At 32.9% G+C, this 144,179-nt stretch overlaps 8 protein-coding genes across 10 annotated transcripts in view; 5 read left to right on the forward strand and 3 right to left on the reverse strand.

Moving 5' to 3' along the window:
• The window catches only part of LOC137821036 (elongator complex protein 3), a 4,825-nt gene extending 1,152 nt beyond the window's left edge, over positions 1-3,673 (forward strand). Inside the window, exons 2-9 of the mRNA XM_068625448.1 lie at positions 863-932; positions 1,033-1,205; positions 1,548-1,722; positions 2,093-2,259; positions 2,371-2,590; positions 2,702-2,806; positions 2,939-3,091; positions 3,353-3,673. Of these exons, the coding sequence (XP_068481549.1) occupies positions 863-932; positions 1,033-1,205; positions 1,548-1,722; positions 2,093-2,259; positions 2,371-2,590; positions 2,702-2,806; positions 2,939-3,091; positions 3,353-3,514 (1,225 nt within the window). The 3' untranslated portion in view covers positions 3,515-3,673. The remainder of the gene's footprint in view (positions 1-862; positions 933-1,032; positions 1,206-1,547; positions 1,723-2,092; positions 2,260-2,370; positions 2,591-2,701; positions 2,807-2,938; positions 3,092-3,352) is intronic.
• Positions 3,674-9,594: 5,921 nt separating this feature from the next.
• On the forward strand, positions 9,595-11,558 carry LOC137822521 (uncharacterized). The gene is made up of 2 exons (XM_068627418.1): positions 9,595-10,501; positions 10,782-11,558. The coding sequence occupies exons 1-2, from the start codon at positions 9,699-9,701 to the stop codon at positions 11,452-11,454; spliced, it is 1,476 nt and encodes a 491-aa protein (XP_068483519.1). The 5' UTR covers positions 9,595-9,698; the 3' UTR covers positions 11,455-11,558.
• A 5,391-nt stretch (positions 11,559-16,949) lies between these two features.
• Positions 16,950-27,773, forward strand: LOC137820416 (uncharacterized). Its single transcript, XM_068624499.1, has 20 exons — positions 16,950-17,252; positions 17,346-17,432; positions 17,508-17,576; positions 17,671-17,803; positions 18,189-18,235; positions 18,340-18,426; positions 19,263-19,324; positions 20,246-20,288; positions 20,429-20,509; positions 21,035-21,151; positions 21,456-21,561; positions 21,772-21,835; positions 22,018-22,060; positions 22,184-22,414; positions 22,502-22,663; positions 24,217-24,342; positions 25,360-25,503; positions 25,696-25,782; positions 27,191-27,259; positions 27,380-27,773. Exons 1-20 carry the CDS (start codon positions 17,121-17,123, stop codon positions 27,470-27,472), a joined length of 1,983 nt encoding a protein of 660 aa, XP_068480600.1. The 5' UTR covers positions 16,950-17,120; the 3' UTR covers positions 27,473-27,773.
• Positions 27,774-34,324: 6,551 nt separating this feature from the next.
• On the forward strand, positions 34,325-36,458 carry LOC137822017 (adenine/guanine permease AZG2). The gene is made up of 2 exons (XM_068626892.1): positions 34,325-35,471; positions 35,618-36,458. Exons 1-2 carry the CDS (start codon positions 34,492-34,494, stop codon positions 36,246-36,248), a joined length of 1,611 nt encoding a protein of 536 aa, XP_068482993.1. The 5' UTR covers positions 34,325-34,491; the 3' UTR covers positions 36,249-36,458.
• Positions 36,459-40,128: 3,670 nt separating this feature from the next.
• Positions 40,129-44,074, reverse strand: LOC137822018 (B3 domain-containing protein Os01g0905400-like). 2 transcript variants are annotated; one of them, XM_068626894.1, is made up of 6 exons: positions 43,825-44,074; positions 41,990-42,770; positions 41,563-41,634; positions 41,334-41,393; positions 41,123-41,229; positions 40,129-40,648 (listed from the first exon to the last, which is right to left on the reverse strand). In XM_068626894.1, exons 1-6 carry the CDS (start codon positions 43,957-43,959, stop codon positions 40,382-40,384), a joined length of 1,422 nt encoding a protein of 473 aa, XP_068482995.1. In that variant the 5' UTR covers positions 43,960-44,074; the 3' UTR covers positions 40,129-40,381. The 2 variants fall into 2 exon arrangements, with proteins under 2 accessions (XP_068482995.1, XP_068482994.1); XM_068626893.1 differs by having other exon boundaries at positions 40,155-40,648; positions 41,114-41,229; positions 43,825-44,065.
• A 16,391-nt stretch (positions 44,075-60,465) lies between these two features.
• On the forward strand, positions 60,466-119,915 carry LOC137820105 (callose synthase 10). Its single transcript, XM_068623927.1, has 51 exons — positions 60,466-61,024; positions 62,807-62,904; positions 63,040-63,203; positions 63,927-64,050; positions 64,374-64,484; positions 64,693-64,818; positions 67,632-67,721; positions 73,896-73,993; positions 74,079-74,196; positions 74,921-75,049; positions 77,735-77,811; positions 77,883-77,970; positions 78,097-78,189; positions 79,351-79,453; positions 79,539-79,662; positions 81,664-81,853; positions 81,953-82,005; positions 82,497-82,557; positions 83,482-83,563; positions 84,075-84,124; positions 85,941-86,027; positions 86,772-86,857; positions 87,596-87,623; positions 91,886-91,983; positions 92,326-92,407; positions 92,512-92,678; positions 93,926-94,046; positions 94,667-94,761; positions 95,303-95,393; positions 95,468-95,628; positions 95,728-95,837; positions 96,240-96,374; positions 96,458-96,526; positions 96,627-96,798; positions 98,427-98,541; positions 98,663-98,782; positions 99,215-99,330; positions 99,432-99,515; positions 100,453-100,565; positions 101,343-101,395; positions 101,487-101,663; positions 101,757-101,804; positions 102,975-103,133; positions 117,057-117,170; positions 117,265-117,353; positions 117,447-117,605; positions 118,049-118,151; positions 118,415-118,534; positions 118,716-118,766; positions 118,904-119,086; positions 119,563-119,915. The coding sequence occupies exons 1-51, from the start codon at positions 60,817-60,819 to the stop codon at positions 119,797-119,799; spliced, it is 5,730 nt and encodes a 1,909-aa protein (XP_068480028.1). The 5' UTR covers positions 60,466-60,816; the 3' UTR covers positions 119,800-119,915.
• Positions 119,916-127,903: 7,988 nt separating this feature from the next.
• Positions 127,904-132,658, reverse strand: LOC137820106 (zinc finger CCCH domain-containing protein 43-like). Of its 2 annotated transcripts, XM_068623929.1 has the most exons (7): positions 131,844-132,632; positions 131,461-131,526; positions 129,859-129,981; positions 129,593-129,734; positions 129,462-129,508; positions 128,645-128,914; positions 127,904-128,262 (listed from the first exon to the last, which is right to left on the reverse strand). In XM_068623929.1, the coding sequence occupies exons 1-7, from the start codon at positions 132,402-132,404 to the stop codon at positions 128,077-128,079; spliced, it is 1,395 nt and encodes a 464-aa protein (XP_068480030.1). In that variant the 5' UTR covers positions 132,405-132,632; the 3' UTR covers positions 127,904-128,076. The 2 variants fall into 2 exon arrangements, with proteins under 2 accessions (XP_068480030.1, XP_068480029.1); XM_068623928.1 differs by having other exon boundaries at positions 129,462-129,734; positions 131,844-132,658.
• Positions 132,659-135,389: 2,731 nt separating this feature from the next.
• Positions 135,390-144,179, reverse strand: part of LOC137820107 (lysine-specific demethylase REF6) — a 9,750-nt gene continuing 960 nt past the window's right edge. Inside the window, exons 1-7 of the mRNA XM_068623930.1 lie at positions 144,104-144,179; positions 142,527-142,605; positions 141,681-141,748; positions 141,391-141,541; positions 140,227-140,900; positions 139,078-139,707; positions 135,390-137,981 (exon numbers count right to left, since the gene is read on the reverse strand). The exon at positions 144,104-144,179 is cut by the window's right edge and continues 960 nt beyond it. Coding sequence (XP_068480031.1) covers positions 135,655-137,981; positions 139,078-139,707; positions 140,227-140,900; positions 141,391-141,541; positions 141,681-141,748; positions 142,527-142,605; positions 144,104-144,179 — 4,005 coding nt within the window. The 3' untranslated portion in view covers positions 135,390-135,654. The remainder of the gene's footprint in view (positions 137,982-139,077; positions 139,708-140,226; positions 140,901-141,390; positions 141,542-141,680; positions 141,749-142,526; positions 142,606-144,103) is intronic.

The raw sequence follows: 144,179 nt of genomic DNA on the forward strand, positions 1-144,179 counted from the left end.
CTGATGCAGATGTCGGATCAGGGGAGGTGCAGATTGCTACATGATCACGATGTTGCTCGCCGAATCAAGGAATTGTGGCATCGAGGAACCGTGCGCCATGTGGATCCTTCCCATCTTGAGAAGCTAGGGTTTAATGATGGTGCATGCCAAATTGAGGGATCACATGACGACACACAGCTCTTGACGTTGGCGCTACCAGTGCCACAGTAATCAGAGCACTCACGAGCTCCCATTGCTGCTAGCTTCACCATTGTTGCAAAACTCGTGGCCATTGTTGTCGTTGCTGCCTGCACTCAATCTCTGTTCTGGTTGCTTTACTGTTTTGGTTGCTCTTTGCTTTTGCTGTTCTGCTCTCCCTTAGCTCTTGCGTGTTCTGCTCACTCTATCTTTCCTTCAAATTCTATAGAGAACAAAGGACCTACTTTTAGTTGGAAATAGATTCGTACTACTTAAGACTTATTATGAGTTACTTTTATCATCGATATCATGCACGTTTTATGAATACAATTTTTCATACTCTTATAACTCCTACCAGTCAAGTTACAATCTTTGAGTTATGATTTTTCATCCCCTTTCCGATCCTCTTAGGATCTTCAAGTTTGACGACATTGATCTCAGTACCTCTGGGGATTAGTTTTTGGCTCTTGGCTGGGATGCATATACCCAGGATGACCAAAAACTATATTACAAGAAGTGATGATTATGCTAGTAGGTTTGTAGACATTTAGTGACCTGAACATCATTGTTTGTGAGAATGTTGGGGCTAGACTTGTTTGATTTTGTGTACAAACATTCTTTTAAGGATATACATTGTGCCTTGTGCTAATTTTTAATGGTGATATACTTGTGGAACTGGATTTAGGTATAATCCATATGTCCAGGCGAGGAGCAGAATAGATCAGCTTAAGCGTTTGGGTCATAGTGTAGACAAGGTTTGGAGCTCATTTTTGTATCTCTTGAATATTCCAATCCAAGTGCATGAAATTAGTGTAGATAGTTTAAATCTCTCATAATTATGGTTGTTGTTTTCAGGTTGAGTTTATCTTAATGGGTGGTACCTTCATGTCACTTCCAGCTGAGTACCGTGATTACTTTATTAGAAATCTTCATGATGCTTTGTCTGGCCACACATCTGTCAACGTTGAAGAGGCAGTAGCTTACTCCGAGCATGGAGCAACCAAGTGTATTGGCATGACAATTGAAACGTAAGTTGCCATTTAAGTAATTACATTTGCATTAAATGTGAAAGTTTTGAGGCTTGGTCTGCTGGTCATGTGCAGTTGTAAATGAATGTTTGTGTGTCTTTTCTTTTGGTTAATATAAATAATAATCCTTTGTAGATCAACAATTTTTTGTCCAGTGATTAAAATGGTATACTTTATATAATATGAAAATTTATCACTTAGATCGGTTTAGTTATGTGCATTTCTTGTTGGAGCATATCTGTAATTAATTTAGTGGAAACATTTTGAGAAATCAACATGTCAATAGTGAGCTGTAACACATCTATGATGAGCTTATCAAGTTTGTGCTTCTTAATTTATCAGGAGGCCAGATTATTGTCTTGGGCCTCACTTGCGCCAAATGCTTTCTTATGGTTGTACACGATTGGAGATTGGAGTCCAAAGCACCTATGAGGATGTTGCTCGAGACACAAATAGAGGACACACTGTAGCTGCTGTAGCCGATTGTTTTTCCTTAGCTAAAGATGCTGGTTTCAAGGTTCCTTACTCATTTAAATCTGTACATTTAGTAGAAAGCACAACTTTGTCCAGCCAATCATTCTCCTAAATATTTTTTGTTACGAATTTATTGATACATATTCCTACTCATGTATTTTGAATGAACTTTTTTGCATGTTCACCGTCTCATTATATTTGTATAGACTATAACTGGAATAAGCTTTGGATAGATTTATTAGTATAATAAGCTAACTTCGGCAGTACAATGTATTACTCCTAAATATTTGACATTTCTCTAGTTATATTTCCTTTTACAATACAGACTAGGTTAGTCATGTCTCATGGTTTTTATCCAATTTTCTCCTTTTTGTCATTTGGTTTATGCTTAATTTTTTTGGCTTTTGCTTTAGGTTGTTGCTCACATGATGCCAGATCTTCCAAATGTTGGTGTTGAGAGGGACATGGAAAGTTTTCGGGAGTTTTTTGAGAGTCCCTTGTTTAGAGCTGATGGGCTTAAAATATATCCTACACTTGTAATTCGTGGAACAGGGCTTTATGAGCTCTGGAAAACTGGCAGGTATGTTTCAAATATTTATTATTATTGGACTTTGTTTCCAAAACTTTCTTAGTTTTTTGAAAAAATTAAACTGTCCTACAGAAAATAAAAAAATCATTAACAAAATTGTAGGTATAGAAATTATCCACCTGAGCAACTTGTGGACATCATAGCTAGGATCCTTGCATTGGTACCCCCATGGACACGTGTTTATAGAGTTCAGCGGGATATTCCCATGCCTTTGGTTACCTCCGGGGTTGAGAAAGGGAATTTGAGGGAGCTAGCATTAGCTCGAATGGAGGACCTGGGATTGAAATGTCGTGATGTTCGGACCAGGGAAGCTGGAATCCAGGTTATTGTGTAGAACTGGTTTTGTTTGGGAATTTTATGTACAACTATTGCTGACACAATTTGCTTTATAATACCTTTTTTGAGCACCGACCAACATTTTCTATCTCTGTAGGATATTCACCACCAAATTAGGCCAGAGGAGGTGGAGCTAGTTCGGCGTGATTATATGGCAAATGAGGGTTGGGAAACATTTCTATCATATGAAGATACACGACAAGTAATTTGAATTCCCTTCCTTTTTCTTTATTGCTAGTGCCTTTTTTCCTTCGTTAATTGTGAATCAAGTGGGGTCTCAACCTGTTGCCGAAACACAGCAATGACCTTGTGTGAACTCTGTGCTTGCAAACAGGATATCCTTGTTGGTTTGCTAAGACTGCGAAAATGCGGCCGCAATACTACATGTCCAGAGCTTATGGGGAAGTGTTCTATTGTTCGTGAACTCCATGTTTATGGAACTGCCGTACCAGTTCATGGACGGGATACTGACAAGCTACAACACCAGGTAATACTGTCTTGTACAAATGGAGAGGACATGCAACATGAATAGAATTTTTCAAATGATTTCATTGGATCAAATCAGTAAACAGATTATATTTGCTACACAATTTTAGAATCTGGAAGCTTCCAAAGTTTGCGCATATAAAATTCTTTTGAGGCATGCTGATATTCATACTGTCTTTTTATATCTAATAACATGTTCTTTTTCATGTCCTTTTTTTATTCTTTTACGTGACCTACTTTGGACCAAAATTATTTTTAACAGGGTTATGGTACACTTTTAATGGAGGAGGCAGAGCGTATTGCTTGCAGCGAACACAGATCAACCAAAATTGCTGTAATTTCAGGGGTGGGCACACGCCATTATTACAGGAAACTGGGATATGAGCTTGAAGGACCTTACATGGTGAAATATTTATTGAAATAACACACTAGTTAATTCTTTTGTAATTTGTAGCATAAGTTAATTGTATGTTTTATATGCCAATCACAAGACATTCATTTTTGCAGAGGTTCCCTAACGCCCGCTCCCCCCAATGATTTTCTTGAGATTTATTCAATATAATTTTTATACGTTTCTTTTGAAGTTGCATCATCAAATGCACTACAATGTACAAGTTTGTCACTATAGAGATGTCTCCACTTACCATCAAATCTCTTTCTGGGTGAATGGACAAGTTTTAATAATGACTTGGAAATTTCTTATGGTCTGTTTGGTTGAGAGGAAGGGAAGCGATAGAGTTGATTTTGTTTGTTTGGTTACAAGAGAGTATGAAAAAACAATTTTAAAAATAGTGGGGATCTATTGAACTTTTCTTTTCATCCAATTTTTAGAAGTATATTTACATAAATAAATAAATATTCAATTTTGTTCCTTTAATGTTTTTTTCAACTTGTTTTTTCTATTTTTCATTCTCTGAATTTCTCTTCAAAATCAAATGTCATTAGTTGGCCACCAAGGATTAATTTATCAGCATATTAGGATTCATTTAAATGATAAATCTTTTCGGTACATATCTTTTTTTTATTAGAACTTTAATATCGAAGTTCTTATACATGTTTAAGAGAGGTAAAATAGTCTACAAACCATGTCAAATTATGTCATATTAGAAATTTCTATTTCAATTGTTATTTTGATAATATTATTGATTAGATAAGCTTAACCATGAAATGAGTTCACTACCACATAGAATTGGTTATTGTGTTAAATACTGAAGAAAAAGGCAACTTACAAAGGAAAGAAAAATAGACAAACTTTACATAATAATAAATTTTATTAACTTATAATTATTTTTTAGTTTTTTCAATTTCATCTAATTATTTTTAAAAGTCTCATTTTTTTATAAAATAATTCAACGATTTAAAATAATAATAATTTAACGAACTTTAAAAAAAATAATTCAATGGTTTATTTTAAAATAATTTTGTGATTTCTTAAATAATTCAATGATTTTTGTAACAATAATTTAATGAATTTTTTCTACTGAATAAACGTGAATCCTGTTCTTCCTTTTCTCATTCCCTTTGTAATTCACTACATTACACCAAACTAAACAATCACATAAATGCTATGCTAATGTTGGTTTGCTTTCCTTTTATTTTTTGCTTCCTCTTCTTTGCACTGCATTAAGAGAGTCTCAATTCGAACAAGAACACAAAATTCTCTCACTTTTTTAAGATTTGAATTTGTCTAAAGTAGGAGCTTGGGTCACAAGTTTCAAGCAGGTCGAGGCCAATGTTGCTCCCAAATCTTTCCAACCTTAAGGAGACCATTTTTGAGTTGAAACGAAGTAGTTCCACCTTATGAGCAATAGGGTTTCACCCATGATAAGATGATGACACTTCCTATTAGTCCCAAAAGGAATCATTTACGAGGAAATGTAGATTATTCACCACTTCCCATTTAGGGAATTTCTTCTCTTGGATCCCTCTACACCACACTTCCATCGTTTGATATAATAAAATTTAAATTGAAGGGTTGAGAAAATCTTTAATAATGATTCTTGTGGATTTGGTACAAATGGAGATCTTTTAGGACAATAACTAATTTAAAGACACTTAACTATACAAGAAGAAGACATACATAAAAATGAACCTGAACCAAAACTTGCATGCAATCTTAAGTAAACTCTAATTTCTTCTTTCTATGTATATAACTCTCTACCTAGCTTTATATCTTGAGAACATTTAAACTTAGTGAGTTTGTCATTGTACGTGTCCTCTTATAATTGTAAGAGAATTATTTTCCTAATAAAAGAGCAGCACTTTTTTATTTATTTCTAACATTTCTAGCTCCTATACCAACAAAATTATCAACAATGGTGTTACTCATGACTATCATATTCAAGTGTCTTTGTTGACTCATAGACTTCTAAACTTATGAACTTTTAATAATTTACTTCATATGAAAAATAAATATAATACATGTACAACATGACTAGTATATAAGTTCAAACTGACACTAAATAGATAAATTGATGTAATTACAAAATATGAGTTCTTAAAATGAAAACAATTAAATAACTAAAAAAGAACAAATATCTTCAACTTTTTTTTCCAAAATTATCTAATGACATCATCTCTCCAATATTTTCATCATAATCTTCATCGTCATTAAGTTTACCTCATATTAGAAGAACACATCAATATTGGCATAACAAACTATATTGTTAAGATCAAGTGAACTTGGCATAGTTAAGTCAATATTTTCACTATCACCACCTTTAGATTCTTCAACCTCAAGATTATTTCTATCTTTAGTTATCAATTCATCATCAAACCAAAAAACAACATATTTTTTAGTTTTTTTTTCAACTTTAAGTTATACACCACATAAACCAAGTTATTCATCCTTTTTAGATGTAAATAATTTTTTCTTGTATGAACCTATGGTTAAATATGAAAAATTTAATAACTATATAAACAAAGTAGAGGAAATTAAAAGTCACAACATAATTCAATAAATTTGAATTACAAAATGAGTTCTAATTATGCTCATCCTAAAAGAACTGCAAGTCAAGCTTGGTGTTACAGTCAATGAAGATAAATATTCATTTTCTGATGTGGTGCATCAAATGGAGCGCACGTAATCACACGTAATCACAATGGAGAAAGGGAGGTTCTGATGAACCCTAATTGCAAATGAAAAAGAGACAATGACTTAAGCATAAAAGAGAGAAAAACAGAGAAAAGAAAATACAAAAAAAATTCTTATTTACTTGTGTATTAGAGAGTAAAATGTATGGTGTATATATATATATAAAAGACTAAGAGCTAGCTGAAACAGAAAATGAAAGTTGGACCAAACAAACAAAGTCTAATAACTTAAATCAGAAAAACTAAATAAGTTAACACTTGGAACTAGAATAACAAACATATCCAACTTTAGAGTTCCAATTCAAAAATCTCCCACCAATATCTAGGAAGCATACATTTCCTATAATATATACATTTTTCACAGGAAAAAGTTTTATGGCATATTCGAAGTCAATAAGTTGAAATTGTTTCTTTATGCAATATTTTCACTTTGTTTCTTAAATTAGGTTCGTAGTGCAAGTAAGAATTAATGTAATAGACAAATGCATGTAGACACCTTTGATGCTAATTATTCCACTTCTCATTAATAATTTTTCAAACCAATTCATCAATTACGTCATATTAGAAATAATTACACAAATAAATTATTATATTTAAACGAGAACTTGTCTTTTTGTATAATGAATCTCCCCATATATGAAACTCGTTGTGGGTTTTGTATCTGAATCTACCAAGTGAAAGACCACCATAATTTAAGACAATTTTGAGACATATGGTTACATTCTTCCAAAAATATCTATCTAATACCACATTCTCAACTTTTATTTCGTCTTATAAAGTTTCAAACTCACTTGCTTTTCACTCTTAAAGGTTAAACATGTTCATGAATAATGTTTTCAATTTACGAAGATAGATTAGAGTCAAATAAGTCATGACAAATCTAGTCATACCAAGCTTTATCAAGTTCCTTTCTTTTGTGAACTTTGTTAACTTGCTAATTAACATTGTTATACCATAAATGTAGCGATGATGCTATTTCTTCTTTTCTTGATAGGAACTTGATGGGCTTTAAAATGCTTTTCAAAATCTAAATGATCATTTTAATCGGCAATCCACGAGATCCAACATAGATGCTCTCAATTTTCACATATAAATAATTTTTCAACAACCTTGAAATTGTAACATTATCAGTAACCACATTACATTTTCCTCTTTGACAAATTTGACCACACCATCCAACATTTTTAGCACTTTATTTGTGATTTTTTAGACATTTAAGGTATCTAATGAATAAAGAAACAAAGTCCATTTAGGGCTTTCACTAAAAACTTAAAAATTGAATGTATTTTTTGTTTGTCTACCCACCATACATAATTTATTCAACCATCTCTATACTTTGAACTAAATCATTTTTTGTACTACATGTTTCAAAAGTTTCTCTCTAAACATCATGATACGATGAATGTTTGTAGTCAACATCATATCTTTCAGTCATCTCACATTTTTGTGAAAAAATCATATTTCTAATAGCACTGAATCAAATGACACTTGCTTAGAAAAATTTGGTAACTTCTAGCATGAACTTTTTCTTTATCCATTTTTTTGTACAATTTATTTAAAGTAGCCTGAACTCCAATCATTGAGGTTTTTCATTTTCTTTATTTTTAAACATCCTACTATTACTTTGAATGGTATCTTTATCCACCCCTCACTCTATTCATTATTAAACTCTTCAATGTTATTCACCCTTATTTTCTTCATTGATGCTTTCTTAGCCTTTTTTTTCACAACTTTCATCATTATTTTAACTTCTTCTAACACCAAAGTACAAGGACAATAATAATATTTATAATCAACAATATGTTTATGAAAATTCTTCGATTGAATGTCTTTGAGTAATAATTATATTTAAAAAAAATTCCATTGCCCAAAAGATCTACTCCATGTTTCCACCCAACACTTGTAATATTTCTTGCAACATTTTTAGTTCTAAATTACTTTTTAAGCATGAACTAGACATGATGATAGCCAAACGCTTACTTTTTTTTGAAATGTTGCATTGCAAAATGTGTTGCTTTTGTGCCAAATGACATGACTTGTTCGCTAGAACTCAAACTTATGACTCATCCTTGAGTGAATTGAGTATGCTTTGAGTCCACAAAAAATAAGTTTGCAACCGAGTCAACTCGTAGCCGATGAGTAAACTCGTAAACTTATTTGAGTTTTACGAGTTGACATTAGAGTTTGATAATCATGAATATCTTGAATATTTGGTTTCTTAAGGTGTAAATCAGGTTAGGCATTTGAAACTCGCAAAACATTAATATCAGTTTGAAAGTAATTTCTCTCACAATTCTATAGTAACTCACTAAATATGACCAAAATTTATTTTAAGATCTTTCAATTCTATAAGAAAGACACTCGTAGGTCTACAAAATTTATAAAAGCTAAAAATCAACAACCTTGAGTTTCTACTAATCCCTCTTATTCTTCTTGCATCATGACTTAGTCAGACTTTATATTAATATTCAATGACTTTATATTAATATTCAATTTGACATAGGAGAGTTCCAATTATTAGCATGTTGATTTTTCGTATAATAACAATAGAATTTTGAGATGATTTATCAAATACAATTCCACATATAAGATATGTTTCAACGATTTAATGAGAAAGTAAAAGTATTTCTCCGTTTCCAAAAACCCACTTATCAATATGCGAAATGAATTTCTATAAAATAAAATCCAAATAATTAGGAAGTTATTTAAAATGGATTTCTATAAAATAAAATGAAAATAACTAAGAAGATATTTATATTAATAAGAAACCCCACTTAGATATCTCAAATATACAATTATTTTAAGTAAAAACCATACTCACAATACTTTAAGAATGATCTTAACTTACCATAACATCATATACTAGTTATTTAGTGCATTACAAGCATAATAAATAAAATATAAAAAAGAGAATAAAAATGAAAAACTTTTAAATTAATTCACCCTCCTATTTTTTGGTAGGTTATAAATATATTAGGTTTTGTTTTGTTTTCAAAATTCCATATTTTTCTTTACAAAATCAAAATAATTCTATTATTAATATAGTATACTACTCAAGCAAATTGATTCTTTTAACTTTTAAGATTCACTTTTTACATAGCACACCAAGGCAAAGTTATATTACACCTATGTAACATTCCACTAGTCTAGTCAATAGACTAGAAAATTTTTTTTGAAAGAGAAGATTAAAATAAGGACAATAATATCTTACTTCCAATTCCTTTCACTTAATACTTAAATAAACTATTATTTTATTATAATGTAATGTTTTTATTTTGAAAAATAGTTGTAGAATGATTGTTTTTTTAATGTTAAATGAATGAAGTTGATGTTAAGATACAATTGTCATATTAAAAAAACTAATATTTGATGGTGAAATATTAGAGGACAAAGTAGATCACAAGTATTTTTATTATATTTTGTCACAGTAGCAATATCCTCTTCTGCAATTGTTGGAAGCCAAAAAAAAGGTGTAGTTTATCCCTTCATCTCTTTGGTCCATTTTCAACAGTTTCATGCTCACTCCCCCAATGCTCAAATCATCCTTCACTCCCCTTTTCTGGGTGCTAAACCCTAAACCCAAATCTCAAAAACTTCCCTCCCACCTATTCGCCAAAACCTTCTTCACTAACACCACGCCACCTGTTCGACACAATGCCTCTCTCAACCTCCCCACCCTACCACCCGCTTCCTCCGCCTACATCCACCTCCCTTTCTGCCGGAAACGCTGCCACTATTGCGACTTCCCCATCGTAGCTCTCGGCTCCGCCTCAACCCAAACCCACCACGACCCTCGCGTCTCCAACTACATCCACTGGCTCTGCCGGGAAATCACCGCCACCAAAGTGGATCAACCCGCTTCCACCACGCCCCTCCAGACTGTCTACTTTGGCGGTGGGACACCCTCGCTGGTGCCTCCTGCGATGGTTTCATCCATTTTGGAGGCTCTGAGAGTGAAGTTTGGGCTTTGTGAGGACGCGGAAATATCGATGGAGATGGACCCCGGCACCTTTGATGCTGAGAAGATGAGGGGGATGATGGCGTTGGGGGTGAATAGAGTGTCTTTGGGAGTGCAGGCGTTTCAGGAGGAGCTGTTGAGAGCGTGTGGCAGGGCACATGGGGTGCAAGAGGTTCATGAGGCTATTGGTGTTGTGAAGTCGTGTGGGGTTGACAATTGGAGTGTTGATCTCATAGCTTCGTTGCCTCATCAGAGCTGTGAGATGTGGGAGGAAAGTTTAAGGCTCACCATTGAGTCGCAACCTTCTCATGTGTCTGTTTATGACTTGCAAATTGAGCAAGGAACAAAATTTGGACGATTGTAAGTGCCACTTTATTTTTTTCTATGAACACGATTCACACATTATCTCAAATCTGATAACCAAGAACTAATATACTTGTGGGAAGTGACGGTTCTTTTCTGTTGCACTAGCGGCAACAAGGTTTTAAATTGCAGTTGCAATAGCAGCTTTTCATGATCCTTGATATTGTGAGAAATTACGAACAAATGCACTTTACCTTATCTTTTAAAACCTTGAGTGGCATTGATGGCTTTTATTTTCCTTTTATAAAGCATTATAGTGATCTGGAAGTGTTTTTAGGTACTCACCAGGGGAATTTCCGATGCCTTCTGAAGCACAATCGGCTGAGTTCTATAAGATGGCTTCAAGAATGCTTTCTGATGCGAATTACAACCATTATGAAATCAGCAGCTACTGCAAGAGTGGGTACGAGTGCAAACACAACTTTGTCTACTGGAAGAACGAGCCTTTCTATGCTTTTGGCCTTGGCTCTGCCAGTTTTGTTGGTGGGTTGAGGTTTTCAAGACCAAGGAAGGTCAATGATTACATCAATTTTGTGCAGAATCTGGAAAATGGATTAGTAGATATCTCTGGTGGTGATGGTAACACTCATGGCAAGGACACCGCCATGGATGTGGTGATGCTGTCCCTAAGAACTGCACAAGGCCTAGACTTAAAGAGTTTCCAAGAATCATTTGGCAGCTCTGTTGTTTTGTCTTTGCTAGAGGCTTATAAGCCTTATGTTGAGAGTGGGCTTGTGGTTTGCTTGGACGAGCATAGGAGAACCATTATAGTAGATGACCTTAACAATTCTTTTTTGTATAAAACTAACACAGAAAAGAGGGTGGCTTACATAAGGCTAAGTGATCCAGAAGGTTTCCTCTTGTCAAATGAGTTGATAGCCCTTGCTTTTGGGGTTATTGACTCTTGGAAGGATTGCCCTCCATATCAAGAAGCAAAAGCCGCCACTTGAAAGCGTGGGTGTATATTTTAAAGCAACACAAATTATAGGAGTGATGTTATCTAACGATTATTTGTACCTAATTCCTATTTATAAAGAGGAAATATTTCTTTTAAGGCGGGGATGGATATTCAGGTTCAAAAACTAATGATGGGCATCCATACATTCCATTGACAGAGTCACTTGATCTCATAACTAATAACAGTTCATGAAATGAGATCAATTATGATTGACATTCGAATGAATAAACAAATTGTCAAAACCTAGATTACAACGAACTCCAAACACAATTGATACATGAATTTTGCAGAGGATGGATGAAAATCGAGAGGTATATAATTGGTACTCGAGCTAGTAATTTTTGGAAGTAAAGGAGATTGAGATCGATGAGCAATAAAGTTAGACCAATCACCTGTTCATCATATGGAGCAACAGTTTTATTGTTTACTCGTCTTTTGTCCCATATTGGTAAGTTTTTTTTTTTTTTTTTTTTTCACATTGCTATACAAGGTCTTCTTCAGTGTTATCGATATCAAGATAACAAATCATATTGGAGATCCTAAAAATCTTTTATAGAGTTATAATGAAAAACATAATGGATTATGGGTGATTGAATGAAATATAATATATACATATAAATAACTTAAAAAAATACAAAAATAAAAAATACAAAAATAATGAAAGAGACAATCATAACTAAAGATTATATTATGTCTAAAGATTTAAATAACAATAACATTAAATCAAAACATCACAAATTTAAAGTTCAAAACATAAAATAACAACAAAACACAAAAGAAATTGTCTTATGTTTCTAACTATCTGACTCTTCTTCGATTCCAACATAATTGTCTTGGCTTATCCCTCCTCCTCTTCCTCTTCAGAGAAACTTGTCAAAGTTAAGTAATTTTTCAAACTCAAAATCAACTATCATGCAATTCATTTCCAACCCCAATTTTAATCTTGTTTTTCCCCTTCCTTGTTGGGGATAAGGTTGCAGTTGGACCTTTCTTAAAAGCATAGGAAGAGTCAATGACAATACTATCACCACTTGATGGTAACTTTATTTTACTGGTTGTTTGTCTTCTTGTGTAAATTATTGGTTCTCCAACACTTGAAGTTTCATAAACATTTGCCCAATTACGAGTGGCATCATCATAAAAAACCAACTCATTTCCCCCCCTCTTCAATATCATTATCATTATCATCATCTCCTTGTCCCACTAACCACCCATTGCACTCATCAATGTCATTGAGTACAATAAGGTCTATTTCATCCCTAATATTGTATCTTTGAGCAAGTTGTTGGTTATATTTTACGTAAACCAAATCATGCAACATTTTGTGCTCTAGTCTATTCATTTTTTTGGAATGAATCTGCAAGTATAATGTGAATTAATTTATTTCTACATCCTACAAGATAATAATGAAATGAGTCTTGTCATGAAAAATAATTATTACTTACTTGCTCAAATACACTCCAATTGCGCTAATATCCCGATGAACTACATGTCAAACTTAAAATCTTGATTACTAGCTTTTGTAAGTTGGGAGTTGCGTGTCCATAATTCTTCCGTCATTGAGCTATAAAAGTAAAAAAAAGTAACTTAGAATGTATGATATAATTTATATGTTAACGCAATTTAGAAAGCGTTTAACTGTCTCACCTGGGGTTGTGGTCTTCCTTGATTCTTTGGCAAAGTCATCATCAAAGAATCCACCTCCACTCTTATAAAGAGACAACCCAGTTAAATTTTGTTGTTGCACATCTTTACTTGACACCAACCTCTTGATGTAAGCATACAATCATTTGTAACTTCCAAATCATTTTCCATTTTCGGATTATAATAATAGAACTATGAATTCAAAAAGTGACCAGCTGCATGCAAGGGCGATGAAGTTGACATGTTCATCTATTATCAATGATTCTAAATATATCCTTGTACTTACTTTCATGGTTATTGAATGACTTCATTGCTGTTTCTTTGGCTTTCTCCTTGCTTCATATATATAACCCATAGTTGTTTTTCTCTCTCCATCAACCAAATGAAGTACATGAACAAGAGGAGCCATGACTTTGAGAGAAAATACAACATGATTCCAAAACGAAGGCATAAAAACAATTTTTGTAGCTTCTTTCCCATTAGCTTCCTTATGCAACTTGTTCTTACTCCATTCATCTTAAGTGAACATTTTTCTCAAATTTCCCTTTTCTTGATACAACCTTTGTAATGATAAATAAAAGGTAGCAAACCTTGTAACTACATATCTTACCAATTCCTTCTTATTTGTAAATTGTCTCAATAAACTCAAGGAACTATAATGGATATAGATGAAGCCAACAAGACTAACTCCTCTTTGAATAATATTCTTTATCAAATGAATCTTTCGGATGTCCTCAAGCATCAAATTTATACATTGGGCAGCACAAAGAGTCCAATAAAGATTATGTATTTTTGCTTCCAATAATTTACCAGCAGAGACATAATTACTACCATTATCTGTGATAACTTGAACCACATTTTCTTCTCCAATCTCCTCCACAAGGGCATCAAGCATCTCAAAGAGCTTTACTTCTGTCTTCACAAATTTAGAACCATCAATCGACTTGACAAACATTCTCCCTACATAAGAGCTCACAAAAAGTTAGCCAAACATTGTTGCTTCCGATCAGTACATACATTTGACATCATAGAACAACCATGCCTGCTCCATTGCAATTTATGGTCTTTCAACAACTTTTCGGCGTACTCAACTTCCTTGTTGAGGAGTGGAACTCTAATATCATGATAGGTAGGAGCTAGTGAATTAGGTCTATAAGCACCTACAACATCAATCATATCTTAAAAACTCTTCAATCTTACAAGATTGAATGATAAGCCTGCTTGATACCAAAATTGAGCAATATATTAATGAACTGATGCCTTTAAGTTCTTGTTACATGCTTCTTTAATACTAGTTTGCCCGAGTTGTTCTCTCTTTCTCCTCTCTATTGCAACAATTGGAATTCTAAAAAACACATCCATTGGGTTTTTTTTTCCACCAATATTTTTCCCCTATCATTACTAGCGGTGGAAATTTCAACTTCATCTTCACTTTCAATATTATCACAGGTCGCACCATATACAAGATTAACAAAAGAAGAGACTACTTTTTCTTTCAATAATTTCCAAAGTTCTTCTCTCACATTTTTTGGAGTCTTGGTGCAAGCAACAATATTGTCTTTCTTTGCCATCAAATGTTCTTTAGCCCTAGTAACTCCCCCTTTCATAATTTTCCCACAGTAGTTACAAACAGTTGAATTTAAATTTGTTTCATCCAATGGATGACAATGTTTCCAGCCTAAATCACTTACGTGGGATGTTCTGTGAAAAAAAGAAGAAAAACAAATCACTTCAACCGTCGCGGACGGTGACAACTGGCGACAACCATTGGCGACGGTGGTCGGCGACAACAAGCAGTGGTAGCAGGGAGAAATAATCAGATAATGTGTAGTGGCATAGATAAAAAAATGTGTTGTGGATGAAAATAGTTATAATGTTTTAAATGGGCCAAAAATAGGTCCAAAAAGCCTAATTTTAAGTGAGTTTTGATCTTTTAATTAGGGTTTAACAACATGCAGTTGCATACCACACAACACATTCAACATTTAAATTTTAATTAAAATTTTATTAAGTAAAGGTTGAAATGGGCCTTTGGCCCAAACTTTCGGTTTTTAAAAATTAGGTTTAGGTCTTCATGCGTCGCAACTCCTTCTTCTTTATGTTAAACATCATTCAATTTCCCTTTTGGATTGGGTAATCCATAACTCATTTGATAACTCAAAAATAACTTTCGGATTGGGTAATCCATAACTTCTTTGATAACTAAAAAATACTTTATGAATTGGGTAATTCATAAGTCATTTGCTAACTAAAAAATGACTTCCAGATTAGGTTATCCATAAGTCATATTTTAAGTTATAAAATGACTTTCGGATTGGATAATTCATAAGTCCTTTTATAATTTAAAATATTACTACCGAATTACACATTCTGAAAACATGAATTTTGGTTAATTTCCAGATGAAGTATATGTACAAATTCCTAAACTAAAAGTTTTAATTTAAGTGTTACTTGTGTTTCAGATTATATAACTCGAAACTTAGTTAAGGATCCAGATTAACTTTCTGGATTATCTAATATGAAACAAATGTCAGATTGAATAATTTGAAATGTTATTCCAAATCTAAAACTAAGTTTCGTATTACATAATTCAGAACATAATTATATAATCCGTTAATCCGACGGATAAGTCAAAATATAAAATATTAAGGGCACACGTGCAAGGAACCTAAAAACTCATTTGAGAATGACTCTACCACGAACGAACTGCCCCCAACATCTCCCTACCACCGCCACCTCACCTTTTTCACTAAGTAACAAACTATAAAACATTGTCTTCTGTTTTTAACTTTTTACTAAGGTAATTTAGAAATTTTATTGTTTATGGGGTGGCTAAAGAAATGATGTAGCAAGGAGCCTAAAACTATTGCAAAATCACACCATCACACACCATATACTACGATGGCCATTTCAATATACAACTAAGAGAAGAACGCAACAAGCTGAAATACAACACTGTGATAGTGACACCAAAATCATACTCTCGCATCACAAAACTAAGTTCAACCAATTAAAAAAATAAGTGTATATCAAACTAAACCCAAGATAAATTAACTAATATAAATCAAAATTCAACCAAAAAAAAAACTCAAAAGTTAACATATCAAAATTCAATACTATCTTAAATCTAGCAAGATAACCTATTAACTCAATATAAAGAACAACGCAGCATCAAACAACTTAAACTGTGAAAATGGTACAAGCCAATGACAAACTTTTTTCACTTTTTTCAAAAGATAATCCTTAAAACCTTCATACCCACCACCAACCACGATAAATCCACACAATTACAACCAGAACTGCAAGAAAATCTATTTTTAACAAGGTTAATTATACATATACAATCCAAATTTCTTTTTATACCATCATATTACAACTCTTAATATTATTATTTTAATATTTATTTATATCATTTAATTATAAATTTATCATTTATTATATATATTTAGTTTTTAAATCCATCACATCAAATTGTATACAAAATTGTTAACCTATCATTTTCCTTTCAACAATTTTTCCGAACTTTTTCTTCCTCTATTCAACAATTTTACTAGTATTTAATCATTACTATAATTTTAATTATTTAACTATTAAATTAATTAATTTATTTTTCAAAATATAAAAAAATATAAGTATACAGATTCACTCTAATATAAACCAAAATAAACTTATTAATTACTTGTAAGCTCAAAAGAATAAATAAGATAGAGACAGAGCACCAAACAAGTGAAGAAAAATATATTCAAAGATAAAACATTAATTTTCCGTCGAACTAAATAGTATGATTTATGACAATTTTTTTTATTAAAAACATCTTATTGTAAAAAAAAATACCATGTATTTGTCTATGGTTGAAATGAAATGAAACTATTAGGAACATCACACCAAAAATTGAATGCCTTAATCTAAAACCATATATGCAATATACGAATTACTATTTGCGACACAGGGTCTAAGGAAGGGCACACATTGTTGCGGCGTGGGGTTTAGACTTCAGTGTGTGTTCTGAGTAAGATGGGGAAGAAGACGAAGAAACCCGGCAAAGGCAAAGAGAAAACCGAGAAAAAAACCGCAAAAGCCGAAGAGAAGAAAGCTCGCAGGGAAACCAAGAAGCTTTCTCCCGAGGACGATATCGACGCCATTTTGGTACTCTCTCTATTTCCGTTCACCTCACTTTTCCATTCTCAAACCAATTCCTCAAACAAAATTGTATATATTTGCGTCTCTTGAATCGCGCAGTTGAGCATTCAAAAAGAGGAAGCGAAGAAGAAGGACGTTCAGGTCGACGACAACGTTCCCGCGCCTTCTCCTCGCTCCAACTGCTCGGTAACGCCGCTAACTCACTTCTCACTTTTTCACCTCTCACCGTTGCGATTTCCGTTTTGACGCCTTCTTGTGTAGCTCACCGTTAATCCGTTGAAAGAGACCGAGTTGATTCTCTACGGCGGCGAATTCTACAACGGGAACAAGGTTACGAGTTTGAATTCAAACGCAATTGTGCTTATTTGTTGACTGATTGATATGATTTATTAGTGAGTTGTTTCTGTAATGTGAAATCGTGCAGACCTTCGTGTACGGCGATCTATTCCGGTATGACGTGGAGAAGCTGGAATGGAAATTGGTTTCGAGTCCTAATAGTCCTCCTCCGCGCAGTGCTCACCAAGCGGTTGCGTGGAAGAATTATATTTATATTTTTGGTAATTCACCTTACTTTAGTTTTTAATTTAGTTGAATAGTGTCGTGTGATTCACTTAGCCGATGAATTTAGTGGAATTAGAGTTTGATTGGATAATTTTTTTTTTTGAGAAGTATAAATTATTAGGAAAAATAAAATAACTTTTCTCACAAGTTAAAATTAAAAGATGATCTTTTAGAGAAGCTAGTTTTAGCTTTAGATAGTTTTGTCCATAAGTTAGTTTTAGCTTATGAAAAAATTATTTGGTTTTCTTTTCCTAGAAGTACCTATGGTCCAAACAAAATCTAAGATTTTGTTGTTCTTAGTCATTGAATTCACCTGTCTATGCTGGCTGCACACAGAAAATTTGTGTGGTTATGGATTTTTCATTTTTGTTTGTGCTTTAGGTGGTGAGTTTACGTCTCCAAACCAAGAGCGGTTTCATCATTACAAGGTTAAGCTTGCATTACATTGCTTCTGTTATGTGACGAGAATGTGGTTTCTGTGTATTGGATTTGACTATTTGGTGATGTTGTTTTTGGATTTTGATTTGTTTAGGATTTTTGGATGTTGGACCTGAAAACAAATCAGTGGGAGCAGCTTAATTTGAAAGGGTCCCCTAGTCCTCGTTCAGGACATCGAATGGTATGTTCTGGTTTTCTTGAAATAGTGCACTCATTGATTTACTTGTAAGGGTATCAGATTATTGAATCCTTAGTCAAACAGGTTTTTGATATGTTTGTTTCTGACAATGCATGATATTCTGCTCAACTTGAATAATTTCGTACTATTGTCTGGATTGCATTGCAAATGTGAAAAGAGAATTACAACTTATGTGAATATAACACGTTTTCACTTCTGTTAGAACATCAAAATTAAATGATTCGCATTACTGCTTGATTTGGTTAATGTAGTAGTATAGTATTCCCATTTTTAGAGTATACAGCCATGTCAGAAATTAATCCACGAGCAATTTTTTAACTTGTTGCTTAAGCTGATTTGATTACATCCTTGTTGAAGTAGCAATAACCCAATAAATAGTGCAAGATTCTGCTATTGGGAATACAGAAGTTTCTTTTGTGCTGTTTGCTCTTTAAACAGCTGCAAGGTTGGATTACTAGCATATCACAATTCTTGTTAGACTGACCCCATCTAATGATGACAAAATACGTATTGAATGATTATTACAGAGAAACCTTGGCATTTCTCCCTTCCTCCTTTTTCATTTTGAACTTTCTTAGTTTTTTACAGAGAAATGCATGACATGTCCAGTCCAACTTATTTGTGCTTGTGTGGAATTTTCTTGTTGTTGCTACGTTTAGGAACCTGTTTGTGATATCAGAGTTATGAATCTTTATTTTAGTAGTTAATCACACGTGCCCCCCCTCCTCCAATATCATGTGGCATTCATATTAATCCAGTTTCATCATGTATTTGTTTATTGTAATGCCTTGTGTCAAATTATTTTGGTTAATTTTCAGATATTGTACAAGCACAAGATTATTCTTTTTGGTGGCTTCTATGACACTCTCCGAGAAGTGAGGTTGTTAATGCTTCTTACTTTTCTTATTGTACGGATTTGTGTTAATTATATGTATGTGATTTCCTTTCTCATTGAAAAAATAAAGAACTTGGCAGCAGACGAAAGGCTTGTTGTAGCTAATAGTTGAATTAAAGTGCTTTGGTTTTGAAAAGTGAGTTCTAATATATTATTCGTGATTCAACATAAATCTAATTAAGTCTACAGGTAATTGAAGCAGGGAAGAAGCCAAATTTGAGCTTCTAATGAACTCAAGTTATATGATTTCTTCATATGTTTTCTCTGCTTGAAAATGTATATAACATGGCAACATGAATCTCTTTGTTACATAATTTTTGTTTTAAGGGAAAGGAATTACTTTTCACGTTTGCTTGCATGTGTATGACTGTTGATGTACAACACTTGAGACTCATGTGAGTTTTCTTTTGTTTTGATACCACTTGAGACTCATGTGGTTATGTTTGGTCAGTGGTGATTGATCTTTAAAGTTGTTAAACTATACGAAAGAGAGAGACCTGGAGCTGAAAGCGTGCACTTATGTATGAGACTATACAAATGTTTTATTTGTACTGAGAAGAAGGAATCAAAACAATAAATAGAGGAGATTTGGTGTCATCTAATAATAAAGATATGATATTGAAATAAATAAAAATGTTTCTAATAATACATATAATCTAAATATTCTTCATTATACAATATTTGCTCCTTATTTCTATACTTACAACATAAGTTAATGTAACAAGCATGACATTAATAAGGTTCAAGATGGTAATTCAACTTGTAACCCCCATGTACACATGAAGCAAGTAGAAACAAGGAAGGTGTAAGTCATCATTTTTGTTAGAGATTCTGTTAGAGGATATGTTTAAAAGGTAAGTAAACATTTCTTTGCTAGGTTTTAAGACGTTTTAATTAATTATGCAGGTACTACAATGATCTATTTGTATTTGACCTTGATCAGTTCAAGGTAAATATGTCTAAATACCTGGCTTATCCTGTTAAAATGCTGTTTACTGTTCAAGTTCAGCACCAAAACATCAGGCTGTTTCATTTTATGTTTTCTTGTTCAGGAATTTCGATTAATGACAATGTGATTTTGTGCTTTAGTGGCAAGAAATAAAGCCTAAACCTGGAGCAATGTGGCCAACTGCACGTAGTGGTTTTCAATTGTTTGTTTACCAAGATGATGTGAGTAAAATACTGATCTCTCTTACATGAAGCTAATAATTTTCGTTTTTAAGTACTTGTATTGTATTTGTTAGAACTGGTATCAAAAAGGCTAGATTGAATTTCATTGTGTGAAAATAGGGAAAATCTCCCTAGAAAACAATACACTGCTCCATATATTTTGATTTGAGAGACCTAGATCAGCTCCTTATATGCAACTCTATGTTCACCAGAAGTCCCTAGTCTGAAGATCTTAAAGGGCCTGCACTTCCCAAAGCCCAAAGGCTCTAATTCTCTTAATTTTGGCAAGAGATCTCTCTCTCTCTCCACCTTCACTCATTTATAGGCAACTTCCCTTGTTTCTTTAACCGGCTATCTAACTATATAATGTTTAACTAACTAATATCTATCATTATGCTCTTCACTATAGTAAAGTTTTCCCTGATCTGCTGTTTCATAATTGTGATTGATTTGTGTGGCTCTTCTACCTAGTAGTTTTGAAGTTTAGACTGTTTTCTTCTTTACAGAGTTCTTTTCACGTTGCAGATATTTTTGTATGGTGGCTATTCAAAAGAAGTTTCATCTGATAAGAGCAACTCTGAGAAAGGAATTGTTCATTCAGATATGTGGTCACTCGATCCTAAGACTTGGGAATGGAACAAGGTAGTGCTTTGGGGTTAAGTTTAATATCGAGTAAATTTGTATATTCCTTTTCTTAGGCAAGTTTGAGCTTTTTGTGTATCTTACTTTCCCATGCCCACTAACTAAAATTACTTTAGTCAGCATTCAATAGAAGCACAAACTTCTTTGTTTATGCTTCAATTTGACTATGTAATATTTGTCTCTCATATTTGCATCTCCCTCTCTTCCCTCCATAGACTCACACACCCTCGACACTTAGGACAAATCATTTTATTATCTTTTTATATAACTAATTTTGTTTTCATCTTTTCTCCCTTCTTTTCAGGTGAAGAAAAGTGGAATGCCTCCTGGACCACGTGCTGGGTTTTCAATGTCTGTTCATAAGAGGAGGGCTCTGCTATTTGGTGGCGTTGTGGATATAGAAGTTGAAGGTTATCTTTTTGTTTTATGGATATTATTTTTGCAATTTCTGACAGCTTATATTTTTAAAGCAAGTGATTAGGAAGTAATCCTCTTTGGCATAATGTTTGTAAACAATTCATTAGATCAGACAGTCTGCTCAAATTCCGTTTAGAGGAGGTATATTTTGTTGTTTATGCTTGCTTTAAGGTCAGTATCATAATTGCGTCAACACTGTGCAGGTGATGTAATGATGAGCTTGTTTTTGAATGAACTTTACGGGTTTCAGTTAGACACCAATCGCTGGTGAGTCCCACATTCTGTTGGTACCTAATATGTTATATTCTAAAGTTGCCATTTCTGAACTGAATTCTTTCGTTGGGTCTTGAGTCTAAGTCATTGTAATTTTGCATTTTACTCATAAGTGTGCTACTGCCGTCGTATCTAATGTTTCCTAATTATATTATTTAATCTTGTTTGGGTGATAGGTATCCTCTGGAGTTAAGAAAGGAAAAGTCCACAAAAGATAAGGTAGATTGATTGGATGTCATGCATATATACATCTGATCTCAAGACAATTGCTCCACATTTTCTAACTCATTCTGTGGACTGTTCTGCATGTTACTTTGTTTCTTAATTAAATGGGTTTTGCAGTTAAAAAAAATTGAACAAAATTGTCCTGATGATGTCAACAAGAAGATAAATCCAGCATGTACAGCAAGAGAAGAAACTGTGGAGTCAGAGGATGAAGAAAGCAACATTGATGATATATCCAAAAATATAGCTTCAAACATGTCTATTGTTGATGGTGAAAAAATTACGAACTCTGATGGAAAGCCCAAGGAATCTGGTGCTCAATTAGACCTTCAAAGTTCTTTGCCTGAGGTTATCATTTTGGACGAACAATCTTATGACTACTTCCATTTTTTACCCAGTTATTTATTAATGAGATTTTTCCTCCAAATTTTCTAGGCAGTGAAGCCATGTGGACGTATTAATGCTTGCATGGCCGTTGGAAGAGACACATTATATGTATATGGTGGAATGATGGAGATTAAAGATAAAGAAATCACTCTTGACGATTTGTATTCTTTGAACCTTAGCAAACTTGATGAATGGAAGTGCATTATACCGGTCTGTTATTTTTTCTTAACTACCTTTTTACCAATACATGCATATGTTCTATACCATAGTTGTGAATTTAAGATACCTCTATTTTCAAATATGTTATACAGTTTATATAATTCATACTAAATGCATATAAATACTAAAAAAAGTTCAAAGATATTTGACATGTTCAGAACTTCTAAAAAAAAATTATAGGTCTTAGCTCTTAACCAAACAATGGAGTAAATAGTAAGGAAGCATACCATGTCTAACTAAAGAGATAGAGACTAAAGGAATTGAGTTTGGATCTTTGGGAGATAGAGGACTTAAAGACATCGGAGACTTAGACCACAGTGACAATTAACAGAGAACATTGACAGATGGAGCAAAGAGATGAAAATAGAAAAAAGTCTCATTGGAGACAAAAAGATAGAAAATGGTTTTACAATAAAACTGAGATTATTGATAATATGAGAACAGTATTACAAGAAAGAAAAAACTAAAGGAAGAGAAAAAAAAAAAAGTAAAAATACTGCTAGACAGGTTGCTGGAGAGAGGGTCGCACAATGGTTTCTTTCTACAAGGGTCATAGGGTGGTCGCAGGGTTGGAGAGGAGACAAGTGAGGCATGATATGATAGTCATGAACTTAGGAAGGGTTTTCTTCTAGCTGAAACCCTTTTTTTAAAATTTACCTTTCATAAAAGGGCCCTGTAACATTAATATTGGAGTTAATTCTCAGGATTTTTGGACACCCTCAGTGTAGTGGTGCAGTGACACGGTGAATCTCGTTATTATGGCCACTGACACTGCTACAGCAAAGTGCAACACTATGGCAGTGCAAATAGTGGTCAGGGGCCGCTATAGCATGCTATATACCATAGATTCAAAGTAATTATAATTTATATTATATTATACCTGTAGGAAACCAAATGCACCCAAGTCTCTTTCATAATTATACATTTTCTGTTCTTACGACTAAATATCAAATTGTTCTATTTTAGGAGCTCTGTCTGTCTTTTTCTCTGTTAATAAATGGTTAAGCAAAAAATAATCTGAGTTGTTGACTGATACAAGTCTGCTACTGCAAAATTGGTGAATGTTTGTACCTTACCCAGTTCCAAAGGTCCAGGACACCTCATTACTCACAACACTAAGTATTATTAGAAAAGTCACAACTAAATATGTGCTACTGATTAGATCTATCAGATTATAATGATTTTTTACAAAGTAATATCTTATGATCTTAATTTTTATTTTTACTGTCTCAATATCTTAAAATGAGATTTAACCACTGAAGGAAGAAATGCCTTTCTGGTTTTTCTCCTAAAATAATTTGGGAATATATATATCAGGGTTTAATTTCAAATTATAATGTGGTGAACTGGGTGACTTATCTTCTGATTTCAATGTACAAAAGGTCTCTGAATATGAGTTGTGCTGAATTGTTGATGCTGTTAATATAGTTTTTTTTATTCAGCTTATTTAATCTAAGTATTTATTGTGATTCTAATTTCCTGATTAAAATACACGCATATTTGCTTTATTTGCCATAATCGGACTTGGAGTTTCTTCAACCCAGGCTTCAGAATCTGAATGGGTGGAAGCTTCAGAAGATGATGAAGAAGATGAAGATGGTGATGAGGATGAATCCGATGGGGATAGTTCAACTGATGAGGATGATGATGAGGAAGAGGAGGAGGAAGAGGTGCACATTCTAACTGTGTAATTCAAGCAAGAAAAAAAATGAATGAATTATTCCCTCTCCTATTTTTATTGTCATGTCACATACTGAAAACCTAGTCAAAACCCTTGTTTTTAGAAAAATAAACAAGGGTACAATCAGCCCCAAAACAGTGTTAGGTCCTGTTGCATTATGTTTAGATTACATAAAAAGGGGGACACTAATTTATTTGGTTTAAGCTGAAATTAAGGGCTAAAATTAAGGTTCAAATGGCCGGCACCAAATTGAATCTTCCGTGCAACTTCACCAAATGAAGGGTTCTTCCCCTTTTCTCAATATTTAAGGTTGAAATCTAATAAAGAAGGATAAAACTGGCATTTGACCACACAACATCCACGAGCCAACATCATTTGTTAATGAATATATAATAAGTGTGATAGCATTTTGAGATAGCTGTAATAATTTTATAAATTAAAAAAATATTTTAGGTTTTCTATTAAATGGGACATCTGTGTACAGGAGGTGAAATAATTTATTAAATCTAACACCAACAGAAAAAAGGGGAGAAAACAACATAATATACTATTGTTTTGGAATTGTGCCTCTATTATACTTTGCTTTCATTATTTCAATTCGTTAGTGAGTTGTTGATTTTTCTCTCTTTTTCTGGATATTTTGAAGCATTTACTCCCACTTTTCTTGTTAAGATTTGTAATGGTAACAAAATGGGTTCTCTCTTAGATACTTTGTTTTTTGCTGCATGGTACCGTATCTTTAACAGCTTACAGTGAATAATATTTTGATGGACAAAAAATAAACTTGTTGAACCAGTAACTTGTGAAATCATATTTGCTCTTGCCAAAATTGTAATTCGTTATAGACATTAAGCATTTCTAAGGTACTTTCCTTAAAACATGAAATTGCTATTCCCTCAGATATATTCAAACACATGAAATAAAGTTTTCATGACCAGAGTTTATTTTTCTCCAAAATAAGGTTTCCTACATCATTAATTTGGCTTCACCTTTTGATCACTACCAGGCTCATAATGCATCAGTTCAGGTGGGAGATGCTGTTGCTCTAATCAAAGGTGTGGGAAAGAATCTCCGGAGGAAAGAAAGGAGGTCACGGATAGAGCAGATTAGAGCCAGTCTTGGCTTGTCTGATTCACAGAGAACACCAATGGTAATGTATTGTTAGTTTTTAAATACCTTTGAGACTGTTGACTACACCTTGAAACAAGTGTATACTCAACACACTGGGCTTTGATTGTATTATATATGTGGTTTTGTTTGTGCCTTTGAAATCATCACTGGCCTTTCAATTAGTATTTTTCTTCACCCCTCATCTTTCTCAATTGATTTCTTTATGTTACAGCCAGGAGAATCCTTGAGGGATTTCTACAAGCGTACAAATATGTATTGGCAAATGGCAGCCCATGAACATACTCAACACACTGGAAAAGTAGGTTTTCTCTTTTCTTTCTTTAGTTATATTATTCTCTTATAACTTCACTTGTAGATTATTTGATCTTTAGTAATTTGATTTTTGTTGTGCTAGACATTACAAATTGATATAAACAAGCAAAGGAAATGAACAATTTTATTGAGTGCATGAAAATAAGGAAAGATTTCTTCTTTGAATTTCCCCTTTAATACGAACTTTCCAATTCTCTAAAGGAATATTCCGCTCTTACTCCCCCTATTTATCTAGCCGATCTCACTCTTCCCTTCTCTTCTGTCCGAACAACTTGTTCTCCCTTTCCCATATTTATTTTGTTTCTAACTATCTTATGTCTGGATATCAGTAGTTCAGGAGGAATAAAAGAAACTCCTGCTGGTTTTTCTGTTTAACTCAACTATCCAACTCCTTGTTCAAAAACCATAAATTTTGGTCTGATCTGCTTACCAATAGTATTTGATTTAATTTTTCTTTTTTTTCTTCTTATTTTGGATGTTCATGCATTTGTTCACATGATTATGTGGCAATATGCGTCTGTTTACTGTCATACTTTTCATTTTTTACACATCTTATCAATCCTTAATTGTACAATTATGTGGTGATGTGTCAGAAAAAAGGTTAAAAAAAGCATAACATCATTTTGTTACTAATTTTTGCAAAATGAAGCGATTTCACTTTTTTAAAAGCCTTTTTTCCCATAACACAATTGCGCACCATTAGACATTTAAAGGGTTGGTAAAATGTGCAAAAATTGATAAATGACAGTAAAATACATGTATAAAAAAACTTGGATGTAAAACCCACAAAATGATGCTAGTTGATTGGTACAATTTCGTTGGAAAAGAACATTATTTTGGACACGAGGATTTGCCTAGAGTTTCCAGGCATTTGTTTAGCTCATTCATTTGCACTTAGTACCAGCAATCCATTTGTGCATGCTGGACAAAATCCATTCTATTACTTTTTGATTTTTGGTGGTTTTACTTTCTTGGTTTGCATTATTGTAACAGATTTTGCATGATAAGAATTTTAATAATACTTTTAATTTGGAACGTATTTCATAATTTGGTCAATTCATTATGTGGCCAGATTTTGTGAGACGAAATGTAAATGAGTTGTACCCAACTTCCAACTGTTTCACTTTTTTTTGTACCATGAAACTGCAGTGTAAATTATGTTTGAAATTTGCACTGCTTCATTTTTACTTATTGAACGAGATACCCTAAAATTGTCTTTTGCCAGTTTGAAATGAACGGGAGTATAATTATTTTGATATTCATCTAGCTCTAATTTAAGCTCCTTCCGCTACCCCTTTTCTTTTTTTCATATATACAAACAAATGCATGTGTTCATATAGTTACATACTGATGAATGCCTCATGTCTTTGTGGTAAAATTCTGCTCGGTCATAGGAACTCCGCAAGGATGGTTTTGATCTTGCCGAAGCACGGTACAGGGAGCTCAAACCTATTCTTGATGAGGTAATCTTTTGTTACACACGCACCTACCCTCATTTGTAGAGTATTTCTTGAAATTTGCCCCTAAAAAAATGCCATTTTTCTTTGAACTGAGTTTCAAGTTATTTTCTTTGGACACTGCAGTTGGCTCTCTTAGAAGATGAGCAGAAAGCTGAGGAGGCTGAAGGGCCAGAAACTAGTGCAAAGAAAAGAGGCAAGAAGAAAACTAGAAATTGATAATCGATTTAGCCCGCGAGATTTGGGTGTCATCGAGAATGTAATATGCAATTTTGATAGTTTGGTGTCATTATCTCAGAAGATTGCCCACATAATGGGTAGCATGGTCACGTTACATGTAATCAATCAGTAACATTCAGTCAGTTACACCACGAATTCCCTCTCCGAAGCGGAGTAAGGAATTCGCAATGGAAAAGAGAACAGTAGTTTTCATGGCACCGAATTTATTTATGCCAGTGCATTTGAAATTTCTCAAGTTACTTAATGGCATTTAAAATACCTGATACTTTACTCTTGTTCACCCCCTGTATCTCCAATATATCTTACTTTTCTAGGCTTGAAATCGAGATCCATTACTAGCTGTTGTTCGTTTCTGTGTCCATCATCAAATCATGATTGTATTGAACCTTAGATTGATTAAAACTTAATTTGGTGATAAAAAGTTGATTGGGTGCCTTTATCGACGCTCTAAAATGCATATTGAAAGTTTGAGTATACACCAAGTTATCGCCGCTCATTAAATATTTCAAAGTAATAGTTGCTTTAGGAAACAAAAGATACGTGCTATTTGATGAAAGTAAAGCAAGTCTAATTTTTTTAGTTCAATTGAATGCAATTATTTATTATAATAAACTAATTATATTTAACATTTTTAATATACACACACTAAACGATACCCCTTCTGACAATTACTTTCTAATGTAAATAATTTCCTTATAACTTCACTCTTAATATAAAATTTTGAAGCTACTAATATTTTCAAACAGAGATTTATTAAAATGTTGGTTCAAATTGCACAACCTAACCATGCCACTTGCTTCTATTTATGTGAATAGTAATAGCATGTGCAGTATGAAGAGGAAGAAAACTAAGGACGTAAAAAGAAGAGCCTAACAAAACATTGCTTTCTGCTACATAACTGTATTATTTCTTATTCATATTCTTTGTTTCAAGTAGTGCCAAATTAAAAGGTGTTTTGAAAAATTCCTTGGCAACCATATCTTAAAAGAAGAACCCACCGCAGTCTCTACACTCTCCAAGGGTCAAAAACCATACACACATTATATTAAGAACCAATATATGTAAAAGTATAAAGTATGAATACAATCTCTTTGCGCATGCAAGGATTATAATTTTATATCACACCTTTTCAACTTCAAAGCTGCCTTAAGATGAAATTCCAAAAAGGGTATTTTTGGTATGTGCTCCACGCGTGGCTATGTTCTGCCTCTCTCTTAGTACCCAGAAGACACACCCCAAGTTGGAACAAAATTAAACCCAAAAATTAGGCTACACACTCTTTTAAGTCCAAACTTTAGCTCCTGAACTGGAATCTCACAAGTAACGATAAAGAAGGATGCTCCTACCCTTTCCACATAAAATATAACTTTTTTTTATTAAAATCAGTGTTTCAGAGATTAATAAACAGATTATTATTAAAAGTTATATTTTTAATATTTGAAATACAAATAAAAATTAAAATAAAAAGATGAATTCCCACGTTCTAAAACTGCAATTGAAGCTTGTTACAGCAACTAGAACTAGAATCGGAACAAACCCTCTTCCTCTTTTCAAGGTTTGGTCTTTTTTCTGCTCTAAAACCATAAAATAAAAAGATGAATTCTAATTCAGCCAGAATGATGGTAACATAAGTATTGAGGTAGTATTTTTTTTTATCTTTTTTAATATATTATTTACATAAATAAATTTACGATTTTATAACTACAAATTATCGAATCAGTTTTAATTCATTCTATAGGCATATTATTTATTTAATTATTAATATGTAATAACTTATTGAATAAATTACACTCTTACTTATTGTATTTTCGACAAACTACGTTTGGTATAACCACTCACGTCACCATATGTAACAGGGATCACAGTAATATTAGAGATCATAAAATTTTAGGGACAATTTGAGTCATTTACTTATTAAATACTCACTTTTAGGTTTGTTTTTATCTTAATGGTCCATTCAAATTTGGGCATTTGAACTCTTTTATTTGAATTATATTTTAGATAAGATTGATTATTTTTAAAAATCTTTGACCATTAGTAGATTCAAACAATAAATAATATATTTACATCTCAGTGGAATAGTCTACCAATAAGTTTTACAATATTACAAAAACAACAATTTTTTAATATATATTGACATTATTAAATTCAGTTTAATTGATTTTCTTGTTCTAAACAATATCTTTGAACTATTATCAAATATTTATATTTATTAATTAATAATCAAATTTATTAACAAGTATTATAGTAAAATATTCGTAAATTATCAAAAAAAAATTAAGTTAAAAATATTAAATATATTCATTACACTAAACAAAGTACATTACTTGAAAATTAAACAATATAGATTAATAAAACTTAGATTTCAGAAATTTTATAAAATATTTTTCAGTCAAGATTTTATATGTTAATTATAATAATATACTTATTAACTGCTTTTTGGATTAATTATGGAATACTGTTAAATAGTTACTTACAATATTAAGTTCTGTTTAAGTACTTTTTATGTTATAATATTATCATAAAAATAATGTATAAATTTTAAAATACTTATCTTTTATAATTAATTCTTAAATTCATTTTTGTTAATACTAAATATGAAAAAACATTTGTAATTTCAAGATTTATATATATAGACACTATTGTCTTTTTATCATCAAAATAAATATACAATAATGAATAAATTTGACATAATTTAACCGCAGATTAATTTTAATTAATTTATTTTAAAAATATTTTAACAATTTTAGCTTTAAAGGGTTGAAAAGTAAAATTATTAAAAAATGTACTTTCTGTTTAAAGCTCTTATTTTAATTTTTTTTATGCAGGCGAAGTATCTTATCACATGACCATGATAATAATCGTGTGTATCATTATTAAAAGCCTTAGAATATAATAATTAAAAATTTCATCACGAGGCCGTACCTGTAATCTTTGAAAATTTATATATAGTTGCATTAAGAAATATTTGTTTTAAATATTTTAGTTTGAAATTGTAAATAACTTAACCAAGTTTCAATTATCTATTCAAAAAACTTATTTTATTAAATGTTTAAAATAACTTTTATTTTTTATTTTTAATTCATTAATTAATTTATATTTTTTAATCTCTTCTATTTCCCCGGTCAATCCGTTCTTAAAAATGGAATAAACTAGTTGAAGGAAATTTAATATAAAAAAAAGTAAACAAATTGATTAATGAGTTAGAGAAAAAAAAGAAAAAATAATTATCATATTATTTTATTAAGAACAAAAATCAAACAACAAGATATTTAAAGAAAAATAAAAATCATTTAAAACATTTAATAGAAAAATCAATAGAAATCTAATGAAAAATAAAAGTTTAAAATATACATTAGTGGTATTTTATTAGAATTGGTGGTTTTGACGTATCTTTTATTTAATGTTAGATTGATTCTAAATATATTTGAGGTTGATGAGATTTGTCCCACATGTGTGTTGCCAAAATAGTACTTCATTTCTCAAACATTTTTATTCTCCATTTTTAAATCTATCTTCTTGTCTTGCATCTTAATAATTGCAAACAAAATCAAAGTAGAATCAAGTACCCTATTATAACTTCTTTTTCTAATTTCGTGGGACTTCGTGATTTTAAACTCACACTATTTTATATGAGTTAAATATATTTATATGGGTTAAATATATTTTCTATAGAAAATGTGAAAATGATTTTGACTGTATGTTTATAATAGTAAAATTATTAGAATAGGTTGTTTTTTTTCTACTTAAAAAATATAAATTTTTAAACATGCCCTCTATTATAATATTTATAGTAATAAGTGAATATTTAAAATGTTTAAAACTTCGATTAAAAATAAAAAATTAATTTGATATAAAAGTATAAAAGACAAAAAACATATTTAATTTTATATTAGATTCATCGAGATTATATGATCTAAACTTTTGACCTTAAACGACCTACTCTATCATTAGTTCGTCGTCAAAATCCATTTTTTTTATAACACGTACGTTAAATCAATGGCATATCTGCAGTATTTTGCCAAATTGCAATGACCCCAAAATTGTAAAGAAAAAAAATATTTATAGGAGATTTTAATTAATTAAAGTCTTAATTGTAAAACTTTTTGTTGAAATCTTATGATTTGTAAAAATACGATTTATAATAAAAGATTCTATTGAAGATACCTACCCACCCACACTCACAAAGTCAAACGATAAGTTTTAAAAAAAAAGCCAAACTAATTAATGAGAGTCATAAAAATAGTAATCAAATTTATTTAATGCATTTATTAAATCTAGACGTTATCTGTACCCATATATATAAAAGGAAACTTTTCCTTTTACTGTCATTTTCTTTATTCTAATTTTGTTCTTATATTTATATTTTATTTTATTATTTGAAAAATATTTTATTTATTCTAATTTTATCTTTATATTTATATTTTATTTTATGAGAGAAGATATTTGTCATTTTGTTAGCAATTTTAATTTTATATCTCAAAAGGATAATAGAAGATAACACTATTTTTAAATTAAAAAAAAAATCAAAAAATTTAAATTCAAAATTAAACATTGCAAAGTGATGTTTGTTGAGGATCATTTCTCGATTGTATCTTTTTTTTTCTCTCGCTTATCTTCACTTTTATCCTATTAAACACCTTTTTTGTTTTTTATTTTCATATTTAAAATTCAAAATATGAGAAGTCGTAGTTTCCTTTCAGAACTACGAAACCAAGTGTACCAACGAGTAAGTGTTGTGTTTCAATTATAGAGTAGAAGATGGAAATGCAATGTCAAAATTTACTTTTCTTTTTTATTCATTTATGTATGTCTTTGACATTGTATGATGACAATAATGTTATTATTTGTTAAATAACGTCATAAAATTCACAAATACTACAATTTAATCAAATTTATAACAAAACTATTAAAGAAAACAACAACAACAAAAAATAGTAAAATTTTGTTCATTAAATAAAAAATTGAAAAAAAATACCAGATAAAAGTGCACCGGTTGTAAATGATAGGAACAATTTGACGAAGTCTCTCTGCACGTCCAAGGCAAATAAAAGATAAGCATATTTCATTATATTTTCTTCTTTTGTATATAATATATTTTCATGATTAATGTTGATTGAACAATTAAGAATGAATTTTTGGTTTATTTTTTAATGATGTCACATGTATTGTAATGATAAAAATCCCCCTACTATTTATAAAGTAATTGCTTTTTTAAAATTTTCTATTTTTATTTAACTAATATTCTCATACATTGGCTGTATTCCTTTAGAAAAATAAGTGTCCAGTAAAAATAACTTTTAATTAAGTTTTAATTTCTTAATAAAATTAATATTTTCATTTAAGTATCTATTAAAAAAATTTGAGTAATTAAAATTTGTATTTTAAATTGAGTTTATGATCGTTAATTTTGCTATAAATTGTAATAATTAACTCATACTTTACGTTATTATATTTCATTATATTTGATGTGTCTCTCCATGGAAAATAAAAAATATTTAATTAAATTTTAATGTTTTATAAATTTAAATTTAAGTGATTTTAATTGAGAACCTATAAAAATATTTGTTCTAACAAGTGTCCATAATTATTATACACTTTTTAATTGAGTTTCTGCTCTACTGACTATTTAATTATATTACCAAAAAACATCATGTCATATTTTTACATGGTTTATTTGATTTTTATTTTTAATTTATAAAATAAAATAATGTCGTTTGGTAAATATAGTTATGGTTTCAACTTTATTTTTCTTATCATTAAAGTATGTCATATTTTGTTTGAAACTACAATATCAAACTGTCACATTATCCTAATTGATAGTATTGTCTGAATGGAAAAATAATTTTTTTTTGCAACACTCGATAAAACAATTTTTTCATTAAAAATATTTAAATTTATGAGAAATTTAAAATTTATTTATGCTTTTTTTTTTGTTTTTCATATGAAAACACATAAATGATGATGATGTCCGAGTGAGAATTACTTGATTAAAAACATACATCTTAAATGTTTTTTTAATAAAAACTCAATTAAAAATAGTTAAATTTATCCTAAACTTAAAATTTAATTACACATAAATATAATCATTATTAAAATAAGTATACAATAATTAATCACATGTAACAATAAATAACATAGTAAATAAGATGGTAAAATTATCTACCAGATGTCAAACAAAATTATCATTATCAAATATACTTTCAATAACTTCATATCATAGTGGTATTTTCACATACCCAATTCATGTTTCTATTTTGCATTTAATTATAAAGTGATTCTCTCATTTAAAATAATTCATCTTTTTAATATCTCGAATCTCAAAAGTATCACTATATTACTTATATAACAATAAAAGAAAAAGGAAGAATAATAAAAATAATGTTAACTATACAGTGGTATTTTAGGAGATTTTAATAAACATATAATTTATATTATTTCTTCTCAGCCCATTAAATATATATCCTAATAAATATTTATTAAACAACATGTTAATCAATAGTCTTATTTTACTTAAAAACAAATATTAATAACACTTTATATACACCTTATCTTAATTCATTTTTAAAGATAGAATCGTGAGAAAGGAGTGAATAACAAAATAAAAAAATACTTCCGTTTTAACTAGGATACAATTATTCATTTACTCTTTGCCAGTTACAGAACAAAATGATGACATCTCTGCATGTAAGTTAGAGGCTTGTTAAACGTTTCTGTTTTGTTAATTGATAAGAAGAATAGAAAAAAAAAGAAAAAAAAAAAGAGTTGTTATGGTGCACAAATATTTTAAAGCAAAAGAAGGAAGCATATAAATAAGAAGAAGCCAGGTAAGCTAGGCATGATGAAACCAACAACCCTCAAACAAAGCTCCACAATTTCTTCTTCTTCTTCTTCTTCTTTTTCTCCATTTCATTTCCCTATTTCCACACGTTAACATCACTATAATACCCAAACTTCACTCACATTCCTCACCACACTCCAAAACACAAAACCTTCAAATGGGAAGAGATCTCTGTGGAACTGCAAAACTTAGAGGCTTCACAAAATCCTTCTCCCGGATGGAGAAAGCCTTAAACGATGCCGTTTCCAAGAGCTTTCTGGGGAGGTACTTCAAGTTGGAACAGAGGAAAAGTTGCTTCACAAGGGAGCTTCGTGCTGGCATGGCAACTTTTATCACCATGGCTTACATCATCACCGTCAACGCCACCATCATGACTGCCTCCGGCGGCACATGCACCGTTGCCGACTGCTCCTCTCCGGCGGGCCCAGACTGCAAGGTGAAGCCCAACGTCGGGTATGAGAGTTGTCTTGCCAAGACCAAGAGTGACTTGGTGGTGGCCACTGCTGTTTCTGGTCTTGTTGGGTCTGTTGCCATGGGCCTGCTTGCTAACCTTCCTTTGGGTCTGGCTCCGGCCATGGGGCCCAATGCTTACTTCACTTTTAATTTAGTTGGTTATCATGGAAGCGGGCCAATCTCGTATGAAACTGCATTGGCTGTGATTTTGGTTGAGGCCAGTATTTTTCTTTTCATCTCTGCTATTGGGTTGAGGGGGAAGCTTGCCAAGCTCATTCCTCATTCAGTGAGACTTGGATGCGCCGCTGGGATTGGGCTTTTCATCGCCTTTACGGGCCTGCAGTCCGGCCTGGGTATTGGGCTTATTGGGCCTGACCCTTCCAGTCTGGTTACCATCACGGCCTGCAAGATTGTGGACCCAGAAACTGGGGCCTGCTTGGGTGGAAAACTGCAAAGCCCAAAGTTCTGGCTGGGCTTTGTTGGCTTCCTCATTACAAGTTATGGACTGATGAAGAACATCAAAGGGAGCATGATCTATGGCATTCTTTTTGTGACTTTTGTGTCTTGGTTCAGGCACACTGAAGTTACTTATTTTCCTGACACCCCACTTGGAAATGCAAGCTATGACTATTTCAAGCAAGTTGCTGGTTTTCACAAGATTCAATCCACTGCTGGAATGATCAGGTTCATTACTTTCTACACTCTCTTTTTCTTTTACAACCTTATTAATGTACTTAAAAGTTTTAAATTAAGTTCACAATTGCAATTTCAAAGGTAGCATTACTCTTTCTTAAAACCTTTGCATATTCTCTCTCTTTTTTCCTTCTCAGGTTTAGCGAATTTAACCAAAAGGCAGTTTGGGTGGCGTTGGCTACTTTGTTCTATGTTGATGTGCTTGCCATCACTGGCACTATGTACACCATGGCAGAGATTGGTGGGTTTTTGGATGAAAAAGGACATTTTGAAGGTGAGTACGTGGCTTACTTGGTTGATGCAGGTAGCACCATTGTGGGTTCTGCATTGGGTGTGTCAAGCACAGCAACATTTGTGGAATCATCAGCTGGTTTGAGAGAAGGGGGTCGCACTGGACTAACTGCAGTTTTTGTTGGGTTCTTTTTCTTCTTGTCACTGTTTTTCACTCCTCTATTGTCTAGTGTTCCTCCTTGGGCTATAGGACCCTCACTTGTGATGGTTGGAGTGATGATGATGAAGGTGGTGAAGGACATAGATTGGAGCAACACAAAGGATGCAGTGCCTGCTTTTGCCACAATGATCCTCATGCCTCTCACATATTCCATAGCAAATGGGATCATTGGTGGGATTGGACTTTACATTGCTCTCAGCCTCTATGACTATGCCACAACCACCCTAAATTGGCTCAGGAAGATGAGGACAATGGTGGTCAAGGAACAAAACCAAGTTTCTGCTACTGCTGTTGAGTCAACAGTGGAAATAATATGAGATGCTTATTGTTTTGGTTATAGACTTATGCTTAGTTTTAGAGGTTCTTGTTTATAGATTTTAGATAGCATATAGGTTAAGTCACAACAAGAATTGTATTGAGTCTCATCCTACATATATTTTAGGGTAGTAGTAGCCTCATCACTGGGAACTTCTGCCTCAGGTTCTTTATTTTGTGTTTATTTAAGTTCAAGACTAAAATTTAGTTCATCGCCTTTTCACATCCATATTTTTTTCAACAACTATATTATAATTATATAAAATAATATTCTATTTTAATACTTTATTTTTATTATTTAATATATAATAATTTATTATTAAAAATAGTTGTAAAGTAAATATATTTGAAAAAGTGGTTATCAAATCATATTTATCCTAAAATTTATAGATTCCTATTTTTAATTAGAGTATATTTAATTCTTCATTTCTCTTTATATATATATATATATATATATTATTTTAAAGTAGATTTCGCCCTTATAATTATTTATTTAAAATCATAGTTCTTTTGTTGGAGGGTTTTTTGCTCATTATTTCTCTGCGTTATATATATGACAATTAGAGTAATTAACTAAACCACCTTTCATATAAGTAAATTTTGCTAGTGAAATTTAAAATTCTTTATATACTAAGTGGTTTTAATTTCTTCAACTAACAACATTTAGATATGAAAACTTGCATTGTTTAGATCTGATGATCGACATAGGATGTGTGAGTTAATGACTTAAATGTTTGGATCAACTGATGTAAAGGAGAGTGTGCGGACGAATGAGCGAATGCGCTTTTTTTTTCTTTCTTCCCTCATATGCTGAGAGTGTGTCTACATATACATTCATTCAAAGTTACTATATACCCTTATTTTTCACATGTGTGTGCATGTTGGAGGTTCTTAGATTTGTTGAAGGTTATGAGGTTGAGGAAGAGGAAGAAGAAAGCATAAGAAAAACATTGTAGGTGAGTGAAATAAATTTGATTTGTCGTTGAACAAAATCGATTATGTAAGCATAACCGTGAAGAGAGAATCAATTTTCATAGTTGTTATAATGAAAGAGATTTGATTCATATTATTGTCAAATGGGAAATCGATTTTCATCATTGTTATAACTAAGGAAGAATCGATTTTCATAGGTGTTATAACGAATAGAGAATCGATTTTGTTATGTGTAAATTGATTTTCAAGGAAATGTTAGTGTGAAGACGATCGATTCTCCACTTGTGGTGGAATCAATTTTCATACGCTCTACGTAGAAGCAAAAATCGATTCTTAATTAATTTTAATTAATGATGATAATTAATTTTAATTAATAATAATAATTATTTTTATTATTATTATTATTATATATACACAACATATTCCATTATATTATATAATAAAAATAAAATAGTTTTCAAAAATATTAAAATAATATAAATAAAATTATTAAATATTACATAATAATAAAATAAAATTATAATATAAAAAACTATATATAATAGAAATGTATAAAATAATTATTATTATTTTCATAAATTATTATAAAATTATTACTATTATTTAAATTTAATGCAAAATTATTTTATATTTTATTTTTTAAAATTAAGAATATTTCAATAATTTATTTCTATGTAACAATTGTTACATATTTTCATTATTTTCCATCTAAAAATTATTACAATTATGAATATTATCATCTTATTTTTTAATTGAAACTGAAATCTAAAAAAAAATACCTCATATTTCATTATTCAAATATCTTAAAACATAAGGATAAATTTGTAAATTTACATTTTTACATCCTTAAATGAAATTAAAATTCTCTCTCAACCATCACATAACTCACAAATTTCAATAAATCATCCTCACAAATTTACTTTAACATACGTGAATTCAAACAACCTCACATATTCTCTCACTCAAATTCCCACAAATCCTCACCTCAATCCAAACACACTCTTAATCTTCTTACATTATTTTTTAATTTGAACATTTTAATATAGATATTACATTATTGTGATTGGCCAGAAAACAAAAAAAAAACATAATAATTTTGAATAACTAATCGCCTTCTTTAATTTTAACCATATTAATACACTATTAATTATTTTAAAATGATAAATTATGTGTGTGAGTGAGTGTATATATATTTGAATAATACTAAATATAAATATTGAAAGGATAATTTAAATAAACTCGTATGACCACTAATTTTAAAAACTAGTTTTATTTATAATTTATTTATTGATGAATATATTTAAATAATTTATGGATATATTTAAACAATGTTGATACAAAATGTAAATATTAAAAATATAATTTAAACAAACTCTTGCAAACCTGAAATTTAAGAAAAATGTTTTATTTGTAAGATTTATTTAAAATTTGTATGATACTGACTCATTTAGAAAATAAATAAATAAATCATAATTAAAATATGTGTGTTTTATATGATAGAAAAAGAGAGTATATTATAAGTGTGGTCTAATGCCAAATAAATTTTACACATTGTAATCATCTTATGCTATCATATACATAGACTATTCTTCCTTAGCTATCATCTTAAATATCTTTTAATTCTTCATATTTTATTCTCATATATTTATAAAATTCAAAAGTAATTTTAAAAAATGATATATATTATGGATTATATAATTTGAAAGCTAATTTTACATTCAGAAATAACTTACAAATTATATAATTTATAACATATTTTAAAAAAATGGTATTCCATATTACATAATCTGAAAATAGTTTTTGGATTACATAATCTGAAAATAGTTTCTCGATTATGTAATCCAGAATATCTTTTTAGAGAAATTGTATTCCAGATTATAAGAAAAGACTTGAGAGTAGCTTCTGCATTATGCAATCCATAATATCTCGCACCCGGTCATTTTAAGAAAAAAAAAGAAGGAGAATGTTTATTTGTGCACCCCATCAAAGTTCTTCCTGCACTCCATCAAAGTTCTTTGTATCAAGTTCTTCCTACACCTCATTAAAGTTCTTCCTGCACCCCATTAAACTTTTTCCTGCACTCTACCAATATTTTAAAAGATGATTTTACCTTTTTTTTAAAAATTATTTATGAATTAACTTTTCTGGAATCTTTCCGGACACCCCTTTCTGAAATTTATAAGTGTATGATAGAGAACGCTTTCCAGAATTTATAAGTGTGTTCTGGAAAACATTTTCTGAAAAATATTTTTAATTTTTTTTTTCCGAAATAAGATTTCCAAAACATATATAATATGTTTCGGAATGTATTTCAGAAAGAATTTTTCAGAATAAGACTGAATTGGATGGAGTTTTTTTGGTCATTTCACTTATTTGATGAGGTGCAAACGGGAAGCGGGAAGAAGCACCAAAAAATCAAAATTACTCTTTAAGGTTTTAAAATTAAAAAATAGGTTTCGGCTTTCCTTCTTCTCCATTAACTCTATTTGCATGCACTATTCTAGTGGTTTAAGTTCTCGTTTTTTTCTTCCCACCTATATTTGTGTTTTCTGGTAGTTTTTGCTATCTATTTTAGAAACATTTTGTCGTTGCATTAAGGTAAGATCAGTATTTTTTTTAACTTAATCAGATTTAGGATTTTGAATTGTGTTACCGAATTATAGTTTCCAGAGTAAACATCAAATTATTTCAGAAAGATCATTGATTTATTTCAGAATTTATAGGTGCGTTTTTTTAATTGTGCAATTTAGAAGTTGAACAATCCAAGATAGTAATTTGAGTTCTAGTCTTGTTAAGATTTATACATTTTAGAAGACCAAATGTAGTCTTCTAAGCAATAAGTTCCACAATGCACAAATGTGAAAGGAAAAATAGATTGGTGTTAAGTTCATCTAAAGTGATTTCAAACACATTTAAGCCCCTAATTGTTGGCACAAGGAAGAGATCAGGAGACAGAATGAGCGAGTAGCGTTTCAAGAAAAACTGAGAGTGAAACAAATACCTCTAATTCGCATCATGATTTGATAGGAACTGCCACTAGTTGGATCATAAACCAGAAAATGTTACTGATTGATTCCATTACATCAAAAACAAAAATTGCAAAATAGATGGCAAGATTTTCATTGAAAGAAGAAGTCATTGTGGCACAGGAGTCTAGGATGTACCCAAAAAACACTGACACAATCTGTAGTACCAGCTAACATCACTTGTTGTGGACTATATGAACTGATAATATATGTTTAGACTTGCACTCAGGATCAACCTCAGCCTCAAAAATACACTCATCTTTCGCTTGAATGTTATTAGCTCTGCAAAAATCTAACCATCCATGTGCCAGTAATTGTAAATGCGGTTTTTCATGGTAAAAGACCGGCCACAATCTCCTCAGTGGATCCCGAAGAAATACTACCATCTTCCTTAGCTGATCTACTTTTACCCTGCGAATCATAGGCAGGCATTTGGGCAGTTTCTGCAGCAAATAATAAGTACAAGTGCTCAAACAAAGATACGAGAATGAGCAAGCACGCATAAAAACAGCGTGCCATAAAAAGTTATAAGCTAAATGAATATAGTCAATTTGGCATTCAAAATTCAAAATACAAAATGGAATGGCTCTAGGCAAGTGTGTAGTGTAGCTATCATGTCATTAAGGAACTGTAACCATAATGATAGAACTTAGAGTTAGTATCATAGGCTTTCAGTGTTGATCTCCAATCAAAATTAGAATTTCATCTGGTTAGTCCACACAATAAAAGTTGGCATAAAAGGTTAGCACAGGCTATCAAGATGAAACTCTAATTTTGATTGAAGAAAGTATAGTTAAGTTTTGTGGTAAATAAACATAATCCCAGTTTGTAACGCAAAATCAATTTACAACATAAACTGTATAACAATAAATGGAGACAGGGTCTATCAGGGACAGTTAATACTGTACAAGGCAAACATTATCATGAGGAACCACACAGGAGAGGTGTGTAGTTTTAGAGTGTCTCGCATTATCTTCATTAAATATGTCAGAGTCCAACAGTCCCTTAATTTCAGTGGGCAACCCTACAATTACACAGAAAAATTGTCCATGAGTCAAATCTGGTACTGCACGTAAGTACAGAGAAGAACATTCACACAAAAAAGTGATTTAGGGGTGGATTCAACACCTGTTGCTTCCAATTCAACGAGAGTTACAAGCTCTTTCTTCAACTGTTTAGACACTTCACCTGTAATCATAATAGAATCGATTAATTCAGGTAAATAAAGGGGTTCTTAGGAGGAAATACATATAAACTTAGAACCTGTCCATGTACATCAATGCAGACAAGTACATGTAAGCATGTGACAAGATTTGAAGTGATGACAAATTTCAACAGCGGTAACAAAAGAAAACACCTGTTAAATTCAATTCATCCATGGAACTGTCCAAGTTGGGAGTCATGTCCTCAGGCAATTTCTTCATTTCACCTGTAATCATAATAACTGATTAATAACCTCGGTAAATTATAGGGCTTGTTTGAGAAAACATTTATAAACTCTGATGCACCATTTTGAATATAAGCATCTATGAGATTTGAGATCCCATTGAACTTCTGTTTTTATGTTCCTTTATAGATATTGCAGAATGATCAGCTCTCCGAAAATAAGGCAATGCAAAGTACACGAATGTAGGAAATCATGGCATGCATTACAAGAGAAAACCTAGAAGCCTGAAGCACTAAAAGTGTGTAAGACAAATAAATTTTAATAGGACAGTATGTATCTGATCCTATAACAAAAGTCTCTAGAAATGAAAATGAAGCTACTCTGTTAACTTTAGTACCTAAGCCCTTGGAAAATTGGCACTCTTGAGCTTCCATGTTGGACAAGATGGCTTTGTTCTCTTCAAATTTCAAATTAGAAGTCTTGCCATATGTACTTGTCTCTGCCTCACCTAGAGAAACACTTCTTCCAGATTTTTCGAGTTCAGATATATCCAAGGCAACTTCCGTACTGAATTTCCCTTCAAACATAGTATCTTTACTGCATGTCATTGCATCCTTTTCAAATATATTGGATTCATAATCAACATTAGAAACATTTAAATCTCCGTTCTCAATTTTCATGGTCCCATCATCACCATGGCTCTGGTCAAATTCTTGTCTTTTTGAATAACATGGGTCTTCACAGTGATCTGATATGTGCATAAGTTGGCCACTCTCTTTAGAGTTTTGTGGTAAATCTAAGTCAACCTCGCTGCACTGCCTTTTCATTTTTGGCGCATTGGGTTCTTGTCTGACCAAGATACCATCTCTAACTGGTGAGACAATTTTGCCCCTACTTCTTTTCTTCTGATCTCTTTTTTTAGAAAAACCAAGCTTTTCACAGGCAGAAGTATCATAGATCTTGACATCAAAGTGCAAATCTTTAATGTAATTGAATACCAAAAGATATCCAACTTTAAGCCCAAGACCCAATGAGAAACTACTCCATCCCTCCCCAAAAACAAAAGAACCATTAACTTCTGATACTTTAACCTTCCACTGCTGCCCACTTGAATCATTGAGATTGATTTTCTTGTTAACCATGTTGGCCACAATACTACTAAAAGCAGGAGGAATACACTGCAGTTTAATAAGATGTTGAGCAATAATATACAAGATCAGAACTCATGGTCAATACAAAGATAAATACACCAAAAAAGAGTAGTATGAAAATAGTTGGATGGACCAAAGATAAATGCAGGCTGTGTTGTGATATCTGCTTCAGGTAACAATATAATATGAATGAATGTTTGTTGTACTAAGCGCCATTAAAGAAAACAATCACTTGTATATTGTTACAGAAGCAGAAAAGATAAGCGCAATAGAAATCAAGATCGGGTATATATTGGGAAGAGTTCAAACCAAAATCTTAGTTGGTCAGAAGGGATCAATATTTTTGTCTAAACTTATTTCCTAAGCTATGATAAGAATGCTCCGGGTCAGAAATTTTGGAACATTTTGAAGAGTCAGTATAAATATAATAGATCAGAAGCAACACTTTATCAAGTAATATATATGTGTGTGTATGCATGTGCTACATGCAATACTTTATTAGGTTAAATATATAGGCGTATGTGTTATAAGTCTAAGGTTGAGTTGAATAAGAAGCTTAATGGTAGCATAAATCATGGGGCTCTCCCACCCAGTGAATAGATTTCTTTGGGTTCAACTCCTCCTCTAGTACTAATGTCATAATAATGCAAGCACCCTAGTGTTTGTCTCAACTCTCAAGTTTTAAAGTTTCAATCAAATCATGTGACACTGAAAAGCCAAATATAAATGAAACTGCACTTTGCACTTTGGTTGCAACGTGCCTCATCCCTGAAAAAAGAAACAGTTTTGAGATTTCAATATATGAAGAGAATCCCCAACTTAGAGAGGGAATCAAGCGAACAAACAATTTATTGGAACTCAAAGCACAATGCAATTTAGAAATATAGCATATAAGAAACAGCAATGAGATCAAAGGCGATTTACCCAAAAAGCAAATATTTTTCCTTTAAATAAGAGAAGGCTGATTAGATTAAACAAGAAAGAAAGCAGCTTGGTGGAGAATGCAAAGATGAGAATAATGATGAATAAGAGATGGTGTGGATGTTTGAAAAGGGAAAGTAAAATGTAGAAGAATACCAACCAAAGTTGTTAAATAATCTTGTCTAGTGATGAACTTGAAGAAAGAGGTTGGTGAAGTTGGTTTGGTTGGGTGGAACAATAGACAGTTGTGGAAGCAGGCAGCACAAACAGAAACTCCTTGTTCCTCGCCACCCATTTTTCTTCTCTTCTAAATCTACTCAATGGTTCAAATTTCTCTCCTTCACAACGCACAAAAACAAAAACCCCAAGTTAAAACTTTTGGTTTTTCCTTTCATTCGCAGGGGAAGCACAAGTGATGCTAGGAGAGTATTATAAGCCATTGAAGTGAGAGAGAGAGCGTGCATGCACTGCAAGCCAATCAGCAGTTGACGTCAGGGATTGCTTTTTGCACCCATGATTTTCTCCTCCACCCCATAAATTTCTAAATTTTCACTTTGCCTTTCTTCTATTAAATGGTAATGAAAGTTCATGTAAACAGAGATGTTGGTGGTTTGTGTTCTTGTCTAGAGATTTCATAGAAGGTTTAAAGAGCTACATCTTGACACAACGTACAGTTCAAGTGAAAATCATTGTATTGTGAAGTTTGAAGTAAATGTTTCACTTCTACATTTTTGTTGTTTTTGGTTTCAAGCAATTCTACTTGTTTAGTGTAGAGTGTTTATGTTCATCATATCTTGTGATTTATAAGTTAAAAGTAACTTCATAAAAAAAATGATAAATTTTGGTGTTCAAAATTATATCTCGAATTTTATAATCGAAATATAATTTTGACTTCCAAAATGTGTATTTTAGAAGTATATATTGAGGTTATATGTGGTATAATGTTGATTGTTCTTTTAAAAAGTAGAATTCAAATTTTAGAGTAAAAAATATCATATATAGTTCATATGTTATCTCACATGGATGAAATGCACCATATTGTGAAATTTGAAACAACAAAAGATGAATTGGTGGAAGAAAAGAGTGTAGGAACTTTGACAAAGAAAGAGGTAAGTAAAATATATTATTATTTATATAACAAATGTGACAAAAGGCATGTATTTTGGTATAATGTATTTGTGTAAGTATTTAGGACACAAGGGTGACTTACTTGAATGAGTTTGTTGGGTAATATTAAAAACTTGGATTTGTAATTGTGATTTGAGATTTGTTAAACTTTTGAAGGAGAATAATGAGAATGATGTAACCATTATAAAACAAATGTAAAATGTCAGTATGCACATAAGAGATTACAAAATAAGAGATTACAAAGAGGATCGAGAATTGAAATGCAACAATTAATGATGTTGTTGGAGCATGACATGTATATCCACTAAAGTAAGTTTAATGAGTCATCACTTATTGTGATCTTGAGGCTAAGTTTTGGTCATCATTATACATTAGTTGGATGCAAGTATTTTCATAGCTATTAGGAGTTAAATGTATATTGTTAGTCTTGAAAATAATTAACATGTATATTGTATATTAGTTAGATTGTGTTAGTGGTTTCACTTTGATGCCATACAATTATACTCAATTGTTAATTTAGTGTACTAACTATGAACAATTGCATTAAGTAATAGAATGATTCTCACATTACTTAAAATAAGTACATAACAAGTTGGGTGAAATGAATACATAATACGTAAAATTGATACACAATAAAGATATGCTAAACGTAACTAAAAAAATATAATGAAATAGTTACTCGACCCATGTCACCTCCCTCGTACAATGTGTGGTTGTCTAATATACATTCCCCTTCTTTCATCGCTTTACGAGCTTGCTAAAGTGCATTATGAGTTTCTTCCCATGCAAGGTTCCATTAAATATATGCACACAATCAATCATCCTTTAACGTGTTTGAGCAATCCATATAAATATATCATATACTCATTCAAAGAAAATCTGGTAATGCATATATTAAAAACAACATTTAAACATACAATAATAACTTAGTGAACAAGCATGCTCCTGTTGTGATGTTCCTTTTGTGTCTCTATGATATGGATTATGACGATAATGATGTGGTACCACATTGGTCAATCTTTCTCCACCATATGAAGTATGTAAGGGTCTAATATAAAACAATATCATTCCATGTAAGTTTCCACACTTTCATATGCATGTGCAAAGGGGAAACAACCCTGTGTCACCTTTAGATGGAGGTAGAGGACAACCATTTGTCAATGTATCATAAACGAGGCTACAAAGGGGAAATAACCCAAAATTTTAAGCAAGGTCTCAATCCTCTTATATGGGATCCCAAATTCAACTTATGATCATGAAATACCAACTCCAAATTCTAATGTTCCTACAAAAGTATAAGTATCTTTTGAAACAAGAAAAAATAATTTCTTACAACAAAATCAATATCACAATTAACAAAACTTTGTTTCTTACCATGCCATAGTCTCTTCACAACATGATCACCATAGCTCGCCATGAGTGATGTATCCCCTGGTCCACATGGAAACTCTTCCCCATAAAACCTGCTTCTTCAAATCCCTTCATTAAATTAGCACCACCAACATTAGAAACTAGAAATGAGTTTCTCCAACAAATAGTATGTCTTTGTCTACCACCACCTTTTGTCCTAAACATATCTATCCAAATTAAACAACATAATAATCCTCATATTTAATTAATTCCTTATTAAGGAAATAATAATTATCAAATTATATGCAATTATTGTATGCAATATTGTATGATATTGTACGATATTGTATCCAATTATATGCAATTAATTTAATAATTATTGAATCTCATGATTAGTATCCCTACCTAATTAGATTGTAATTTGGAGAGAGAAACCCCTATATATTTCCTATACATGAAGTGATGTAACCATACACATAAGAGAATAAGAAACATTTCTTCTTCTTACCATTTTTTATCATTTTCTTATATGGTATCAGAGCACCAATCTTGGTGCCCTGACAGTCTCTCCATTTTTATCCCCTAAATAAAAGAAATCATGTCTAGCAAAGAAGACATCAGTAACGAGTCCGATAGAAACCTCGTACAAGGCTTCAGTGCCGAGCAAATTCAGCAATTGGCAAAGGCTATTTACTCGCTCAACAATAACGGTAAAACTGACACGTTTGTTAGCTTTGCAAGTCTGCTTGCCCATAAATCCTCTTCTAATTCTGCTTTTACGAAACCATGAATTTTGGATAGTGGAGCAACCGATCACATTTCATCTGATTCACAATTTTTCACACACACTTCATCATCATTTATTTCAAATGTTAATCTGCCCACATGCTCAATTGCGCCCGTCTCATCTACAGGCACAATTAAATTCAATGACAAAATCACTCTTAAAGATGTTCTTTGTGTTCCTTCTTTTAATTTAAATCTCATGTCCATTAGTAAGATAACCAGTTCACTAAATTGTTGTGTCGTTTTTACTCCACATGGTTGCATTTTAACAGGACTTGCCTACGGGGAGGATAATTGGCTCGGGTAAACAACACGCAAACTTATACTACATGTCCCCTCTTCCAAACCAAGCCCACGCATCTCAAATATCGACCGACCCTGATTTTTTGCACAAACGCCTTGGACATCCTTCTCAGGCGTGTCTACAACTTGTATCTTCCTTACTACCTATCCCAATCAGTAAAAATCTCATTCTCATTCATAATAATTGTAGTATTTGTCCCAAAGCTACCCTTTCCTTTAAGCACAATAAAATCTCATTCTCCATTTAATCTATTGCATTGTGACATTTGGGGTCCTCATAAAACACCAACTCATTTTGGAAAACGTTCTTTTCTCACTATAGTCGATGACTATACTAGATGTACTTGGCTATTTCTTATGAATCACAAATCTGAAACCCAACATCTCTTAGAGTCATTCATTACATTCGCACAAAATCAATTTCAGACATCTATTAAAACCATCAGCGTTGACAACGGATTGGAATTTATTTCAATGTATGATTTTTTTTCTCAAAAAAGGTATTGAATGTCAACGCACTTGCGTCTACACTCCTCCTCAACAAAATGGAGTAGTAGAACGCAAACATATACACGTTTTAAACACAACACGAGTCCTCCTATTTCAGTCCAATTTACCATTAGAATTTTGGGGAGAATGCGTTTTAACCGCCACATATATCATTAATCGCTTGCTATCACCTTTACTGAAAAATAAATCACCTTTTGAGCTACTATATAATCAACCACCTTCACTTTCTCACCTAAAAACAAACTTTTGGTTGCCTTTGTTACGCAACTGTTGTTTCACCTATGCAAAAATTTGATCCGCGCGCCTGACAATGCATCTTCATTGGTTATCCTCACAGTAAAAAAAAATACAAATTACAAGGTATTTTCCAAGTCGGGATGTCATCTTCCATGAAAGTGTTTTCCCATTTTTCCAACAGTCACAGACACAATCCTCACCTCCATTACAAGGTATTTTTCCCACTATTGACATTGACTTACCCACTTCTGTCCAACATTCACTTGATCAACCTTCTTCTCTTACTCATCACAATGCACCTGAACCTCCATCAAACTAACCTTCTTCTCCTACTCGTCACAATACACCTGAACCTCCATCAAACCAACTCTTTTCTCCTATTCGTCACAATGCACCTGAACCTCCAGTAGACCAACCTTCTTCTCCCATGCCAAGATGTCTAACACCCATTACCAAACCTTCTCCAACCGACCTTCCTGTTCGACGATCCAGTCGCACATCAACCCCACCTTCCTAGCTTCAAGACTACGTAACGGGATCCCAAGCCAATCATTCGACCACTACCCAAGATCGACCGAATGGAACCCGGTATCCTATGCATCATTTTCTTTCTAATTCACGATTTTCTTCTACACATAGTGCATATCTTGCTAACATCACAACCACCAAAGAACCTCACACTTATGCTCAAGCTATCCTTGATCCAAATTGGCAAAAAGCAATGGACGAAGAGTTTTCCGCCTTGCAGCTAAATCAAACGTGGACCTTGACAGATGCAAATGAGTCTATAAAATAAAGTACAATTCAGATGGTAGCGTCGACAGATATAAGACGCGCCTTATCGCAAAGGGGTACACTCAGATTGAAGGTGTCGACTATTCTGAAACTTTTTCACCAACAGCAAAATTAACAACTTTGAGATGTCTCCTCACCATTGCAGCAGCCATAAATTGGTTTACTCACCAGCTAGATGTGCAAAATGCCTTCTTACATGGCACATTGCATGAAATTATTTATATGGACTTGCCACCCGAGCATCATCGACAGGGGAACATTGTATGTCGACTCAACAAATCCCTTTATGGTCTCAAACAAGCATCTCGAACATGGTTTTCAACATTTTCTCATGTGATTAAATTTATAGGATTTCAACAGTCCAAGACAGATTACTCTCTATTCACAAGACAAAATAACTCATCATTTACTGTCCTTTCGATTTATGTGGATGATATTCTTTTGACAGGAAATGATTTGACAGAAATTAAGCGTGTTAAAGATTGTCTATTACAACAATTTCGCATTAAAGATCTTGGAGACCTAAAATATTTTCTAGGGATTGAATTTTCCCGTTCCAAAACTGGTATTTACATGTCCCAAAGAAAATATGCGCTTGATATTTTGCAGGATACGGGACTCACAAGTGCTCGTCCAGACAAATTTCCAATGGAACAATACCTAAAACTCACACCAGACGATGGAGAGTTATTAAAGGATCCAGTCAAATACAGGCGACTCGTGGGACGACTGATATACCTCACGGTTACTCGACCTGACATAGCATTTTCGGTTCGGACCCTAAGTCAATATATACAGGATCCACGGAAACTTGGGATGCCGCAATTCGAGTCATAAAGTACATCAAAGGATCACTAGGACAAGGATTGTTATTGCCATCTGAAAACAATCTAACATTGACAGCTTATTGTGACTCAGAGTGGGAGGTTGTCAGACAACTCGGAGATCAGTATCTGGGTATTGCATTTTTCTTGGTTCTTCTATTATCTCATGGAAGTAAAAAAAACAGACAAACGTATCAAGATCATCAGCGGAAGCAGAATACCGCGCTATGACCAATACTTGTTTGGAGATAGTTTGGTTGCGATATCTGTTGCAGGATTTAAAGGTGCCATGTAACTTGCCAGCTCAACTTTTCTGTGACAATCAAACGGCATTACATATAACAGCAAACTCAGTATTTCATGAACGCACAAAACACATTGAGATAGACTGTCACATTGTGCGAGAAAAATTACAAGCTGGGATAATCAATCCTTCATATGTACCGACACAGTATTAGCTCCTAGATATTTTTACAAAGGCATTAGGCAATGAACGATTTTTGACGCTACGACACAAGTTGGGGGTTCATGATCTTCACCTACCAACTTGAGGGGAGTATTAAGGAAATAATAATTATCAAATTATATGCAATTATTGTATGCAATATTGTATGATATTGTACGATATTGTACCCAATTATATGCAATTAATTTAATAATTATAGAATCTCATGATTAGTATCCCTACCTAATTAGATTGTAATTTAGATTGTAACCATACACATAAGAGAATAAGAAACATTTCTTCTTCTTACCATTTTTTATCATTTTCTTATATTCCTCATATATAACACATTTAACAAGTGTCTTTATAGACTATGCAATTTGAAAGTCATTTCTATGCATAAAAAAAAATACCTTTTTGGATTGCAAGAGTCATAATTACTTCATGCATTCCACAATCCAAGAAATTATTGGAACAATCAATCTAGAGTATATGCATAATAGAGAAAAACAAAACCAAACAACATAAATATCACATCTTCACCATTCACAATAACAACAACGATAATGGTGGTGGTTGCAATCAATGGTGACAACAATGAGGTGACAATGACAAACTAAACCAATAAAAAAGAGATTGTAGGAAAGATAAGAGAACGCGAAGGGGAGAATGTATGGAATTTAAAATATAATTATGTTTTTAATTTTACTTAGGGTCATTTTTATCTTTTACACACGGTGCAAGAGGAAACCATGTCATAAAGAATTGAAGTGACATAGGTTTTTAAGTTTCTTTTATTAGTAGGTAACTTTCAATTAATAACTTTGTTAAGTTTTATCAATATTTTCTTTTAAGTGATAGAGTAATATCTTTTTCCAATTTTTTTTGGCATGTCATTTAAATTAAAAAAAAGTCATTTTTTTATTAAAGTTGGTATTATTTTTTTAAAAGTATTAGTACAAGCATTTAGGTGTTTAAGAAGAAAATACATTGTTATTTAATGTAATAATATTGTCTTACAACACAAAATCAGATAACATATATATGATAAATGTGTATCAAATCCAATTTTAACAAAAAAAAAAAACAAAACTAGAAAGGTAATTGTACAAAACTAACTTAAAGCTTCTACAAATATCTAGCTAATACATTTTAAATTATAGGAGAACTAGTTGAACATCAACCAACTCATATAATTTCCAAATATGCACCAATCTTTGAAGCACTTAAAGGACAAGATATCAATCTATGTTTGTCTATAATGTAAGTCATGCCAATTTCAGGACTAAATCATATGTAATGTGTGACGTCCTTTTTTTTTTTTATCATTATACGCTCTAGGAACAATATCATTAAATGCCTTCCTTTTTCAATTCAAAACTTAAATTTGTTCTTCTTTATAAAATCAAAGATTTTGAACATGTTTTACTACACAAGTATTGTATCGTCTAATCAACTCTTCAGATTTTAATTAGATTTAAATCAAATGACTATACCATTCTAAATAAGGGTTTATAAGTATAATTTATTGTACATACATCTTTATATCATGAGTCCTTTATATTACACTAGGTATATATATATATATATATTTACAAATTTTGTTTGGATTGGAGAAATAAACTAATTAAAGTATTCATGTGTATTGAAGGCGGTAGGTAAAATAACACCACAATTGAACCTTCCAGTACTAGTGGAACATCCAAATTTTAGGCAAAGGTAATCGTGGAATGTCTCATGCCTTTGAAAGTGACAAAGCTTTTAGGTACATTAGTGGTTCAACTATTTCTTGAGAAATAGGCCAAACTATCTATTGTAAATGAGTGTGGAACTTCCATCTTAATCTATTTTATTTTGAGATTTGTTTTATTCCAAAAGAGAAGATAGAGACGAGTGATATATATCACTACAAGAAAATCATTAAATAGAAACTAATTTTAGAGATAAAAAATAACTAGTTACTATATTGACATAATTAGATACCATTTTAGAGACTAAAAAAATATTGGTATCAAAAGTAGTTTCTATTATTAATAAAATTTATAAACCAATCTCTAAATTGGAATCTAGTTAACTAATTTTCTTATGGTGTATGTTAAGATAAAATGACATCAACACAGTAAATAGTAAGTGAAACAAATTCATCAGACGATTTGAAGTAATCATTTAAAGAGAATTTAGAAGAAAAGATTGAGAATATATCATCAGAAGTAACATAGGAAACAACATTTGAAGTGATCAAAACAATATACATATAAATCCGAATTTTGGTTTTTAGAAAGATTTGGAGAAAACACTCAAGAACAACATTAGGAATAACATCGGGAATTGAAATTGTAGTGTATAGTCAGGATAAATGAGTAATCAAAACATCATCACTCTCTGACCAACAAAATAATAACTTCTACTTAGTTAATCCCCAAGGATTCATTCCTTCATTGACAAGCATTAAAACAAGGTGACTAATGATCATGTGACCTACATATATATATAATAGATTTATTATGACATAAATTAGTTTAAGAAGGTTTTGTATACAATAAATTCAACAAAATCCATCCTAAAAACTAGCAAAATTTGTAGAGAAAACAACAAGAGAAACTAGCCAAAATTTACACTAAAAATAGTAAAATTAGTAAAATATTTAATAAGGGATGATACTTAAGGGTATCTCATTGGAAAAATAAAAATAGATAGTGTATATATATATATATACATATATATATATATTTATATCCTCTCCCTTACCTCTATTTACATATATTTGAAACCTACTTTTATTCTTTATTTTCCTCATCTTCTTTTTCTCTCCTTTCTCTTTCTATTTTGGCTCTCTTTCTCCTTTCTTTTTTCAATGTTTTCTTTGTGTCGAGATTGTGACCCATGCCCCATTTTATTGTGAATTTTGTAATCATTACTTATAGTTCTACTTGAATTGTATAATTTGAATATAAATATATTTTGATTGTTAGTTTTTATTATCCAATTCATAAAAGATAATGTCATGTGAGTAAGAAATAAAGTGATGTGATAAAGAACATATATGAATATAATGTGTTGACTCAAGTCAATTTGATCTAATTTGTTAAAAGCAAATGGCAGAATATTCTTACCATGCTGACTCAAGTCTTTCCAAGTCAATTTTGTCTTATCTGCAGTACTAAAAGCTTGTAGATTTTTAGTCTTACCTGACTTATCTCTTCTTTGATGAGACAAACTCTCACTATTTTAACTATGGCATATGTATATGTGTCTAGACGGTCAAAGAGCATTAGACAATCAAGGAGTCTAATATGTTCTTCACATAATTTGAATGTGTATCAATATTGACTTAAGTGATTTAAATAGAAAAACAACAACAATGAATGCTTTTAGGAAGTAAAATATTTTTTAATATATTTTCCAGTTGGTTTAAACCAATTATAACTTAATGTGATATGTTGTAAATATTCTTGAAATAATCACACTGAAATAAAATGCAATTCCAACATACTATATTAGCCCCTATTTATGTGTAGTTATGAAATCTATCTTTCTTTAGCGAATTTGTTCAAATTAAGTTTTGTAAATGACTTTCTAACTTATTGTGAATATCTCTAATTGTTTTTAAACATCTATATTTGAAGAATCTGAAGATCTCATATACATTGTTTTAAATCAGGTTTTAGTAGGAAGAAGGTACTCTGAGCGTTTAGTACTAAAAAGATGAAAGTTTTTTGAAATATTATATATGACAAAAATTAATAGTTTCGAAAAGTATAAAGACCTTATTGTTGGATGATCTTATAAAGACATTAGTGTTAGATGCTTTATTATAGTACATGTGAATATCACAAATTTTAGGACATTACATAAACTCCAAAATATGTTTCATCTTTTCTTAATATGCATGAAACTTATTGTTTTATCTTAATAATTTTGTTTATAACTTGGTATGATTGTATTTACTAACTTTATTTTAGTTGTAAGTTATGAAGGATCAATTGGCTCCAGAAAGGGAGGTTGAATGGAGCCTAGATTAAGACTGATTGTGTGAAGAGGTAAAAATTACTTGGTAACCTGAAGATGTGTAAGAATACTTATGGACCTGAAGACACTAGTGCAGAAAATACATACTACAACGATATATTAAGTCGGTTAATTGATAACTGGTGTAAATAAAAATACGATGAAATTTTTTGTAAATATTTGGGATATATTACAGTGGTTGTTGTTGAAGCTGGAGGAAGCTTCTTCCCTACCAAGGCTTGATGTGTGTTTGATGAAGAAAATGGCATGAGTGCTTTGAAGATTGTAATAGGTTTTTAGATTCATTTGTAATTAGGCTTGTAAGTGTGTATGATTGCCTTTTGCTGTGTAACCTATCCTAGATGCCTAACCAAGTCTAGATCAAGCACATGATGTGGTTAAATGGTTTTTGAAAAGCCTTTTGAAATGTTTTTAACAGTTTTAAAACAGTACACAAATAAATCTGTTTTATGGAGAAAGAATCTGTTTATTTCTTCTCTGTTAAAAAGGCTTTCGTTTAATGGTTTTTGAAAAGCTTTTTAAAATGGTTTTAACAGTTTTAAAACAGTACACAAATAAATCTGTTTTATGGAGAAAGAATCTGTTTATTTCTTCTCTGTTAAAAGGCTTTTCTAAATTTCTGTTAAGGCACCAAGGGAAAGCTCAGTTTGTTATTTCAGTTAAGCTGAGCTGGCCTGTGTGTGATACTTCAATCTGTTTTACTGTGAAAGAACAGGTTTATTCCTTGGTGAGTTGAAAGGTTTTTCACAAGTTAGTTAGGGCTCCAAAGGTACCACTCAGACAGTTATTTCTGTTAAGCTGAGTTGGCAGTTTTCACAAAATAAATCTGTTATGTTCAAAACTGAATCTATTGTTTTCTTAACTGCTTTTCAACTGTTTTTTGAAAAGAAGTTAGAAACTGTTTTCTATATAAAGAAAAGTCTCTTTCACATGAATAAGTGCTGAGGAATTACGCTTTTGACAGAGATCAAACAAGTTCCATGTGAGAAGAAGGAGTGAAAAGAGTTTTTGAAAGGTTTCCAAAGAGATTTTCAAGTGTGCTTGTTCTAGGAAACCTTGAATCTTGGTGAAGGTGCTGGTGCAGTTTCTGCAGCAAATTGAACTACTGGTTTTGAGTTCTTGTATCTTCTTTTCAGGTGTAATCTTTCCTTTATTCTGTTTTGTAAAGGTGTATGTGTTAGTCACTCCTTGATAGGGTTTCTTGGAGTGCAAGGTGTGCTGAAATAGGGTTTTTCAGCATTGTGTGTGGTGTTCTTGTAGTGTTCAAGAACTGCTGGTTTTGTAAGTGATTGGCACTGTTTTTTAGTGAATTCCACCTTGGGGTAAGGTGAGACTGGATGTAGCTCTGTATGAGTGAACCAGTATAAAAACGTGTGTATCTTGCATTCTCATCTCTGCACTCTTTTCTGTTTTTGCTTAATTCTGTCAAGAACTAAATCTGTTCTTTTTAAATTGAATCTGTTAATTCTGGGTTAAGTGAAAACTGTTCTTCCTGTCTTGTTAAAGTTTTCTGATCATAAACAAGGTTGCTGCATATAATGGCTTAAGTGAATTGTGAACAAACTGACCATTCATTAAAACCTGTGAAAGGATCATTTTTCTTGAAATCTTGTGTTGTGTAATTTTGGTTGATCTCTAAGCATAGCTATATCCTTTATCCTCACAATATTAAGCTGATCTGGTTCTATTCTGATTCTCTGTTGATCACAATTTTACAGTGAACAAAATTCAAATTGTGCCAATACTGCTCTGAAAAAACAATCTGTTTCATATAAAAACAATCTGTTCTTTTTGCCTCTGGAATACTGAAAAATTGTGTGTTCTTGCGAAAATTTTATAAGCTCAATTCACCCCTCCCCTCTTGAACTTAGACACTAATAGACCCAACAGTTGTAAGGACCAACCGGTGTAATATGCTTTTTTCAAAGTTAAAAATAAAGTTTTTAAAAAACTTATTTTGGCGCTAGACTTATTACACCGGTTGGTTAATCCAACCTGTGTAATATGTTTATTTACCCTACTTTTTGCCTCGCTAAGCCTTTTTTTTCTTAGATTTGTGATTTTAGATTTATGTTTGATGGTAACTGCATTTCTTATTTTTTGTTTTCATGTCTAGACTTGTGGTTATTGCGGTGTTTGTCTATGTATCACTAATGGTATGTATGAGGAGCGATAAATGTTGTGTTGTATTTTAATAAATTTATAAAAAAAAACTCTAACATATTACTCTGGTTGTGCCCTTAACCAATGTAATATTCCACATATTACAACGGTTGTTTGTCCCAACCGGTGTAATATGTCCCTTCTGGAGCACATATTTTTGAATGTTTTATTCAGATTTTGGTACATATTACACCGGTTTTACAACCGGTGTTATATGTGATTGACGTTTTACATCGCTTACATCTACATCAGTGAGGGAACCGGTGTTATATGTCTCACAAAATCAGTGTTATATGTCTCACAAAACCGGTGTTATATGTGTTTTCTGCACTAGTGAGGTGTAAGAATACTTTTGTACCCGGAGAGGTGGATAATACTTTTGGACTTGAAGAGGTGTAAGAATGCTTTTGTAGCTTGAAAGGTGAAAAATACTTAGTGAAAGGATCTTGAGCTGGTTGCTTGAGAGGATTGGACGTAGTCCTTATTGTTTGGTGAACTAATACAAATCTTTCTCTACTTCTCTCACTCTACGCTTGTTTAGATGTTACTTTAATTGGATGATACTTCATGAATTGAGTTTAGGCTTAAATGTGTAAAGTGTGCCCCCTTTTAGATCCATAATAAGTGGTGCCTTTTTAGGGAGTTAAGTAGGCTTAATTTGAATTTCAAATCTCCCTCCCTTTCCTAATCACACGACATCTATCACTATAAATAGGTGATCACCCCCTCTTGTATTTCATCTTGGATTTTAGTAAAGTTACTTTACTTGAGTGAGAACCTGAGTGTTCATATTTTCTCTAAGTCTTATTTTGGAATGCTTTCAAATGGCGACTCCTCCATCACTTATCTTGGAACCTTCCTCCAAGTGGCGTGAATCCCTACTTTCTCATCTTCACTGAATCATCTTCATCCATCTAAGTCTTTTCTTCTCTTCTAATTATAGTTTTGTTGATAACAATTGTTATTTGTCTTTATTTATGTCTTCCTTTTGAATTTCGTATCATGTCTTGTTCTAGTGTGTGTTTCTCCTTCCTCTTTGAAGAGAACCTTCACACTTAACCACTTGGTTAAGTTCATGTCTAGTGTGCTGAACTAGATGCTTTGATGTCTCCAAAATCCGTGAGGAAAGCTTGAAGACCGTGTTGTTGGTTGTGTGTGTTGTCTAGTAGTTTTTGACTTGTTAATTCACTCCTTAAGATGATCCAAGTTCATTTGAATTTTTACCTTTTTGAAAAAATGAGTTTTCTAAAAGGGTGTGAAATTTCAACATGTTGAAATGTCGAATCAACCTGTTGTTTGACACTTAGTAGTTTTTAAAATGGTTTGGAAAAGCTTAGTTTTGCTTTGTCTTTGCTGTCAAACAAAATCAACCGGTTGTTTCGATAAATCAACTGGTTGTTTTTATGAAAACCATAATAGAAAATTTATTTCAATCGATTGTTTTGGAAAACAACTGATTGTTTTCATAATAGAATTCTGTTATATGTTTTAAACTATTTTAAATGATTCAAACTACTTTTGGTTTTTGATTTAACTGCTTTGACCACTTGATTGTGGTTATATAAAGGTTGTTTTACGCTCCTTTGTATTAACTAAGAAAGAGAGTTTATCAAAAATGCTTTTCAAGATTTCAAAAGCTTTGGATCTTCTCAAGTGTGTGGAATACGATTGTGGAATACAAGTGGAGAGGGAGAGAAGATCAACAAAGGTGTCTAACCTAAAGAGAGGCAAGACAAATAGAGCTATAAGTTTGCAATTGGGCTGCATAACTCTAATATTATTGATTTGAATTTTGATGAGCCAAACACCTTCTTTTATAGGTAAAGAGGTCGGCCAATGGTTGCAAGAGAAATGATGGGAAATTCAAAAATAAAACATTCAGAGTTGACGCCTAGCTTATGTCACACAACAAGCATGTTGGTGTGTGCACCTTGTGGCCTAATTAGGTTTAATGACCGACTTAGGGTTTAATGTTGACTGTAATAAGCCCAATTATACCCTATGTATGTTATATAAACCTAACCATAACCCTAATATAATCAAGGCCAAAATACAAACCAAAATTCTATTATACTTTTAAGCAAGAAATATAAATCATACTCTAGGTTATGGCTTATTCAAATATGTATAAAAGAATGTCTCTGCTTGGAGTAGCAAAGTCCCATTCCTCTTGGATTCTTCTAGCCATTGCCCTAGTGGTTGGTCCTTTACTGAAGGTTCGCTTATTATCCCCTCCCTCTTGAAGAGGCTTCACCCTCAAATCAAAAGTTTTTGCCTCATCATCTGTGCTACCTGCAAAAGGTGTTAGATCTATAACATTAAAAGTAACATGTACTCCATATTCTTCAGGCAAGTCTAACTGATATGAATTATTATTGTTTCTCTTGAGGGTTTGAAAAGGACCATCTTCTCAAGGACTAAGTTTAAACTTCCTCTTAATAAGGAAACTATCTTTTCTAAGGGGAAGTCAAACCCAGTCTCCCTCATTAAAAACTATCTTTCTTTTCCTCTTATTGTTATTGTTATGTCTAATGTATTTATCAGTTAATAGATTTTTATATAGACTTTTAAATATCACAAATAAATAAAATATTGTATATAAAAGATAAAAAAGAGAGTTATAAATATATAATAATTACCATCTTAATATAAATGGAGGATTAAATGGCAAAGATATATCAATTAACTTTTACTTGATTACTTATCTATACAATTTCTCGAAATACTTGAGAATAGATAGTTAAACATTATTCTAATTTATTATAATGGTAAATATTTACTTTTATTAAATATATCATTTCTTTTTATATTTCCACCCAACTAAACAAATGGATAAAATATATCTTCATCCTTTTTTTTTTTTTTTTTTTTTATTTCATCAATTAAAACAATCCATAACACATGTTTTCACTTTTAAATTCACTTTTATTTATTTATTTTTCTCTATTTTTTTATTTATTTCTCTCTTATTCATTCTTTTTCCAAATGGACTCTAAGACTCTGTTTGCTTCCATGAATGTACTATTCACAAGGAAAGAAGTGAGATGATATCAATGGTTTGGATCCAGGGTTTTGCAGAGAAAAAGAGGAGAAGATATACCTGTGAATAGTAAATATCCTCTCCCCTCAAAATGAAGAGATGTAGAGGGAAAACCACATCAGCATGTGCTATTTCCGAATTTACCCTCATTTATCTGCAAGGGTTTTTAATATTAAAAAAAAGTATATATTTAATATTTTAAAAAATTATTTGAAGTTCTCTTTTTATTTATTTTGTTGTTGCATTTATATTAATATATATATATATATATTTTTTTATAATTATTATGTTTATGAGTTTGTAATTTATTTGATAATAGTTTTTATGAAATTATTTTCTATTGTTTATTGCGTTATATTTTTTTTAATATTTTTTTTATTACTATAGGATTTTTAATAATAACAAATATTATCTTTTATTTATATAAGATCTGATTTATTTTCTGATTTATTTTTAAATTTTATAATGCATGTTTAATATTTTAAGAAATTATTTGAAGTTTTATTTTTATTTAATTTGTTGAATACGTTTTTTTTTCTAATTATAAAATTTAAATTATACCTACTTATATTTAATATATATTTATTTTTTAATTTTAATTTTTAAATCTACGAAATATGTGAAAGTTGTTTATTTTTAAACAAAAATAACTTATTTTATTATTAAAAAATTTTAATAGGCAAGGATAAATTTGTAACGTAACATTTAACAATTTAAAAATAAAAATAAAACTCTCTCACAACCATTTTATCACTCACAAACTCCCATAAACTTTTTCTCACATATCCACTCTAACATACCTCAATCCAAACAATTTCACTTTCTTCATACTTTCTTCTCACATCCTCACACATCCACTCCTTCAAATCTTCACACATCCAATCCTCAATCCAAAGACACACTAAAGAAGCAATTTCAGAGTTTAGACTTCAACCAAAGATTACACACATACTAACTAACTACTCAATACCAAAAAAGTTATTTTATTTTACTTTAAAGAGAACTAATTTTCAATTAATTCTTTGAATAAACCTTTAAGACAAATTATTATTTCTCTTACATTAACCATGATCAAATATGTTATTAAATTAATTGTAACAAAAAAACTACTGAAATTTAAATGCGGGATTAAGATATTTGTAAAGAAATCCGTTATGGTTAGAAAAGGAAAAGAATGAATCGTTTTTGGACAGAAGAGACCCCGTTAGAAAAAGGGCAGTATAAAAAATATTCCGCGTTTGAGTATATGCGTGTCCAATCCATCCTCAAAATTTCAAAACAAGAAAACGACAAGCGAAGGGCGAGAGGAAAAAGGAAAAGAAAAAGGAACGGAAAAGCCAACTGCGCACTTGCTACGTTGCCATTGCCCTCGATCCGCGTCTATTCTCAAGCGAACCTTACTAGTTAAGTACTCGTGACAACAAAACCTTGAGCAATAGAATTTCTAAACCCTCGGTTTGTTATCGGAAACGCGCTTGCACACAACACAGTGATATTGGAGTTCGTAGAGTGCAGGCGACGAGAGCGAGCGAAGCCACCGCCATGGTTAGGGCTCGCGAGAACTGGGAGAAGCTGGTTCGAGCGACACTGAAGAGGGAGCATCACAGGAATGCAGGCCAAGGACACGCCAGAGTCCCCAGCGGAATCGCTGGCGCGGTTCCTCCATCCCTAGCGCAGACCACCAACATTGATTTGATCTTGCAGGCCGCCGATGAGATTCAGTCAGAGGATCCTAACGTTGCTAGGATCTGTGAGTGTTTCAACTTGCTCAATCGGATTCTTTTTGCGTGTTTCAATTTCGATACGTGCGTAACGTTGTCTGTGAATATGAGATCTGCTTGTGCATTATAGTGTTTCTTGAAGTTAGTTTGATGTGTAAGGGGAGTGAATGTCTTCTAGAAGTTAAGCTTGTTTAATTAATTAATTTATTTTTAATTTGCGGAACTGGTATTATTAAGGAATGGGTGAAACTTGTTTCTAGCGGGAATTTGAATTTAGTGGTGGCTGAAATGAAATATTTGGTGAAGATAGGATCATTTTCAGACGAGGGTGGGCAATTAGAGGTGGTGATAGTCATGTTTAGTGCGGAGAGGTGAACAGGGTATGATATCGTGTGTGAGATGACTTAAGTGGATATGAAAATGGAAGGGGGCATTTTATGAGCTAAAAGGATGCAAAGAGGAGATAATACTGAGTGCCTGATACGCACGCATGTAGTCAGTGTAGTGGGAATTTGCTGTACTAGAAATGGGAAAGTTGTAGTTGACAGAGTGAGGTGACTGGATCTTAGTTTCGCTACATTTGAGCTTTTTTGATTGGTTAGTGGATATTCAACATCAATTAGGAGCTAGATTGACATCATTGATTAGGCTAGGCTCATTAGGAAAATACAAGGGGTAGGGGTTTGTTTGTCTAATTTATAAACACATTGCAAGATTTTACGTCTTCTTTTATGTTTGTTCTTTGGAGTTGCCTTCATTTTTTCTCTTTATATTAGATGGTGTACCTGTTTATTATGGGCTCATCTTAGCTTGTGTTTCTTTTCTTGTCTTTCACTATTGTCTGATTTGCAAGATGAAGAAAACCTTGAGTTTTATGTATTTGAAATCAGTGAGTATGGTGAATTGTGTGTCTTAGTGGAACCACACTATATTATATTTTTGCCAGTTACTTGTTACGTAGTTGGTACACTTGTGATTACAAGAGTAGTTGCCTGATGTTAATCACCTTAAGAAGACATATTTTTATGTCTAGGTGATGAAGAAGCCATCATTAAGTATTGGCCACGGGGAGAAAAAAACAATTGACACAGTAGTAGCAGCCTGAGAGAAAGTATGATTGGTTTCAAGGCCTAAGATTTGCATTCTTTCAGCCCAGGGAAGAAATATAATTTCACTAGCTCGCACTAAATATAAATATGGTTAATTGCCACAATATAAACCTCTGTGTAGTGTATGTGGCTTAGTTATTCTATTACATTATCTTAGCTCAAGCAATTTTTTTCTTTCAAGTTTCAACTTAAATTGCTGATATTTCTCACATGTATTGGGTAAAAATTTACGTATACCAAATTACTTTTTGAGCTTATCTCCATGTTCATATTGGGAAAAAGCCACATACGATATTGCGTAGTGAATTATGCCTAAATTCACATTCTAAGATAGCATCAATGTCCATCTTAGATCCATTAAATAGGTTACCTACCATATTTTCCACATACCAAACTCAATAGTGCTGGACATGAAAGGGTGGATTGGGAAAACTCAAGTCTCACATTGGTTACAGATAGAGCTTGAAAAGAAAAGAGATATCAGTGGAGACCATCCTCAACTTACAAGTTGGTTTTGCAGGGTTGAGTTATGCCTAAATTCACATTTTAGGAGTTCATGTGTCTATCATGTGAAATACCAAGAAATATATAACAATTTGTTGCATGATAAATATCCAATCTAATATCTGTTCAGCTTGAATCAGCTGATAGTGTTCCTTTTGTGATATGCATCATTATGACCTCTTACTTTTTGATCTTCAGTGTGCGAGCAGGCATACAGTATGGCTCAAAATCTGGATCCCAATAGTGATGGTAGGGGAGTTTTACAATTCAAGACCGGTTTAATGTCTGTAATCAAGGTATAGGTTATGATTGGTGTATTTTTAGTGATACGTTACCTTTTCCTTCAATTGATTTTTTCCTCTTTATTTGCGTGACTTTAAAGGGATTATCAACTCACTTGTTTATGATTTTTATTTTGCTATCTTCTATAGCAAAAACTTGCTAAGAAGGATGGGCTTCGGATTGATCGCAATCGTGACATGGAAAACCTTTGGAAGTTTTATCTGCACTACAAGCAATATCATAGAGTGGATGACATCCAACGAGAAGAACAGAGATTGCAAGAATCTGGAACTTTTAGCTCCTCGTTGGGAGAGTATGTCAAACCCATAACTTTTTTAAATTAAACTTACAAATATTAGTTTATTTCTTCAGTAAAATAGGGTCATTTCCTGTTTATGCTGTGCTGCTAAAGCTTGATACTTATTTGCTATTATGGCAAATTATTTTTCTCGATGGATAAAATTACCAACTTGTTCTTGTTCTGTAGAGTTGCTTGTATCTGTCAATCAGAATTCAAGGCTTGGTTTATTCATTTTGGTTCAAAATTATTTTAAAAGGAAACTAAATATGAAAACCTATGCTTTTTGGTGCTCTTTAATGACTTTTTTTGAAACACTTTTTCCTTGTTGGTTGCTAGCATTGCTTATTTTTCTTTTCTCAGATAGGTAATTAAAAAGCAATAGAAGGTTTTTGTGGCTAAGAAGTCATTGTGTTGAAGGTGGTGAAAAATAATATAATATGTTAATATGCAAGATTAGAAACTAATAGTGATGTTGAACTGCTAAAACAGTAGATAGACTGTAGTTTTCTTTCCTTAAGTCTTATATGTGAGTGATTGTACTTATACATAATTTGTGAGGTACTGAAATTGTTATTGGATGGCTTCTCTCCTCTCCTAACTAAACAATGTATTAAAATATGCGGAAAGGCTTTTTTATTTACTTTTTAGATTTTGTTGATTAAAAACCTAAATATATTTATCTAGATTATGTTTTTGCCTGGTATAATATTTGTGTGAACTGTTTTAATGCTGTAGGTTGAAGCTTAGATCAACAGAAATGAGAAAGATAATTGCTACACTACGGGCTTTAGTAGAGGTCCTTGAGGCGCTTAGCAAGGATGCTGATCCCAGTGGAGTTGGAGGACTCATAATGGAGGAGGTACTCCTTTTGTGATAAGATGTCTATCATAAAGCAAATTAACTTCACTGATTATGCATTGAATGCTTCAATTATTTGAGACTATTCATTTTATTTTGATGATTAATTTGGCAGTTTTCAAATTTATCAGCCACTATTTTTCATTCTTTTTGTATTGCTAGTTGACATCTAATAAAGGAATATAGAAATCTTTTGACTGCCTGTTGTCATTTGTTTCTTTTAAAATTCTATTTGAACATGGCAAAACTTCTTAAATAACTTATTATACTAACTCATTATGATTTGTAATTAACTCATCATATTTGTCTCTCATGTTTTCTTAGTTGAGAAAATTAAAGAAGTCAAGTGTGACATTATCTGGAGAGCTGACACCATACAATATTATTCCTCTGGAAGCACCGTCATTAACCAATCCTATCAGAATTTTCCCTGAAGTAAGTTGAATGCTTTAGAAGACTTCTGGTCCTCTCTCTCTTTCATTCCAAGTGGCTTGTACCTGATCTGTTTACTGTATTGACAATAACTAGGAGTTACTGACATTGACACATCCGTTTATGGTTGCTGCATGATTTCTGTAATACTCTTGAATTCATGTACTCTTTGTGGTAGCTTCTAAAGCTGAGGTTTGGTTCTCAATATCAGGTTAAGGCAGCAATATCTGCTATTAGATATACTGATCAGTTCCCTAGACTTCCTGCTGGATTTAAAGTATCTGGACAAAGGGATGCAGACATGTTTGATCTTCTAGAATTCGTGTTCGGTTTCCAGGTATGTAATGATTGGTGGAAAATTTTAATTTTGTATGTCATTGCTGTGTATCATGTCTAATTGCATGGTAACTAACTGAACTCTTTCAAGGTTCCTGCTGGATTGATCATCTTGTTTTAAATTTTTTATTGCTGATACAAAATAGTGGTTCCCATTCCCAATATTTACCTCAACCAATAACAAAATATGAACATTTACTACCATCAAATAACAAAGGATGGGATTTTGTTACACTAAACCTATGACTTCCACCTGTTCCATTTCCAAATAGTCCTCTTATTGACATTGTTCATCTCTATTGGGTTTTATATTTCTCTTCTCACACTTAAGCTCTGTTTTACTTGCTAATATTATTTTGCATGGTCTACTGGCTGCTTTGTACTTGGAGCATGTTTGTAAAAGCTTTTCCCATCAATTTCAGCTCTTTTGATTGAAAATAAGCTGTTTTTAAAGTAAGCTAGATTTTTTGAGGCACAAATTGAAATTTTTGTAAACTGCTTTTTTTTTTTCCTTCCTGAAAAAAATTGTTTTTTTGAATCTTAAAATTTATTGCTTATAATTATTATTTAACAGTTTTTTCCCGTCCTCAGCTTCACACATACTATTTTTCATGTAAAATCTGGTTTTTTGTTGCATCCAAAACAAAGTTAATTATTTAGAAACAATTCTTAGCGAAACTTATCCATATCAAAAACTGATTCTGATTATAGTTTATTACTAGAAATAAGTTAGTTTGCAGTTATTGCTAACAATAGCTCTTAATGTAAGCGGTGTTTGGTGGCGCCAATAATTACAATTCTCTACTTCTATTATCATGTGTGATGTGATAATAAAACATTTAGTTGATTCTTTAGTTTAGTTTCTGTTGGAGATCCCATGTCGACTAGAGATTGAGAGATTTCATTCTTTATAAGTGGGTGCAAACTCTTATAAGCCAATTTTATGAGGTTCAGTTAGGCTTAAATCCACTTCTTAATATGGTATCAGAGTCATTTCGAGACAATCCTAGCGAGTGTTTGTTGGGCTTACAAAACTATAAATTTCCTTCACTACTCCAGTTCTTGTTTGTGACAATCATAGTGTTGTGTCTATTGCTTACAATCATAATCACACTAAACATATGAAGATTGATGTTTTCTTTGTGCGAGAGAAGGTTATGGCCAAGCTACTTTGCATCTATCATATTCTTACTCTTGATCAATGGGCATATGTGCTTATCAAGCCTCTATCTTTAGCTCGTTTTATGTTTCTTAGAAGGAAACTCAATGTGAATAATTTATTTTCTGAAAAATCTTGTCCGCGAGTTTGAAGGGGGGATGTCAGTAGAAATAAGTTAGTTAGTATGTACAATTGTCAGTATTTTAAAGCTGTCGGGCATTGCCAACAATTGCTCTTGATGTAAATGGTGCCTAGTGGTGCCTATAAATACAATTTTGTACTTCGACTATCACGTGTGATGTGATAATAAAGAATAGAGTTTATTCTTAGGTCAGTTTCTCTAATATACTTGATTATAACAATAGTCTCTTACGCATTTAATCAATTACTGAAATAATCTAATTTCGTAGCTTCCCAAATAGACATTGAATTTTTAGATTTAGTAAAATGAAAAATAATATACTCACACACACACACTTGTGTTGTGTCTATTATAGTATTATTGCAAAGAATAATATTGTCATGTCTTGCATTTGTTCTTCCAAGAGGCGCGTCTGCCCCTGTCTCCTAGTAAATGAGAGAAGGAAAGTACAAAATACTTCCTTGGTATTGAGGTGGCTCAGTCAAATGTCGACATTCTTATCTAACATGGAAAGTATGTTTAGACATTTTGAAGGAAACATGCACCACAAAATATGGGCCTAATTGTAGTTTTATGAACCCAAATCAAAAGTTAATGACAAATCAAGGTGCACCATTTTTAGATCCAAAGAAAAATAGGAGATTAGTTGGGAAACTTATTTATTTTACTCACAATTACAAGGCTTGACATCTCTTTTGTTGTTGAAGTAGTTAGTAATTTGTGCAGTCTCATCATGTTGATCATTGGAGTGCAGTTATTGACGTTCTCATGTATAATAAGGACATTAGGAGAAGGATTGTTGTGTGAAGATAAAGGTGATTCCCAAATATTTGGGTATTGTGATACTAATTGTCCAGGATCTCTTATAGACAAGAACTCTGCTACTGGATACTGTGTATCCATTGCTGGGAATATTATCACAAAAGAGCAAGAAGCAGTGTGTAGTGGCCAGGTCTAGGTAGAAGCTGAATACAAGCAATGGCCTAGGCCACATGTAAGCTTGTAAAGATCAGACAACTACTTCAAGAGTTGAAGTTCTGTGAGTTCCAAGCTATTGAACTGTATTGCAATAATCAAACAACTCTTTGCATTGGCTCTAATCCGGTATTTCATGAGGGAACTAAACATATAGAGATATATTATCATTTTGAATGTGGGAAGTTGTTGTCCAAGGAAATTACTGAATTTGCCAGCTCAAAAGATCAAATTGCATACATATTGACAAAGTATTTAAAGAGGGCCTTCGTTTCAGTTAGGATGGCCTATGTTTGTGAGTATAGCCAATATGCTAGAGCTTAAAGGAAACTGTTTTTGGTGTATCTACCAACCCTATATAGATTAATTGAGATCTACTGAGTGAATTTCTGCAATCAAGGGGGATTCCTGTTCTCAGCTGTAATCTGTGTTATGATTAAGCTACTTCTTATATCATGAATTTTCTCTGATTAGATGTTTTTGCTTTCCTGCAAGTGTTAAGTGCTCTTGGTTATAATCATAATTTTTGCATATGCAGAAAGACAATATAAGGAACCAGCGTGAAAATGTTATTTTGATGATAGCAAATAAGCAGTCTGGACTTGGAATACCTGCTGAAACTGATCCAGTGAGTTCTTTTATGAACCCATTTTGCTGTAGTTTTACTATCTGGAGTATGATTTGATTTTCAGTTTGTAGATATTCTGTTTTTATTTTATTATCTGTCTTAAAAGAAATATAATTGTTTGTAATCAGACATGTTGGATGGAAAATACTTTAGCTTGAAGTTGGTAGTGACAAATAGATGCAAATTAGTTCTTACTTGTTCTGGCAGTGATGTAGTAACAACTTTTTGAAGTTTAGAATTTTGTTCTTTGCTGTTGTACATCTCAAATTAATCTGTAATCGTTATCCATCTTTAAAAACATGCATTTCTTTGACTGTATTGGTATATGGATTTTACTTTGGATGAACAGGTAAGGCTTTGTCTGGTGTTCTTATAGCTCATTTTTTGCTTTAGATAAGGGTAAATTAAGTGAGAGATGACTGTCATAAATTTAAGTGTTTAGGTTTACTGTTTTGATGCTTAATGCATGGCTGTGAGTAGGTTCCTAATAGCAGTGATTTAGCAGAATCCCATCACATAATGTTGGTAGTTTAGTGTAGTGGTTGCAATAGAGAGAATCATGAAAGTAGTGGCTGGCGCAGATGCTGTTGGAGTAGGTTCAAAAATATCTATTTGAACCATGAACATAGTCTAGGTCTGTTGCGGAGAGGGTCAATTTGGGATTTTGTTGCCTTCTCTCTCTGAAATGGATTTGGAACTTTACTTTCTCAGTCATCTCAGCAACATTTTTGAAATCTTCCAGCATTTTATGGCAGGTCGTTACAGTTGGATTTGCTCTCCACAGTTTCCAATTGCCCTTGAGATCTCTGCAGCTATATTTGGAAAATCTGTCACTATTCGCAGCCAACTTTGACTGTTGGCCTTGCTTTTTTGTGGCCCTGTGATATACTGTTCTAATCTCACTAAAACAGTTCTTTCATCTCAATGTCTTATGTTGTTGTCTAAGTTTTTTCCGTTATTAATTTTTTCAAAATTCTAATTATCCTCGAGACTATTGCTGCCATTTTTTGACAAATCTGTTACTGTTCTCAGCTAACTGTGACTGTTTCTGCTTTGCTTTGTTCTTACCCTGTATTTTATATTTTTTAATTTTAATTGGTTAGAATAGTGACAATCCTGGTATCTGCTATAACATTTACAGAGTCTGCCACATTGTGCTGCTATTTGGGATCATTAGATTTGAGTGGGTATTTTTGAGGGTGAACTTTGTATTTCTAATAAAATGCAATAAAAAGTACAAATATACAATATAGCTTCTGCTTACAATGTTATTTATACTGTAGAAGCTTCAGAACCTAATGCGTGGCAGATGTGACTGTTATAATTGACATTAAGTGAATTATGACTGTCCAATAGGTTAACCAAATATTGATAAGATACAGCTGGCAGATACAAAAATTAACTACTCTAAAGTAACGCTGTTTGAGAGGTATTCCCTCACCTCCACAAGCTGAAGGAGACGATTAGCTAAGAGAGGTTCATAAACTAAGCAGAGGACAAAGACTTAGTCATCATATCAGCCCACTGCACTTGGGCTGGGATGTGGTAAACGGTGACTTGTTTTGGAAGTACATCTTTTCATGAACAGAAAAAATCAACAAGACCCCATATGTGTTGTCTTAGATGTAATACCAGATTGCGGGCAAGTTAAAAAAGGAATAGGCGAGTGATTGAGACAGCTAACTCATTGAAGAAAATTTGTACCCAAAACATTTTTGAACTGACTTAGGCTAGACTATGGTATTCTGCTTCAGTGTTGCTTCTAGCCACTGTTTGTTTTGTGGGGCCAAAGAGGAAATCAAGTTGCAATCAAGATGAACAACAACACTAGATGCAGACTGCTTGTCATCTGGGTCAGAGGTCAAGTCAAATTCGCAAAATACTTAATCGGAGGGAGCAGGTTGAAATAAGAGCCACAGTGGCTATCAATTATCTTAATATTTGTTTTAACAACAATCCAGTGAATGCCTGAAGTATAGGGCATGAATTGACAAACTTCAGTAGTTGCATAGCAGATTCTGGCCCTGTAATAATAATAACATAAAAATACAAAGAGGGATCTTGCATGAAGTTAGAGTCTTGTTTGGACAGTTTTTTTGCTGCTAATCATAGGGGTGGTTATATTTTAAGCTTGTCTTAAGAAATGAAATTTAAGCCTAAGTCAACCTTCCAAATCCTGACTTGGAAGATGAGGTTTGCACCCACTTATATAATATGAATTGACCTTATCTCTAGTCGATGTAATATTTCTAATAACTTCCTATCATTTGTAGACGTCTTTGCTTGGAGATCACAAATATATTTACTATGAGTGAGTAAAACAGAATCCTTGGACTGATATTTCACTTGAATTTCCAAAGAATAGTCAAGTGAAGCTGCTTGAGAGCAAAGGTGGAGTTCACCTTTGAGATTAGAAGCTAAACAAAGTGAGTTGAATTCCCATTAATAACAATGTTGTCAAAGTAGACAACATGCCTGTGTCTTTTCTTTTAAATAAATATATACTTAAAAGGGAGGTCATATAAAGCATAATGCAGACCATCACAATTCATTCTTAGCTAGAACAAAATATATTAGAAGCCAATTGAGATAATATAGGTGGCCATGGTATCCCTCATCCTACTCATATAAGCATATGAAGGCGCGATGAGAGTGGGCAGCGACAACATGCAGTTCCATTAACAAGTGTGCGGTTGCAACAAAAAACTTAAGCTAGTGTGCGGTAACGACAATGATGTTCTGTGAGTGAGGAACGCTAACATTTTGAACTAAGCTGACCTAAAATGAGTCGGGCCACATAACCCGACCCAATTGCAAACAATAAGCCATACAACAAGCCACATGACTTACATGGTTTGTGATTCTTAATGTGGTTTGGTTTATGTAAAAGGGTTGGAATACCCCTTTTATATCCCTCTTAATTTAATTTCATTCTTTGCTGATAAAAAAAAACATGGTTTGCGAAAAAAAAAATCTGCAAAAAAAAAGAAGAAAAAAATCTAAGAAGAATTGGGTCATACCATACCTGACTCATATAAAATGCTATAGTGCTAACCTAATAACAACATCCGATTGCTTTGACTAAACCCTAGTAATTGCAGAAAATCCTAAATTAAATTGGGACATGTCATACTTGACTCAATTAAAATATTATAAGTTAGCTTAGTAATATTCTATACACAACACATCAACCTAGTAATATTCTAGACATAATATTATTATTATTTATAATTATCTCATTATTTTTGCATTACAATTATATTTTTGTATTTTTTTTAAATTATCTATTGTATATATTAAATTTCTTTTGACCGCAATGCTTCTACCCTAACCCGTTATGGTTTTCGTTATATCTTTATAAAAGATTTTTAGGGTCCCCGATATTGTCCGTTATCCGATATTAATAACACTGGTTACAAATGTAATAATTCTAGGTCCTCGTAAAGATTTAGTGAAAAGATTTGCTAATTAATCATTTGAATTAACCAATTCGTTCTTGATGTCTCCTGATACAATATTGTTTGAAATCAATCTCAATATGTTTGGTTCTTCCATGAAAAACGGGATTTGAGCTAATATGAAGAGCAACCTGATTATCACATATGAATGTCATTTGAGTGACTTCTCCAAATTGCAATTCTTTAAGTAACTGTTTAAGCCAAATAAGCTCACAAGTAGCGAAGACCATAACTCTATATTCTGCTTCAACACTAGATCTTGCCATAACATTTTGTTTCTTGCTCTATCAAGAAATGAAATTATCACCAATAGAAACACAATATTCAGAAGTGGATCTTCTATCAAACAAAGATCTTGCTCATACAACTCTAGTATGATTATTGTGATCATATAACGCATGACAAGGACCACCTTTTAATGATCAACATAGGTGGAATTAAAGAATTGACTCACACTTTGAAATGAAATATCATGTCAAGTATAAGATAGTTCAATTTTCCAACTAATCTTCTGTACTTCTCAAGATCTGAGAGAGGCTCCCCCTAACCATGTAGGAGTTTGACATTAGGATACATAGGTGTGTCAACAATTTTTGAATTCATTAATCCTGTTTCTTCCAAAATATCCAATGCATACTTCCTTTGAGTGATAATAATACCATTGTTGGATTGTGCTACCTTAGTCTCCAAGAAATATATGAGTTTGCCAAGATCTTTGGTCTGAAAGTGGTGACAAATATGTTGTTTTATTTGAGAGATGCCATGGTCATCACTACTTGTGAGAACAATGTCATCAACATATACTACTAGATCGATACACCTAACACTTGAGTGACGGTAAAACACTGAATGATCTGCCCACTCCGAGTCATACTAAATTGCTCAACAACACTACTAAACTTTCCAAACTGGTCCTAGGAGATTGCTTGTGGCTATATATTTATAAGTGGTAATGAATTTTTAACTTTATTCTAATATAATTCTCACATGTATCTCTATGATAAATTCAAACCCCAACATACTAATTCCTTCAAATAGTTATAAGGCAACAACAATTTACATGAATAAATAAATTTGCATATCGTTTATTAATTGGTGTCAAGATTTTATTGTGTCTACAATGCTTTAAACTTTAAATCTTGTGATATATCAATTATCAAATAGAATCCCAAAATCTATTAAGGGTTCTAACTTAGTTGGCTGAACATTAATTGAATCAAATAAATATAAATTTTTATTACCAATAAACCCACATATCACATATTAAACTTAAATTTAAAAATACTACACTTGAACCCCAAAACCCTAAAGAACATAACTTATAAGAATTTGAGTCTTATATGGTGATCACAATTTAGATCAGTTTAAATCTTAAGAGCAAAGCAATCATAAGCCTGCAATCATATACACCAAAATATTATTGAGGCTTATAGGTTGTTTCTCTAGTCATAATTCTTATAAGCATCCATACATGAGACATTCATCACTTCCCCCTTATCTTGAATGATGATACCACTATAGGATTCCAATCATTGGTGTATGACTGACTCTCTAGACTCCTCATGTGTTGTCTCCCCTAAATTTATCTATAGCGTAAAAAAGTAAAAAGTGTAAAATAAGAAGGGAGAATTCTTAATCCATATTTACATTCTAACAAGTGACTTAGGGTTGAGTTTTTGAACTAAGTCCAATTCACTCCTAACTTTTTCATCGCTTTATGTGCCCACTTCTATTTTGTTCTCTAAATCCAAATATATAATTTTAAAGAATTGTCTTAGAAAACAAGTTTCAAGCCTAGCTCAACCTAACAAAGTTGACTTATAAGTTTAGGTTTACATCCACTTATATACTGTAATTTGATTATATCTCTAGTTTATGTGAGATCTTTGATATAAGTACCCAAACACTTAGTGAACTAAGTCTTATAAAGCTAGCTATTATCGAGGCAAAACCAAACACTTGATGTGGGACTTGGGTACCACGTAATACTCAAGTTCCTACCATAGCACTGCCCTTAATGGCCGATGACTCAATGACTTTCACTTTACTACACTTCCTTGGTCACACTTCAATCAACTCCTTTGTTGGTGAAAACCCTTGACCATATAGAACCTCGCTAGAAGAAGCTTTTTAGAAAATGAATTTTTAGGCTAACTCAATATCTCAAAACTAGCTTGTAAGGTATGATTTGTACTCATTTATATATTATAGTATGATCCTACCTCTCTAAGTGAGATATGCAACTAAAAGCAAAAATGAAATAACATGTAGTTGATGAGCCTTAGCTCTTAAAGGAGATTGTATTAAGTTGTTTCGAAATTCATTTTCGAACTCAACTCTTTCATACCCTTGTTTGTATGTTTTCCTTATTGTTCTTATCCTAACTGATCATATGTAGTGACATGATGGTCCATTATTCATCATTTCTTTATTATGACTTGTGATGGCTTTGTACCTTATGATTGAATATTATAATAGCATTATCAATATATTTTTGATAAGCTCTTACAAGTTTGTAAGTCGAGTCTACTGGTCATGTTTATGGAAGCTTGATGAGGTTACTTAAACTTGTAAGTTTGACATTACAATGTAAATCCTGCATAGTAGGTGTTTAACAACTTCCACGTTGTAGTTATACTTAGTATGGTCCTCTGGTAAATGTACATTTCATTGCTTGTTATAATGCATTTTTTTTGTTGAATTTTGGAATGTGTAGAAACTAGATGAGAAAACAATCAATGAAGTGTTCTTGAAGGTGCTAGATAACTATATCAAGTGGTGCAAATACTTGAGAATACGTCTTGCATGGAATAGGTTATTACTTCAACTTACTCATTATTTGAATGTCTTCCCTCTTCCATATTTTATTTGATTGCATTTCATTTAATGCGTCATGCAGTTTAGAGGCAATTAACCGGGATAGAAAGCTTTTCTTGGTTTCCCTGTATTTTCTTATTTGGGGTGAAGCTGCAAACGTTCGTTTTCTTCCTGAGTGTATTTGCTATATATTCCACCACGTAAGTCTCTAATTGTACTCTTTATATATTCCACTAAGTATTTATGCTAATTGGTAGAATAAATGAGAAAGAAGCTCCACTGTCCTATAGTTTTCCTATGTTGAACAATATTTTTTTTTTCATTAAATTAGTAATACTTTCTCATGAGTTTTAAGGATATTCCTATTGTTCCCTCTTTTTTGTTTAATTATCTCTAGAATGTGGTTTTAAGCCTAACTCTATTGGGCTTGGTGTGTGGATAATATGGTAGGTGTTGGAGATCTCACACCAACTGGGGATATGATTAAATTATGGTATATAAGTGGATACAAATTTCGTAGGAGAAAAAGAAAGTCTACTTTCTATGAGTAGGTGGCCCTAGTTTAATGGATCTAAGGTGGATTTTGATACTGTTTTACAATGTGAACTCTTCAAAATTGATTAATATGGTCAGAGTTGTCTTTCACTTATTCGGGACTTGAATTTTTTTCCTTTATTCGGGAGTTAAACAAGTATAAACACATTTTTGTTATTTTATATTTAGCAATTAGTGTTAAACTTAGAAAAATATAAACCACTGATTGGTAAGTTTATTTGTACCATCTTGAAAGAGAAGGGTTTTTAGGTTTTTACTGAAGTTATACCCATTTTCATAGAATTAAATGTTTTATGTAGACGAAGTTTAATGATAGACATTTCAAATCACTTTTAATGCTAAATATATTAGCCATGTTGTGTTATATAGATGGCCAAAGAGTTGGATGCTGTTTTGGATCATGGAGAAGCTAGACCTGCACACAGCTGCCTAACTGAAGATGGTTCTACAAAATTCCTTGAGAAAATAATTTGTCCTATCTATGACACCCTATCTAAAGTGAGTTGCTTTATTCACTTTCTGACTATAAGGCAATTTTATGTTTCAAATCTTACTATGTGCAATTGTTCAAAATTATACCATATTTATTTGTTAAATTGGTAGCAAATTGCCATTGGGCTGTTGAAAAAACCATCCATGCCGGTATTTACTTTTTGGCCATTCAAAGTAATGTCTGGTAAAATGTCTCACGTCAAGGAATTTTGTTCTAATTGAGGAAGTATTGGAATGTTTGATAAATGGATATAATTGCTGCTAAAATAATAGGTTTAGTAGTCTTGTTATTGTTTGTTTGATCAATTTTGCTTCAAATAGTTGTTTTGTACTAGTACTTGACCCATATTAGTAGTTTAAGTTAGTGTTAGTGCATTGTGTTATAACCCTTTGTATTTTATATCTAGTAAAATTGACTTAAGTTTTAGGCAATAATAACTTCAATAAGTATAATTAATAATTAACGAATCTATAAAATATTAATCTATAGATATGTAGATGAAGATAAGTTGAGTTTAAGAGATATGTATTTACCTATTGAATAAGACAAAATTGAAGGGGTACAAGATTATGTTAGGGTTCTTAGCTTGTTAACCATTGTGGCTATTTCATAATAAGTCGAGGTCATAGAAGGAAAGCTAGTAAAAGAAATTAATATTCTCCTTATTAAAGAATTTGACAATATAGTCAATGATAGGATAAACTAGGTTTATTGAAAAGACACTTAGTTACTCATTCGTGAAACGTGTAATTTTCAAAACTTGTATAGTACAAAATCTGTATTATACACTTAGTTTTGACTTCCTAAATTCAATGTTGACTAAATGCATTTTAAATTTGATGCATGAAATATAGAGTTATTCTAACAGTCCCTCCTCTTAGGCTAGAACATTCATATGTGCCACGCTTACAATTAGATCCAACCTAGGTTCCTTTTAAGGATTTAGTGAAATATATTAGTTGAAAGGAATAGAAAGAAATAGATGGAATGTATTTCTGATGTCTATTACAAATGTGATTACAGTCTCTATTTATAGACTGTTTTACAATCTAATTAAGGAAGGAAATAATAGGTAATAAAAGACAATTATAATGGTTGTCTAAAGCTGTACAAATCAAATAAAATCAAATCACTAACAAATCTATCCTAATAAATATAAAATGGAATCTGCACTTAATTAGAGCATAATTCTCCTGATTATGCAACAATATTATTTAGTAATAATGCTTGAGTGTATTAAGCTTCTTTGCAAATTTTTATATGTAGGTGTCTCTTTATCATAGTAGTAAGTATTGTGTGACATATGATATGAACCATATAATATGATACATATTGATGAAACACTTGTTTTTGCTTTTGATCGCTCTTGTATTGTGCTAATCACTCTCGGAATCACATGAATCGTGATTCTTGTTTGAATCTCGCTGTAGAATATGGTGATATTGCATTCAGGTTTTACCTCACATGACTCAGTTTGATAAAAACCCTAAATTTGCTTTCCTTTTTGGCATGAACTAAGCAAAAAGAGATGTGTAATGGTTCGTCCATGCTTTTCCTGTAAGTCCACATGCAACATGCTACTAAAACGGAGGTCAAGCAACTGATGAATTTGGTATTGAGTGATGGCAAATTGTGGAGATCAATCACATATTGCCTAAAATATGTTTTTCCACTTGTAATGTTTTGTTGCTTCTATCCAACTATGCCATGTATGTATGAAGCAATCAATAGAGCTTAGCAGCTGAATGCTATAAATTTCCAAAAGGAAGAAAGAAGGTATAAAGAAGTGTGGAAAATTTGACGCTAGGTAGAATTTACAACTACGTAAACCTCTCCATGCAAAACCTTTTATCTCATTCCTAGGTAAGCTAATTACATCGTAATTGTCCTACTAAGTAGCACTGTCTTCTTTGTTTTGTTTTGATCCATTCATTTTGTATCGTGTTAGGTAGTAGTATGACAATAATTTCAATCTGTATAGTGAGGTGTTGGTTTTTAAGAAACATTTCAAAGAATTGTTTTGGATGGAAGAACAAGAGTTGCAATTGATCAACAACATGAAAATTTCATGGGAGCTAAGGGGCTTTTTGTAAAGGACATAACAATGAACACAAGTAAAAAAGGAAAGCAGCAAGTCTAGGTATGACACAAGAGCCCTAAATCTGGACACTAAACGAGACGATCCATGTGTCGGTTGGTTTGGGATTTTCTTTGAAACTCGTTCACTCGGCCCGTAACTCGCGAGTATGTACCAATTCTACCGAGTTTGACTGAATCTGCTAAAAACTGAGTCTACACACGAGTTAACTCATGACCAATTAGTAGACTATTGAACTTGGATGGCTTTATGGTTAGCCCAAGAGTTTGTTAACCATGTTTATGAAGTTCCCAATTCACAATTCAACTAACATGGTCTATATATACATGGAGATAGGGAGTGAGAGAGGAGAAAGACGCATGATGTTATAGCAGAATTCTTTGCTATTTGATAACACTCTTCTTTTAGTTAATATTATTTTTCATAAAGATTGTTTATTATTTTTTCTCATTTCCTTAGTAGTAAATTCAATATCTATATGTTATATGTATATTATACATGATTCGTTTGTCTTATATACATTTATTATTGCTTTTTGTTTCTTTTTATGTATCCATCACTTCGCACCAACTCCCTGTAAAATCTTATGCAGGAAGCTGATAGAAACAACAATGGCAAAGCTGCACATTCAGCATGGAGGAATTATGATGACTTCAATGAATACTTTTGGTTAGGAGCTTTGATACCACATAATATTTTTCCTTTCAGGTGGACTTATTCTAATTTGCAATAATATGTAGGTCGCCTGCTTGTTTTGAATTAAATTGGCCAATGAGAGAGAATTCTCCGTTCTTGCTGAAACCTACACCTTCAAAAAGGTCAAAAAGGGTTAGTTTTGATGCTTTCTTTAGGAATTTTATAAGTTTTTTTCAACTGTTATTTTTATTGATTTTTCTTCGTAAATATGATGTTAATATTATTTCTTTTCTGGTATGCTCAATGTGTCATTTGCAGACTGGTAAAAGCAGTTTTGTGGAGCATAGGACATTTCTTCACTTGTATCGAAGTTTTCATCGTCTTTGGATCTTCTTGGCATTAATGTTTCAGGTTCCGATTTTGTCATCCATAGTTATTACTCTGAAGTCTGAATTCTGATTATGGATTCAGGAACACCAACACCTTTTTGGATGTGTCTTTATGTCTAAATCTTTTTGGATGTGTCTTTATGTCTAAATCTTTTTGGACGTGTCTCCATGTCTAAATCTTTTCGGATGTGTCTCCATGTCTAAATCTTTTTGGATGTGTCTCCATGTCTAAATCTTTTTGGATGTGTTTTAACACTTTTGGGATGAAATACTTGTTGGATACAGTTATGGCACATGTCCACCACTTCGCAACCATGTTGCAATTAATTTTTTTTTTTGACTTAGACACTTCTTTGTCACATTTTGGACATCTCATGACCCGGCTTGAACAGACTTAATTGACTGAGTCAACAGCTATTCTTGACTAAGGGCTGCTATCGTAAAGAAATTAAATAAAAAAATGATAGAATCAACTTGTATTGTGACTTTTGCATGACACAACATTATTTTTGAGGTTCGTTTGCTATTGGTCTAAAATAAAAGATGGTAGTGCCATCACAATGCTAATTGTTGTGCCAAAGATTTGACACCATTTTTAGCAACAATCAGCATCCCAAATCCATAAAAGAAAGGGAAAACAATACAAAGAGTGGGGGAACTTGGCCAAACTCCACTAAGAAAACCTATAACGTGGAAAATTGAAGCTGCTAGAGACCAGGAAATAAATAAGAGAATTATAGAGTAGTGCAGAAGGAATGGATCCTGCTCCAGAAATATCTCCTACTGAAAGGCTGCAGCACCCATTATACAATGTACAGTATCAGATAATAATTCACTCTCTTCCAATCATTCCCTATATATCTCCCACTCTCCGTTCACCCGAAAAATCATTCTGTTATATTTGTTGCTCCCTCACCATCACTCTTCTTACCTCTTCCTCCTGACATACATCCTTCAAACCTTGGGCGTGCCATCTTTGTCATGGCCCACATTCCCATTTCTATGTTCCAATGCCATAATTTGCATGTTTGTCTGCACAAGAATGGAATTTCTGCAATGCCAAATAAAAGCAATGATACTGTAAATTGCTGCTTGGAAGACTGTTTTAGCTGGAACACTCCAGCCTTTATTTAGCAAACAAAACAGGTTTACTTGGGTCATGTGTAATTCCTGTTCCATGCAGGCTTTGACAATCATTGCTTTCAATCATGGACATATCAATTTGGATACTTTTAAATCAATTCTTAGCATTGGGCCATCATTTGTAATCATGAATTTTGCCAAAAGTAAGTAAGACGTTTCTGTTTCTAAATTTATTACTTTTTCAAATGGCAAGTGTTTCTAAAAATATTATTATATTATGATGAATAGGTTTTTTAGATGTGTTACTTACATTTGGGGCATACACAACTGCAAGGGGGATGGCTGTTTCAAGACTAGTCATAAGATTTTTTTGGGGCGGCTTGACTTCTGTGGCTGTAACATATCTTTACCTGTGAGTTTAGAATTCTCCCTTTACTATTTTGTCATTTAATTAACAGTGTTATCTTGTGGCAACGAATGGGTTGAGAGGCAGTGATTGCATGAATGTATTGATGCTGATATTTAAAGAATCACTATACTTTTTTATACTTTTTGTAGTGTCAAACTACAACCAAAATATAATTTAAATGCAAACTAAGCAGAATACTTCAGTTGTTAAGACTAAAAACTGATTAACATGCTGGAGTTTGCTAAAGAATACTCAGCACAATTGACATATGTATACACACACATAACACAATTTGAGTGTACCAAGCTTGGAACAAATAATCTAATGCTTGGTCCTCTCAATGGCTTTGTCAAGATGTCTTCTAGTAGGTCGTTTGAGCTGATGGATTCAATCATGAAAATACTGGATTAGTACTACCTGAGATACTGGATTAGAGGATATGAATGGCAATTTGCTGGTCATTATATAATATGTTGAATTTCACGAAACTTCAATTCTTTAAGAAGTTGTTTAATCTAAACAAGTTCACCTGAGGAGGCCATGGCTTAATATTTTGCTTTAGTACTGCACAATATTTTATTTTTTGTTTTTCATAGAAACATTTCTTCCAAGGATATATCCTATAGTAGAATGCCTACCAACAAGAGATCTTCTCAATATGCATCACACTACCCTTTAATTTGGGTATTTCCTTTATCAATGAACAACAATGCATGACCAAAGCCTTCTTCTTGGTGCATCAAAGAATGCTAATAACTAGATTCCAATGATCAATATGCGGAGCTTGCATAAACTGACTAACTATTCCCGATTGACAACGAAATGTTAGACCTAGTAATAGTGTGATAAATAAGTTTCCTAACCAATCTTTTATATCTCTCTGGATCTGAGTAAGGCTCACCCAGGTGTAGGAGAGACACAAGGGAAGGGATACATTTCTGTAGTAGACGAGCTGTGATCTTGTGTTCTTGGTGGAGTAATGTACCTCTTTGCTTCAGTTTTAGACAGAGAGAATGTGGTATGATGCATTTGTTGTGGCTGCAAGAGGCCCATGTTGTAATAGGGCCTGTCCTGGTCGTGACTATGCAAGGCTGTGGTTGTGGTGGAGTTGGAGATAGGAAGAGGGAGAATAGAGAAGAGTGACCAAGCAGAGGTGTAGTTCTGATGCACGAGCATGGTGGCATGAGCAAGGACTGGGAGGGCAAGAGAGTGTCTAAGCAATGAACAAAGAAAAAAATAATTGTGGTGGTTAAAACCACCATAAAGTCTACATTTACCAAATTGTGAATATAATTTTTGGGGGTCCTTATACTGATAACTGTATTTTAAATTGTCAAATCATATCTGTTTATTGGACCTAATTATAAAGGTTTATTGGATACATTTTATAAAATAGTCCAAAAAGTTGGCATTTTGAGATGAGCGACTGAAGACAAACTTTGCATTGTTTTAGAGTGGTAGAGATGTTTAACCTTTAATTCTTTATTCATGGAAAGAATACTTCAAAAATGTAATTTAATCCAAATTGGAAATGTGAGTAGCATAATAATGTAGCGTGTAAGTGCTCATCCAATTGATTGCAACTATAATGGCCAAGCTAGACACACATTGGGAGTATTACAGAACAAAGGGAACTTCAGGTTTTGGACTGCAGGTAATGCATGGCAGATGCATTCAGGGCTTAGATTGGGGTATTGTTCTTCATTGCTAGGGTTTTTTAAGTTTTATATCTTTATAGTAGATTGAAATATCACTTTAGATAATTACATATTGACTTCAAAACATTTTAAGTGATGGTAAACTAGTTCACCGAAAATGCATGAACCACATCACCCTGATGTGGCTGCCTTACCAAATTCACGCTCAGACCATCTGGAGCATTGAGGCTGTTTTGTGTCCTGCCTCAGTGCCTAGGTGTGTATATCAGCCGCTGTTAACGAACCTGGTAATTTGAAGTACATCTCAAACTGTGTTAATTTTCTTCGTAATTTTTCTTAATTGCAGGAAGGTTTTGCAGGAGAGGAATAGTCGTAACTCTGATAATTCATTCTATTTCCGGATATACCTTCTTGTTCTTGGTGTTTATGCCGCCATACGACTATTCTTTGCACTGTTGCTAAAATTTCCAGCATGTCACACCCTTTCAGAAATGTCAGATCAGTCGTTCTTTCAGTTTTTTAAGTGGATTTATCAAGTAAGTTATTTTGCTATTTAATTTTGACCTGTTTATTTCAAGTTATTTATGTGTTATGTTATGACTTGGTATTGACACCTTTTTGATGACATAATCCAGGAACGGTATTATGTTGGACGTGGTCTTTATGAGGGAATAAGTGATTACTGTAGGTGTGTTTTCTTGCTGAAAAAGAGATCTTGTTGTGATAAAGAATTACTAATACAATACGAGACACCTATTTAATTGTTTGTTGCTGGGTTTGCAACTTCAATTATGCATGTTCACCATTAGCAGAGTGTTGATGACTTATATTGGTTGTCATTAACATTTTTTTAACATTTCTTAATGCTTGTATTATTGAATATAGTTTTACTCTTTGTAGCTTTTTTGCTTTATGTACATCAGTAGTTCAGTTAGCCATTCCTTTCAGGCATTGTTTGCCACTAGTTGAGTTAGGTTTATTTAGATCTTCACTGCTCTGTCTCTTTACCTATAAATGCCGTGTAGAAGCTACTTGTACAAGCTGAGATCATTTTACAGAATACAAAGTTTTTATTCAGAAATTCTCTCGCAATTCTGATAAGTGTATCATCTTTTATGTTGTCAAAAGTGCTGCTTTGTGATATTGATATTTCAACAAGTCTGTTTTTATGTTCCGCAGGTATGTGGGCTTTTGGTTGGTGGTACTTGCCTGCAAATTCACTTTTGCTTACTTTCTCCAGGTAAGTCATACGTTTCTACTGTTATAATTCAAATTTATTTCCTTCCTACGAATGTACACATGAAAAGTAGTGGACAACTTTAATAATCTTTCCAGTAAGTAAATATTCTATTTAATCACTATATAGGGCAAAAGTACATTTTTTATTTATGAAGATATTGATGTAATTTTGGTAATAAAATAACATTATCAGGAGGAGAGAAAACTGGAAAGGAAATTAGTTCATTTATTTTCTTTTTACTTCACATGATTTTGACTTTCATTTATATTATTAAAATAAATTCAAAAACTTAAAATAAATAAATAAATTACAAAGTACAACTGACAAGAAGGTTAAACCTCTTCTAAAAATAACTTAGTGAAGTGTGTTATTGTGAGTGTAACCATACAAGTTGAGCAGTTGAAATGATAATAAAGTGTTTTTTTTTTCATTTAATTTATTTAAGTGTATAAAATTGATTTTTTTATTATGTATTGTACTGCTTTATTTTATTTTTAAAGTTAAATTTAATATTTTCTATAAATAAACATTTATTTTTCTGAATTTTAATTTTCTGAATTTTAATTTTCTGTAATACATTTTTCATTTAGTGGGGGTATGCTTTTAATTTTTTTATAAATAAAGGAAATGTAATCTTCTACTTTTATTATTTTTCTAAAATGATTTGGACTCTATTTTAAAAAGAGCCTCTGAGATGAGGATATAATTGAAAAATTGAATAAAAGGGAATAGTGTAACTAGGCATTTTGGAGAGCAATGGCCCCATCTGATGTTTCTAGTGAAATGCCCATTTTTTATTTGAGAAAGGGTCAATCTCATTAATATACGTATGCAAATAAAATGTCATTTCTATAGTAAATAGTGTGTGTAAAAGAAAAAATGTCATTACTAATTCTCGTGTATTTCTAATTCCTAATATTACAGATTAGACCTCTTGTTGAACCTACCAATATTATTGTTGATCTTCAATCTTTGACTTACTCATGGCATGATTTGATCTCAAAGAGTAAGTATATGCTGTTATTATTTGATTTTTGGTTTAGTTGTCAATTTTTAAGGCATTGGTGTTTTCTGTACAGCATGTTTTTTTCTTAAATTAAAGATCATATGTTAGACATCACTATGAACCTTGACATCCTAGTGTGTTAAATATTTTGAAATTTATTTTTAGTCGTAATAAACCTGTACATTTTGGTTTGATTCTTTTAGATTATAGATTATTTAGAAGGTTGGTGGGACTGGAATCTTTTTAGGTGTTAAGGTGATAGAGCAATTTTCTGCTATTATAGATGATAACATAGCTGGAATATGAAGATAGTTTTTGTATGTATGGTCCTCTTCTCTCTAAAAGAAGACATCCTTCGTAATGTATGTTGAAGGTGTTTTCTTGCTATTAAGTATTCTTTCATAGTGTCTTTGATGTTAATTTTATCTCGGTTAATTTATTTGCTTGTATTTTAAGTACTGTAAAATTAAGAAATATGTTTGTCACTGATTTGTGACTGCAAAATTTACAGACAATTACAATGCCTTCACGATTCTTAGCTTGTGGGCTCCTGTTGTGGCTGTGAGTATTCTTCAATTTTTTTTCATTTGCATCAATTTGAGCAAACTGTTACTTGATGATGCTATAATTGATTTTCAGATTGTTTATGTTTGTATAAGAAACAAATGTGTCCATTTTTTTGTTCTAATCAAGGTAGTCAAAATCAAGATCTTACTCAAGATCGGGTAGAGAAATATGAATCGTAAATCGGGAGATCGTAATATGGATCGGAAGATCCTACAAATTTTTATATACACATAAAATCATTATATCTAGTTCAAAAATTCACAAATGAACCTCATAATATATAAAAGAGTACATAGCTAGTTTTAAACACTACATCCTAACTGAGTCATATGGTTTGAAAAAAAGTCATATGACTTAAAAAAAGTGAGTCATATTGTTTCAAAAAAATAATAAGTGAGCCATTTAGTTTCAAAAAAATAAACGAGTCATGGTTTAATAAAAAAGTGCTAATGCGTCTTTCCCAAAGAGTCATACTGCCTCCATCCAAACCCAATTAGGCAATTTAATTTTTAGCATTTGACCTATTTCTAATTGGGCCATGCGTTGCCTCCATCGTAGCAACATGAAAGTGATAGAAGAGCGACACTGTGATGCGCTACGGCGCAATACCATCAAAAGCGTCACTCGTCAGACTACTTTCACGAAGCGTGCAAGGACCGCCACTGTGAGGAATGCTGGTGAGCTAAGTCGAGAGAGGTGCCACCGCGAGAAACCGAGACATAAGTCATAAACACGTACGATGCAAATCGCGATGTTGACTACCTTGGTCCTAATTATAATAAGAATGTCTTTGAGATGTAGTAGTTGTTAATTGTCTTTTATACCTATAGTTTATTGTGAACTCCATAAATGAGGCGTATACTCATTCTATATACACGTAGATGTATTTATTAGCTTATAAACAACATAAATCACATTCAATGGTCTAAAGAAAATAATCTCTTTAATTATGTTCAGTGTTATCAAATTTTACCTCTACTTAAATCATTTAATTGATCATGTACCTTTGTAATAAAATTTACATTTCTGACATTATGAATTAAAATGAATTAATTTACTATGTTTATAGAATGAGTTAGTTATTTGTTTCTTTTATAAAGTTCCGGAGGGAGTAGAATTTTAAGAGTACTTACAAATAAAAGCTAGAAAGGGGTTGACACCATTTGTATTCAGTTCAAAGTAAATATATTAATACGTATGTATCAGAGGAGAGGGGAGAAACATTTGGAAAGCTGTTAGGAACCAAGAATTGAAAAAGAAAAGAAATGAAGGAAGGATTTTTGTTGAATAGGATGAAAAGAACAGGAAATAAGACAAATCTCTCCTCCTTGGGTGTCCCCTTCACAAAGGATTTCTCCTTTCTCAATAAAAACAAATCTGCATTTCACATATACTTCTTCCCCATTTTATATCTGACTAAGCTCTCTAACGAACTCACCAACTCATTAATACTCTAACTATATCAATAAACTTCTCCTTATTTCTTAACAGATGTTGACCAAGACAATAGTGTGCTATAAATTCATTTTAGATTTTCTTATGAAGCCCTTGTTATATGGATTCTTATAGTTTGGTGTCCTTTTATCTCACAATGACATGTTGGAAATTGGAATATTTGAGAAGAGAATAGTTTCTTGAATGTTTATTTTTCCAAGTAGCCTATATACCTGGTGCCATGTTGTCTTAATTATCTCCTCACAAGATCATGATCTTAGGATGTAACAGCTGCAGTTTTCCTGTAATTGTTTAGTTTCTGTTTTCATGAATACTTGGCTATGCTTTACTTTGCTAATGCATTCTCATTCTGCAGATTTATCTCATGGATATTCTCATTTTTTACACTGTCATGTCAGCAATTGTTGGTGGTGTGATTGGTGCACGGGCTCGGCTAGGCGAGGTATTTGCATTCCAAATTGGCATCATTTTGACGATTTAGCTTGTTTCTTTCCATTCTTTCAATTTGTGGTTAAGTCTAATAAAAGGTGTTTGGAACAAGAATAAAAAGAATTTGTAGGTTATGCAACAAGAATCTCTTATTGTATAAATACTAACCTTGTACACTTAAATCTTTTGATGTATTGAAATCTGAATTCTTCGTACAAAATCTCTTAAACTAGAGTGTCGTTTTCAATGATGATGATCAAGAAAGGGATGAAATGATTTTATCCTCTTTTCACTTTTTGGATTTTCAATAGATGAATTGGATTCTTTTTTGTTATATTTGATTAACACCTTGTTCGCATAAATCTTATTGTCAATTTCTATAATTCACAATGATATAATATATAAATCCGTGTCCTATATTTTTGGAAATTACACACGTCGAAGTGTCCGTGTTCGTGTAGTGTCTAGAGTTCATGCTAGTATCCGTGCTACATAGATGTATGCTTACTTTTTTTTCTGCTAGAAATACTGAGGAATTGAGACATGTACTCAGTGAAGGGCTGAAAATTTGACACGGAGGTTACCAGTCTTTTCATATTCCTTTTTGAGGATTTGTTACCATCTACATCTTTTTTAAGGAGCTATTTTCTATTCTTTTTATTTTAAGTAGTCAAAATTCGTATTAATATGGAAGTCAGTTTTATTCATGGTTTGTCTCCTCTTGCTGTAAACATTTCTTATAAATGACTTATTGCAGATTCGTTCAATTGAAATGGTGCATAAGCGTTTTGAAAGTTTCCCAGAGGCATTTGTAAAAAATTTGGTCTCACCAAAAATAAAAAGGTGGGTTTTCGAGCAAGTTAGTAGTTACAAATATCTTAGTTCTCTATTTGTTCTTATTTACATACTAATTGGCATGGTGATATAAATCTGGTGGTTGGTATAATTTGGGGTTTAAAGAATTTGATTTCTCTTATTTTAACATTGTTCATGTGCTAAGTATGTTTAGAAGAGCTTGTTTGGGGCTATAGAGTTTTTGTTCAAGGACAATTTGTCATCTCTTTTTGGTGGTCTCCTGCATGGAGAGATTTGAAAGCATAAATAATGGAAAGTGGCACTACTGTGCTAAGTATGTTTAGTACGAGCTTGTTTGGGGCTATAGATTTTTTCTTCAAGGACAACTTGTCACCTCTTTTTGTTGGTCTCCTGCATGGAGAGATTTGAAAGCATAAAGAATAGAAAGTAGCACTGCTATAAATTAGGGCATGTAGCATGCCTGACATGTATATAAATTAAAGAATAAATATGTTTTAGTTTTATAAGAGTATAAAAGAAATTAAACTATTTTCTGTGTATTGTGTAATCAACATAATTCCCAATAACTTTAATTATTACCACTATTTTTGACACAGGATGCCTCATTCCTTGCTTGTGTGCTGTGCTTTTTTCTCTTTTATTATGCAAGTTTTTTTATCTATGCTATTGAATCGTGATCTTATATAATGATTTTTTTTTTTGGTTTAGTTGAAATATACACATGTTTGTTGTGGGTAAATTTGATTTTGTTTGTTCTTTTTTCAGGATTCCCTTGAGTGGACAGTCAACCGAGGTATTTTTGTTTTGTTAGAATTGGCCTTAAATAGTCTTTATTTAAAAGTTGTGTTGTACCTTTCTTTGTTAATATGAATATGAATAAATAAAAGAGGAAAATTACGCTATTTAAATAACGTCTTTTTATTTATTTATCTCAAGTTGGTATCATCAGTGTTGTCAAAAGCGCGAGTAAAATTGCAAACTCGCATGAGTCAACTACTCTGGAACTAGTGAATCAGGATTGGAGCTGATCCTGCCGCACAACTCGGTGCATCGGAAGCGGTCTTCGATCCTGGATCGTGACCTAGTGTGACCATTTTTGGCCAAAAATATTGAACCTGTATATGGCCATTTTTAAGGCCCAGTGTTATAGTTTACTTCCCAAAAGCATATCTGTGTGTAAAGAGTGAAAGAGAGCGTAAACAAGCCCAGATTGAAAAACCCACTGTCGTTGAACTTTTCACCATCGCCGGTGTTGCGCTCACATTCTCCATCGTTGCTATTGCACTCGTGTTCTTTACCACCACTGCCACAATCACATTCTCCACCACTGCCATAAAAAATTTGTTGCACAATAAGGAGAGATGGATGGACTAATGGGAGGAGAAAAACCATACTTAATTTTCTTTTAAATAGTCCAAAGGGGACTGAATTTTTGAAGTCGATTGATGCTTCTGACATATCCAAGACAGCTGACAAATTTTCAAGATGATGGATGATGTTGTTGAGGTTGGGAAAGATAATGTCATTCATATACTAATTGATAATGCAGCAAATTACAAAGCAATGAGAAAAAAAAATTGTATTGGACACCATGCGCGGCATATTGCATTGATTTAATGTTGGAACACTACATTGCATATTCTCTTTGTCTTTTATTACTATACATAAAACTATGAATGCAACACTTGATCATCGTGGGTGACGACAAGCTATATTTGCAAAAATGCAGTCTTTTGATCATAATAGTACGTGAGAGTTTGTTCGCCTTCAATCAACGAGGAGGACGATAGGATGTTGATTTGTTTATGCCATTAAGGTTGATTTTAATGGTGAAATTGGTTGCTAAAGGATACACTCAGATCAATGGTCTTAATCACAGTGGCTAAAATTAGTACTATACGTCTTTTCTTTCCTATTTGTCATTGACTGCTTCATCAATTGGATATTAAAAATGCTTTTCTTTATGAAAATCTATTAAAGGAAGTCTACATGGAGCAACCTCCTCGGTTTGTTGCTAAGTGGTAGTTTGGTTTGGTCTGTAAATTGTGCCGCTTTCTCTATGGTCTTAAGCAATCTCCACGTGCTTGGTTTCCAAAATTTAGCTACGTTGTCCAAACCCTTGGTTTGAAATGCAATGTGTGAGATCATTCGGTTTTTTCTGTTGTAATATCTCTTCTTAAAAATGTGTTTACTTAGTAGTTTATGATATTGCTAGAATATCTCAACTAAATGAACACTTGTGTAATCATTTTCAACACTTGTGCAATGATATTCAGATCAAGGATCTGGGTAGTATAAAAAAATTCTTAGGTATTGAAGTAGCCCAATCAGATATATATCCTAAAATAGATGGGTATGATTCACTAGGTAGCGGATAGTCCTACTGACCTAAATAAGAAATTAATGGCAGAACATGGAATCTATCTCTAACTTGAAAGCTATAGAAGACTAGTTAAAAAACATATTTATCTTAGCAATGTGAGTTGATTTTAAAATTGCACATTTTCTGAATTGCACTTTGTTTATGAGTTTTTGTTTTAAGCAGAATATGGTGAGAAACCCAAAAAAGATTTCCACTGGACACGAAAGTGTGAAGGTTTTCTTTTAGAGGGCAAAGAGAAAACACAGTTATATGGTGAAGATGATGATGAGGTGCGGAATTAAGACAAGGAACAAGATAAAGAAAAGCAATGTAAATGCCAAAATTAAAGAGTAGAGTAAGACATAAAAAATGATGAAGGTTGAGGAAAGCTTATCGAGAAAGGCAATGACTCACACCACTTGGAATGGTGGAAGACTCCAAGATGAGTGGTGAAGAGCTGCCACTTGAAGTGTACAAACATTCAAAATAAGACCAAAAAGGAGAGCACTCAAGTCTCACTAAACGCTCCTACAAAGTTTCTTTTCTATTTCAAAATTTAATGTGAAAAGACATAGGGTAAGGCATACTTTATATTGGAAGGAGTGACTTGGAGAGCAAGATGAGAGAGGAGTAGAAAAGGAATGGGTGAGGGGTGGCCCTAGGGTTGACTATGGTCAATGCCACCCCCTAAAACTAGTTTTTAAAGCTAGGGTTGCAAGTCCTAAACCTAGCTGCTTAAGAAGAGAAAATGCATATGGCACAAGCCCAAGTTGCTAAGTACACTCCCATTTATGCTTTGTGAAACCTAATCTATTGAAATTAAAAGCAAAGAGATTAGCTGGTGCTCAGCCCCATCATGTTGGCTATGCTCCTGATGATCCTTTGAGGAATGATAGGTTCTGAGGCACTAGTTAATGGATACTCCTGACCTAGCCTTGGGTCTTGTGTCATGCTCTGGGTGATCCTTTTGGAAGGTTGGGCTAGTTCAAGGGATGCTTTATCTCTCAAGGCTTCTTCACTTACTTTTACTAAACCTCATCTATTTTGTGTAGTTGGTGTTGTTAGTCGGTTCAGGCAGGTTCCTTGTATTAATCATTGGAATGACATCATCCGTATCTTAAGATACCTGAAAAAGGATCTTGGACATGGTTTCTTATATGAAGATAAAGGAAGTACCCAAATCTCTAGGTATTGTGATGCTGATTGGACGAGATCTCATATGGACATTGTGCTTCTGTTGGAGGAAAAGGAAGTTGTTCTTGTTGCCTGATTATTTGTTGAAGTTTAATGTAGACAATGATGTCTCACCTATGAACATGTGTGGGTAAAACAATTTCTTAATAGATTCGAGAAATGATGATGTATTGTGATAGCCAAGTTGTTCTCCACATTGCTTCCAATCTAGTGTCCTATGAGTGGACCAAACGCGTAGAAATCGACTGTCATTTTATTGAGAAAAGTTGTTGTCCACGGAAATTGGTATTGGGTTTGTCATATTCAATGATGAACTTGGAGATGTGTTAGCAAAATCCTTGCGAGACCTTGGATTGAGTTTATTTGTTCCAATCTAGGTGCATACAATTTGTATGCTTCAACTTGTGGAGAAGTGTTAGAGTAAGTCTTAAATAGGCTTTATTAAAATTCTGTTTCGTGTTGTACCTTGTACTCTAGATATGACTTTACTTGTTTTTTAATCTTCTCTCTTGTCATTGTTTTTGAGAACAACTATTGTTAATATAAAGATGAGAACTTAAGAGAGAAAGATTGAGCTCTCTAAGTAATATTGTCTCAATGAGAACAACTCGTTTTTAATTTTGTATGGTAAGATTATGCTAGAGTACATTAAAACTTGTATGGATTTATGGCTAGTTATTTTAGTTGGTTCAGATTTGGGATGGCAAAAAAATCTGAATTCACGGATATCCTCTAGTGAAATCCGTAACAAATTTTTAATGGATACATGCGAGCAACTATTTCGGGTATTTTAAACCTTAAACCCTAAACCCTAAATGGGATGGATGCGAGTATCATGGTATCGAACCTGCTGATGTCAGCTACCTGCTATCAGTTGTTAGTGAATTTTTTTTTGGATATTTTAAAAGAAAATCAAGTGATCAAAATAAAGTTATTGGTGAGAGAAATATTATACATTGAAGAATTGTTTAGAATTTTGTTTTATATATTTAAGTTTCTTATTTAGACTTGTGAAATTACAGTTGTTTGTAAAAAGTTAAGTTTTTAAAACTTATACTTTGCTTAGCAACTTATTTAAATTTGTTTTCTGTGACAAACATTTGCACTAATATTTTATTACACAATTTTATTTCGATTATACTTTAAAATCAATATTTTATCTGAGTTTATATTTTAAATAATTATATTTTGGTTTTAATTTTTGTTGTTGATCTAGTTGATAAACATAGATAAAATAACATGTTTTTTATTCTTTCTTGACATTTGATTTAAACTGTTTGTAGAAGCCTTTTGTAATTGTTTGTATATGAATATAGTTTTGCTTTTTAGTTGAAGGAAACTTAACAGCTTTATTAAAAAGGTTCCATTCAGTTGGTGGCAAATTCCTTATATACTTGTTTAAATATTTTACTTAATTTTGTTTTTATTTTCAATGTATATCTATCTCTTGGAATTTTTGACATTCAGTTTGGCTAATGAATGTGATTGATTTGGTGCAGGATTCTCAAGATATGAACAAAGCATATGCTGCTATGTTTGCTCCATTTTGGAATGAGATAATTAAAAGTCTGCGTGAGGAAGATTTTATTAGTAATAGGTCAGTTGAAGGAAACTTGATGCTTGACAATGTGTAATGAAGATAAACTGCATATTAAAGTTAATACAATTAGTTAGTTAGATAAGTAACGATTAATTTTTGTGGAAGGATTTGATTCCTTTGCTCTTCATTCTCTTTTTTTCATGCAATGGAGTAAAAAAGATCATTGTTTTTCTCAATGGCTTTCTGGGCTCGTATCAAATTGTTTCTTTCTATCTCTGATAAAATGCCTTTCATCTGTAAAAAATTGTGATATAAGCATGCTTGCTCTGTCTCTTTGTGTTTCAAAATCTTGTCTAAACAGTTATAGATGGCTTATTTATTTATTTTTTACTATTACAGGGAAATGGACCTGCTTTCCATACCTAGTAATGCAGGAAGTCTGAGATTAGTTCAATGGCCTTTATTTCTTCTTAGCAGTAAGGTGAAACTTCTTATGCAATATAAATTACTTGGAATGGATGTATGAAGACTTATTTAGTTTAGCAGGATCCATATGTTAATCTGAATTAATATCTTAATGTTTAGATCTTGTTGGCGATTGACTTGGCTCTAGACTGCAAAGATACTCAGACAGATTTGTGGAACAGGATAAGTAAGGATGAATATATGGCCTATGCAGTTAAGGAATGCTATTACAGTGTTGAAAAAATATTATATTCAATAGTTGGCAACGACAATGAAGGAAGGCTTTGGTATGAATTCGATTACTAATTCTCAGAAACTTTCACCATTCTAATTGAAATTTTTAAAGCGTTTTGATCGTCAAATGGGGAGGCTTATTCCAACAGGAATATTTGTGTCAATATTTTTGTTGATGAAACATACTGAAATTAGGGTTTAAGTTTCATACTTACAATATTTGGGAGCTTTGTCCTGTTGTGAAAGAGGAGTATTAGATGCAGTCTATGCAACTTTGAGCAGTATCCACTTGAGGAGTATGTTTTGAAATGCTAGGACGGAAAAAGACAGATGGGAAATATACTTGAATTTTCTCATTCCAAAATAATTTAATTTGGATTCTCTTATTGTTTTGGTTCTGCAAAACTTATAATCAAAGTTTTGCTGGGTGAGCTTTTGATTGAAAAGCTATTTGTGAAATTAGGCAAATCAAACATTAGTTAAGTGTGTTCTGAATTTTTAAAGACTACAAGACTTTTGACCATCTTATCTTTCCTGGCAAGCCTTTCTTAAATGTTAATTTCTTGGATTTTTTTGACAAATCTTGTTATATTAGAAAATAATTGTTTTGAAATGACCCTATAATTATTATTAGTGCTCTTTTAGTGTATTTATGTATCTGAAATGTTGAGGGATTACTTTGCTCCAATGTTTTCTATTCATTGTTTTTTGTGCTTTGCTCATCGTTTAGGAGGACTTTTTATCCTCCAAACTGTTGTTATTTCTTCTGTTTAATGAATTTTCCTTTTTTGTCTGTAAAAAGACAAAAGTAAAATATTATTGGATGTTCTATTTTCTTAAAGCAAGTATGCAATATCATCACTATGCTATCTGCAATCCCAAGTAAACTATTAATTATCTGCAGCATACTTAGATATTTTTAAAAGAAAAAATAAACATATACATGATAGTGGGCCGAATCAAACCCATCAACAAAAACTAAACAAACCTATAAAAAGATTGAACTACATATTGAAGTCGGTAACAAAGAGTCTACTAAGATTTAATTACTTTTTCCAACATTTTGTGGCAACAACTGCCAAGTGAACTGTGCAATTCTGACGAAGAACATTAACTTCTTAGACATAAATTCCAGGGTGTTATGGATTTACCTTATTAATATAATTTATCTATCTGATCTAGCACCGTGTTAGATTACCTTAATCTGAGATAGAAGATGGGATCTAATAAAACATTATAGATTTTTTTACTATAGCTACATATATATGTTTGATGAAAGATTACCCCAAACTTTTGACAGGGTGGAAAGAATTTTTCGTGAGATCAATAACAGTATTGTAGAGGGTTCACTTGTTATAACCTTGTCTCTAAAGAAGCTTCCAGTTGTTTTATCAAGACTTACAGCATTGACTGGACTCCTGGTAATTTGCCTGTCTACTGTTTTTATTACTCTTGAATTTGATTTTTTTTGTGTCTGGAATATATTGAATTAGGTTTCTAACTCTCAAGCTTCCCTGAATTTGAATTTGTCAACCATTTTTTCGTTGTTATGTTTGTGTGAGTTTGACTAAATCTCTAATTATTTGTTGTGAAGATTTTAACTGGTTCTAGGCCTAGAAATGTAACTTGAGAGTTTGAAGACAATTTCAACAACCTCATTCATATTGTGTGGAGGCAGAATTAGGCACCTTGTGCTAGTGTGTATTGAATGAAAAAACTAATAGTCAACTGAATATTTACAAACTGAAAAGGAGTTGTAATTCTCTGTTACAGAAACCTACCTATGTATTGATCAGATAATTACAACTGTGAAGAAACAGAAAAGTCAGTTTTATAACTGTCAGTAAACAGAAAAGAGAAATATCTCTAAAAGTGTGAGAAAATCAAATTTAGTGGTATGCGGACTGTTTGTATGCTCTTGAATAAATTATGTTGTATGTTTTTATCATGGTAAAATATTTTATCAACGAAATCATAGAAAACATACTGACTATCCTTTCATGTATTTGATGCGGGTGCATTTTTCATTTATTTATTTCAGATTCGAAATGATCCTGAACTTGCTAAAGGTGCTGCAAAAGCTATACATGACCTGTATGAAGTTGTAACTCATGAACTGGTATCTTCAGATTTAAGGTATATGGTTGCATAAGTATGATTTACAACCTATGCTTAGAGTCATATCTTTTTGGAGTAAAATTAGCAATTTTTGTCTTTAAATGTTTTTTGTTTTGATTTTGCCCTACACTTGCGATTGAATTCAGTGTTCTACCCTATACTTTGTTACGGCATTTATCCTTCTACTATAATAATGTTAGATCTTACTGTTAAGTAGTCAGAAACTTGGTTATCAGAGCAGAAATTTGATTATTCAGCCACCATTGTCCTCTTCTTTTTCTCACTGAAAACTAGGTTAGAGTTAAAGTTTTACCTTACAGTTTTGTGGCTTACTCTTCGAAAATCAGATGTGTCAATATGACCCTGTTTGCTGTTATCAATAACCCAGTTTCCAAGGAGGTTCTTGGGAACTAATGTGAGATTTATCACAAAAATAGAAGGACAAATATAATATGTTAATGTTAGCAGATGAAATTGAAATCAAGCTTTAACTTAGATCATGACAATACTAATTCTGTCTTTTATTTCTGTATTTCTTGTAAACTTCTTAATTTTCCAGGGAGAATCTTGATACATGGAACCTTTTAGCTAGAGCTAGGGACGAGGGACGACTTTTTTCTAGGATAATTTGGCCTAATGATCCTGAAATTGTAAGGTCCTTCAGTTTGTATTCAATTCATCCTTTTTTAATTTAAATACATTAAAGTAATTTTTCTGGTTGTAGAAAGAGCTTGTGAAGCGGTTGCATCTTCTTCTTACTGTAAAGGATTCAGCTGCTAATGTTCCAAAAAATCTTGAAGCCAGGAGAAGATTAGAGTTTTTCACAAATTCATTATTTATGGATATGCCTTCAGCAAAGCCTGTTAGTGAAATGTTGCCATTCAGGTATATACATGTATATCCATATGGTTTGCAGTGAGTTTTCTTTTGCTTCTTTCTTGCCCTCTATATTCACCTTTTCCTTTTGTTTTTTATTTGGTATAGTGTTTTCACTCCATACTATAGTGAAACTGTGCTTTATGGTACTTCTGAATTGCAAAAGGAGAACGAAGATGGAATATCTACTCTTTTCTATCTCCAAAAGATATTTCCAGGTAATGTGTCTTGTCCGTATATACTCCCCTCTCACATGTCAAAGTTTTGAACACTTTTTATGCTCCAGTTATCATTATTAAGGATTCATTATTTCTGCACATGTCAATAGCTCTTAAAAGTTTAATTTGTTGAAAAGATTTTTTTTTTCTTGAATGTTCATTCCTAGTTGGTTTCCATGCAAATTACATCACTTCCATGATTATTTCATTCTGTTTCCTAATTATAGTCATTTCTATAGGGTGAAGAAACTAAAGGAAAGTGAATTTATCTTCTTAATATCTGTCAAGATGCAGTTATACTAAAAGTAGAATCTGTTTAGAGATTGGTGAAGGACTAGAGTTGTTTTTGCTATCTTGAACAATGTCATTTTGGGATTGAGCTTGAACAATTTTGTATTTCAGATGAATGGGAAAACTTTCTTGAAAGAATTGGTCGAGGAGCATCCACTGGGGACGCAGAACTTCAAGAAAGTTCCAGTGATGCCTTGGAACTTCGTTTTTGGGCTTCTTATCGAGGGCAGACTCTTGCTAGGACAGGTCAGAAATCTTTAGGATATCTTATTTGTCTTCCTTTCTGTTTTTGTAAGACAGAAGTTGAGGCATAACTACTGTATTTCCAGTGCGCGGTATGATGTACTATAGGAGAGCTTTAATGCTGCAGAGTTTTCTGGAGAGCAGATCACTAGGAGGTATTTGAATATGAACGTTCTGCTCTGCAGTTTGTTATTCTGATTTTGGTTCTAATAAAGTTTAACATAGATATTTGCTGGCAATCTACTCTCTTAACAGTGGACAATTATTCCCAAAACAACTTCATTACAAGTCAAGATTTTGAATTTTCTCCTGAATCCCGGGCACAGGCAGATTTGAAGTTTACTTATGTTGTATCATGCCAAATTTATGGTCAACAAAAGCAGCGGAAGGCAGCAGAGGCTACAGATATTGCTTTATTGTTACAGAGGTATCAATTTGTGTGCTCATTTTTTCCAAGTGCTATTCAACTAAATACTCTAAGAATATGAATGTATATTATATTCGGGATTCCATATTGTGTACCTCTGCATGTGTTTTGAGGAAGCATTTGGCCACTGAACTTTTTAATTTGTTTGCTTGAGAATTTTATTTTTCATACTGGAAGTTGTTCTAATTAGGAAGGATGTTACTGAAAGGTCATCTTATAGGGTTCATTTTAGATCCAGGTGATATGAACTTTATGCGGAATCACTATAACTGAAACATTGATAGTTTTAGTCTCTGACTCTATAAACATCCCAATGCAGTCTTTGATATGAACATGATTTGGTCACAGAACAATAGGCAATGACTCCTATACATTTTCTTCATCTTGTAAGTATTATAACATTGCGTACTTTAACTGCTCTATAGTAGTCAATAGCCCTTGTAGAGGCCTATATCATGGCAGAGCATTGCAGAGCAAAATTGTAGCGCGACAACAAGTGGATAGTGTTTCATTTTAAAGTCATGTGTGGCGGAGTGGAGTGACACAGCATGATCATGTTTTGTGGAGCATTTGGTCTCGAGATCTAAAACTTGTAGGAAAAATTCAAAAATGTTATTAGTTCTTACTGAGGGTAGTTTTGGGCTTTTATATGTTTTTTGGGTTTTATTATACCTTCTTAAACAGAAGCACTTCCGTGCAAGCCCTAAAGCCACACACAAGAGGAAAAGGGATGAACCTTTTTCGCATAACCTCTCAATGCATTCCTTTTTTATTTCTTCTCAGGCAATTTTTGTTTTTTCGGGGTCCAGCCCACTCCAGCAACCCTTCTTTAGGTTTTTTTTATTTATTTATTCATTTCCTTTCTTATGAATATAAAGTCTAAATCTTTACAGTTTATTTTCCCCTTTCTATTTCCTTTCTTTGTTCTATTTCTCTGGACCACCTCCCTCCAGTGCACCACAATTTATGCTTATCAGTGCTTATAAATATGGTCCCTCAGCTTGGTACCCAGACTTACATGCAACTCATCATGTTACAAATGTCTCAGAACATTCAACAAGTTCCCTTTGGACAACTTGAGCAAGTTGTATTAGGGTGACATGGCCTGAATATCATCACTGCACTTGTGTAACCAAATTCTCATCTCCAATATCTCTCTTATTGTAACTAACCCACTCTACGTTCTATCTATAACAAATGATATCACTGGTGCTACTCATAAACCGCTAGTCAGCATAGCCTCTACTCCTTTCCATGTCTGCCAAAGTTTGAGCCTCAAACAGCCATTTTTTCTTACTTGTGTTGTAACTTGTCCCAGTGTTCTTACAACTTCTGTTACTTTTGCAACTTGGCATGTTCAACTATGGCATCCAAGTGCTGGTCTACAAAAATCTATTCTTAAATAATGTAATCTACCCTCACTTTCACTTTCTGTTTCTAATATAAATAACCTTTGCAAGATTAGGGTCTAAACTGAAAATTTTGTAAAGTGAGGGCAACTGGACCAGTTCTTATTTTATTTGTGTAAAGAATAGAGGGTTTCTTGATTACTATTTCGGTGTTTCATTTTTTAAAAACTTTTTGCTGCTATCTATTATGAAACATTAAGATTTTTTCTTTATTATCAGGAATGAGGCACTTCGAGTTGCTTTTATTCATGCTGATGAAAGTATTTCTGACGCAAACAGTTCGAAAGTGTTCTATTCAAAGCTTGTAAAAGCAGATATAAATGGAAAAGATCAGGTGAATACCATATTCTTGCTTTGTCCATCTATACTAGTTTCATTTTATATATTTTATTTTTTACTGTTTTATCTTGTTTTTCATTTCTCTGACATGTTCTTTATTTTCACCTTGTACATAGGAAATATATTCTATTAAACTTCCTGGAGATCCAAAGCTTGGAGAAGGAAAACCCGAAAACCAAAACCATGCCATAATTTTCACTCGTGGTGAAGCTGTTCAAACTATTGACATGAATCAGGTGAAGACAGGTCTCATGATAATTTTTTTTTCTTGTCCTCGTTGCCATCTTTTATACATTTTTTTTTATTACAACATGTTTTAAATTGTGGTATAAGGACAAATAAAAAGGAATTTAGTTTTATGCTTTGTCATCTGAATTTTCATATTTTGTTGTGCATTTTTAGATAATTGGGTCTCCCACTATAAATTCAAAAGGCTTAATTAGCTACATAAAATATGGTTAAAATTTGCTTGTTTGGTTGCACTGTTGAATTACTGAATATTTAAATCACTTGTATTTTTATTTTAAATTAGTATTTCTGTCACTTAATTCCATGTAAATATATGTTTCTCTTAAAGACTTGAACATATTATGAAGTATGGTACATTCTATGTATTTCCTTATGACTTGGAAAAATTTGTAATTTAGTGTGAAAATTTGTTTTTGAAGGACAATTATCTTGAGGAAGCAATGAAAATGAGGAATCTTCTGGAGGAGTTCCATGCGAGTCATGGCCGTCGCGCTCCAAGCATTCTTGGAGTAAGGGAACATGTTTTTACAGGAAGGTTTGGCATTGACATTTATTAATTTGATAAAGAAGGTGGCACTATATAGCTTTCACTGTATCTATCTTGCTTTTATATTGCTTCCTTGATACCTGCTGCAGTGTTTCATCGTTGGCTTGGTTCATGTCAAATCAAGAAACTAGTTTTGTAACCTTGGCACAGCGAGTTTTAGCGAATCCTCTCAAGTAAGTTTTGTTTGGTGTTGATTGTCAATGCAATTGCTAAGCAAAATTTTCTCATTATTTAAAACTGGCCAATTGATAGCATAATATATCTAGATATTTATAGCCAACAATGCATATGGAATTGTACAGGTTTAATATTTTAATTGTGCCATTTATTCCTGAATTGATTTGGCGAATTTGCAATCCAGTTAGCTAAACTGTATTTATCTTGCATTAAACTGTATTTATATCAGCATTCTCCATGGTAGATGTCAGCTTTTTACCCTACACTTTTCTGAGTTTAGCTTTGATAGTTTGTACTGGACAAGATTAGTGAAAGTAATTGATGAACCAATAAAGTTAATATTTTTGTTTTGTTTAACTTGATCCATTAAAATTTATACTTCTAAGATTTTCTTCTTTCTTACATCTTGTGAATATTCATTCAGTTTATATGGATTTCATTGCCCATGAGACTACTAGCTATTGATATGGTTTTTTATTTTACTTCTGAAGTGAAATTACCATTGAAAGCTATCTCCGTGGTAGGACTTTATTTCTGCTGGCCTCAATTTCTTTTGTTATTTTTGGCTTTTATTCCAGAGTATTAAATTTATGTCTTACTCTAATTTATTAAGAATCTAATGCTGTAGAAATATTATATGCTAATGACTCTCAAATTCCATCTACTCTAACATATCTTAAATTGCAGTTGTCAATCAAAACATTTAGATCTTTAGTTCAGTGATTTCAAAAGGACTTTTATAGCTTTCTAGAAACTGTAACTACCGTCATTTATGGACATATGAACTACATGTGATATGTAATGATTGAAATATTTATAGATGAACAACTAGCCAATATCTTCATTTTCAATTTTATATTCTATAAAACAATGCATTTTTATAGATCTTTTGAATCAATTCATCCTTTATTTGGTTGAATAAAAATCTTGCAGAGTTCGAATGCACTATGGACACCCAGATGTATTTGACAGAATATTTCACATAACTCGAGGAGGGATTAGTAAGGCATCACGTGTTATTAATATTAGTGAAGATATATATGCTGGTAAGAATTATATTAGTGATCTATTTTCATTTTAGGTCACGCTGGATTTTCTATCTTAAGACATGCTATGTTCTTTTAAATCTGATATAATATTAGAATACAATCTTTTGCATAAACAACAGGATATTATGGGGTTATTTAAGTTCATATCTAATTGAGAACTAACCTATTATGCTGATACCTGCCATATTTTCGAAGATCACGTGTTTTCAAAAGAAGACTGTATTTCCCTGTGATCAAGCTATTGTGAAACATAAAGTGCACCTAGTAAGGAAAAGATGAAATAATCTACTTAAGATGGTTTGGTCATGTGAGGAAAAGACCAATAGTGCCCCCAAAGGTAAGTTGATCAAAAGGATGCCAATCCATTAAACAAAAGGTACAGGAAGAACGTGAAAACTCTTGGGAAACCATTATCTACTTAAGATGGTTTGGTCATGTGAGGAAAAGACCAATAGAGTCCCCAAAAGTAAGTTGATCAAAAGGATGCCAATCCATTAGACAAAAGCTACAGGAAGAACATGAAAACTCTTGGGAAACCATTACATAAAAAAACTAGCTTAATGGTGAGATTTGATCTGTGTAGTGGACCTCACATGGTGCAGAATAATAACATAAACTATGGGCTGAGCCCGTTACATACAACAACCTTCTATTAGGCACAACGGTCATGATATTCTACTTTGAACTCTTTTCTCTTCCTAGTGCTTTTTTAGTTTTATGTTGTTCTATTTCTGTGGAATTAATTTGATGGATTCGTATCATGGTATACTGCAGGTTTCAACTCCATATTGCGGCTTGGAAATATCACACACCATGAATACATTCAGGTTGAAAATATACGTAGCAATTGGATGCTTTCTACATTAAGTTTAGTGCAATTCTTCTTTCTCTTATTTTTACTCTTATCTTCTTCTGTAGGTTGGAAAAGGAAGGGATGTTGGGTTAAACCAGATTGCACTCTTTGAGGGAAAAGTGGCAGGTGGTAATGGAGAGCAAGTGCTTAGTAGGGATATTTACAGGCTTGGACAACTTTTTGATTTCTTCAGAATGCTTTCTTTCTTCTTCACAACTGTTGGTTATTATGTCTGCACCATGGTATAGTTCTTAGGCTCCAAAATTTTTGGTTAAAATGAGTAACTTTGACTTAACTTGATTGTCTAATAAATTTTATTCTTTATTCTCTTGCAGATGACTGTCCTTACCGTATATGTATTCTTATATGGAAGAGCGTACCTGGTAATTCAATAAAAAAATTTCAGTTATCTGTCTGTCTTTCACCACCTTTTGGACTCCTTTTGCTATGCATACTTGTATTACCTTACTGTAGAAGGATTTAAATAATATCCTCCTGGCTATTTGATATTTATCTTTCTTTCTATCAAGTTTTCTTTTCTGCACTAAATATTTTTTGTTGGCTTGTTTTTTTGTTCCTGACATGGTTTTTGTTAGATTAAGTAAATGTTTTTTGAACATTAAATATTATCTCCAAAAGGGGTGTATTGTTTAGACGCATTTTTATATATGATGTCAGTTGCATACTATGTTAATTTTTCTGCTCAACTAATAGAACCGTTCCTGTAATTATTCTTTCGTGAAATTATTCACTGCCATTCAGTATAGCTGTTGAGTTATTGGGTTTCAGAACATGGGTGATCATTTGACTAGTGTAATACAATAAGTTAATACAATAACCTTCTTTGATGATGATCAACTAACATATCCTTCATATATGGAGCTACAATTGCGGTAAAAGTCGTTGTGGATTTGCATTGATCAAGACAAATGTCATGAACTTGATCAAGTTAAATTGGAATTTATTTGGATGGAGGCTTTGATAAAATTTGATGCTAGGTTACCAGTTTGTTTGGCTCTCCCTTTATTCTGTAGTACTAAAATCACTCTTGCACTGACTTGTATATAGGCATTTTTGTTGCAGATATTATGACTTTTATCTTTTTTTAATTGAAAGTGGTTGTGCTAATGCATCACAATTCTAATAATTAACACTGTAGCACCCTAATAGCACCTGGAAACCATCAATATGTAGCACCTGGAAACCATCAAAGAAAGGAAAAAAAAATATTAAGAGAGGGGGGACTATGCCAAAACCCACTAAGAAAACCTATAGCATTATCACTGGAAAAGTCAGGGATTACAAAAGGGGTGGTATTTATCTTGCCATGTGTAACAAAGTCCTTATGCGACAATTTCCTAGTTTGATAATTTAATCACCTTTTAATGGTTAGGTAAAGATTTCATTTTCATTTGGTTTGGCATGTTATATCCTCAACTTTGATGCAAATAATTTGCTGAAATTTATCTAAACACTACAATTTGGCTATAAATCTCTATTTTTTGCTTTTCCTTAAAAACTGATTTTCTTCTTGATGGTGCTTCCTCTTTCAGGCATTTTCTGGTCTTGACGAAGCTGTCTCCGATAAGGCAAAATTGGCGGGTAACACAGCACTTGATGCAGCTTTGAATGCTCAATTTTTGGTTCAGATTGGCGTTTTTACTGCAGTACCAATGATAATGGGTTTTATACTTGAATTGGGATTGCTGAAGGTTAGTTTACTTGTTAAGAATGTCAAAACCGACCTGATTATTCCTGATGCATATTAGGAAGTTTTATATGCCTTGCTTTGTATCGTTACAGTATCTTGCTATTAATACTAGGATTGTATATGTAGAAACAATCCCATAATTACAGGGATTTGTCCCTAAGAATAAGTTTTCCCTCTTTCCTAAAATTTTCAGCAAGTTCATTTCAGTGTTAGCAATAAACGGGCGGAAAGCGGTGGTGGATTTTCTGGTCACCGCCACACAATGACCGTGGTGATGCGGGTTTTTCATGGCAGCCGCTTTTTGCATCACGGGATGCTAACGGAGAAAGCGAGAAAGGAGGAAAGAATGAGGCTTGCTGCAGCGATGCAAGGTCCCATGAGAGTTGACAGCGGTGGCGTGTGAGTGAGGAACCCTAACAACAAAGCTGACCTAAAATGAATTGGACCACATAATATCTGGCCCAATTAAAATATTATTAGTTGGCTAATTCTCCCTGAACCAGACCAATTATGACTTACACCCAACACTGCAAAGAAAATGTCTGTTTTACCCTTATTTTTCTAGATATTTATATCCGCAACACAAATAGAACAGTTTCGGATATACAAATTCAGAACTGAAATGTGCCTTCCGGATATGAAAATCCGCAGCATAATAATTTGGGGTTTAAAAATAAATGATGGGTGCAAATCAAAATTGATCTGGTAAAGGGAGAAGTAGCCTTATTAGCTAACCTAATAAAAGCAAGCAATTGTTGTCCTAATAAGTGAAAAAAAACCAAAATTAAATTGGGCCATGTCATACCTGACCCAATTAAAATATTATAAGTTAACCTAATAATATTTTGGTAGTTTCTTCCTACACCCCACAAATATTGTGCAAAGACAAAATTGTTCATATATAATAATTTTACATTTATTTTTTTGCATTATGGATTACAAAATCTGGTAAATTTTCGGATGGTTAAATTTCGGATTGGCATGTCCGATAACCTCCCAGATTGGTGCTTCCGGTAATTAAAAAAACCATTCCAGATTCGTCAATCCATAATTGAAAAAAATCATTCCGGATCCACCAATCCGTAATAGAAATTCCAGATTCAGCAATTGGAAAATCAACAATTTATGCAAACTTTGCTTTTGGAACACTCCTTCATCCGGAAAACAACATGATTCACTTTCGGATTGATGAATCCGTAGCACACTCCTAGATCCCGATTTCAAATAAAAGGTGAAGGTCAGTTTTGGGATTTATAAAATTGTGGGGGTGCAGGAAGAGAAATGTAAAGGTGCAGGAAGAAACTGCCTAATATTTTGTACAAAACACGTGAACCTAATAACTGCAGAAAATTCTAAATTGAATTGGGTCATGTCATAGTTGGCCCAATTAAAATATTAGAAGTTAACCTAATAATATTTTGTACATAACACAATAACCTATTAATATTCTAAACATAATATTATTATTAGAATGCCACCGCCATAACCTGTTATAATTTCCGTTATAACTTTAAAAAGCATTTTTCGGGTCATTTTTAGGGTCTTTGTTATGTTCCGTTATCTGATATTGATAAGACTGGTTCATTTAAATATAAATGTGATGTATCTCATCACATATCTATCACAGATTATTCCTAAACTTGAGATGGTATCTGAGCTCTTGATCTTTTGGAGCCTCTAACCGTGCAACCCAACCCAACCTTATTAACAACCTTCATTGCTGCATGACAACCTAACCCTAAGGTATTGCATCTATTAAAGGAAAAGAAAGAATAGGGTAAATCCCTTGTGTATATTGAACACATAGGGTTATGTTTATATAGGAAAAAGAAACATATGGGCTAAGCCCATTACATAAATATGAGATATCTAACAATATCTATAATATCTCATAATATCAAATAATATCTAATTATATCTAATAATATCTAACACTCCCCCTCAAGCTGGTGCATATAGATCATATGTACCCAGCTTGTTACAAATGTAATCAATCCTAGGTCCTCGTAAGGGTTTAGTAAAAATATCTGCTAATTGATTATTTGAATTAACAAACTCAATATGTTTTGTCCTTTCATGAAAAACTGGATTTGAGCTAATATGAAGAGCAGCCTGATTATCACATATCAGTGTCATTTGAGTAACCTCTACAAATTGCAATTCTTTAAGTAACTGTTTAAGCCAAATAAGCTCACAAGTAGCCGAGGCCATAGCTCTATATTCTGCTTTTGCACTAGATCTTGCCGCAACACTTTGTTTCTTGCTCTTCCAAGAGATCAAGTTATCACCAATGGAGACACAATAACCAGAAGTTGACCTTCTATTAGATTGAGATCCTGCCCAATCAGCATTTGAATAACAAACGACTTTAGTATGGTTATTATGACCATATAACAAACCTTTTCCAGGAGAGCCTTTAATGTACTTCACTATACGAATGACTGCATTCCAATGATCTTCACATGGAGAATTAAGAAATTGACTCACCACACTGACTGCAAAGGAAATATCAGGACGAGTAACAGTGAGATAGTTCAATCTTCCAACTAATCTCCTGTACTTCTCAGGATCTGAAAGAGGCTCCCCCTGATTGGGTAGAAGCTTGACGTTGGGATCCATGGGAGTATCATCAGATTTCAAATTCATCAACCCAATTTCCTCCAAAATATCTAATGCGTATTTTCTTTGAGAGATAACAATACCAGTATTGGATTGTGCTACCTCAATCCCCAAGAAATATCTGAGTTTGCCAAGATCTTTTGGTTTGAAAGTGTTGACAAAGGTGTTGTTTTACTTGTGAGATGCCATGGTGATCACTGCCTGTAAGAACAATGTCATCAACATATACTACAAGATAGATACACCCAGCACTCGAGTGACGATAAAAAACTGAATGATCGCCTTCACTGCGAGTCATACCAAATTGTTGAACAATATTGCTAAATTTTCCAAACCAAGCCCTAGGAGACTGCTTGAGGCCATATAAGGATTTGCGAAGACGACATACCAATCCAGAAGACTCCCCCTGAGCAACAAAACCGGGAGGTTGCTCCATATAAATTTCTTCCTGCAAATCCCCATTAAGAAAAGCATTTTTAACATCCAGTTGATAAAGAGGCCATTGTTGAAGAGCAGCCATAGCTATGAATAAGCGAACAGAGGCCATCTTTGCTACTGGAGAAAAAGTATCACCATAGTCTAAACCAAAAATTTGAGTATAACCCTTAGCCACAAGACGAGCTTTGAGACGATCAATAGTACCATCAGGACCAACTTTGATAGCAAAAATCCACCTGCAACCAACAACAGATATCCTAGATGGTAAAGGAACAAGTTCCCAGGTTCCATTATTCTGAAGCGCATTCATTTCATCAAGCATGGCCTGACGCCAACCAGGATGGGCTAAGGCATCACCTACAGATTTTGGAATGGATACAGAAGAAATAGACGAAAGGAAGGTATAAAAGGGTTGAGATAGTCTATGGTAACTCAAAGCAGTATAATGTGGAGAGGGATTACGAGTAGAACGTATACCTTTACGGATAGTAGTAGGAAGTTCAGGTTCAACAGTCGGAGGTTCAACTATAGGAGCCGGAGGGGGATGAGGTGTTGGCACCAGAATAGAGTCTGCTGATGGACGATGAGACGGTTGACGACGACTATACACCTGAAGAGTTGGCGGCGGTGGTGAATTGTTAGGTGCACTAGGCACAACAAGAGGAATATTAACTTGATTAGATGAAGAAATTGAAGGAGAAGGACAAGACTTAAAGTAAAGGGAAGATTCACTGAAGGTGACATCTGCTGAAATAAAATAACGGTTTAAAGACGGTGAGAAACATTTATATCCTTTTTGTGATCTAGTGAACCCTAAAAAGACACATTTGTGTGACTTAGGAGATAATTTATCAAGACCAGGACTAAAATTATGAACAAAACATGTGGACCCAAAAACTTTGGGAGGTAAAGAGTGGAGAGGGTCATGTGGAAATAAAATAGAATGAGGAATTTTGTTATCTAAAACTGAAGATGGCATGCGATTAATGAGATAACATGCACTAAGAACAGCATCACCCCAAAAACGCTGAGGAACATCACCATGGATTAAAATAGTACGAGTTGTTTCAACAAGATGTCTATTCTTGCGCTCAGCTACCCCATTTTGTTGAGGTGTATAAGCACATGAAGTTTGATGAAGAATACCATGATAAGCCATAAAATTTTTAAAAGAATGAGAAAGATACTCACGTCCATTATCACTGCGCAAAATTCGGATGGAAATTCCAAATTGATTTTTAATTTCATTGTAAAATATTTGAAATATAGAAAACAACTCAGAACGGTTTTTCATTAAAAATACCTAAGTACATCTTGAATAATCATCAATAAAAGTAACAAAATATTGAAATCCTAAATTAGACTTAATACGACTTGGTTCCCAAATGTCAGAGTGAACTAAGACAAAAGGAGATGAAGCACGTTGTGAGACACTACGAGTGAGACGACTAATGGATAATAAGTTAAATGGAGACCCAGGGACATAAAGAACATTATCAATAGATAAAGATGAAAAAAGATTAATAGTACCAACACCATGTGATGGTACCCTATATCCATTGGCCATGGTAACTGAAGGTAAATAACCCGTAGTAGATAGGGAAGAGAAAAAAGATTTATTACCAGTAATGTGATCAGTGGCACCTGAATCTAGAACCCAAGGGCCATGGGAAGTGGAGTGAGTGAGGCCAACAAAAGATGTACCTGAATGTGCAACAGAAGCCGTGGAACTAGGGTTCTGACGATCCTCATACCATTTAAGAAATTCATTGAAAATAGCTGGCTGGCTTGGGGTATCAATTGAAGTATGGTCCATGGTAGAAGGTTGCACAGGGGCAATTTGAGCAACCGCAACAGATCTAGGAGGACGACCATGTAAGGCTTAACATCTGTCAATTTTGTGGCCAAGTTTGCCACAATGGTCACACTTGTGACGCCCTTTGCCCGGCTTGTGAGGGCGAGTACGATCATTATGCTGAGATACTAAAGCAGAAGAGTCATCAACATGAGACGTTATATCAGCGGTGTGTTTACCTAGATATTCTGCCATTGTACCATCAAGACGTTTGGGAGCAACAATTGTGAGAAGATTTTGACACACACCATAAAGACGTTGAGTATCATTGGTGTATAATAATTTTGCTTGTTCCCAAACTTCTGAACATGTTTCATAGGTACGAAAAATTTGTTTTAAAGATGAGTGAATGGTCGATTTGATAACAATGCATAATTGAGCATCAATTTTCGACCAACGAACAACCTCATTTTCAGCAAGAGTAGGATGAGTAAGATGATCAACATAACCTTGACTCTTAAGCCATAATTTAATATCTGATGCCCAAGTGTCATAATTGGTTCCATCCAATTTGTCAATGGAAAGATGAACATTGACGTAATTAGTATAAATAGATGAATCCGGCATAATGACTGAAGAAGAAGTCATAGTGGCAGCGAAAGCAGAAGAAGCCATAAAAGATAAGGACAAATCCAGTCACCGGTTAATTGGCGGGAGCAACAAAGATGAAGGCTCCGACAGCGATTCCGGCGAGATTCCGACGGTGGCTCCGGCGAAGTTCCGGTGAAGGTCCGGAGGCGGGTACGGCGAGACAGTGGGGGTGGTGGCTGGAAAATTCCAGTGAATAGTGGATTCACCAATAAAAATTGAACCCTAAACCCTAAACTCTAACCTTATGCTCTAGATACCATATTAAAGGAAAAGAAAGAATAGGGTAAATCCCTTGTGTATATTGAACACATAGGGTTATGTTTATATAGGAAAAAGAAACATATGGGCTAAGCCCATTACATAAATATGAGATATCTAACAATATCTATAATATCTCATAATATCAAATAATATCTAATTATATCTAATAATATCTAACAGCATCCATTGATTCACCCTACTTTGGAAATTGAGACAAGTTCCAGAATACTGGAAGATTGCAGAATGTTCATTTTACTTATTGGTTGAATGGAAAGAATGGATCTCAAATGCTCTCAATTCATAAGAGCATCCTGAAAGGAAAAGGTAAGGTTAATCACTTAACTGATGATGATCCTTATGAAAACCTCATGATCATGGTGTGGCTATGGAGTTCAATGGTTCTAGAGATCAATTGGGATTTGGGAAGTTGAAAAACTAACCTAAGGTCAAGGATGCTGCTCAAATCTATGATATCAAGGTGAAAATTGTGGCTGCCAAACAAGGAAATAAATCAAAGGTGTGATTTATGCTGTCATAAGCATGATGGTGGGCTAGGTGTGATCAATCTCAGAGAAGAAATCGATATATACATACTCTAGTTGGCTTGGAGTTTTACTTGTGTTAATTTGAATTGTTGTTGGGTTATGAGAGCACGTTTTCTAAATAAGTAGAATCATGGATTACTTTTTATAAATCTTCATCTATTTGACCTGGCATTAATGATTGGCATAATTTTGCTCTCCAAAATTCTAAAGGAATCATTGGTGATGGCCAATTTGTCAATTTTTGGAATGATGCTTTCGTTTTGAATACTTCCATGTCTCAACATAGCATTCCTAAAACCCTCATGTGTGAGCTTGGGTGTAAGATTTGTGATGCCTAGAATGGCATTGGTTGGCACATACCAAGTTCTCTAAGCAATATAGAGGATAGTTGTAACATTAATTTCATAGTTATTACTGATAAGATTGATGAACCTATTTCGATGATGGATGAGTTTGGTTTACTTATTATGAACACTGCTCGTGCCTTTGTTCATACCTGTTTTGTTTCTCATTCTTGGGTGAAGATCATTCCACTAGCTAAATCTTTAGTTCTTTGGAAGTTGTTTCATAATCGTATACCATGTAATAAACATTTTCAGATACGAGGCATTTGCTTATGTTCGAATTGTAGTTTATGCAACTTTCATGAGGAAAGTTTGACTCATCTTTGAAAGTGACTTCTCTTTTGTTTGCAATGCTTTCCTGTAGAGGTTGAAAGCTCATTGCCAAAAGGCTCTTAACATCTGCAAAGATATGTATTTTAAAGTCTCCCACATTTTTTGTGAGGGTAATAAATGTAGTGATGGTTTTGCTAACATTGGTGTAGTGATGGTTTTGCTAACATTGGTGTTGTTAATAGACTACTTTTTCTCGGGTTTAATTCTTTACCTTCCAGTATTCGTTTTGATTTTATTAATGTTTGCAGGCTATTTTTTCTTTGCATGAGTTTCGGTTTGATCCTCTCATGCTCTTTGTTTTCCTTGTTTTTGGAGTTTTCATATTGTGACACGTGATTGATGACATGTGCTAACTAGGTTCTCAAAGTTTCACAATGATGTCTAGCATGATCTTATAAAAAACATGGAAACAAATTGGTTACAGATATGAGAATAAACTTGCCCCAGTGGATGTAGTTGGATCATTACAGGGATATAAAAGCTAAGTTTCCATTAGACTCAATAATTCTTAAGGAGTATACTGAGCTTGATAGGGTATATGATTACATGGTTGGTCTAAATTTTTTAATATGATTAGTTCTAAATCCAAATCCTGGGAAAGGAGAAAATTGCCATAGTTAATGAAGTGGTAGCTATTTTTTTTAGTGAAGAAAGCAAGAGAGAGTTGATGTTGGACACCAAGTTCAACATTTGTGGTTGAAAGAGGAATTTTTCATGTCTGCCGGTTCTCCACCAATTTAGTTTCTTTACAAAAACTCAATCTCTCATGTAATGCTTGAGAATGAATTGGCCTTTACTACATTAAGTATCACAGTTTTGCTACTGAGAGACAACCCCTTTATTTGAGTATCGTGTGAAGGGTGTCACAAAGGAAAAGCTCAATAATTCAATTGTTACTTGAGCCCACTTTGTTTTCTAGAAAAAACTTGATTTTGAGGTGTGAGCTTGCTAAACACAAGTCTCCACTTTTCCTTATTAGCAATAGAATGAGCTCTTATCCATTTTACCTTGTTTATACTAATGAGTGGGCTCTCTTATAAGCCGGTTTTATATTGTGAGGTTTTCACCCACTTATATACTATGAAATGTCTTTATCTCTAGTCGATGTGTGATTTCCAACATTCCTAATATCTTAATTGTTAAACGGAGCAATATTTCATGTGTATGACTAGATGTTATAGCAATATTCTCCACGGTTGCCTTTTGCGGCAGGCCTTCCTTAAAAGAGTAAAGAGAGAGCGAAAGGTTTAGGAAGAAGAAAGAGAGAGATTGAGAGAACTTTAGTATATGATGTCCTCTTTTACATGTAGAGCAGCCTGGGTATTAATAGTACGCAGTGCAGTATGTAATACAAGTAAACAGTTAGGATTGTTATAAACAGTTATTACTGTTATACCTAATATTCCCCCCTAAATTGATGGTTTACGATACACCATTAATTTATGTGAGAAGGCTGAAAAAGGGCCAACACTTAAAGGTTTTGCGATCTGTAAAGTAGCAGGGACATGTAGAAGGTGCACTTGCTTTTGTTGAATAGCATCACGAACAAAATGAAGATCAAACTCAAAGTGCTTGGTCTTGGAGTGCATAATAGGATTGGATGCAAGAAGAACACCGCCAAGGTTATTCGAGCGAATGGTGGGTAGAGTAGGAGGAAGACGAAGTTCAGTGAGCAGATTCTGGATCCATTTGAGTTCAGCAAGCGTAGCAGCAATGCTGCATTATTCTGCTTCAGTAGAGCTGCGAGAAACAACCTTTTGTTTCTTTGAAAGCCAAGCAATAGGATTTTAGCCGAGATAGACAACAAGGGCGGAGGTAGATTTCCTGTCATCAGGGTCAGAACCCCAATCAGCATCAGCAAAGGCATTGAGAGTGAGTTTAGAAGGGCGCCGAAGATGAAGACCATGAGTGGTAGTGCCAGCTAGGTAACGGAGAATACGTTTAACAACATTCCAGTGGTGATGTTGAGGGTTGTTCATGAACTAGCATGCTTTGTTGACGCTATAGGCGAGTTCAGGACGAGTAATGAGTATATATTGAAGCAAGCCTACCACTGAGAGATAGAATGAAGGATCGTCTACAGCAGTGGTAGCGTCTATTGTTAGACGAGTAATGGAGAGCATGGGTGTTGGTTGAGGCTTGGAAGAGAGCATGTTGGTTTGATGAAGGAAATCCTGAATGTATTTAGTTTGAGATAGATGTAAGCCTCCATCCAACATCCAAGTGGCTTCAATCCCGAGAAAGTAATGAAGAGTCCCAAGGTCCTTTAGGGCAAAGTGCTGACTGAGAGAGTGAATTAGATGTTGAATGGCACTGTTAGAGTTCCCTGTGATTAGTATATCATCAACATAGATTAGGACAAAGAGAGTAATGTTGTTGTGGAAGTGAAGGAAAAGAGAGGTGTCACTTTTAGTAAGATGAAAACCAAGAGAAATCAAAGTGGTACTTAGCTTGTGAAACCAGGATTTGGGTGCTTGCTTCAACCCATAGAGAGCTTTGGTAAGTTTGCAAACAGTGTTGGAGTCACCAGTTTCAAAACCAGGAGGTTGACTCATGTAGACAGATTCCTCAAGGTCACCATACAAAAAGGTGTTATTAATATCATTTTGATTGACAAACCAGTTTAATTGAAGAGCTAGAGTAAGGATAATACGGATGGTGACAGGCTTTATCACAGGACTGAATGTTTCAAAATAGTCAAAACCATATTGCTGATGAAAACCTTTGGCGACGAGGCGAGCTTTATTGTGCTGAAAGGAGCCATCAACATTGTATTTTATTTTGAAAATTCATTTGCAGCCAATGGGTTGAACTCCAGGAGGAAGAGTGGAGAGAATCCAGGTGTTGTTTGTGTTTAGAGCAGCAAGTTCTTCTTGCATGGCAGCGAGCCATTGGGGAAGATGTAAGGCCTCTTTGGTGGATTTTGGAAGAGGCAACACATGGGCAGCAGTGAAAGCACTTGGACCAAGTAAGGCAGCCTTCGCACGTGAAAGCATAGGGTGAGTGTTGTGAGGAGCAGAATGTCGTGGAGGTGAAACCGTGGAAGACAAATCAGAGTGAGATGATATGGATGCAGAGGAAGCAGGTTGGTCATGTGAAGAAGCAGGGGCGGTGGGTTGTGAGGCAAGAGGTGCTGGTTGTGAAACAAAGATAGTTGGTTTCTGGAAAACAGTTAAAATAGGTGAAGAATCGGAGGGGCTATTTGTGGGTGGAGAGACAGAAGAAAAAGGGTTAGCAGAAACAGCATAGGGAAAAACAGATTCATTAAAAGTAACATGACGAGTAATATACATACGCCCAGTGGGAGAGAGACACATGTAACCTTTGTGATTGGAGGCATAGCCAAGAAACACACACTAAGATGAACAAAAACTCATTTTATGTTTATTATATGGGCGAAGCAAAGGATAACAAGCACATCCAAAGGTTTTGTAAAAAACATAATCAGGGTGTGTGATGGGCTTTGATTATTTAAAACAGGTGTGGGTAAAACATTGATAATGGATACAGCAGTAGTGAAAACATAGCCCCAAAAATGCATGGGTAATTTAGAACAAGCAAGTAAAGTCAAACCAATATCAACAATATGCCTATGCTTGCGTTCCACATAACCATTCTATTCATGAGTGTGAGGGCAATTTAGACGATGAGATATGCCATTGGATAGCAAGAAAGATTTAAAACAGATAAATTTTTTTGCATTATCAGTCTGAATGCTTAATAAAGGAAAACCAGTCTGTTTTTCAACATATATTTTGAAGGATTTGAAAACAGCGAGAGCTTGTGATTTAGCATGAATTAAATAGAACCAAACATATCTAGTGTAAGCATCCATAAAAGAGATATAATAAGGAGCACCATTAGTGGAAGGGGTAGCAGATGGCCCCCAAATGTCAATGAAAACAAGCTGTAAAGGTTTAGAGTATATAGTTTGAGAAGCTTTAAAAGGAAGCTAATGGGACATGCCAACAACACAGGATTCACAAAATTCATGTTTAGCAGTTAAGGGTATATTACACATCTTCATTATTTGATGAATCACTCTTGGTTGGGCATGACCAAATCGGGAGTGCCACAAATGATAAGCAGAAGAGCCAGTAGTGAGTGCAGTATTGTAAGCAGAATATGGTGCAGTTTGAACTAGATTGGGAAACATATAAAGACCATCTTTAAGCTTGCCTTGGAGTAGGATTTTGTTGGTTCCCTGACGTTTAACAAGACAAACATAAGCATGAAACTCAAAGAAAACTTGATTATCACGGGCGAACCTGGAAACACTTAATAGATTTTTAGAAATAGTAGGAACATGCAGAAGGTGGTGTAAAGAGAAGGTATTATGAGTATTAAGATCTGTAAAGGTTGCAGAACCAATAGAAGTAATAGGAAGCTGGAAACCATTACCTACAGCCACCTTTTCCGAACCTGTGTAAGGAGTTGTTGTGGAAAGATTGGTGCCATGAGCAGTGAGATGATGGGAAGCACCGCTATCAGGGTACCAAAGGGGATCATGAAGATTGTTGGGGGTACCGAGGATCGAAGGTTCATCATCACCAAGAGATGAAGGAAAATGAGCAGTATTAGTAGTAACTTGAGATGGAGTGGAAGAATCAAACCTATGCCAATAGTGAAGGGCAATGTGCCCATATTTTGCACAAATTTGACATTGAACCCGAGAAGAGGAAGCAGTAGAAGATATCTTGGGGAAGTTTTTGGATGATTGAAAGCGGGGTTTAGAGTAGAACCGTTGTTTGACGTGACTAGAGGGGTGGAAAAAGGAGGAAGAATGTGTAGAACTGGAGGAGAGAAGGAGTATGGGACAGATGCAACATTTGCCTGCAGAATGTGATCAACGGATTGTTTGTTTCGTTCAATACGGTTTTCTTGAGCAAGAAGCAATGCTTCAATGTCTGCAACCGTGTAAGGGTCAAGACGGGATGTGACAGAAGTTATAAAGGAGTCGTATTCGTCAGACAGCCCATCAAGAACAGCTTCAATGTGATCTTCGGTAGAGATGGGACAACCCACAGCAGCCAATTGATCTACGATTTTCTTGATATCAAGAAGGTAGGCAGAGATGGAGCGGTCCTTCTTGGGTGTACACAGCTGCTGTTTGTGCTTGTTGATTTGAGCACGGGTTTGGGACACATAATGGGTATGGAGCTTTTCCCAGACTTGGGTTGACGTGTCCATGCCAACCATCTGGGTGAGAACACCTGCAGTCATTGATGCCAGTAACCAGGCCAAGATTGCTTGATCTTGACGATCATACTGCATGTATTTTGAATTCACAATTGGAGAAGCGTCTTCCTCGATAGAAATGAGACGTGGAGGAATGCAAGACCCATCCAGAAAGTAAAGAAGATCTAAACTTCGAAGAGTGGCATTAACTTGCTGCCGCCAGACAAGGAAGTTTTATGAATCTAGTTTCAGAGGAATTGGCGTATGAAAGATATGAGGGGGAAGGGCTTCGGGCTTGGCAGAAAAAGTTTCAGAATTGGGTTCAGTGGTAGATGATGAGGCCATTTTTGGCTCTGATACCATAAAGGAGTAAAGAGAGAGCGAAAGGTTTAGGAAGAAGAAAGAGAGAGATTGAGAGAATTTTAGTATATGATGTCCTCTTTTACATGTAGAGCAGCCTGGGTATTAATAGTACCCAGTGCGGTATGTAATACAAGTAAACAGTTAGGACTGTTATAAACAGTTATTACTGTTATACCTAATACCCTATTCTTTTTTTTTCCTTTAATAATCTTCATGATATTTTGATATAAGAGAGAATCCAGTTTGGTATTAAACACGCCCTGCTTTCAAAGTCATAATAGGCAACAAAATCCTTCTTCAAAGTAAAGGTGTTATTTATGTCATTCCAAATTTCTCTAGCAGAGGAATGCCACATCCAGGTCATGATCAGTGAATTTTCGCTATCCCAAATCTCAAAATTAGGTTCATTTGACCCATGTCCTTCACCATCGATGTATTGACTCCACTGCAAATAATTTTTTGGCCATCAAACCGTTAGGGACCCACCACATCTGGGATATCATTAGGATCCATAGGAGCCAATTTCAAGCCAGAGAGGAAAAAATGGAAACTGTGTAAAAATGAACAGCTTGTCAGGAGAGCAAAGAACTCATATCTACTCAAAACAGAGCAGAACAGGATTGGGATGGACTCAGGGGGTCTTTGCGAGCCCATCTTTGGCGGTGGTTGTGGGTTGGTGTCACTGAATCAGGGCATGTGGGCTATACCCACTCACTCTGTCAGTGGCGAACTGTTTTTGATGTTTACATAACTACTGCCATTGTGATTGTCGGTGTGGGCTGCGCCTTTATGTCCTAATTGGAATGTATAGATTCTGGGATACTTATCCCAATTACTCTCAAGATATTAGGATAATGAGACAAACTAAAGAAGTATATTATTAATTACATTCTCAACTCTCCTGTTTTTAACAATCACATTCTCTTAAAAATAGGAAATAAAATCTGTTGGAATGAATGTATAGATTCTAGGGATACTTTTCCTTCTTACTATCAAGATATTTGGATAATTTTATCCTAATAACTCCCTATTTACATCAAAAGTGGTCCAAACCAAATATGGCTGGTAATGCCCAGTTATGAATTGGTTATTTCTAAAACTTGTCCTGAGGGTTGTAATTGAAATGGTTTGTAATGGTTATTTGTAATGCCAGTTTTGGTTATAGGTTCCTGGTAGAATTTATTGTTTTGGTATGGTTTTGACAACTATGCTTTCTGTTGTTACATTTATCAAATATATTTCAGTTTTATTAATAGAACTCGCTCTTCTCATTTCCTTCTTCCCTAATCTTGAACCTATAATCCTACATGTTTGTTAATGTCTTTATAAAAATGTGATTCTATATATTGTATTTTTATGTGGTCTAAATATGGTTTTTCTTTTGAAAATGTCTGCAGGCTATTTTCAGTTTCATCACAATGCAACTACAGTTGTGTTCTGTCTTCTTCACGTTCTCATTGGGAACTAGAACTCATTATTTTGGACGTACCATTCTCCATGGGGGTGCAAAAGTATGTTTATTTTTATTTCTTGACTCTTTTGGAAAGCTCAAATATTTAGTTATTCTGAGTGACTTAGATTTGTGTTGGATTTTTCTTACCGTAGTATCGGGCTACTGGTAGAGGCTTTGTTGTTCGTCACATAAAGTTTGCTGAAAACTACAGACTATATTCTAGGAGCCACTTTGTCAAAGCGTGAGTAAATTTTTCTTGATTTATAATTTCTTTTTTGGTTGAGGTTGAACGAAAAAATATTGCATTGATTATTAATTGTGTGCAATGCAACAGGCTTGAAGTGGCACTGCTTCTTATAGTGTATATTGCATATGGGTATGCAGAGGGAGGTGCTGTTACGTATATTTTGGTAACTCTTAGCAGTTGGTTCCTTGTCATTTCTTGGCTTTTTGCACCTTACATTTTCAATCCCTCTGGTTTCGAGTGGCAAAAGTAAGTCGCCTGCTATTTAATTACTTCATTGGTTTTAATGCTATACTTTCTTGATAGTAAAGACCTAATTTGGCCCTTCAAAAGAGTATAAGTCCTATTCTGATCTTCTGATTATTAATATATTAAAATGTTCCTTCAATTTTAGTTTTGGATGTCAAACCATTTCTTCTGGTGGACCAATTAGATGTCAAAAGTGGCATTTAATGACTAATCTCATATAAAAGTATTTGACATATGGAAGGTCACTTTTTCATTATGAAAGGAGCAAACTACGGAAATTACGTATTTTTGAGAGGACCAAACTGGATGTTCTTGATTTTTTAATTGAATGCAGCTAGATTTTTAAATGGGTCCTTTCTTTTATGTTTTTGGAAGGTGCTGAAATTATACTATTATTGTGTGAACAATTGTTTATCATTCTAATCTGATTTGCTGGTAAACAGGACTGTGGAAGATTTTGATGATTGGACAAGTTGGCTTCTTTACAAAGGAGGCGTAGGGGTAAAAGGAGAAAATAGTTGGGAGTCCTGGTGGGACGAAGAACAGGTTAACATTTACTTTTTCACTTGATTGTAATAAGTTTGGGGTCTAAATGGAGCAATACTCAAGTTGATTGAGGGGTTAGTTATTATAAATGGAGCAATACTTTTTCACTCGAGCTATATTATTATAAAGGATTTAGTTAAATTTTCAACCATATACACGCATATATAATCTCAGTTATTTTTCATGTACAACATGCTAGAATAACCTTCATGCAGATGCCGGATCTAGTAATTTAATATTCAATGGTGCTTACTTTTATGCAGATGCATATCCAAACTTTGAGGGGTCGCATTTTAGAGACAATTTTGAGTGCAAGGTTCTTCTTGTTTCAATATGGTATTGTGTATAAGCTGCATCTTACTGGAAACGATACATCACTTGCGGTAAAAAAATATCTTCATCTGTGGAATAGATATTTGTCATGTATTTAGTCCTTGTAGAAAACATACTTCTTTGATCGAGTACTAGTTATATATGTTCTACTCATATTTGTGAAAAGGCTTATTATTGCTTCTTGTATTTCATTAGTAAGAGCTTATATATTGTCTATGTTATTTTTTGTAGGTATATGGATTTTCATGGGCTGTCTTGGTTGGAATTGTCTTGATATTTAAGGTTTGGACTTTTCTTAATAATATGATCTTTTTCACAATTTCTGTTTTTTGTGGGCAGCATTTTTATCTTTCTCTTTCTCCTTTATGTATTTTTAAACACATCTTAGTTTAGTATTCTAATATTTCTTTGCTTTGCAGATCTTTACTTATAGCCCGAAAAAGTCTGCCGATTTTCATCTAGTGTTGAGATTTTCACAGGGAGTTGCATCTATAGGCCTTGTTACAGCTGTGTGTCTTGTTGTTGCCTTTACTTCACTGTCAATAGCTGATCTTTTTGCAAGCATCCTTGCATTTATCCCTACTGGATGGGGAATATTGTCAGTAAGTTCTGATTTATTTCTATATGAATTTTCTTTTGATAATGGATGTCTGTATTGGAAAGCTACCTTAATTGCAGCCTATCAGAATTAGTTATTAGTATCTAGAGAAGGCACTTGTTTTGGTGCCCCTGCATCATTATTGTATTCTGCATTAAGATTTGTATTATCGCAAGGGTTTTCCATAAAAATTCTCACCAGGAATACATTATTATATGATCTTGTCGTGGTCTTACTGCCTCAACAATTCGCCGAAGTAGTACTGTAAAACTTGTCGATCACTCTTATTTGGTGCTTGAGATTGTCACTGTCATTCTAAAAATCCTTTTTTTACGAATCACACTACGTTGTCACACATGTTTAAATCATCTAGGAAGAGGCAACGGACCCAGATGACTAGTATTTTTATTTTGGCATCATTTCTTGCATCTGAAGCAAGTTACAGCTACTAACATTTGTAAAATTTTCTACACTTTTCAGTTGGCAATTGCGTGGAGGAAGATAATTTGGAGTCTCGGCTTGTGGGATTCTGTCCGTGAGTTCGCTAGAATGTATGATGCTGGAATGGGTATGATCATCTTTGCACCAATAGCATTTTTATCATGGTTTCCTTTCATTTCCACTTTCCAATCTCGCCTTCTGTTCAATCAAGCCTTCAGCCGTGGTCTTGAAATCTCCATCATCCTTGCTGGTAATAAAGCCAATGTTGAAGCTTAGAACTTTTCATCTTACATTGTATCCATGCGGAGCATGTATATTATAGATGTATATTATTTTGTAGTTCAGTGTTGAGTTGTACATTTAGTCTAAAAAAAAGGAAAAATGTTTTTTAATGGATCTGTTAGATTTGTCTTGTTCATCAGTTTAGTTTCCAATATTATTTATTTTCTTCGGTTGGCTTAGATGCACACCAACGCAACGGGGGAAAACAGATCAAGTATTCACTTAGGATTAAAAATAGTAAAGAATATAGTTTGACTCTCAAATTTATTTATTTTAAATTCTTTATTAGTTTTTTCAAGATTATCATCCTTCAAGTCTCATACAGGTGTCAAATGTTCAATTAAATCTAATAAAATCTTATTAAGTATCTATGTATTCTAATAAAATCTTATTCTATGTATTCAGTATTTTATTGGTTCTAAACATCTACTCGTAAGATGTTTATCTTTTACATCTTCAATTAAGTTAGCAAAGATATTGATTAGAACTAATCAAGAAATCTCATTAGAGAAAAAATTGAATTCTCAAAAGGTGTTCAAAACAATTTGAGCATAAACTCATTTAAAAAAGGCAAAAAAAAATAAAGCATAATTTGCTACAAAAATTTATCGAACAGAACATCATAATTTAATTGAAAATCACAAAAAAATCAACCTAAAAGGTTTCAACATTTCATGCGAAAGTAGAAACAAGAAAAAACAAGAAGGAAATAAAACTAGCTCTAAAGTGTTTTGTGCTATGCGAAAACACAACATTGTTCTTCTTCAAAAGTCACCTTTATAATCTTCTTTTTTTTTTTTGCACAAAATCAAAATCAGAATCTATCTCGGAATATTGTTTTACAATTATTGAATGTTTGAATTATCAAATAGATATCTTCTTTCCGATCAATTCCAAATCCCGTTCTCATTTCACTAGCAAACATTTTGTGTTTTAAACTTGATTCTAATTAAACACATTGTTATTGTGAGAGATATTTAAATAAAATTTACTTGAACAAAGAATTGCTCTATTTCTTGTGCGTTTAATAAAAAAAATTTAATTTTAGAAATTTGAGAGATTATTCTTGTAGAAGATTTGTTTCCAATTTTGTTTCTGGGGTATTGCAGATTTAATTATCTAATTCTTTAACTTAGATTTGTTTCTTGTTTTAATTCAACGAAAAAAGTTGGACTTTCGCATGATTAGACTCACTTGCAGTGGTAGACGCTTCATTCAGTCTGTCTAATCAAATGTTTATATCAGACTGTCTAGTTAGATCGATTGTTATGAGAGATTAGACTACCTACTACGACTAAAACTTGAGATTAGAAAAAATAACAGTTACAGCATGTTTGCTTTAGCTGACAAGATTGAAGTACGAATTGGCAAGCGGGTTAGTTAGTTGTTTGGTTCCACTGGTTTGAGGGTGACTGTGAGGATGGGTCAGCGGGTGGGATGCATATTCGTTTCTCTTCTCATATAGAAGGATTATCAGTGATTACACGTAGGACTAATGTTACTTTACATCCATACCCTCCTTAACATTGCCCACTGCATGAGGAGGAGCAAGCTGAAAGACACAAGGTAAAATCGATTTTGCACATAGTGTATAGATCATGAAAATCAATTTTATGTGACTTTTTTTCTCAAGAAAAACGATTTTGATATGCTTTGTACGACAAGGGAATCGACTCTATCTATATGTTTGGTATGGAAATCAATTTTGAGACTTGTGATAAAGATGGCAAAATCGATTTTGACACATAATTGTGCCTAGTAGAACCCAAAATCGATTTTGATTTGTACATGGTTGCAAAAATTGATTTTAAAATTAGTTTGGCTTCTATTACAAAATTTGAATGTGTGTGTTACTAAACTATAGAAGGTGAATCTGTTTATTGATATTTATTTAATAAAATATTTAATTATATTATTAATAATAATATATAATTATAAATAATGAAAATAATAAAAAATTGATAATATGAATAAAACATATATAATTATATAATATATAATAATAAATATTATTTTCATAAATTTTAATATATTTATTTCAATTTAACACAAGATTATTTTTTATTATATTTTTTAAATTTTTATTACAAAATTAAAGTGATTATGAATATTATATATTAGAAAAAATAATTTACTCAAACCTACATAAAAAAAATATACCATTATACCTTTAAAATAATTTCTAAATTCTATCATAACTATCACATCACTCGCAAATTTCAATAAATCATCTTCACAAATTCATTCTATCATCCATTAATCTAAATAATCTCACACATCCTCTCTAATCTTCACAAATTCACTCTCTCCCCTCCCCACAAATCTCCACCTCAATCCAAACACAACATTAAGGACAAAGTAAATCTCATTAGATGAATCTCAATTAAAATAGTAGATCTATTCATAATTATAGTCAAAAAAATCTATGATTAAAATTTTAAAGTGTAAATGAAATTATTTTCATGAACTATATCCACATCATATTTATAGTTCAAAAATTTATGATTCATTTTTCCTTTTTTTTATCGTTTTCAGTACTAAGGAAGTAAACTATGGAAATAAGGTACATCCTCACACTTCTTTAAAAATTTATTCCCAAAACAATTTCAAAATTCCTTTATCTTCTAAGGTAGGGAGAAACATGATTTTTATGTTTTAAGCTTATAATGAAAAAATTAGGAAACTAAAATTTCCAAGAATTATGAAACATATCATTAATTAAATGATCCTAGGAAATTGATTTATTATTTATTTATTTTAACATAAGCAAATAAAAATTTAAACAAAATTAAATAAAAGACACAAAACAAATCAACAAAAGATAAATAATACATTATAACTCACCTCCTGCACTTAAATCACACATTATCCTCAATATAAGAACAATCAACTAAAATGATAATATAAATAATAAAAAAGTGAGAAAGACTTCATCAGAAGCTACAACAAATCAACCATTCCTTTTGCAATAAAGACCAATGTCCTTTTTTCACATAATGTCAGCAAGAATGTTTATCCAAGGCATATAGAACCTTGATGGACTATGAAGAACATCTACTATGATGGAACCTTTAATCATAAGGTGGAGCTAAGGTGGTTCAGCGAGGTGTATGAAGTGGCCAAGTTGATAAAAGGTTAAATTGATAGTGATTAGACGATCTAATGGTATCATTTATTGAGTGTAGTAGGTGACCGCCTATTGGTGGTGATGGTTGCATATATGACATAATGAGGTTGGAGTGAGATGGTTATGCTTAGGTGAAGGTGGAGGTGATGTATGTTGAGTGAAAGGTTTAGGTAATGTGCAGGTAGACGCTCCAACTATGATAATCGATATAACTGGTGTAGATGATGGAATGAGAGTATGGGTGTACCTCAGGAAATGGTGGAGGTTGTGGAGGTCATCTACAAAAATAGTGTCATCCTTTTCTTCACTGCCATAGTCTACATGAATGATTGGCAGTTTCCTCCACTGGCATTAGCTTTTTAATAGAAACCAAATCAGTGTCATAAAGGATTAATGTACACTTTTTTTCAATTGACTCTTTCTTATATTGGCATTAGCTCCATAATAGAAACCAAATCAAAGTCATATGTGATTAATGTACACTCTTTTTTAATTACTTTGGTTGTGTAGTGAGTCATAGTATTTTCGATTACGTGTTCCAGAATGACCAATTCAAAAACATTTTTCTAAACATGTATCAAAAAACATGTTCTAGATTGGGCATTTTTCAAAACACCTTTCTAGAATGACCAATCAGGAACAAATTTTATATGCTACTAGCACCATATGAAGTCAATTCACAAGCACAAGGAAAATCATGAGTTGACCTAAGTGTACAGCCACAACATGTTTTATCAAACCCAACATATTTCACCAAATCATCCTCTTTCGCAATACATTGCAATGCACTTTTTTAACACAATCTTGCCATTTTTTTATATGATGTGATGTTGAGCACACGATCAACCACATGAAAACTCTTCTAAAGTGAAATTGTGATAGTATTATGTTACGAAGTTATCATGTTAACCAAATCTTAACAAAAATGTAAGTTTCTCGTGGAGGTTTGAAGTATCTTTTTTAGGCTCTAATGTGCAAACCCTACATATTAAGATAGTTATGAATACCTATAATGTTTATAATACATGAATCAAATTATACGATGAAAGATAGTCATACATGTTACTTGTTATGTTACCTAAGTGCATGACCTTATCAATCCATGCCTTAACAAACTTTTCTTTATATGGAATTAATCATTCCCCATTCACATATTCAACATATATATATATACCATGAGGAACAAACAACTTCAAATGCCTCAACACGATGTTCTAATTCATCTACATCATTACAATCCATAATGTTTTTCCAAGCATCCATGACTTAATCCTACCCATCTCTCGCACTGACTAGCAACATAAAAGATTCAAAAAAATTGGAAACACATCTTTAATTCGCTCATCAGAGAAACGTCTCTATCATTGACGAAGACCGTAAAAAGGAAATCAACTATAAAAATTAACCATTTAAGTCTTTCAAGAATCCACACAAAGTTCTTTTCACGTTCTGATGCCAATAAAACAAATGCAGCAAAGAAAGTCATTACAGTGGATGTTACACCAACAATCTCAAATAAGGGCATACTATACTTGTTAGTTTTGTAAATACTATCCGTCATGAATATTATTTAAAAGAATTCATTAGTTTCATTAAATTGGGTGTGTCCAAACCATATCTTTCACCACAATTATACTCTCATTCAACCTACACCAATAAATATACATGTCTCACTCAAGTAGCATCACTAGTTGTTGTATTTCAATTCTATAATCTTGTTCCATTCTACAATAGACATATATTACATTATAAACTTGCTTTATGGTTGTCACATTTTTCATTATGATCACTCAATGTGAACCAAATATTTTTAAGCTTGATCAAACTCTTTATCGTATCAACAAATATCGACTTCTCATTATGTATAAATCAACCAACATATGGATGATTTATTATCGTATTTATCAAGTCATAATTATGAGAGGCACAAGCTAATTTTACAATTCATCATTTATCTTCTTCACAAGCTAATTTTATAATCATATTTCTATTATTAATTTCTTCCAAGTCCTTCATGTATTGTTTGTATTTACCATATTTTTCACAACTTGGCAATATGTTGTCTTTCTTGTTGTCAATTTGTTATATATAACCTTAATATTATAATAACAAATTCAAGACTAAAAACAATCTTTCTTGTCCATTCCAACAAGTCAACCTAACCACCAAATACCTACAACAACATAAACATAGTAAAAAATTATTGTATGTAGTAAAAAATTATTGTATGTTAATAAAATTTGTCATATCAAAATAATTATATAGTAGTTACATTTATATGATCTATTGTGAACACGTCCCTATAATCCTGTTGCATACATTCATTATGCATTGCATCAGAAGAGAGAACATAATCTATATCAACATACATAAAAACATTTCAACTTTATTTGATATACCTGTCTGACAAAATCAAAAGTAAAATGTGTAAAAATTAAAAAAACAAAATAAAATATTTATGTTCAGAACATGCATTTTGAAAATCATTAGAGATTCCATAATAGAATATCTGCTTTCCAAAATGTCCTATCCGCTACACAAATTTTTAACTTCTAAAATACGAAAATACGAGTTTTGTAACATAAAAAATTATTCTAGAATACATTTTTCGAGTTTTTCGAGTTATATGTTTACATTCTGTATGATGTTATGGATTAGGTGCTCCAAAATGTTGTACACTGCACTTGTTCCACAAAAGTTGTTCTGGAAGGTTTCCAGAATAATCATATGAGACATTACTTTCAGTATTCCAGAATGTTCTATTAGAAATGAAAATTCATGTTTCGGAAACTCCGAAATGTGTGTTGTGGAAACCTTTATTCCAAAATGTTGAATAGCCATTAAAACAAACAAAACCTCCATTTATCCTACCCATCCATTACCAAAGCTTGCAGGAACAACCATGCATAAACACCATCGAACAAAAACATAAGGAAGGATATCCAACATTCAAATAAAACACCAAGTTATTTGAAATTTTTTGAAAGTGCTGATAGCAATTAAGGGATGCAAGAAGCAAAAGGCCTTACACATCTCTTGTGTAGTTTTATTTTTTATTTTTAGCTTCTATCAACCCAACTCTAAAAAGAGAGAAAAATAGGCAATTTCTTCTTGCTCCTCCGTAATTTCTTTCTACACCTCCATAATTATTGAAATTCCAAAATTACTTTTCTAAATTTGTATAACAAATTTTACAATTAAAGTTATTTTCTGGATTCAAAAATGACTTTCGAATTGAAAAATTCAAATTATTTTTACAATTTGAAAGTCATTTATGAATTGAAAAAATGGTTTTCGAATTGGAGAATTTAAAAGTCAACAACTTTGTATTTCAAATTTTACAATTTAAAAATCATTATAACTTCTTAATTCTAAAAATTTGAAATATAAAATTAGCTTTCAAATTCTATAATTCATAACACTGAATTCCAAATTTTATAATTCTATGACATGAAGTTCACTTCTCAATTCTATATTCATGACACAAAGTTGGTTTTTGAATTGTAAAATTTGAAAGCTAACTTTTTATTCTAAATTCTATAATTTAAAAATTATTATACTTAAAATATAAAGTAGATTCTAAATTTCATAATTCAAAATTTATTTTTAATCTAAAAAATAATTTTTAAATTGTAAAATTGGGAAGTTAACTTTTTATTTCAAATTTTACAATTTAAAAAATGATTTTAAATTATAAATTTTAAAATAATATTTACACTGAAATAAAGAAGATGGTGGAAGATATATGGACTTAGAGTTAATTTTTAATTTCACTAGAGATAAATCTGTTTTTTTTACCAAAAGTATGGAGCTGGAAGAAGAAATTGTCGAAAAAGATGGGGAAAAATATTTATCAACATCAGTTTATATAAAAATATCAGAATCTATCAATTATTGAAGAATTCCAAGAGAGAAAACTGTCACCACGTATGCTAAATTTCAGGAAAACGTGAAAAGTGAAAATTTTACATAAAAAAACAGATGTAACATACCTGAACTTGCTAAATTGTTATTTGATTATATAATTATTTTAAAGGAGATTAAAAAAGCGGCAATAAAAATGGATTGAATATTTTGGAAAAATAAGGCATTCAAAATATCATCGTCTAAAAAATTACGCATTCTAAATATTATAATCTGAAAATATACTTCGAAATTCAAAATTATTTTTAAATTATGGAATATATTTTCAGATTTGAAATATATTGGATTTGAAAATAATTCTGTCTGTGATCAAAACATGTTTTCAAATTTTATAAGAAATATACATTTTTTAAATATTCCCCATAAAAAAAAATTAACTAAATTTTGTCTTCCATAACGAAAGAAAAAAGGAAAATGGGGAAAAAAGTACAATGTTTTTTAAGTTCTGATTATATATATACTCAATCAAATAGAAAAAATATATATAACTAATATTTTTATCTTTGTCTAGTTTAACTTTGAAAGAAAAAAAAATAACATTTAAATGAGATCCACACATTGTGCCTTGCTCCTTTCCTTTATACTCCATGCTCCTCCAAACAAATAATTAAAATATTCCATCTTTTTATTCTATTATCAATCCTTCCTCTACTTTTCCCATCCATTAGCTTAGTCAATGTTATTAAACTTAAGATTCTACCTAAGATATCACAACTCCCATTTTACCTAAAATACAACCATACTTGTCTATAATATTACATATGAATAAAAGAATAAAAAAACAACTCAAATGAAGAAATAATTGAAATATTATAAAAGATTTATTTGCTGATAACGTAGTTCTTGAACAAAATAAACATGGGTTCTCAAACCTCACCAAGGTATATTCTACATATGATCTACAATCATACTACTTCATTCACATTTTAATTATCAAACAGTTATTCTGGCATTACTCGAGTCATAATTAAATTGGCAACTCATACAAAAACATGAAAATTCACATTCATGCACATAATCTAATAATGAAAGAAAAGAAATCCAGAATAAAAAAATCTACATATTACTTGTAATAAAACTTCTATTAAACATACATATTGCTATTCTGCAAAGCTTTTGCCACATTAGGCATAACTAAAGAAATTAAATAAATTTATCATGGTTTTTAAAAAAAAAATTACAACTTATAATTGATATGCATATTCAAAACCAGAAAATGTTTATAGAGACAGTTGGTTCCCATCACTGACACCTCCATTTTCAGCCACATCAACACTAGCAGAATTTGTGTAAGAGGATTGTTGATCAAGTCCACTTATAGTTGAGGGTGGTGGGTGGTCGAACTTACAAGCTGGTCCGAATTTGCAAATTCCATAACGGCTGTAATATGTGCAAACATTCTGGTCCTGAATTTTATAACACATTCAACATAGATCAGGTAAACCAACAAGTCTAACCTTTTGTGTCATGAACAATTAAAGAACACAAGATATTGTCTTTCTGAATCAGAAAAGCAATAATCACTAAATTGCAAACTGTTTCAATTCTTTTTAAAAGAACCTAGATTACCACAATATTTTCTTGTTCAGAACCAACTGCTTTTCATTATGTAAACTAGACAACCTTTTTTTCAAAACCAACATCTTTTTTGTTCTAAATTTCTCATGAATAATCTGTCTTGAAGGTGTAAAGAGAAAACTGAACAGAAACAATGAAAGAAATGTGGCAGGAATCTTGTAATTTTACAGTCTCCATGTCAGGAAAAAACAATAGAATAAATTAACTTACCGGTCTCAAAGGTAGACCCTTGTCACTAAGACTGCATGGAGGTAATCTTGCAATCCGATTTTTTGGATGGTGAAACTTACAATTAGATTTAAACTTGCAATCCCCTGTTTTTAAGAAATAGCTGCATTCAGGTTCACCAGGCCTTTCTGGAAACTCTTCAACCTGCATTTGTTTTTGATGGTGCATATAAACATTTGTTTCCATAGCTGGGTTGTTCATGACATATGTTGAAGGTAGATGCATATTCCTCTCAGGTAGATAGACAGGTGCCTGTAGAAAACCCAAGTTGATCAAATAGCAGGGAAAATAATCAATTATAAGAGTTAACAAGCAGAAGATTTAACTCACGGAAAGGGAAAGGGAAAGGGAAAAGATAAAAAGAACATTAGATTTCTAGCTTTAAATTGAATAGATCAAAGCCATCCCCATAAGAGTAGTAAGGAAGCCAAGGAGTTACTAGAGAACAGTAAGCTAAAAAGATGAGGAAGCAGAGGAAATAGAGAGAAAATTAAAAAGTTTGAAAATAGAACCTAAAGGAAGAAAGCATTCTTTGACTTTTAAGTAATTGATGAGGGCATATAAATCCATGCACTATTCAGTATTTACTGTACATATAACATGCCCAGGAATCATACACAAGTATGTTAACAGCCAACTGATAACTATTCACCATGTACTATATGTTGCAACTTGCAAGAACAGAGAACATCCTTCCTTGTATGATAGAAAATTGGCAGACTAGTTTGCCATCATATACTAATAATATAATAGAATGTCCCTATCAAGATAGTTATTGGCATGAAATCTATTGATTTACCTGATATCCATCCCATTCAGAACTTTGAGGAGAAACCACTGGATTAGCTGAAAGTATCACCGGCACAAAAGGAGTGGATTCATTTAATGGTCTAGAAGAAGACCATGAGGATATAGATGATTGTGACACACCTTGTAATGAAATAGAACTTCCATTACCATATCCAGAAGGAGAATCACCTCCTCCAGCCGTAGGATCGGGATGATTAAACTTGCAGTTTGCTCCAAACTTACAAGAGCCAGTACGCATGTAATAGTGACACTCTTTCTCTCCCTGTCATGAAAAACAACTTCATCAAGTTTCAGGTACAAGTATTTCAGACATTAAAGAGAAACAAAAGATAGTGGACACAATAATTTTCAGCGTAACTTAGCTATGTAAGAAATCAAGGTTATACCACTCGAATAGGCAGGCCAAGGAAGTTAAGCTCTACAATTGAGGATGCTGATGAAGACATTCCCCTTGTGTGATTAAACTTACAAGCCTTTCCAAACTTACACCCCCCAGATCTTAAATAATACTGCCACAACATCAGGAAAAGAAAATTTTGTTATGAACCTGTAATAAATAGTAGGACATTTTAAAACATGACACAACAAAGATATTAAACATATGCATATATACAAGCATGTTTCATCCAAAAATTGTCATAGGGATCCAACATTTTTCAACATAGCAAGGCTAAGCCAACATGATTTACAATGTCAAAAAAATAAGCAAAACAGAGTACGTCATGATGACCAAACATATACTAGTATAGCATCAGAGAAAGAAGTCTGCCAAACTAGCATGTCATGATCCACCATGACAGAATCTTTGTTCATGACTAATGCAAGCCATAAAGGAAAAATATACCAATGCCTAATCAGAAAATATATAAAAAAAGATATCCCTCGACTATCAGCCATCTAACAACTACTGAATTCTTGCATATTGATCACGGAATTCTAACAGAGAATATTATTTCTTATATGATTACATCACTCACCAAATCAAACTCAAGTATATGATTTTTACATTAGCTAGTAAAATAGCCCTTAATGGTGAAGGGATTAAATATATAAAAAAGAATATGAAGGTCACAAAAATTCAAAGCATTGTATGGCATACAAATAATAAAAAATTACCCTATTTTTTAATTTTCATAAACTTGCCATTGCAAAAAAAAAAACATACTTGGTTATTTACCATGAACTCTAAACCAATAACATTACCAAATAAAACCTAAAGGTAATATATGGTTAAACCTCCTCAAGTTAACCTTACACAATCTCCCATAGACAGAACCTACATTTTAATAAATACATCATGTGATTAACCGATACACCCTTGGCCCAAGTATATAAGACAAAAAGACATGGACTGGAAAAGAATGGGCACAACATAAAGGATGGATGACTTGGGGAAAATGGCAAAATGACCAAGTGAAGAAATGACTCAGAAAAGAAGTCTGTTACACAAGAACAGCTAGCATATTCTGATAGTAGAGAAACATAGGGAAATAATTGAGAATCCGCGTGGAAGGGAAAAAAATGTATGGAGTCTTTTAGGGGTAGAATTGTGCGGAGTCTGTTACAGGTAGGCAACTTATGAGAGAATATTGGCAGGTTTGATAGAGGGTGTGTCCTGTAGCAGAGACCCTTTTGGCAAATCTATTTCAGTCTTATTTCTATTTGATTGTATTTACAGAAGACTATCTCTTCCATCTTTGTTGTTAGTGTCTCGTATGAACATATTATTATTGATAACTAAATTTGCTAGATTTTTAGATAAACCTACATGCCTATGTCCAAAATTCAGATAACATAATCTAGATTTGCAAACCAACAAAGGTGGGTCTAGTGGGAGGGAATAATCCACAGATACTGACAAATATGTTCAAATATACTTGAGAGCTTCAAATCATGTCTCAGATAACAATGCTTCTTTTGCAAAATACATGTATAAAATAAATAAAAAATGAGAATAAAAAACAGAAGTTACAGAATTCTGAAAATACCTTGCATTCCGTCTGCCCTGATCTTTCTTCCTGTTCTTCTTTTTCTCCCGCATTATCTTTTTTAGCCTTCATGTAGTGTTAATACATTTAAAATCAAGATGTGTACATGTATAAGATATTTCCAAACATAAAATGTTCAACAAAAATAAACTATTTATAACCCTTTAAATATAATGTTTCCAGTTTTTGTTTTTTTACCATGCAAATCCTTCACAATTTATAGCATGTAATATCTAGCATATAATACTTAACTGATGTTTAACTCCTTAGTTATTTAACACTTAATGCAGCCATACTAATACTTAGATATTGATTCTTAACTTTACTAATTAACCATTCATGTACCAGTACTTAATTAGTAACAGTGTGACAGAGAGAGAGACCTGGTTTTTCCTCTTAAGCGGATGATTGAACTTGCAATTGAATCCAAATTTGCAAGTTCCAGTTTTGAGATAAAACGCACAGTCTTCAGCCTCAGGCCTCAAGGGGTACTGTTGAGCTCTCCCACTGCTCCTTTCATCCCTACAGTCCACTCCCTCCACATCTCCACTCACCTTATCACTTTCACTCTCATTCACATTCTCAATCCAATCACACCCCTCGTCACCCCCATTGCAATCATCATCATCATCATCAACAACAACAACATCACCACCACCATCAACCTTACTCCCTTCTCCCTTACCACCTTCAGGGGCAGCACCTTCATCACTCAAATTTCCACCCCCATCTTCCAAGTTCGAACCTTTATCCTCACTCTCACCCTCATCCTTCAAATCCAACTTGTCCTCAAGCTCCCCACCAAGTGCAGCATCATCTTGGGCAACGTGATTGAGATCTGAGGGTTGAGGATCATGATCGAGTGGGTGAACAGGGGTGGAAGGTTCACCCAATTGCGAGTCCTTGGTGGGGGAAGTAACTGATTCGGATTCAGAGGGCTCCATTGCTGTATCTCCACATTTCAAATGGAAAAACCCTAATAATGGAGAAAATGATTGATAGCTAAAACAAACAAGAGTGTAAGAGAAGGAAGAGAATTTATTTATGTGGGAAAATCATAAAAAAGAGAATGAACAAAGTGTGAAACCAAAGGGGTTACTTTTTTGTTGTTGTGAATGCGCAAATGGGAATGGTGTGTGTTTAGTGCATGCTACTTAGGACACTCTCTTCTTTGTATTCTTCTTTGTATTATTGTATCTATATGTATGGGTGCATGTACCTTCTAATACTACTACGTATTTCAATACAGTTATACAACTGCCATGCCACATTTAGTTGAGATGTCAACTCATACATAATACTATTTATTTTCAACAAAAAAAAAATTACTTGTTATTCATGTTTGTGTTTTTTATAGATGAAAATATTAAAAATACCATTCTTAAAATGTTTAAACTTTTATGTATTATTATTGTTACATAGAAGATTTTATATGATAATTAATAAAAAAATTATGATAAGTATGGTTGTTTACTGATTTAACAGGTAAGATCAAATAGAATATAAAGACAAATAATTAATAATAAAAGAAAATAAGAACATGATAAACTCTTGTATGAAATATTATTTTTAGAAACAATTTAATAAAATAAATTAGGATATTGTGAAATATGTGTTAGATAGAAGCGTTATAAACTCATGCTAGATGCATGCTATATAATAATAGGATATGTGTGTGAGAGAGTTACCAATTTATCACAGTTACTCAATTTCTTACAATTAATTGCTAATATCTATTTAACGTCAAAACATCAGTTAACGAACATTAATCTGAATATCAGTTAATTGTTTTTTAATACTTTAATTATTTATTTTCTTCAATAGTATATTAGGTTAAATATTTACCTAAATAGTATATTATATTAATAATTATTTAAATAACATGATTTATATGTAAGAGTTCAAAACTTGGTTTTATTTTAATTTTTTTTATATAAAACTAAATAAAATAAAATTGATAATTTTAAGTTTTTAAAAATATTTATTTAAAAAAATTAGATTGGAAAATAATTTATTTAATAAATTATTTAAAAATAATTATATAGAATATAATGATTTAAAACATAATTATTTATAAATCATATATATTAAGTAATAATTATTTAAAAAATATGTAAATAAGAAAAAATTGTTAACAAGATTAACATTTATAAATTTTGAAATATTTTATTCTAAAAAAAAATTCAAAATTGACTTAGAATATTTTTTTAATGTAGGATTTACTTTTACATTTACATATACTTAATTTTATTTTATTTATAAATAAATAGTTAAAAATATTATATTTTTTAACTCAATACAAAACTAAATAATTACTTATCTAAATATTTAATTTTCTAACAAATTAAATTTTAACACTTTTAATTTTTCAAGTAATTAGTTCTTAAAATAATAACATTTCTAAATAATTATTTTTAAATTATAATATTTTAAAATAATTATTTATTAATATAATTAGTTTTTAGAAAATTTATTTTTCTAATATATTTATTTTTCTAAAATATTTATTTTTCTAAAATATTTATTTTTCTAAAATATTATTCCTCAATATAATTATCTTTCTAAGCTTGTATTTTTTTAAAATATATATATACTTTTTTACAATTTTATTCAAAATATTTATTTTTTTTAAGTTATTTTCCTTTATTTTTAAATAAAAATTAAATCAATTTCAGAATGGAACCGAAATCACAAATGTTACATTAAACCGTGCTATTTGAATAAATATTTCACAAAATATGTTATTTTGGTAAATATTTTACACATTAAACCGTGTTATTGATTTGACTTGAAACGTCATTATTAAAGCTTCATTGACTCTATATTGTGTTTTCCTATTGTAATTGACAAAGTTTTTTTTTCTAGTTAAAGTAAACCCTAATTAAACTTTTTTTGTCAACACCAATAGTTTTTTTTCAACTTATGTGAAACACATATTTTTATTAATTAAAAATATTATTTTCAGTTAATGTAGATTTTTTTTTTCAACTAATATCAAGTACAATTTTTTATTGACACTCATAAAACTATTTTTTAGTTAATGTAAATTAGAGTGTTGTTTACTCAACGTTGAAATAAATTATTTTTCTAGTTGATATTATTAAAATTATTTATTTTCCAAATTGGTTGATATTTGTAAAACTCTTCTTTATCAACACATTTTTTAATTGATGTAAACTAATATTTTTTAGTTGAAGTTTGTAAGAGTTGTTTTTATTCAATGATTGTAGAATTAAGCTGATAATTTTTGTATATGATGATATTTGAAATATTTTATTCAAATAAAAATAAAAGTAAAATAATTTGAATTATTTTATTAAAGAAACATTAAAAAAAGTTAAATAATTTAAAATAAAAACTTCAATATGTTTAATTTTTTTGAAAATTGGAAATATCTTAATGAATTTATATCCCGCGCTTTAACCGTGCTTAGTAGCTTTGTAAGAGAATTTTGGGTGCATCTACTGACTTGAGTTGTGGTGGTACATGATCATTAGACTTAGATACGATCATTAAAATTAACATTCAACTATAATGTTTATTTTCTCTTTCTTGATATTAGTAAGCTATTTCGTATGCTTTCAAATTTCAAAAATAACTTCCATTGTAATTTGTAGGGTTTAGATAGCATGCAGTAATTTTTTCCATTTTACCAATCTCCTTCCCTTGTATGAGTTACTATGAACTTCCTCTTGAAATAAAAGATTACAGGAATAAATTAATTTATAAAATGATAATTGTCTTTTCTTTCACTTCTCTGGACCAATCATAATAATGTTTATAATTAAAAACAACTGAGGCTGATGATGGTAAGATATGGAAGAATAGGAAGTTAATTGCACGTATGATGGAAAGTCTACCTCCTCGCTTGTAGAACTCCTTCAAGTATGTTCATTTCTTGGTGCATGATTTCCGCACGAATCATCACATGATTTCTAATTGCAATAAATTAACCACGAAGGTTTGAACAACATTTGCATCATGTTTTTAGATCCAAGCAATTGCTTTAATTGTAATGAACAAATGGGTTGAAGACCCAAAAAAGCAAACAGAATTAATAGTTACTACAAATGGCAATTGCAGGGATATCCTACACTGTCACTAAACCCTAGTCCTAGCCGGGTCAATTGAGAAATGGATTCACAAATTCATAAATAGTCATGTTAAATAACAATTAAACATCTATTCCACTTGCTATTGACGACTCTTCTTCGCCGAATGACCAGTCTTTCGCTTATGACGACTGAAATCAGACACAAATCTGAATGTTTGTCCACAACCTTGCTCTGCACATACATAAGGCCGTGCACCAGTGTGGACTCGAATGTGCTCAGTACGAGCCCATGCCCACTTGAAAGTCATCTTGCATCCCTTCCAAGGGCACTTCAAGGGTCGCTCATCCTCATGAACTCGCCGGTGTTGCACCAGATACTTGTGTGAGAAAAACTTCTTCCCACACCCTTTTACAGGGCAGATATTTCTCTTGTGATGCAGCAGCTCCTGTTTTGATCCAAAGCTCATACTGCACCCATCAATATCACATTGATAATCTGCATCCCCATCCTTCCCTTTGGCATGACCAACTGAAACCTTTGCAGTTGTAGCATTCTTCACCTTCTTCCTTTTTGTTTGCTTGTCTTTCAATTTTCCTTCACTCTCCTGAGCTTTTGTGGTTCTCTTCCTAAGGCGGGTACTTGGTCCACCTTCTTCCTCGTCTTCCATCAGTAAACTAAACTCTCGGGAGTTACTGGATTGCTTATTCCTTGGCTTTATTTGCTGAGGAATCTTTGATTTCACAAGCACCCGAGACCCCCTCTTTATGGACCGAGAAGCCTGGCTTTTTGCTTGCAGGGAATTGGCTTGCTTCATCTGTTGAAGTGTTTTTGGTTTAGATTGTTTACTTCTAAGAGTTCTTCTCAGCTGCTGATCATCTTCCATTTCATCATCAGAATTCAAATCATCTTCGTCCATGGATTTATCTTGCTTTCTTTTAGGAGTTCTATGCAGCACGCGAGAATTATTTTCAGCCGAGTCATCCATAACTTCTTTATCAGTGTATTTGTTTTGCCTGCTCTTAGGAGTTCTTCTCTGCTGCTTTGGAAAATGATCCTCCAATTGATCATCAGACATTACATATTTAACTTCTCTATCGATGCCTTTGATTTGCTTTTTCCTAGAGAAACTTGTTTGCAGCTTCTGACAATGATCCTCCAATTGGTCACCTGACATTTCATCTTCCTCTGCTACACATTTGGCCTGCCTGCCTTTAGGATTCCTTCTTTGATACCTACGATAATGGCCCTCCAGTTGGTCATCTGAATCAATATCCTCTTCATTGAGGTATTTGTCTTGCCTGTTTTTAGGATTCCTCCGTTGCTCCTTCTGCATTTTCAGCTCTAGCTGGTCGTCAGATGTTATATTTTTTCCACTCAGATACTTGGCTTGCCTGCTTTTAGGAGTTCTCCTCTGCCGCTTCTGAAAACAACTCTCCATTTGGTCATCAGAAATTATATCTTCTTCACTAGTGCATTTGGCATGCTTGCCTTCAGAAGTCTTCCTTTGCAGCTGAAGAGAACCAACATCTAAAGAATCCTCTGAAATTGCATCTCTCTCCATATCTTCAACGTCCTTACTGCTATGTTCTTCCCTCTGCTGCCAATCAGAATCACAGTCCCCTGTATCATTTGAAACCACATCATTGTCAATGTCAAAATTCCTCCCATGCTGCATGTGATCATCTTCATCATCAACTGAATCATCAGAAACCGCATCACTTTCAGTACAGTTTGTTTGTTTGCTTATAGGTTTTCGATGATGATAGGGAGAACTATCCCCTTTCAAAGCCGCACGATCTCTCTCAACATTCCTGGCTTTCTTACTTCTATGAATCCTCCTTGGCTGTGAGTTGGGTTTATCTTCAGTTGAATTATATGAAACTACATTTTTCTTAGCATAACTTCCTTTCCTGGTTCGTCCATTCTCTGCTGTCATTTTCCTTTTCTTACCTGACTTTCTGCTAGTAGTTTCACTTTTGGGGGTACTTTCTGATCTCTCAATTCTCGCATCAGGTAATATCCAACCAAGTAACATTTTCTCATCCTCGGCATCCTCAGAATCTCTTTTCGCTAAAAGGGGATGGACCTGGTTGGACATCCAAACTTTACCACACCATTTCCCAGCAACAACCTTTTTCTGCCTGTTGACCCTTCTTTGGTAGACCTTTGGCTCTTCGGGTAAGCTAGATGGAGAGCTACAACCAAATGCACAGTATATAACAGAATTGTAAGGCATCTGCTTACTATAAAGAGGAGAGCGACTAAGATATGCGCTATAAAAGAGATTGATCCCTAGTTTTACAGCCCAGTCACCATTCCCAGGAATGGCTTCCTCGCTATCTAGAGCCGACTGGATCCTCTCCCCATCATCCTTGGAAGCATGCCTGTATGCAATACTCTTCCATGTGTAATCAATCCCCAAATCTTCTGCCACCACTTTTGCTTCAGCCTCTATCTTGGGATAATCTACAGAAATGTGAAAATAAACAGTAAGCGGTTTGAAGAAGAAAAATAATAACAGTAATACAATATTTTTCATCATGCGGAAATAGACACCAACTATAATTGATCCATGACAACCATATGAAAAATACTTCTTCAAATCAGAAAGAGTCATCTGTTTTAAAATCTCTGCTTGTGAATGAATATTGGCATAACTCATCATGGATGATGGACAAACGTATCCCGTCAATGACAAATATATAGCTAATCTATGACTTCAAAAATTAGAAATCAATAGAGCAAAAAAATCATATCCACTATTTTTAATATTAAAAAATTTAATTTTGATTCATAAAGAATGTAAAAAAAAATACGTACCAGCAAATAATTGTGTAGTATTGGATAAAACCCAAGTCCTATATAGACTAGAAATAGTATCAAAATACAATATATATATATATATAAGGAGGCAAATCCTCACCTTCCAAATGAGTTTTGTAAGGTTGAGTTAGGCTTGAATCACTTCTGTAAGATGGTATCAAAACTATCCTAAATCCGTTAAAAAGGTCACTCACCATGTTATAAACGTGCCAAGTCCAATAGTATGAGAGGGTGTATTGGGAAAAACCCAAATCCCATGTTGACTAGAAATAGTAATAAATACAGTATATAAAGGAGGACAGTCCTCACCTTACAAAACCGGTTTTGTAAGGTTGAGTTAGGCCTAAATCACTTTGTAAGATGAGGTGCCACCTATCAAAGAAAATAAGCAAAAGCTTTCACTAAAAGTGAAAAGCAATGACTACTTCACTGATTTGCAATCTTCTTATTTGCAGCAAGTGTAAAAAGTTTCATACTGAAATTGAATCAAATTCCAACTCTTACTGAACCTGACCTTCACATTAGGGAAGTAAAAAATGAACTTTCCACCACTAGACTCTTATTTTTCATAACCATAGTCCCCTTGTTTCTTGACCAGTTTAATCAGTCTACCTATTAAGTGTTCATTTTATTCTCAGAACAAGAGCAGTAAATAGAGAAATTTATCAGTATTTGCTAGAACTAGGGCATGAGATAAGAATACTGCATAAATGAATAGTTGCTCAATCAACCCACAAACCTGGATGACATAGGAGAAATATGTGGGCTCCACCTATGGGGCGAAGTTGCTTCTCAGCTTCTGCAGCATGCTCCAGACAGAACACATGCATTCTGGATGAATCTTCATCAGACTGTAACACCATGGAAGAATTTTTATTATCAAAGGGAACCATAGACATTTTAGACAATGACCTTTCAGCATCATGGGCGTCTTGGGAACAATTGGAGGTGGAATTAGGCACCGTCCTCATATTTTCAAATGTTACCCCCGATGTGATATTATACTCCTGTTTCTTTAAAGAGTGGTCTAAAGATTGATGACTCAAATTACACTCAAATCTATGATGCATTAAATCCTCACAACTGGCACTCTTTGAAGGAATATTATCTGCACTATCAAGTGCAGGCATGGGACTAGCATGGGAATCTTGAGTATGAGAAAGTAAACTTTCAGAAGCAGAGTTTAGCACATTTGTTTCATGACCATCAGCTGAAATCTGATCTTCCTCAGAGTCAGAAGAATTTCCATATGCTGAAGCCAATAGTGCAAGAGCTGAATTGCCCTTTTCACTTTCAATATTTAAAGCATCTCGAGAAGATTGAACAGAAACATCTTGCATACCATCTTGGACATTTTTTTTCATCCATCCTGCATGACAGAACAAAAGAATCAGTACTTTTAAGCTTTACCTAAATCCTAGACAAAAAAATTGAAACAACGAAACTATATATGGAAAAATAAGATATAAAAAGATTCAGCTCCTTAAATACCGAAGTTGTGCTTTCAAATGCACCTCATACAAGATTTGTAGGGCACTAGTGTATGTTTCCGCTCTCCTATTATTCCACAACTAAAAGCTTATAACAATGAGGTTTGCTATTACTATATAACTAAAGACAAGTTTATAGCAGTGGTGGCAGTTATAACTTAAAGGCACAAACTTTTTGGGTCTGCCCCATTGTAGGATTATCATGATAGTGTGGTCATTACATACAGAAGGACACTGGCAAAATGGACATGTTTCCTGATGAGCATGAGACAGAGGTCCAGAAAAATACCTAGGATGTGACGTCATTACTGATAACATCTGAAGAAAAATAAACTATTTTTTATGACAATATGAAACAAAGTATGAAATACTAGAAATAGTACTACTTATAAACATGCCTGTATACATATTTGACACAGGAATAGTTGCTTCTTCTGGGGCAGTAGTAAATTTACTGTTAGATACTCCAGAACCAACAACCCAATCATTAAAGAAGCTGCAATCAGCTGACATGAGATATCTAGCAGCGGGATCTCTAGGCTGTACAATAGCAACACAAGAAAAGCTTAATATTCCACAAGTGACACATGAAAACAGTCTCTGATCTGACAATCCATCTTCTTCACTAGTTTCTCCCTCAGTGTCCCTTTGAAGTGGCTTAGAACTTGAAGTGCTTGAGTTACCATTTACATCAAAAGAGGAAATCCTGTTCCTTTCATACATCGTAGTAAACTTGTCTTTCACAGAATAGAAACTTTTTTCTTGCTTGATTCCATGACTCCTGTTGAATACCAGATCATCAGAAACAAAACCTTTTGAGGAATGCATTCCCTCAGAATTGCTTACATTGATGGATTGCTGGGATCCAACACGTAATTTTGAGCAAACAGAAATGTCAACTGAGCTACGAGGAAGAAGTACTACAGCAGATCCTTTCCCCAGTATATGAAGCAGATCATTGTTCTGTAACACATCTTGGACAAATAGTTCTTTAATTACAGTTTCTCCTTCACCCTTCTTCTTATCTTTAAGACGAGAACTACGAGGTCCAGCACTGACGCTCGCAGGAATTCTGTATGGAGAAAACAAAGGATATTTACAGGCAGTATATTTTAGAACAGATAATATGGTCATCAGAATCATTGTCTAGGTGCCATGATCACATTGTACATGAATTATGAATAAGGAAAACCTAAAAAGGAAAAAATATATATCTCGAACCAGAATGATTCATCTACACATTTTAAAATTGGAGAGAAGAGAATACATATGTATATTCAAACTCCATTAAGTCTAGGTGCCATGATCACATTGTACATGAATTATGAATAAGGAAACCTAAAAAGGAAAAAATATATATCTCGAACCAGAATGATTCATCTACACATTTTAAAATTGGAGAGAAGAGAATACATATGTATATTCAAACTCCCTTAAGTCAATCAGGTATTATTAATAAGTGCATCAAACCTACTAACATAAAGAAAACAAAAGATAGTTCTAGTAAGGTTTCGGCAGTCTTGTAGCCAAATTATAAGAAGTTAAAATAGAAAAAGACAAACCTAGAACACAAAGCTAAGGCAAGGTCATAAAGTAACTGGAAATGTGAAACCATGGGAGGATAATTTAATGAAGCCCTCCGAATGGCAGCATCTTTAGCAACCCTCAACCACTCAGGCGTCGCAATGTTTGCTGCCTCTCCACAATTAAAACCTACACAGTATACACTCAGAATCATTAGAAATATTCTACTATTGACCGAAAGAATAACATCTATCACCACCACCTACCCACCCCTAAAAAAGAAAAGCGAAGAAAAGAGCATCTTTGAGCCTGTGACTACCATTCTTACCATGACTGAACCCTGTGTGATAGGCTCTTGGAAATGTCACAACAAATTCCCCAGCATTTTGTACTAACCTGATTCCACAAAAAATAGAAATTTAAAGTCACATATGCACATAAACCACCATACAAGGTCGCTGAAAATGAAAATAATATCTAATAATTGCAATGATGATTACAAGGGAGTGGATATGATATTCTTTTAAGTAGAAAAACAAAAAGTGAGAACCAAGCATGCAGCCAAACTTTCCTGTCTCTGCATAACAGAAATGGGTACTCCCCTGAAACAAACCATTGCAGAGCACCAGAGACGAGGCAAGAAAACAATCTTAAGCCAAAACAATAGAGAAAAGAGAAGCCCTTAAAGATGAGGGCATTTCAGTCCAACCATATACACAGCACAACTTAATAAACTAAATACTGCTGATCCATAGAAGTTTCCATTTTTTCTATCAAAACCTTCAAAACTAACCATCAATAACTGCTTCCAAGCTCCAAATGAAAAAGCAATCAATAGAAAATACACTGATGATTTCAAAATTAAATAGCCACGCAAAAGTGGAGATATAGAAAAAGATTATTCCAAATGGCAGTAAAAAAAACAGAAAAAAAAGTAAGTGTTTTGACAAGGCATACATTTCCTGGAAGTTTGTACTTGAAATTGCTACTTAACTTCAACATCTTTAAAGTTCAAACTGTTTTGTGTGTAGGACAAAATCAAGCAATAATTTAGAGTAAATAACCACTTACCGGACACAGAAAAACTGGAAGTACAAGTAATTAGTGTTTGAGATTAATCTGAGGATAAGATCATCACAAAAATATATAATATGGCATTCATAAGCATAAATACCTGCAGCATGGAACACCTGCACTAATAAATACTTCAGGCGACATCACCGTGGTTTTCTCACCAAGAATAGCAAATGTAACTGTTCAAAGAAAACAAGAACCTTGTAAGTTTGTAATATGTGGATCCATAAATTAACACAATCAAACATCATCCTCTTTACATATAAAAATCAGTGTCATTTCTCCTTTATCCAAGATGAGACCAACCAATATTTTTCATTCCTCATAAATCGAAAAATAAAAACGCAATATATCATAAGTGAAAGGAGTGAAGATGATAAAATAGAAAACAGCAAAGATTCCCCACGCAAAAGAAATCTAAAAGACAACGATTATGTCAAGGCAACATGTTGGCAGACAGCAGGTGAAAAGAAAGAGATAGCTTCCCTACTCAGATTGGGGTAGACTTTTAAATTCAAAACAGGATCGTTGTGTTAAAATGTTGTTCAATCACCAGATGCTTTCATTGTCTCCTAAAGCAATGAATAGGCATCCTAAAACCAACTATGCAACCCTTAATTTGGTTATCTTTCATTATTACAATCAGAATTCCACCCACTTTAAACAGGCTGAGGATTAGAACAGAGGACTATAACTTAAATCATAAACTCCTAAGGTTTCAGTAGCAAACTTGTTTTCAACAATAATGCCTTGAACTAAAGCTAATGATTGTGACAGCAGGACATAATACAAGCATGCATCCTTCAATTTATACGCTAAATGCACATCATGCAGAAAAAAAAAATGAAACAAACTATATGGCAATTTACTAGCTAAAGAGTGAAAGATTACAGGCGCATGTGTTAAAAGTTCCCATGATCAAGAATTCTCGTCTCGCTGGCAACATCAAAAAGCAGCACATTCTGTAACAGAACCAGGACTAAGCGATCTACCAAACAACTTTTCCCTCCAGAATGGATTTCAAACCACACACTTTTACACATTCCCCCAGTCCAGTGTTTGGGCCAATTAAACACACTACTGCAATTTTAGTCCCAGTTTGGGATAAAATTCACGATCAGCACTTACAGGAGAAGAAAGCAAAAGGATAAAAAGAGCAAGCTTATCATATATGTATGTATAAATTAATTTATAGCTCACTGATTTAACTTCCTCAAATGCTAACTTTATCTCATGCAAGCTAATTTTTAAACTTAAAAGAAGTTACGTGTTTAAGCTGTCCGAACAGAGCCTTGGAAAAAGTTAAGTGTTTTTCACAAGTTATCCAAACAGAGCCTTGAAAAAGGTCAAGTATGTTTCAGAATTTTATCCAAACAGAGACCCAGGTCAAAATAATATTTCTCTGTAATCCTCTGTAAAATTTCATAGCAGTTAATCCCACTCGCCCAATAAAAACGGAACCTAAGACAAACTCCACACTGGGGAAGCAGCAGAGAACGTAATCACGCAAGGAACTGACTATCACAAGCAATCAACTAACTTCCCATTCACAAAGTCAACATTTCAGAAATTCAAGGCAAATGCGTGAACTCAGCAGTAAATTCAGCAATGTTGGAAAGAAAAAACAAAGACAACCGCAGAGAAACAGAAAACCAAACAAACACGCAATGTACTCACCCAGCGGATTAATCTCTCCACCGTAGCCGTGAACCCTAACAACCTCCTCAAACGCGACGGCAGCATCACGGGGGAC

The sequence above is a fragment of the Phaseolus vulgaris genome, chromosome 9, assembly GCF_000499845.2.
Source record: "Phaseolus vulgaris cultivar G19833 chromosome 9, P. vulgaris v2.0, whole genome shotgun sequence".
Lineage (NCBI taxonomy): Eukaryota > Viridiplantae > Streptophyta > Magnoliopsida > Fabales > Fabaceae > Phaseolus > Phaseolus vulgaris.

What these genes read in the sequence shown, in the direction of transcription:
- LOC137822017 (XM_068626892.1), top strand. Translation starts at nt 34,492, where the DNA reads ATGGGAAGAGATCTCTGTGGAACTGCAAAACTTAGAGGCTTCACAAAA. An exon ending in TCCACTGCTGGAATGATCAG is followed by an intron (nt 35,472 to 35,617) that starts GTTCATTACTTT and finishes TTTCCTTCTCAG; the next exon opens with GTTTAGCGAATTTAACCAAA.
- LOC137822018 (XM_068626893.1), bottom strand. Translation starts at nt 43,959, where the DNA reads ATGGGTGGCGAGGAACAAGGAGTTTCTGTTTGTGCTGCCTGCTTCCAC. An exon ending in CCAATTTTCCAAGGGCTTAG is followed by an intron (nt 41,635 to 41,989) that starts GTACTAAAGTTA and finishes TTATGATTACAG; the next exon opens with GTGAAATGAAGAAATTGCCT. An exon ending in CGTTGAATTGGAAGCAACAG is followed by an intron (nt 41,230 to 41,333) that starts GTGTTGAATCCA and finishes GTGTAATTGTAG; the next exon opens with GGTTGCCCACTGAAATTAAG.
- LOC137820105 (XM_068623927.1), top strand. Translation starts at nt 60,817, where the DNA reads ATGGTTAGGGCTCGCGAGAACTGGGAGAAGCTGGTTCGAGCGACACTG. An exon ending in TCTGGTTTCGAGTGGCAAAA is followed by an intron (nt 117,606 to 118,048) that starts GTAAGTCGCCTG and finishes GCTGGTAAACAG; the next exon opens with GACTGTGGAAGATTTTGATG. An exon ending in GAAACGATACATCACTTGCG is followed by an intron (nt 118,535 to 118,715) that starts GTAAAAAAATAT and finishes TATTTTTTGTAG; the next exon opens with GTATATGGATTTTCATGGGC.
- LOC137820106 (XM_068623928.1), bottom strand. Translation starts at nt 132,404, where the DNA reads ATGGAGCCCTCTGAATCCGAATCAGTTACTTCCCCCACCAAGGACTCG. An exon ending in TTGGCCTGCCTATTCGAGTG is followed by an intron (nt 129,735 to 129,858) that starts GTATAACCTTGA and finishes TTTTCATGACAG; the next exon opens with GGAGAGAAAGAGTGTCACTA. An exon ending in AGGGTCTACCTTTGAGACCG is followed by an intron (nt 128,263 to 128,644) that starts GTAAGTTAATTT and finishes TATAAAATTCAG; the next exon opens with GACCAGAATGTTTGCACATA.
- LOC137820416 (XM_068624499.1), top strand. Translation starts at nt 17,121, where the DNA reads ATGGGGAAGAAGACGAAGAAACCCGGCAAAGGCAAAGAGAAAACCGAG. An exon ending in GAATTATATTTATATTTTTG is followed by an intron (nt 17,804 to 18,188) that starts GTAATTCACCTT and finishes TTTGTGCTTTAG; the next exon opens with GTGGTGAGTTTACGTCTCCA. An exon ending in AAAAGTCCACAAAAGATAAG is followed by an intron (nt 22,061 to 22,183) that starts GTAGATTGATTG and finishes TGGGTTTTGCAG; the next exon opens with TTAAAAAAAATTGAACAAAA.
- LOC137822521 (XM_068627418.1), top strand. Translation starts at nt 9,699, where the DNA reads ATGCTCACTCCCCCAATGCTCAAATCATCCTTCACTCCCCTTTTCTGG. An exon ending in GGAACAAAATTTGGACGATT is followed by an intron (nt 10,502 to 10,781) that starts GTAAGTGCCACT and finishes AAGTGTTTTTAG; the next exon opens with GTACTCACCAGGGGAATTTC.